General features: G+C 38.1%; 1 protein-coding gene across 1 annotated transcript; it reads left to right on the top strand.

The window, feature by feature from the left end:
* Positions 1-48,101: 48,101 nt before the first annotated feature.
* Positions 48,102-140,537, top strand: LOC134533139 (uncharacterized). The gene is made up of 5 exons (XM_063370445.1): positions 48,102-48,181; positions 116,110-116,265; positions 118,353-118,467; positions 137,695-137,971; positions 139,386-140,537. Exons 1-5 carry the CDS (start codon positions 48,164-48,166, stop codon positions 139,399-139,401), a joined length of 582 nt encoding a protein of 193 aa, XP_063226515.1. The 5' UTR covers positions 48,102-48,163; the 3' UTR covers positions 139,402-140,537.
* Positions 140,538-144,179: the final 3,642 nt, after the last annotated feature.

Below are 144,179 nucleotides of genomic sequence, written 5' to 3'. Positions count from 1 at the left end.
TTGATACTAGTTTTTTTTAATTTCAAAGTATTTTTGTGATTGCTCTTATACATCGTTATTGGCAGCTGTTTAAATTTATGTAAATATTGGCCAATATATAAAAAATTACCATTTAATCATTTCTGAGTGTTATACCTCTATCTTTATAATATTTAACTTCTAATACGCGTACGGCCACGCATTCATGTTTTTTATTGCTTCTTGTTCCAGGTTTCCTGCTCTTATACTATATTATATTACAATAACTGATTCGTGATGAAGTTAAAAGTGCAAGCTGGCCCGCACTGTTTGCAACTAAGGTTTAAACTACATAGTTTATTCCAATTTTAGGTTTTAATATGGCAGAAGATTCATAAATTATATAGTGAAAATATTAAAAAATTGTGTTTTATTTTCACAAATGACTTGAACTGATCAAAAATCAAGATAGATCGTGGCCAGGTGCAATGTTAAAAATTATATTATTTTGAATATATTATTGATTGATCGGAATTTTTTTAACAATTTTGACTTCTGGATTTTTAAGGTCATGGTCATATGCATAATTAAATATGTTCACTATTTTAGGCTGTGTTGTTGTAAGAGGACCACATTTGTTACATATCTATGTGTTTATATAATATTAAGTCTTAATGGAGAAATTTAATGACTACACATAAACAAAAAGAGTCATATTTTCATGTTATATCTTGGCTGTATTTTTATTAAAATTAACTAAAATAAAATAATACAAATATTCTGAGGAGTTCCAATAACAAAAAAATATTTATATATTATTTTGCGGTATCCTGTAAAATCTGATACATTTACGATTTTTATTGTCTCTTCTAGTAGCGATAATTTAATTTAAAAAAGCACTTTGGTCATATATTTTAAAAATCGATTGACGTTTTCTGGTTACAGTTTATATTAAAACATAATACCTATAAAGAAAGAAGATGTATATTATATATAAACATACCAATAAACATACAGTTTTGTCTATGCAGATAGCTTAACAAAACACCAGACAAACCAACAGATTGTTACCTTGGTTACTTCACTAGTTTCAGTGGTTAGATTTTATGTCTACGGTGAAATAATATATGAAGTTTTAATTGCGGATTACTGAGTTACGAAGAAGTAATAACGGTCGGATTGTTTCAATAAAAATGTAAGTACTTTTCCAATTAATTTTTATGAAATTTCATGCTTTAACATACTCACATAAAAGACAGCGGCAAAATCAATACTTCTGATAGAAACATAAAACGGTGTTTTGCTTGCCAAAAGTTAAATAATCAAAATTGTAACTTTTTCTTAATTATTTACATCCGCTAACTCATATAAAAAACTTCCCTTAATTTGCGTTGTGGATGTTTGACATTTAGCTAGCTGCACCTTGTATGTTTATAAATGATTGTTTCATTTTCATTCAAGGTTTTACGTATATAATAAATAAAATTCGTTTCGGTAAAGAATCTGTTAATAATTACAGAAGCTGTTAATAATTCACATGGTTATAGGTATAGTCAGTTCACTCAAATGTTGTTTTTTACTTATTAGGAAATTATGACCATGTTATTTGTTTTCAAAATTTATATATGTAAATCGTTAAAATTGGTTTTACATAATTAATGATACATCGTTTTCAGAAACAAATGGGATTTAAGTTTTAGATTTACGATTACGTTTTTTTTTTCAGATAAACATCAATCCAAATAAAATAAAATAGCCGAAAACTACAAACTTACAAGTCTTTTTAATACGTGATTGGGGAAATCAATCCCCTTTCACGTTGACGATTACACGGAGAAGATACAAAGATACAAAGATACAAAGATAACCTTCATGGAGTGGTTTCGGAAAAAATTTAGAAAATGGAAGGAATCGCAAGACAGCAGTCATGGAAAGATAAGCTTCAAGGAGAGGTTTCGGAATAAATATAGAAAATTGAAGGAAAAAAGATTGGCTCGCAGGACAACTGAGCAAAGTATTTTAAACACTCTACCTTCGTCAATTATAGAAGTCCTCAAGACAGTAGTTGTGTTCGTTATAGAAAATCAGTATGTACACAAGGTCCCTTTTCTTCAAATCGCCACAAACAAGGACATACAGGAATGGCTAAAAAAATACCATCATTACCAGGAAGAGTCAGCAGAAGAGATGTGGGTTAATGAAAAAGTAGTCCACGTTGACGTGTATGCAGATGCTCCTTCAGATATGCACGAGACAACTGTGCAAGTACCGGTACTAGAAGAAGCAGAATACTTGCGGGCACCAGTAGAGCTGGCAGTGGTGGTGCACCGCTGTGAAGAGACACACGTATGTGCCGAGCTTCATCTCGCCCAACTACATGACATTCCTGAGATCGAAACTGTTGAGAGAAGTCGCGCAGTAGAAACATTTCCTGCAGTAATAGAGGAAGAGAGAACAATTCGTCAAGTCTTTTCATATGATTTAGTGAATGTGGCAGACCATCTGGAGCTCCTGAGGACATTTGTCTTAACCCCAATTATTTTGACTGGTACAATGAAATTTCAAAGCGCAATTGTAGAAGAGCCAAAAGAGTTTTATATTCAGCCACCCCTTGCAAAAACTATCGAGTTTTGTGGCTTCCATTTGCAGCGAAATCGAAATACAAAAATCAGATATATTTTACCACACGAAAATACTGAAATTGGAGACGACACAACAAAAATAATTCCTTCAATAACAGAGGAAAACCAACTCATTCGTTACGTCAAATCCTACGATGAAGAGAATGTTCCAGACCGTCTGGAGATCCTGAGAAGACAGGTATTAACCCAAATAAGCCTAACTGGTACTGAGGGAGAGCTACACAGAACTGTAGCAGAGCCAAGAGATATTCAGCCAACACCCAAAAAATCGAATGAGTTCTGCGGCTTCCACATGCACCGAAGTCTTACTACGATGAGAGGGAATATGCCTGTGGAGCAATTCGCATATTTTGTAGCTACAGGTGATAACTTTTACAACGCGTCTCATTTCAACAAAAGAATAACTTCAAGGGGTGATTTCCGAAAACAGCATAGTATGCACATCCAAAATGAGAATTTCATCAGGACTTCATCAGACTGCATGAGACCACAAGCAGCTTCGTTAAAAAATGTGACAGACATGTTAACAGAAACACCGTTTGTCCCGAGTTACCCGAAAATGGCCATTACTGAAGATATTATGAAACCTTTTTTCTCAAAAAAAGAATGTACGACACCAGAAGAAGTCACTCCGTGTTCTTCGCAGAAGACGCGCAAAAGTTCTGGAAGTGAAAAAAATGATCAAATGAGTTGCCAGCAAGCTGAAGTTGCTTCGAAACCTACGACACAGCCAACTTTGAAATTGATCAAAGTAATAGCTATAAAAAAGGATTGATCAATGATGTCTTAAAATGAAATAAAGATTGTTTGCTCGATATTTGATTGGTTTATTATTATTAATTGGTCGTGCCAAACACTAAAAATATATATATATATTTTATCAAGAGTTTGATTTTGCATGTTAAAAAAAAAATTTGAAATTTAAATTATAGAATCTCTTATGGCCTCAACTTAAAATATTCTTTCTGTATTTTTCATTTTAGCTCCTGAATACTTAACACAATTTTTCTGCTGCGTGAGCAAAGGTTGGGAAAAAAACAATGTTTTGTTCATAGAATTAATGTCATGGCTTATATTACCTTATTACGTATTTTCAATATCTTTGGTTTGTTATTTTATTTTATAAACTCTGACAATGACTAAGAAAATGATTCAAAATCTGAATCCAGTCCTTTTTGAATTTTTGTGCTCTTTCATTTTACAGGTTTAAGTAGAGTGCACTGCATTAAATGAAATATATTTGCACATTATTTGTATTTGAATGTTGTTTAAATAACAAAAATAATTCCGTGTAAAAGTTATAGTTAACACACTTGTGCAGATGTACATTTTTCCAAATTAAACTGAAGTTATGATTCTCAACATTCTTAGTTTATGGTTATAGTTTTAATTTAAACAAAAGACAAAGCATTTTTGCATCGTGTGTTGGTAGTTCCATATTGAAAAATAAATAATCTTAAACATAATATGGTTAATATTTCCAGCAACAAACGTGCACAAAAATCAATGTTGCCAACATTTACTTTCGAAATGTTAACGACTTTATGGTTGTTGAGGAGGGTGCACCGCGCCACGGGAGTATATTCGCAAAGAAATGGCGTTCTTACAAGTACGTATTATTTTAATTACTAGTGTAAATCAGTACATTTAAACAGTGTTGTATGAGTATTATTTTAGCTGTGTAACTAAGTATTTATTGCTGGTATGATACTTTTCTAGCTTTAGTTTGACATTGGTAATTATTTGTCATGAGTTATTATTTGATCAACTTAATCACACGCCGTAATATAGTTATGAGCCCACGAGCGTGTAAATATTTCGAGCCCAAAAGAGAATATGCTAGTTAAAAGAAATTCAAACAAATATCGTGCGTGGAATATTATTATTTTATAACATCTGAAACAATTGATTCCAATATGGCCTCGTGACCATGCGGTTAGCAATGCTGACTAACAATCCAAAGGTTGACGGACCGAATCCCAGCAGCTACAATACTTTCATTTTTGTACTTGAAAAATAAATACGGCGCGCGCGACACTACAAAAGTAATACATATATTTGAATTAATGAATGCAAATAAAAGTAAATTTATCAATTAAATAGTAGATTTTATTTCACTCCTTCTGTGTATCCATACAAAATAGTGATAATTCAATAAAAATGATTCAATTTTATTCATAAAAGTATGCAGAGGTAGATTTTATCATACAAAAGATAGAAAAATTAAAAAAAATTTTCCCCATAGAATATAATATTTTTAATGCCTAAATGGTTTGGTTGCAAAAACCTATTACGGCTCAGTCTCAGGCCAAATATGATATTTCATTTTCTTCTGGATCAATCATTTCATCGATGTTTTGTTATGATGTTGTCACGTTAAACTATCGTCCGTAAACCGACTTTACAGACAACCAATTTTTTTTACTATAATTTTCAACTTTGACTCAGTACACGTAAAAATAAGGTTTTTAACTATTGAAAATCTATTATATATTTTTACTGTGTATTTCGAAAGTGCATCCATCAAATCATTAGCCTAAGGTCGTAATGCCTTTGCGTCAGTTGTTGGTTTCAGGAAATCGTCGTTAGAAATTCATTATGTTTTAGGAGATGAATCGCAGCCATTCCATTTCACTTTTCTTATCTGAAATTTTAAATCGTTGCATATAATTATCCATAATTATTTATTGATCTCTAATTTTATATGTATAATATATATTGATCTCTAATTATTATAAACTTTATATTGTTTTTTTTTAATTCATTTTAAATTTTAGGGGTTACAAGAATCTAAGCGTCGTTATCTTCATGCTGTAACAAAACCAATAGCTAGAAATATTTTTAAGCCCGAAAATGAATTATTGGTACTATTTGCTAGTTTCTATGGCTATATGGTGTCTTAAAAAAAATTTTTTTTTATATTAACTTCTTGCTGATAGTTAAAATAATTTGCAAAATTGATAGCATAGCATGATGTAAAATATAATCTTCATACTACTTCAGACAGGGCTTATAGTCTCCCACTCCTGACGGTAGAAAGCCATGATACAGGTAATAGTTACTTAGAACATCCCACATAGACGCGTTTTCCAGTCTGACAATTTCTAAAAATTCCAGGAGTGATTCTAACGTGAACTCTACCTCTTAATGTCCTCAACAAATGAACTTGACGGTCCTCATGAGTGGTGAAACACTTTCTTTATGTGGCATTTACGTGACCTGTTAAGTAGTAGGCCTACCCAGGCGGCTGTTGTAACGTCCTACTGCTCACTACTGTTGTAGCGTACTGCTTACTACTGTTGTAGCGAACATAGATTCACCGAGGAGAAATTTAATACCCTGCTTTGCGTTGCTGTGGCCATGCTGTGGAATGAAAGGAAAGAAAGATCTTTTTTTTTTAATAAAATAATTTTTTCTTATCTAAAGCTAGTGGATTGACTGCATTTTTTGGTTGTCAGTATTTTTTTTTGCATAAAAATAAAGATTAGATGGTTTACCGACTCTTGAGCATGCGACGTATGCCCATGAGAGAAGCATTCAAGCCGCGCACCTAAAAAGATTTCGCTTGCGTTTATTGATAGTCATAGCGAACGTAACACATTGGAAATTGAAGTCGTTTCAACTCAAACGCTACGTCAGACGGAATGAGTGGTATTCGTAGAAGTAGTAAGTCTTCACCTTTATGAAGTCCAATAAGAATTGTTTCTTCAATTATATTCATCCTTTTTTAACTACTAATCTTGTGTCATAGCATAACTTTGGCTGATTGATGTTTCAGGGTAATAAAATTGGCAGTCCAAAATCCAGAATGCGTGACGGTAATCCGGTAACATCGAGAGAATTAATATTTTCCGTTGGGAAATTCGCTACTTCACTTTGGTTCATCACGGAGTAAATGGATTGTATGTCACTGTTTCACCTGCGATTCTGTTTAGAATGATGTTCATATCGTATGCATCGACATTTTTAGCCATTATAATGGCTCTTCCGCTTAAAATGCGTTATTTCGGTCATTTTTTTTCTCGATTCTTTGTAAAACCTTGTCTACTAATTCTTCTTTGGAATTCATTATATTGCAAAAATTATATGGGAAGATTTCTTTGTTTCTGAATTTGTAGGTACATTGCCATTACCGACCTTGAGTAACTGTCTTGAAAATATTGTTACGATTGGGGGGAAAAGGTTCGTAAGGATAGCCATATTAATTTTTATACAGTTTTATTTACTACCAATATTTACATTACTAATTAAATCACCACACTTAAAGTTTGTTCACAAATCACTCGTACTTATAAATGTCTGTTCACAAATCACTAAATATATGTCTAGTCCGCAGGTCAAACTCCTCGCTGGAGCTAGGCTCAACAGTGGTTCGCCCCTTACCTCGCACTTGTTCACACACACAGTCTCGCGCCACTCGGTCCTATACGCACGAACACATCGCACCACTCTCGAAAAAGGGGGGGGGGGAGGGGTCTCTCATCCTCCTCGGCGCACTCACACTTCACGCAACTCGCCGGTTGGAACTCCCAGAATTCTCGCGGAAGCTGGCGTCGTCTCTTTTATACTCTTGGCAGTCTTTCTGGAACCGACTAGAGTGGGCTGTGATGTGTCGCATCAATCCAGGGTGACCCGAAGCTCGAAGCATCAAGAACGTCACGCCATTCACGCCACTCCACGCAGTGGACCACGGGATTCCCAGGCCACTAAGAGATGGTCCTCACATCATTACCCCTGATCGTCTCGTGTCCGCGGTGTCAACAAGGCGTTAAGTCTTAATTAATTCACACTAATGATATTTTTCTTAGCTGGATGTGCAAAACATGGTGTGGCTTAAGTATAGTACATTTTATTATTTGTTTGCTATGGTTTTCTTTCTCAAGTGTTGAATTCAGAACTGTTTACTGTGTCTTTATGAAATTACGATACTTAAAACTAACAAAAAATTTTCAAAGATTCACATTAAAGCAAATATTTCGTTTTAAAATTATTGTTCACAGATGAACTGATCTGTTGCGGTTATCTATCCTGCAGTCCTTTCAATTTGAAAAATTAAAATTTTATCATTTTTTCACTTACGTGCTTATAGAGGAAAGTATACAGTTATTTCGCACATTTACTTAAGAAGTTTTAACGTTGATAAATAACAGATGCCTTAAAGTAACTCCTTGCAAGGACTATCTTAATACATGAAAACACAACATAAACACTGTTTAGTTCAGGAATTTTATTTACGTTCTTACAAAGATACTTTTCCTGCCCGAACTTCCAGGTATATTATAATTGTGTAAAGACTGAAGCTAAATAAATGTGAAGGTTGCAATATACATAAAATATAATAAACCCATTTACAACCCACTCACACTTAGTTCATTAAAATGTTGCTTGAATTATTTTTTTACAAGAATTATTTTGCTAGTTAATTAAGTGTTGTTTTAAAACAAAGATAGTTCCGATCCTTTTAAAGATACAACTTACTCGGCATTATTTGCCGGATTTTTATTGGAATCGTTACAAGAAAATTACCCTACTTCTAAAAGAAGAATCGCCTGCTTTTAAATGCACCGAACGTTTATTCTCTCAAAAGTTGGCGATGCTGAGTTTGGTGAGTTGCCGTGAGGACAAAGTGGCTCCAGAAGGAAAGTTTTCCCGTTACGCAGCGGGTGATGTCGGGGACTTGTCCCGTTGCAAAGAGAGCCAAACTCTCGCTGGAGACACTTCACTCTCGAAGGTATGGCGTCCTTCCTTGCACTTTCAGCGAGCTTCCGAGAAGAAGACGTTTCACTGCAGAACATATTTGTGAAAATAAAACTCGTACGCTTTATTCTGCAGGTCGCATCTCACAAAACAGCTTACGTTCTTTCACTTCGCTGGAGTTTATGGTGTTACAGTCAAACCGAATACGACCGTCCCTGTATCCAATGTACGGTCTCACACGAAATGTTGGTTATTTATTTGTATTGTAATTACTTTTTTTCGAAGGCTATTCCTGTACTTTTTTACATTAATTCTCGTGTAATTTAAGTTTCCTTTCAAATTTTTTCACGAGATATTATCAGTAAGTTATTTGCAAGCTGCCAAATGTCATGCAAGTTAACAAAATTACTAACGTTTGCTTGTATTTTACCACTTTTATATAACACTTAGTAAATATGTGCAGGAAAATTTTAAAATTGATCTTGAAAGGACAGAGAGCTTTGTGTTTTCCCAGTACCTCCAATAATTAAAGTTATTTGTAAACCGTTCACTGAACAGCTTTCCAGTATTAATTTTGCTCATTAATAAGCAACATGAAACCAAATAAAGTCCAATTATTGAATATTTGATTATCTTTTCCGAGGTTTAAAAAATAATATGATTGAATGAAACATCAATTTAAATTATAAAAAATACACGCCAATATACGCAATTAAATACCCAGTTTTATCTCGATAAATGTATTTCATATATGGAAAACTAACCCTAGCTATGTGTTGTGCAAAGTTAGAATATTTTCCTCGTAGTGTTACAAACTATTTATTGGTAGCTATTTTCCAAAGGAACCTTTTGTACAGATTATTCCGCCCTTACGGCCGGCTTTCTCGCGTTCCCCTCCCACATATGCGCCCTAATAGGGTAGGGTGGGAGTAGCATTCCAGTTCGCTTTTTAAACATTCCAGAGCTTTAAGAAAAACAGAACTGTTAGGGATCGCTCCGTTTTGTTAATCGGGAAAGTATTAGGGCTTCGGCAATGACCAGCGGCTGGGACAACCTTTTGTAAAAGTACAGAAAGTTTTTTTTTCTGTGTTCTCTCGGACGCAGAGCGGCGCTTCAGCGAGAGCAAACGACGTTTATAAAGCTTCACCCGTCGCTTCCCGGGGCTCAAAGTGGACGTGCGTGGAGTCGTAGGGGGAAGGGGGGGGGGGGGAGGGAGCGAACGAGGGCTTTTAGGGCCATTACGTCAAACGAAGTTGATGCGACAAGGAATAAGCCCGCGCGACCCGGGTCCTGGTGCGCCTTAATGCACCAGGGGTGACGTGGTGTACGATATAGTCTGTGAAGAGATGGAGTAAGAAGGAAGGGGGGGGGGGGGAGAAGGTAGGTGACCTACAATGGCCACTTTGCTGCGCCACTTTCACCCTTCATTCAACCCCCTTCACCCCCTCCCTACGACGTGTGTCACGCCAAGAAAGCCTTGGTAGACGGGCACCAGGGCTGCGCGACAAGAAGTAGACAAGCTCGAAGTGTCGATTGGTAGAGCTTAATTTTATGATTCGAAATGTCGAAGATGTTAGCTCGATGTTTCGATAACTATAAATCTCAATGCCAAAGCTGAATTACACACGTCGCAAAGCTGATAATGTGTGTCGGGAATAAACATGTCGAAGTCATGATTTTGATCTGGTTACCGTTTATATGTGGAAAAATAATCACCAAAATCGCGAGATAAATAAAATAATTTTTTTTTTCTATTTGAACAGCAAATGTATTATGACTTAAATATTAAAATCTTAATGTTATATTTTGGTAAAACTATTGTATTTTTTTGTCAATTCGTTTTTCGTGTTTTTGTCTCGTTTCAACTGTTGTGCTGAATTATTTTGGTTTCAATATTTTTGTTTTGTCATCATTTGTGTGTTTTTTTGTTCACTTAGTACTTTTCTTTGTTTTTTCTTTGTTTGTTGACCATATTTCTGTTTCGGAATATTTTGTGGTGTTTATATTCTTGTTGACAACAGCAATTGTTTGCTTAATTTTGTGTTTTTTTTTTTGTCTTTCTTGTGTATTTTTATTTATTTTATTTATTAGTTTTTCTTCAACAGAAAAAGTTCTTAGCAATGGCGTATGTCCAAAAACTTACATCAAGTTAAAATCTTAATGCCAAATTTCTTGCGGAGATGATATTAAGAGTGGTATATAGAGAAGCGGCTACTCAGAATCCGGCGCGAGCAGCACAAAATACTTCTAGCCTGGGCGGAGTTTAGCCTTGGAGGAGTGGCCTACTAGGAGCGCGTCCTGGCAAAATGATGTCGGTGGAGGGGATGGACTCGGTTTACCCTCCCTCACTCCATGGTCATTCCCTCCTCATGACGGCGCGGTACGGGTCGGGATGTCTCGACAGCATTGCTACCTGCCTGCCTGCCTTCCCCGTAGGAGCGGAGCGCCGCGCGAGCTAGCAGTGGCTACACACGTTTCATTCAACTCAAATGTCAAATAACGCGAAAAGTATGTTTGTCGTAATGGTAGCATTTTTTTACGCGTGTTTAGTAGTTCATAAGTAAAAAAAAAAGATAAAATGGATTACTATGTTTTTGCTAAAAACACAAACTTTTACATGAAGTGGGAAAAGTGATATTACATCGTAATTTTCTAAGTCACGTGGATATTAAACGTTACATATCCTCCAAGGAACATGAAATTACCTTATTCTGCAAACAAATCTTGCCGAAGTTAAATATATTTTCCGAATCGATGTTATGTATTTTTTATAACTCGCATCTGTCAATGATAGTTGTAAAAGCTTTTCGAAATACATACATATTATGTATTATTTTTTTAAAAAAAGTGTTCGTGTTTTTATAACATGGAATAATCTCATTTGTAATTGTTTCACTTGTGTCATGGCAATGAGTAGAGACATGCAAAATTCGCGGATTCATTTCGCGATAGGCTAGCATCAAAACAACTATACCTTCGTACCGCTTCTGCGATTGGCCCTCATTTTATCCGGGGAACTGTGAGCCAATGGGAAACACTAAACCAAGAAAGTGCCGAATTACGGACAGCCTAGTTGAGACGTCTCACGCGTCAGTAGCCAATGAACAGGTGTCATTTTCGCGAGTATTTAAAGAACTGTGGAGTCTATCCTAGAGGTCAATGAATCCGCGAATTTTGCAGGTCTCTAGCAATGAGTTATCATGCAGGTAGCATATATTTTATTTGGACGTGGTATAAAAAGGCACTATACAAAAAATCGTTACATAATTCCACATTATAAAACATGTATTTATTTCACATGTAATTCATACATTTTGTTTCACACCAATATACAATGTTCATTATGTTATAAAAGACAAATAAATTTAAAAAGAGCACTATAAATTAAACCAACGTGGGCACGAGTTACTTCCAAGAAAGACAAATTTAAAAAAAACTGTACGGTATAATAGACATTTTAAACACAAATATTTTTACATCACAAAAAACTTTTTCAAAACAGTTTGCAGAAAAGTCCAACAATCTTAAAAGTATGTAGATGGCCTTTAGAGAGGTATTTAAGAGAAACAAATGCTTAAATAGAAATAATTTTACAAATCCGATACAGTAAACGACAACAGATTATTTAAACAAGTTTAGTAGAATTACACACAAATTGGTTTTTACCTGTGACGCACAAAAAATGTACATAAGCTTTATATTTTTAACTAGACAGGCATTTATACTATTTGATTTAATGCACACACACTTTTAAAACAACAAAACACAGAATTTAATTCAGCTTACCACTGAAGCAAAATATTTTTATGGTCGCTATTATACATTTATTTCGTTTCTCCTTTTTGTTAGGACTTACCAGACAAGAAGTTTATGCATACCGAACACTCTTTTTATGAAATTCTCTTGTTTCTCATTTAAAAATTTTACAAAATTTCTCAATTGGCTGCCAAATGAATTAATTTCCTTCAAACTAAGTAACAGTTACGAACACCTCAGTATTTATTCACCTAAACAAGCAATGTCTTCTATAATTTTAAAGCACCATTGCTCACTTGAGCATTTAACCATTCTGGAAAGCTTAACTCAGCTTTAAAATTTACATTATAGGTAAGACATTTTATTTTTTTACATATCCAAAATAATTACGGTAATGATTCTCTAGGTAGCCACTGAACGTGACTACACGGGCTATACTTTCTTATGCACACGTAGGTGCTGGCATACTAAAAATGAAGGTTCATGAAAATACTTGGCATGGTTAAACGTTCTAGAAACAATGAGCAAGAATAATTTCCAGTATGAAAGGTGATAGTTTATGAAGCAAAGTGAGCAGGCGACTTAGATTGATAAATCAAACAGGTCACTATAAAAATTAGTTTGAATGATTATCCAAGACCAACATTTTCTTGAAAGTTCTGCAAAAGCTTGAAAAATGTTCACGTTTAATGTAATCAGGGTGTAATATTCGGTTTTGTTTTGGACGATCTTCGTTTTCGCATGCATTTTATCTTATGACTTCTGATAGCCTCTGTTATGTGCGGCGGATCCCGAATTTCCATATTTCTTGTGTGTCTAGGATCAACTAATTCCGGAAGAACGCATTGTGTGTAAAATAAAACGAGTTTTGGCTCCATTTTTTTCTTTCCAGAATGTGTCGTCTCTGAAAATTTCCAATAGGTACTTTTAATTTCTTTTGGCTCGAAGTCCAGATGCCAAACAAGCAAATATCCCTTCTGGTTATGTGAAGTTGACCCTTGACTTGGTAGAAATATTCAGGATCTTTTTTTAAATGAAATGACAGTAGGAATTTCTTCAGAATATTTCAAATACTTTATTTTGCCTTCTCGCATGGCTTCATTTATGTCCATTCCATATGCCGAAGCAGGACACTTTATTTCTACGAGACGACCTTCACCAACAAGGCCATCGGGTGTTGCGGCAAGAAATGTGTGTTCTTGGTCAATAAAAAGACCAGCTTTACTTATATTAATTTTTTCCTGGTCTTCTAGCTGTTTGATGACTATTTCTTCGGACTGCCTGCCATGTTGTACTGCTGGAACATTAAGTATGTCATGAGAGTATATTATGGCTCTTACTAGGTTCTAGCAGGTTGTTGTTGGCTTCAAATAGGTTCAAACGTTTTATTACAAAAATTCTAAATCAGCGATAAATTTTTGTTCTAAATACCTTTCTTTCCTGTTGAACACTGCTCATTTCATACGCCATTTTATTAAGTTTTCAACGATGTTGATGTTTTCTATGATGATGGTGTCAGACACATCCATGGACCAATGAAAAACACCGGCTTCCGTTTCCAGCAGTTGGATTGGTGGCTGAAGTTTGGCGTACGATTTGGTGACTGTCCTGCAAAGATTAAAACAAAATATATTTGTGACATGTCGAGTATCAAAATTCCAAAAGTAACGAAATTTCCTATTTTGGCTCTCATATTTGAGTACAATTTTATAGTTGTGTGTTCCGCTCAAAATGTTGATGAATTACTCTTTAAAGGTAGTGAAATATTCAGTTAATTATATAATCCTGCCTATAAACTCTACCACTGTTCGCAAACTAATCAGTAAATGTGGGATATGATGTAAGAGAGTTTTATTGTACACTAATATGACAAGTCTAATTCCAGAATGTAGGTACAGCACGAGATACGGGCATACACATGCATGCACGTACAAACTTGCATACAAACAAGTAACATTCAAAAACAAGAAATGCCTACGTGGAACAATAATAATTTATGTCATCATATATTAACTGAATGTTTTGTTTGCAGGAGAGCCATTTTGTATATCGTCCTTTACTAGAAAGCCTACGAGGCGAAAATTTTTCGCACTCAATATTTTTTATAAGGAAACATGGACAATCACCCAATGACGCACTTGAATATTACAACATACAGCAGTAAGGATTCCTGGCGTTTTTCCAGCCAAGCGGCTACCACAAGTAACACAATAATTTGTTGATAGTCGAACGCATTTGTAAACTGAGACACGCTCAAACAAGGGAAATGAGGTGGGGGATGAAGAAACTGTCTTTTGGAACCGAACACAGTGAGTTATCAATAGCTTGCCTTCCATTCTCGCAATTATTCCCCCACCCTCATAACTTCACCCATACTGATTTATTTAATTATCTTTCGGCTTGTTTTATAATAGCACTAGTATTTTTCACATCACATGGACTTTTCTTGGACTGAATAAATGCCCTATTAGTTCACTTTTTAAAATTACTAATTGAAATTGATAATCGATGACGTATGTATGGTCGTCAAGCCATAATAACTTCCTATGACTTGCATACAACAGTAATACCGAGTATCTAACTTTTCTTTAATCTGTCCGTAACACTAGGCCTATATATATTTTTTTCCAAGAACAAATCCATAGAAGTTCAATTACTGAACTGAAAATTATTTATATGAAAAATTTAAGCCTTTCATTAGACTCTGAACGTAATAAAATGCTAATTCTAAATGTTATCGTTAAATACAGTTCGCAGTTTGTGTAGTATAAAACACTGGCTACTTACTCCTCATCAGGATTCAGAACCATATTTTCATTCCCTGCGTTGCTTGATCCTGGTAAAGAAAAATGAGCCGTCAAGTTAGCTGTTTGGGGATCAGTTATTGTGCTGTTGACTTCCTCTTGAACTGCACCATATTCTTCAACTCTTCGGATTTTTCTTAAAAATTAAATGCATTGTACAAACTAAGTTGTAAAATATGTTTCTTAAAATAGTTTTTAGCCGGTTTTGGAATTCTCCGGTGTTCTTTTACATTGATAAAAGAAAAATTAATATCGGTATCGCTATATCTTACCTTTGTTTCTGGTACTCAATCAGATCCGTTGGTCTTCTTTTCTTGCGTTTCGCACTTAAATAAAGTCGCCCTAACTTACCGATTAATTTGTCTTGCTTTTTTTCCATGCGTACCGACTAACAGATAATTGCGTCTTTTGTATATTATGCGAAAGCTCACAAACAGCATTAACGAACCATTGAACGAATCAGCAGACTTAAAAATCTTTTACAATGTAGTTTGCTACCGAGTGAAGATTCTTTTCAAGCTACTCGCCAAGGAAATCGTCTGTCCCATGATAGTCCAGGAATGATATGAAAAAAACATGGACAAATTGCAAGAAAAGTTTTTTTTACATCAAAATTCGCAGAAAAATTCGTAGAATAACATATCCAAAATCCACCGAAATCCACTTTCTTTTGGTAACTTTTTTCCGGGTTTTGTCCCGGAAAAAACACGAAATAAAATAATAACTCAAAAACTGTGCATGTGACGACAAAACCTGTAGAGGCAAAAATTAAAGAAGATTAACTTTTTCATAACATATCCAAAGTTAAAGAAAATCAGCTTATAAATTCTGCTTCGTTTTCCGGGATTAGTCCCGGAAAAAATATTAAAAATGAAATAAATCGCAAATTGTGCACTTTACAGCATAATGGTTTAGGAAAAAGATAAAGTAAACAATGTTTATCATAATATATGAGAATTTAACACATATCAACATTTAATTGTTTTTTTTTTGTTTTTCAGGAAATGTCCCGGTAAAAAGTTATCGAAAGCAAAAAAAAAAAAAAAAAAAAACGGAAATCGTGCACTGTACTTCAAAATAAATCGTGAATTAAATTATGGGCAAAAAATTGCATTATATAATTGACCTTTATCAAATTGTGCTTAAAATTTGTGTACTATTGTCCTGGCTGGTATATGTAGTTACTATTTATACGATTTAATTCCCATTCCCTTGTACTGAGTGATTTTATGTATCCATGTGTTATAACTCTGCAAACAATAAAATATATTTAAATTAAATTAAATATGTCATTGACGGAGGATATTTACTTCATCAGTTACCTTGGCCCCATACTGCAACATACAACGAGATCGCTCAGCTGTACGTGAGTTTCATCTTGAAAAATTATGGATTAGCAACTACTGTATTTGATGGATATGGGAAAACTCACAGTACTAAAGACACAGCACATATGAGAAGAACAAGAGGTAATGCATTACCCGTAGTTGAATTCACAGGAGAAATGCATCTATCACTCCGTAAAGATATGTTTCTTTTGAACGAGCGAAATAAAGTTATAAAGTGTTTAGTGAGAATGCAGCTACTAGTTCCAAATGTGTACAACCAGAACAATTACCTCCAACTAGTGCTTCAGCTCGTTTCCATTTCTTAAGGGTTTTCTATCAGATACAAGAATGGAAGGGAATTAAGATGAATCCAGAAGAATGGGGATGGAGAAAATGTGGCTACCTTCTCTTGCCAATTTCGACAGACAAGCCAACAGTTCCGGAATGCCTTTTTAAGGTAATCAGGTGCACTTGCAAGGAAGATGGTTGCGGTGCATCCAACTGCAGTTCTAGGAAACACGGCATCTCATGTTCTTCGGCTTGTGGAAACTGTCATGGATCAACCTGTAAAAACCGTGAATTACCTCCCGAAGACTGCAATTACTGTGACGGCTTTTAAGGTAGGGTGTTCCTACATATCCATGCAAAATAGCCAGTTTTCCTAACCAAATACACAGATATTTAATGCTGTGACCTTTTAATATACCATTTTGTTCAGAAAAATATAATCTTTTCCAATATAGATACACATTTTCATTTTTCTCATCGAATAACTAGAAATTCGTCAACGAATTGCTTGTTTTTACCATTTTTTAAAATATATTTTGCGTCACGATTTCCAAAATATAAAACTTTATTGGAAAAACTGCATTACTTTTCTCGTCAGATTAATACTCTGGAAGCTGTAGCTATCATAATTCTCGAGAAAATAGGCTAGTAGTGGACGCATGTATAACTGGTTTTAAAAAGGGGTATGTATATACCACTCTTAAACAGGATGATTCTGTTAAATAACATTTCGAGCTTATATGTAGGTTATTTTTCGAATTGTTGGATCAGTTTGTTAACATTAATAGAAATATAAAATCACGTTAATGTTTGTTTAGGTAACCTGTATTTTAAATTAAAGTACTTATGTATGTTACCTAATGCATGTTTATTCAGTATTGTGTGTTAGAGTGCATCCCAATGTGTGTATATTTTTCTATTTCTTCTCGATACAGGTCACTGGAAATCTTGTGTAAATTTAATTGTATGGTATGTTTTGTGAGAATGGACGTGTCGAATTTTTCTTTCAAACGATAAGCAGTTGAAATGAGTCTGATTTTGTTTTCTGGAATATAATTTTGGTAGATTTCAAAAACGTTTTAACACATCACTAACTGAAAAAAGGAATATAATTTAAGTGACTTTAAATATATATTATGGAAAATGAATATAGTTCGGATCTGACAATTTGACATGGGATACAATGCTTTCTGTTATTTTGCCTACATATTCAATACTTTTTCCGTGGCCGATCACAAAATAAAATCTATTTACCAGATTTCAGTGAATTTAGGATCTGGTATAGGAAATCTTGTGTGCTTCTGTTTGTCCCACCGAAACTTTTTCAATACGATGTTCCGTTTTCGTTTTATTGAATTTTTAAAGATTTTCCAGGACGAGTCACAAAAAAAACTATACATATAAAAATATATACATTTATATATATGAGCAGATTTTGGTGAAATTAAATTATATTTAATACAAAAAAAGTCTTTAATTTTAGTCACGACTTTCTTTGACGTACGATACGTTTTCGATTTGTCCTTTTTTTTCCCAGGAAATTTTCTGGAAAACCAAAAACCTATTTTGTGTTGATTTTTGTTAATTTGTAATATATTATGAAAATCGTTGTGTACTTTAACTTTGTCCTGAAACATTTTGCTGTAAAATGCGCTATTTTCCATTTATTTCAATATTTTAGGTTTTTCCGTGACGAATTCCAGAAAACAAAATAGTAGTTATTAGTGTATTTTTGTAAATTTTTTATATGTTATGGTAAATTTGGCTCTCTTTAATTTTAGTGTTTCTACCTTTCTTCGTAGAACGCACCGTTTTCCAGTTATTAATTTATTCCGCATTTTTCCGGGACAAATCCCGGAAAAACGTTACCAAAATAAAATGGATTTCGGTGGATTTTGGATATGTTATTCTACAAATTTTTCTGCAAATTTTGATATAATAAAACCTTTTCTTGCAATTTGTCCGTAAATCGACCCCTTTTTCTCATAAAATGCCTGGACTATGAATCCTTCAGAGAAACGGTGTTGCTGTGTAGTGGGAGGAGGTTGAAGGGAGGAGGGAGGTTTATCACCGTACAGATCAGCACTTCCCCTACAGCGGGCGACGTTGAGGCGTGTCAGTGTCATCCCCACCCTGCTCGTCTTCCCGGAGCTTGGCGTCAACTTTCACGTCGAGCAGCACAAGGCAGACACTGAAAATGCCAAATTAGCCAGTTTTCCTAACCAAATACACAGATATTTAATGCTGTGACCTTATACTTTTAATATACCATTTTGTTCAGAAAAATATAATCTTTTCCAATATAGATTCAAATTTTCATTTTTCTCATCGAATAACTAGAAATTCGTCAACGAATTGCTTGTTTTTACCATTTTTTTAAATATATTTTGCGTCACGATTTCCAAAATATAAAACTATATTGGAAAAACTGCATTACTTTTCTCGTCAGATTAATAATCTGGAAGCTGTAGCTATCATAATTCTCGAGAAAATAGGCTAGTAGTGGACGCATGTATAACTGGTTTTAAAAAGGGGTATATACCACTCTTAAGGAGGACACGTCGAAGCTGACGTTTCGAGGACGATGTCGATATGTTTTTTTAAACCATCAATGATATCGTTGAACCGACTCATCGATATTCCATTGACACACGAAAGATGCAGAAATCGACATCGTTACTCTGACGTCGCACAGCCGTAGCAACAACGAAGCTCTAAGACTGATGGGAAGACCCATGAGCTACTATACCGACCAATCGTCTCATTGGCTGTTGTGGTTGGCCATTCGTAGTTAGCCCCTGTGTGAATTCTCACCTCTCGCTTTCTGCTGGTGTTTGTGATGTATCTGACCATTTCGTGCTGTGATTTATTAAAATCGCTTAAAAACAAAACTTTCATTAGGAACTACGAAGGGAAGAACACTTCTAAACAAGAAAATGCAATAAAAATTATTTTAAAAAATTTCTATTTTTTTTTTTTCAAAATATTTTTGTTGATAAAAAATATCGAACACTTGAAAAAAAATTAAGAACATTCCATAAAAAATGTTATAACATTCAAAAAAACTTTTTTGAAAATTCGGGAAAATTCTAAAGATTTTCAGTTAAATTCTAGTATATTCGAATATTTTACCAAGTTAAAGTTATTAACTTATTAAAGTTATTAACATGCAAAGCCCTATCTAGGTGTACGACTGGGCTTACAGGAAGGCAGAATTGTTGAGCTTACACAATTTGCACATCGTGGCTAGGTGTCAAAGCATACGCCTAGATACAATCCATAAAATTATTTATTCGAAAACTGTTTAACTTTTTTTTTTAGTTGTGCCTGGTCACGAAAAGCATTTAATGCTTAATATCACTCACCAAGTAAATTTTTAAAATGATTTTTTCCAGATATGCATGGGAAGATTTTAGAAAATGAGACCAGCTGTGCAAAGAGAACATTAGCTTTTGAGTACCGCGGCGAATGTATTATGGAAAATTTTAATTACGAGCACATCTTTGACTTTCTCTACAATCAGTACCTAAATCACTTTTATATCTGGCGCAAATTTTTCAACATAACATTAATATTTAAAATTAAACAATATTATGAATCGAACATTTAAAAAGTTATAACAAGGCAAGCAAGAACGATTTGCAAGCCTATTTCATGTCTTGGTTTTTTGTCTAATATTTATGTTTAAGTATTATACACAATCTTCATAAGATCGCAATAATATGGCAGGGTCATCTCTTAAGTGCGAGGACAGATCTTAGTTTCAACAGTTTTATGACCATAACAACATCCTGTTGTTTATTTTACAAAATTTGGTTATGACTACGACTCTAATAATAATGCCAAAAGACACTAAGTTATAGCTTTATTGTGATATCTGCCTACACCGGAAAAAAATTCTGTACTTTTACAAAACATTCATTTGGAAACTAGTTTCCAAGAAATAGTTTGTAATACTACAAGAAAGATATTGTAACTTTGTACAACACATTACTTTGGTTATTTTTGCATATTTGGAATACTTTTTCGAGATAATACTGAGTATTTCTTACGAAAATTGAGGCATAATTTTATATTTAAATTTAGGTTTTATTCAAGCACAATTTTTTTCAAACCAAGGAAGAAATAATCTAATATTGAATAATTGTAATTTATTTTGTTGTTTCATGCTTATTATGTACGCAGTTAATACTGGAAATCTATTCAGGGAACGGTTCACAAATAACTTTAACTATTGGAGGTTCTGAGACAAAAAAAAGTGTAAATGTCCGGCTAAGAATAATAACCCAGTATTTCTACGATCACTATTTTGAAGTGATACAGTTTTTTTTAACGTAAATGTACAAAGTTACATATATATAATTTTAGATAAATATTTCTGTTCCATTTACAAAAACCAAAATCACAGTGTAAACGAAGGAAAATTTTAATTACTAAACAATAAGATGAAGTTATAGTTTAAAAATCGTTGAAATACATTTCGCTTCTTCTAGTTCCTTTCTGTACCTTTTAGTGTCCTATAGAGGCGGTTGGGAACACAGCGATTCAGCTAGTACCTTGTCCATAGAACCTGGATGCTTATAGGCCTGGGCGAGTGTAGCGAAGGTTGGCAGCGAAGGAAGAAAATTTATTCAGGAAGCTCATGGTTAAAAGCGCTTTTCTTCGGTCACGTTGTACAAAAAAAGTTTGAAGGGGGTAAAAATGGAAATAGTTCTTGCTCAAAATTCCAGGAGGCGTTTCTAAGTGCTAGCAAGAAAAGCAGCAAGTTAATAAGAGGGTTTGAGAGCTTTATTTTCTTGAGAGAAATAGATAAAGTAAAGCGGCTTACCTGGCGAAGCTTTTTACCTCTCTTCACACGTCCAACTATCCACGAATAGCAAGCAACTCAAACACATTTGGAGTTAGACTAAAAATAATTTTTAATATTTTCTAAAAAAGTATTAATAATATGCGGATTAATTATTTCGTTGGGAAAACTTAGAATTCAGAGATATCCCATAAATATTGTTGAAATTTTTAGATCCCTGTAAGTTAAAATGAGAAAAAAAACATGCAAAAATGTATATTAATATAAAGATTTCCATTAAAGCCAAACTGAAATTCTAAGAGACAAGCAAACCATAATATCATTGAAAAGGAAAACTGACTGCTATATTTTAATTATTATTTTATTTTTTTTACATCATTTACACCATTACACTGTTTTAAATTATATATAACACTCGCAAATCTAGCTTATGTGTGAGCGCTTTTCGTAAACTTAATGTATACGACTGTGTTTTTGCTATTTATAAGATTATTAACAACATAATATAAAATATATATAGTTTCACTTTTTTAAATGCTATAATTATAAAAAAACTATTTTAAGATGTGATGTAATGCACATAAATATTTGAATGATGAGTAAAACAATATTAATATCTATAATCTACCAAAAAATACCTACTTAAATATCACAGAAATCTCTCCCTGAAATAAATTATTCAGCTATAGAGTATTCGGTGTTTTCTTTGAAAATTATGTTTTTTTTTTTGTTTTTTCTTGTAGAATTTCTGCAATTTTTAGAAGTGAAAATTCGAAATATCTCTGTAAATGGTTTTGTGAAGTAGAAAAATACATAATGTATGTCCTGTTTATGTCAAGTACAATAATAGCGAAGTGTACAATTTAAATTATTATACTTAAATTCTAAATTGCCATTGCAGATTTGATGTAAAATATTATAACATCGTTCACTCTTATAAGATTAATATTACCTTGGAAGGGTACGTAAATATATTTTTAATTTTTTTTTTATTACGGTTTCAATGGCGCAGGCAAACAGAACTGTATTCCGTATCGCAGGGTTTCGCGGCCATTGTGTGGGGTAGCTAGGCTTGCGGGTTTCAGCCGCGTCGTAAATGAAGAATTTTCAAACGTTTCGGTTGCCATTGCAGTAGCCATCGCTAAGATGCGCGGTTGGGACTCAACAGGAACGTAATTGTAGTGCCATTTTTCACCACCAGGGAGCTGTTTGAGGACCTCTCCTGAGCCAGTCCGCCAGGTGGCGTCGTCCGAAAAAGACGAGTGTGGTTTCTCTGGCAGTTCTGTGTGTGTATTTAGTGCACACGTGACATAGGAAACGTGACTGATTCTCACGAACAACGAGCTGCTGTGAAGTTTCTCTTTTTTTTCTCTCTCTCTTGGCTGCACTCACAGCCGCACATTGCTGTTAATTTTTAGGCCCCCTTTCGTATGTCTCCTACTACCCTCATCATTAGAAGACTTTTACCTTGATGATGGTGAATGCGATGTCAACCTAAACGTTGTTGAACTCTTCACTTTTTGACGTGTGTTGTGAGACCAAAAAAGAAAAGAAACCTTCAACCGAAACACTTGGGTGGCTTCGTTGAAGCACACGCAAGGGAGACTTACTCTGCAGGACTCAAGCTGGGGGACGTGCTTACACTAGACGCGGGTTTGGTTTATTGTGTCGACGAGGAACTCCACCCTTACGTCCTCGGCAGTTAGTTCCCCACGCGGGAGCGAAGTTGTGTGAATAGGCCGCCGTACTAAGTTGTGAATTTTAGAACTCCGAGCGGCGCTAGCGGGCTGGAAAGGTGGTTTGGGAAGGGGGTGTAGGGGAAGGAGGGGGTGGCCGTCAGTCCCGGGACCGCCGGAGAGCGGGCAGGGTCACCGAAGGACAAAGGTCACCCGCAGCGCGCGCCCGGTGCAGAACTCGGCGGTGTATCGTCGACGCTGCCGAACGCGCGATCGCACAAAATTACTTATTTTACTCTATTACAAATTGGTAATAAACCAAAATTTACAACAACTAAAGTAGCTTGGCTTCTGGGTTGTAGCCGTATCCTCGGCGAATAATTCACCGACGTTTCGGTCGATATTGCAGTCGCCATCATCAGGCAGCAGTTACCGAAACGTCGGTGAGTTATTCGCCGAGGACACGGCCTAAAAACCCAGAAGCCAAGCTACTTCAGACAATGGCCGCGATAGCCTGCGAACATTACTTACACAACTAAGTTAACCTAAATAAAAAAGAAAACAATTTCCAAGAAACTTAAAACAAACTTACAAATAATTAACCAACAAAATAAAAAAACAATACTAGCAAGTATTAAAAAAACATTATAATTTTAAAAAAACATACAAGATGCTGGAAGAAATTCGTCGTAGTCTATGAGATGTTTAAGAAAGAAGAGAAAAAACTGACATTGTTAACAACGAGCACATCATATCGGGAAGCCATGCAGGACAGTTCTGGCGAATCAGGGTAAAGACCGGACTTGGGGAAAGCCTGCGGAAAAGAGAAACCGGCTTGGCCAGATCGGTGTTCGAACCCGAGTCCTCCTGGAAGCTGCTCCAGTGTTTCGCCGCGATGCCATCTCGCCCCAGCAGCTGCAAAGTTTCAAACGCAGCATTTTCCGGCCAGGCAGCACCTCATTCGAATGAAATTCTGGTATTTTAAATGGCTGTAGGTAAAGTATGTAATCCAGCCACCGCATGGGTATCTCTTGAAATACAAATGAGCCGTCTCAAGTCAAGATACACTGCATTATTCACTCGTTTTCGATTTTAAAAAAATCAGTCGTAGCAATTTTAAAGGAATCTAATATGCTATAATAACTAAATTAATTTTTGCTCTTATATGTCCACACTGCAGATTATTTTATAAATCTAACATAAACATTCATGTATAATTACGCGAACATATATTTGTAAATGTGCACATTATATTAAAACAACTGTATAACTACAAAATAGTGTTTGCATTGATACTGTGTTCGGATGCCTATCTGGGCATTTATGCTTTGTGTTGTCCCAGTACCTCCAATAGTTAAAGTTATTTGTAAACCATTCCCTGAATAGTTTTCCAGTATTAACTTTGCACATTAATAAGCAAAATAAAACAATATAAAGTATAATTATTGAATATTTAATATTATATTTTCCATGGTTTAAAAAACTTGTGCTTGAATTAAACATCAATTAAATATAAAATCATATGCCAATTTTTGTATGAAATACTCAGTATCACTACATAGTATAAAACAAAGTCGCTTTCCGCTGTATGTCTGTCCCTATGTATGCTTAGATCTTTAAAACTACGCAACGGATTTTGATGCGGTTTTTTTAATAGATAGAGTGATTCAAGAGGAAGGTTTATATGTATAATACATGCATAATATTGTAGAGAAACACCGATAATTGTAGAGGTTTCTAATGTGATGTCGTAAATAAACACTTTTTTTTTTTGCGCTTACATTGCAAACGCTGGCTGAAATCTACGAGATAGATCAAAATAATGTACTACATTATTGTACCTTAAAAAAATCTACAAAAAATTCCGCGATGGTATATGCCTATCTCTTAGGGATAACCCACAATAACCATTTTTTATCCTTTACTTTTTACGAGAAATAATGGCTTCTTTACGAAGCGATTTTTAAGAAATACAGCATTAATCCTTATCCAATTAAGTACCTTAAATACATTGTGCATTTAATATAGATCAATATGGCCCTGTACAGAATGTAATTTAAATGAATATTTTCGAAGATATTACTGATTTAAAATGCAGGGACATAGCGGTTGCGGCGGTACCGGCCGGCGGCGCGTGCCTATAAATAGCGCGTCGAAGGCCGCGCTTCGCCCTACAGAACTTTATGATTAGCAGCGATCGCACGCGTTTATCGGAGCTCTCTAGCGAGGAAAATAACAATTATTACTTAATAAAAACGTGCTTTTCAGCGCGACAACGTAATCCGTACTTTTAAGTACGTTACGATAAATTGCACCCGTGCGAAGCCGGGGCGGGTCGCTAGTTATATCTAATAACGTATTTTATATGCAAAAAAACACGTGCAAGTTACATAATATTTCTTGGAGTATTACAAACTATTTGTTGGCAAGCGATTTCCAAAGGAATCTTATGTAAAATTAAAGAATTTTTTTTTTTATGTGAATTGGAATTGCCGTCGATCAGAAGTACCTATATGTAATAATTCTGTTAGAGATTCGAAATCATGGAAACTCAACAAAATTTACTTTTTTTTAACGTTCAATATAACAAATAAATTTCCTTACTATATAATGTTGATTATTATCGAACTTTAATATAAATGTAGGATTTGAAAGCCCTGCTTTCTATAGAAACAAAATAGGCTTAATCACCGCCTGCAGCTGTTAACGGTAGAAAAAATTTTAAATGACCAATGAGTGAAAGTCTAATAATTCAGCACACATTATGAATACTTTAATTCATTTAAGTGTATCATTGGTTTTCTTCAAATTCTGATATTTCAAGGCCAAAATTAGACTCTGAACTTTCGTTTTCTTTCAATATGTTTCTAATGAATGGGTACTACATTCAATACAGGAAAAACTTGTTGGCTGAATAATTAATTATTTCCTTTCCTTTAACCATGGATTGATAAATACTACATATTTCTTCAATATATTTTTATTTGACATTAATAAATACTTTAAAACTGTGTTTCTGTTAAGAAATACGTGTATATTATATATGTAATCTTTTTAGGGTATAAGTAAAAAAAGGGGGGTGAAACGTTACTCTTGTGAATTGTTTCAGCAGAAAAATTGTCTGAGTGTATCAATATTTTACCCTCAAACTGATTGGAAAGATTACAAAATATTATTTTCCCCAAAAAGCTATAAATAATATAGTTAAAAATAAATTTAATTTAACAGCTCATACATGAAATATTTTTATACGTCGTTCTTTTTAAGGCATGAGACTAACTCTAACCATATTTCACTTGAAACATTTTTTTGATCTGAAAATGTATATTCCTCAGTACCTATTCAGAAGGAATAGTCCATATCGCGGGCAAAGTAAAGAGAAACCGAGCCAGAAGGAAGTTAAGAAACGAAGAGAGAGAAATTTCCTAAAGGCAAGCGTTCGAGCTAAAAAAAATAATAAATGATTAGAAGGAAAAATTGATGGCTTCCTGCACGTCACTGAGAGAAGATTAAATGTGTTAAATGAGTCACATTTCCTTGGAAATTCCAGCCTAACAGAATAACAAACCATTAAAGCTGGGAAAAAAGTTTTCGCCAATGAATCACAGAAGTATTTACGTACATTTCATAAGAAGGAAATTCGATATTTTTTTGTAACAATAAAACAAATTTCTCTCAAGTTTTGAAGATGAAAAATTTTCGTTACGCGCATATATCTGATTACGTGAACACATGCGAATTTGTAAACTATATATCTTTGTTAAAAGCGCTTGCTAGGCCTACATATTTTTTGTAAGTACTGTAAAAATTATTTTTAAAAAAATTTAGGTGTGTACCACCGAAGAATAAAAACATTGCTATCAATTTTTTGGTATATAAGATGAACTCACAATTTAAACATGTTTTCTTCTAAATCGTTTATAAATATTACTATAGGCCTACTGCATGTCACTGCTTAAGTAAACGTTTCTAAAGAACTCACATTATATGGTTTACTTTGCACATTTTTTATTCTCAACTTCTTATAATTAACTATAAAGATTTGAAAAATAAATATAAACCATTTCAGTATGTTTATGGTTTTACATAGTCATATGAAATTAGTTTTAGGAACTTCCCTCCAGTAACCTATTGGAAACGTTACTATGTTGCGTTACAGCTAAACTGAACACTTCTGAATACTTGCGAAACGTTTTCTGTTGGTCAAAAAGTGGTTGAAACACAAAACGACTTGTTTTGAAACGTGCTCAGTCTGAAACAGCTGTTGGACAGGCTACGTTTAATTAAAATAAGATGCAGTTGTGAACAGAAATAATTGCCAGAAGTGTATTACAAATGTTGCTGTTTCGTATAATTTTAGTGGCGAAAATATATAGTATTCCCGGGGGGGGGGGGGGAGGTGTTTGTCGTTAATTGCATTTATCATTCCCGTTTCACAGTTCAGATTTTGTAAACGCAAGCAACCCCACTGTTAGAGAAACGTTTTAATTGCAGGGGACAGTAAAGAAATTCATTGGCCACTGAAACAAGAGCCAAAATCATTATGCAAAATTTACCAAAGCCATATTTAGAAGCATATGTTAGTGGTAATAATTTATAGGGTGCATCGTTAAGCCAGATTTATAGTAATCAAATACTTATTTAAAATTTAGTTATATCTGGTTGTTTTAGAGTGATCGGAGGAATGTTTGTGGAGTTGGTTGATGAACTGCCCCACTTCAACAAATCACTCATCCAGGGCACAGATTAATGAAGATATTAACTTTTTTGGAGCTTTCGAAACGTCTGCACTCGAAGTTGTAGTGTGTTTAGAGTGGGAAATAAAAGGTCGTGTGTAACCTATAGTTGGTATAAAGGGAGTAAATAATACCACTCGAAAGCGTGAGTTCAAATAAAGCAGATTTACGTGTGCTTCAAGTCTATTTTGATATCCAACGAATCCATGAAATGATCGTGGCTCTTATTATTAGCAGGGGCATGCATTTTTCGCGAAATAATCCGACCGATCATTAGACTGCAATATAGGCATGTCCGTAGGCTGTTGATCCCTTGTAATTGGCAGCCGTGCTCAAGAGAAGCCATTTGCAATGTTTGGCCGGGCCAATCAGGACGCGTTTGCTTGCTCGCTGGATGGCCGTGAGCAGACACGCACCTGACAGAAATCCAAGCCAACCTTCAAAACACAGGCGATGCTTAGAAATTTCGCCACACAGCTGGTCTGTAAATCTTTCCGTGAAAAAAATAAATTGTGTACTGTGCTGATTATTAGTGACCCCGCCCTCTCTTCCTCCCGATACTGTGGACTCGAGCCTCGCCGAGCTGCAGACTTCCCTCGCTCGCCGCGCGGGGTTGTGGGTAATGGACTCCCGCCCTAGGGGTGAGTTTGGAGGGGGGGGGGCGGTTGCGATGGCTCGTCCTGCGCACGCCCATGAGGGGGGAGAGGGGGTTTGAAGAGGGTCATTAAAACTCTGTCACACTGTCAAACGTGTGTCTCCAAATACAGCTGGAGTGGTAGGTAGTATTTGATGGGAAATGGCTTCCAGTTATCTTCATCAAATATATTTGGACTAATAACTAAAAAAAAAATTTTAAATCATGTCACACTATCAAATTTTATTGTCGGTCTAATCCAGCTCGAACTTTTTTATTTGTAATCTCATTTGGAATGTAAGTTTTGCATTTGAAAATTTATAAGTTTATGTCACAAAAATATTCGGTGAATATTAAACATTAATGCTCGGTGATATTTTTGTTAAAGTTATAGAAATAATTTCCGTTTAACATATGGAATCATACCGTACGCGACATTCATATTAACATTATTTCAGTCATTTTTTTTTTACTTTCATAACCTCTCGTGTTTGCCATTCACAAAGAATCGTTGTGACGGAAACGCAACACGTCAATTCTGTTTCCGATGGGCAAGGGGTTTCGATCGGCCGTTCGCATTCCAACGTGCAAACACATTCGTGGGAAACTCAAGTTGCTGCGAAACGAACATCGCGGCCGCGCTAGTGACGTAAGCCTGCAGCCTTGTTCGGCGCGACGCGCTGGTGGGTGCCGGGGGCGCAGGTCGGACAGTGCTTCAGGACGTGCGAGCAGCGACACTCTGGCTGCCTGAAGGACTCCGCCCCGAGAAAACACGCTCGGAACATGTCCCTCTGCCGAGCCCCTGGCTGTATGTGCACTGATCACATCATTTCGAAGCGAAACTTTTTATTTTGACGTGACGACGTCTAACAAATCGATGAACGCCGGCTGCACGCACGGAAAAAGTGTCCCGTAACGGACATTGTCCCGTTAAGCTGTGTCCCGTTACGCTCACTATACGCTTGCGCCTCATCTATCTCTCTTCCACTCGATTGGGACAATCATCGATTTGACTTTTTCGAGGCACATTAAACTTGAAACACTCCCATTCGTTTCCTACTTTTCCTATCATCGTCCTATCCTTAACAGAATAACACAGATTGGAAGAAGTTAAATAGCAAACATGTGTAAAAATTATAGTTAAAATAATCTCTTCGTTAAAGTAATAAACATATTTGAATTAATGAGTGCAAATAAAAATAAATTTATCAATTAAATTGTAGATTTCATTTGTATCCATACAAAATAGTGATAATTCAATAAAAAATGATTCAATTTAATTCATAAAAGTATGCAATCATTTCATCAATGTTTTGTCATGACGTTGTCACGTTAAACTATCGTCCGTAAACCGACTTTACAGACAACCAATTTTTTTTTTGCACAGGGGGCTACAATTTCCGAGCGTTACTGAAATTCCGATAGCCTTGGTGGTGGTTGTGGTAGTTGGGGGGGGGGGGGGGGCTATAGAGGAGGATACGGCAGGGGAGCGGTAGAAATAACGCAGCATACTTGCATGGTTACACATTTGCCCACTTACATATTTGAATACTTGCAAACTTACCATACTTTCACACGATAGCATAATTTAGCGCTCGCATATATATTTTTTATCAGCGACCTCAGCCAAGGAGTATTTTTTTTTCCTATGCTTAATAATATAATAGGAACAATTTTTTTAATATATAGCGTTTTTGGAACGGGATAAAAAGTATAAAATAATTTAAGTATAAAATAACCACATACAAATTCCTAACACCATAACACATTGTCCTAAAAATTTGTGATTGTGAATTTTTAATAGCTATGAAAATACTTGTAATATTTAAAAACGAAAAAAGTGGGGCGCATGAAAATAGATAATTGATGCATGAGTAGTTCACCTAAGTCACTAACAACTTTATTGCACTGTAAATGATGTGAACTGTTGCGTGAGTTTTCTCAACGACAGCTGCTTCCTACACGCCGTACTATTATATATTGCATGCACCCACGTTTTTCGTTATTTTCATGGCGATTCAAAATTGACAATCGCAAATTTTTAGGACAATCTTTAATGGGTTTAGGAATCTGAATGGCGTTATACGTTTGAATGGGGCTAGGGTAAATTATTTTATACTTATTGTCAGTTTTAAAAATGTAGTATATTTAAAACTTTTTATATTATTATATATTTATTTTTTTGCTTTTTAGTCTTGTGTGTGTGTGAAATTTTTGCAATTGATTTTTAAAATCTTGACTGGAGCAGTCGGTGATGTAGGCACCGCCTAGGGAGTATTGCGTTATGCACCCCGCAACACTGTACTGTGCTGCTCGTAGCCTAACGCCTATAATCCGAGGATGTTGGTACGTGTATGACGTCGATAAATTCCGACACCGTTTGACCGATCGGGAAGCCGTCTTTTCACAGACGAGAGAGCCAAACGCCCGATCGTGCATCTTCGGTTTTTTTTTGTTCATTGTAAATAAATATGGCATTGTTGATAAAAGGATACTAATGGTCAATTAGGTTAGGTTAGCTACATTATAAATACTTTAAAACATTGTGGACGGTTGATTTGGTTAGGATAACTACGTTAAAGATACGAAAAAAAACATGAACTTCGGGGAACTTTCTGATTTTGGCTCTCTCGTCTGTGAAAAGAAGGCTTCCCTTGACCGATAGCCATGAAAGTGGGCACATCGAAATGTTTTTTTCATGGAGAAGGTTTTTGTGCAATCTATTTTTTTTTGTAACTCGCCGCTAGATGGCTCTGCAGCGCAATAACTTCTAAACCGTTCAACCGATCGCCATGGGTAAACAGAAAATCATAGGTCATAGACATGCAAACAGCAATTGTGTGTCATTTCTTTATGTATGTACACAACGCTGTCGTATAACGCTATTCATTTTTCTTTAACTAACGGACTATTTATCACCCTGTGTTCAGCCCGGGCAACGTCGGGTACTGCAGCTAGTATATATATATATATATATATATATATATATATATATATATATATATATAAATGTGTGTGTGTGTGTGACCGCAGCAGCTCTGTTCGTATTGAAATATAAACTTATATTAAACTAAATCATGATTCGTGAACTAACTGAAATTAAAATTCTTGGTAAAATATTACATTTATTATTTACAAGTGAAAACTTGCATAACACGTCAGAATCATATTTTAAATAATTTGCATGTATTGCTGCACACATATATAAATTCTAAGTACAATATAATATTAAATATGTCAATAAAAAAGAAAGTGTTTTAATGGAAAATACTTGTAAAACATTTCGCGCTTTAATTTATGTGGTAGTTAATGTAATATTAGAATAATTTGGAAATATTTTTATTTTATGTTGTATAATGGTTTTTGCATTTAATACTTAGGTTAAAATGTTTGCATTAAACTAATAATTTGTGTTTTGTTAACGTTTTTTTTAGCTATGACGGTCAAACTCGTTTTTAGAGCGTTGCTAGAGTGAAATAACCTTAAAAAAACCAACAAACTAATAAAAAATCTTTTAAAATATTTGAAGTGAACGTAGATTGAATAAAACTGCAGTTTGACCCAATTAGTTTGACTTAAATAAGGTAATTTAGAGGGTCATAAGTACAGGATGTGTTAGCAACTGTAGAGAAACCGCGCAGTCGCTAATATTGTAGACAATATTCCTGAGCCTCAAGCTTTTATTATCATACTAGACATACCTATGATATAGACGTAAATTATTGTCTTCCACTGCAAATGCAAATAAGTAAAATAATGCTTATTTTGTGATGTTTAACAACTATTGTCTTCTTATAAAATGAATAAAGGACTATAACACAGATTGACCAAATTTCTTGACATCCAGTAGTCGTAAGGCCTTTTATTGTGTTTGAAAACGAAGTTATGTTTATAATTTTATGTGACGGATTGATAAAACTTAACTTATACTACACCGATTGCTGGCGATGGAGTGAGTTGACGCAAATTAATTCGAATCCGAGAAAATATTATTCTCAACACCGGTGAAGCCATCACGTCAATGTTGCGATGTTTTCATAGCCAATGCCTTGCTCAATTGTCTTGTACTCTGTCACTTTCACGAGTCGGCTTCATATGACCTCGTTGTAGACGAGACTTGTGAAGCCAAAATAAAATTCAGAAAATGAATAAAACAAGCTAGTAGCTCCATGTGAGTTGAGTGGTCGCTTATTCCGCAGCCATACTGTGTCGTAGACACCGGAGATATTTGTAAAACAATATTCTTGTGCCTCTCAATGTTTGTCAAGAGATTCCGCAACCCAGGCCTTCTCATCCCAAAACGCGAATGTCTTTCACTGGATAGATAGTTTAAATAAGTGATATTTACTTCGTAACACATCGTTTAAATGATCGTGCTTTTTAAATTTGAACTTACTATCCACGCCACTACAAATTAACAAAACTCCAATGTTAAGTGAATAATTATGTGCTTTTCCCACACAAACATGCCTACCTATAAATATAATTTTACATGCATATATTCACAGAATACATTTTATTTCTATAATTAGTCTCCGCGATCTTTTCGTTCATGTTAACCGACTGCTCGTTCAGATCAATAAACGAAAGTGTTCAGTAGGCCCTCGGCATCTTGACAAAAAGAGTCAAATCTATATCACACGAAATTTCTCTCATGCACAGAGGAAGACAGCAGACACTAAAATGATTTGATAAGTTATTTCTTTAGGAAAATCAGTTGAATAAAGAGGATCATATTGAAATAATCGTGTGTGGCATGTGTACAAGCTTTATATAATAATTAGGATGATCATTTTGCATGTGCTGCAAAAAGTTTTACGCTAATTTTATTGCTTGATGAGTAATAATGTAAAATTAAAAGTAAGTTAGATATTTTCTTATATTTTAACAGTAATATACGTAGAATGCTTAATACTGCAAGTAATGTAGCTGACTAATCACGCTATAATAAAACTTTTAACTGATATTCAGGTTAATAAAACAATGGTTTATCTTATAATATGCCTTGCAAAAGAGCTTTCTTCTCTCAATATAAGCGAACCGTGATTTTTTTTTGTTTACAGTATCCTATAAGTTTAATTATTAAATTTATTTTGACCTGTGGAACGAAATTCTTAGAAAATTCTGCCGTCACAAATTAATTAAGAAGTAGCCATGTTTGTAATTATAACTTCACGGCTTTCAGATGAAAATTCAAAGCTTGTTTTTTTTAATGGTAAAATCGTCTACCTTTACAAAATTACGCTCTAAATGTGTTCGGAATCTACCGGCGGAGTTCGGTAGTCTTTGAAACCGTTCCGGCCGTCTTTCATAATTAGATTCTTTATCGTCAGTCCTCGGCGGAAGAGCTCGAAGATACGTCTAGAAGCCCTTAAGCATAACGTCATTACGAAGGGTTCATTAGGGGAGCATTCTCCTGTCAGCAATTTGTACTCGTTTGTGCGCATTCGAGCCTTTAATTCCTGGACTCTCTCTTCGCCATCCGTCAAGCCGCAATCCCTCATCTCCCGCGCTGACAAGTCTTCTCCTCTTCGGCAGAAACAACCCTCTCCTCGGCGTGACAGCAGCATTCGTCACTGTCAGACGCTCAGACATGACCGCTATACAGAGTGAGAACGAATTCGAACAACAAATTTCGTCTGCAAGTTCATCACAACAAAAATAAAGTTGAAAACATCTACACGGTTTATTTCTAGGGGTATGTATAGGGGCAGGCCTTTTTTTTTCGCTAAAAAAAAATTCTGAAGGCCCATTAGACTGTAAAGATTTATGCCTGCACCAGACGTCTCTCTTCCTTGTAATTGGCGTTCGTCTGCAAGAGATATTTTGTTACCTATCAATTAACTTGAAAGTTTATATAAAGTATAATTGCACATTTATAATTTCAATTAGATAACTGATTTAAAAACGTCTTAGCAAGTTTAAATGAAATAAGGTATTTAAAAAAACCTTGCAGCTTATATGTTTTTATGTTATTTACATAAATTTACAACCAGTATTTTGTCAAAAATTGCATAGCATATATATTTATGATACTAAGTATTTGTTGTGCAAATTTTTATTAGAAAATAATATAATAGTGTAACCGATCCGGACACACCAGGTCGGCTACAACCACTAAGCGGACATATCACCCTTATACACTTCACAAGTGAAACACTAGTTCGGCAAGCATTGTAAGTGTGAGTTAAAGACGTAATGGGGCTGACCCTAACGAACAGACTTAATACAAGAGGTACCAAAATATATATTTTATTTTATAACAATTCAGAACAATATCATCACAAATAACAAATGTATAAGATATTTATATAGTGGAAATAGATACATTCATATAAAACAAATTTGTGTTAACGCCCATGTCTATATGAATTGCGCTACAATTACGGGCGCACAGTCACATACGAATTACAAATGCAACACACCTATATGGCTGCAAAATCTGACTTACTTCCTCTAGACCGTAGCCTTAATAACGTTAGTAATACGATAAGTTAGAGCGTATATACAAATCAACGTACTTATACCAACAGTACATGCCTTAAACGCCATACAAGTGTTTGGTAGCTAAGTAAAATATCATGAACATATATAAATATACCCGTATAAATATCTGTAATTAAGAACTCTTAATACACAACACGAATAAAACAGAATGCAACTCCTACTAAAGTTAGATGAGCCTAACAGCCCCTAGCAAATTTAAGAACGTAAGGAGGTACTATACCCGAAATTACAATAGAAACACCGGACATGTGTAGCACAAGGACCGTCAAAGACAGAAACCGAAAAACGGAAAGTCCAAGTACAACCTCACACTAAAAAACACCTAATGAAAACGCACCCGAAGAAATCCGCAAATCCCGAACACAGACCACTTGCTGTGTATACAAAAGGAAAAAGGCGCAGCTAATAAAGACGCGGCTCTATGTTAAAACATAGTAACGGCCTACAACCACTGCCATAAGGGCGATCAAGGAGCCGACGGGCATAGTAACGGTGTCAGAACGAGCTCGTAGTGCACATGTCGGTGGACAGCCTTGCTCAGAGGGAGCGAGGACTGCGAGGAATAGCCTCAGGCCCGGGGCTATATACCAGCAAAAACTAAGCCGATAGAGGCGCTAAAATCGCGGTACTCAGGGGAAAGGAGGAGAAAAGAGGGGAAGGAGGGGCGGCATGGCTGTACTAGAGGTGGGGCGGACAAGTTTAAGAAGGGGAGGGCGGGGAAAGTATTGGCGGGCCGCCGGGGCTTGCAGAAATTGGCTACAACTCCCCCCTCCTTAAGCTCCTCAAGCCTGCGGGAAACGTCAGTGCAAACAGATTCGGCAAGGTCCAGTCTCTGTGCAATCATTAATCTTGAAGCGTGACTGGCAAGACTACGTCGAATTTTCTCACATCATCTAGGTTTGAAGTTGTATTGAGCTTGACCCATTTCAGCATGGATAAACGTTCACAGTAGCAGGGTCAGTCATAACACATATCAGGCACAGGTACCAAAATCATCTCATGGGGGCGCCAAGGAGCGGCTAACCTTCCCACCGGTACCCCTCTTGAGGCCTGCAAGAAAAGGCACAGAAAACGATCGCTGACCCGAATCAAACGCCTCCAGACATCCACCAGACTCGGGAAGTCGGAGAAACGCAGAAATCCAGAATCTAGTTAATCTTGCATCCACTCACGCCACCCGTTCCGGGGTGGACCGATGTGTTGATCTCGACGAGAAGTCCATCCCGCAGGCGAGGTACACTCTAGCAGGAGGGAGAAGAACGGGATCAAGCAGACGCCTCTGTCACTGTCCCGACGAGGCGATCCCACGAAGATTAGCCCCGGCGTGACTGTGCCAGGAAAGGACGGAGAAGAAAACAAGGGCGGTCGCGACCAGGCTAAAACAGGTAACAGAGGTGGGGGGGGGGGGGGGGGAGCCGCACAGCACCGAACAACATGGAGAGAACACTCTTAAACCTACAAACACAAAAAAAGGGGCTCCTAAACTGCTTTATTGCCATAGAAGGGCTTTATCTGCTCCACATGGGCCTTGCGAGATTTTCTAGGATTTTTACAATCATTGAGCAGAACAGTGTTCTTACCAAGAAAACGATCTATAACAAAAGGACCTGCATAAGGGGGCATAAGCTTAACATTGAGCTGCGAAGCTAAACTAGGCAGTTTGAAACTCCTAACTAAAACAAGATCACCTACTTGATAAGCATGGTCACTCCTATTCTTATTATAAGCCTGGGCAACATCTAGGCGTGCCTTGGTAAGGTTGCAAGAAACAGAATCTAAAATGTCTTCCAGCTCCCTGGCATCCAAGTTTGAATCTATGGGAGGAAGACCCCATTGGTTAAGGAGAGGGTGGGACACCTCCCTGCCCAGGAATGGAACGCAGGGAGGGAACCCAGTAGCAGAATGAGGAGTGGAATTGAGCCCTATATTAAGGAATGGGATGTCGGTGTCCCACAAGGTTTGATCATGTCGATAAACAGAAATAAGAATACTTTTGATCACCTTGTTTACCCGTTCAACCATATTCCCTTGCGGGAAGTATGGAGAGCTATAAATAGGTTTAATGGCCCACTGGAAAACAAAGTCTTTATAAATAGCGGACTGAAAGTAAGGCGCGTTGTCTGAAACTATCAAGTTTGGAGGTCCAAAAAATTTAAAAACGTATTCTGCTAAAGATCTTACTATGGTTTCAGCCTTCATGTTACGCATAGGTAGCAGGATAACAAATTTGGTAAAGATATCAATAACTACTAAAAGGCACACATTGCCCTTCTTTGACCGTGTCAGTGGCCCAAAGATATCGACATGAATGCAATGCCATGGAGCCTTAGGTGGGTCAGCCGCATACAAACCCTTCTTAGTATTGTGGGGGGGCTTAGAGACTTGACAATCGATACAGGTTTTCACAAACTCTCGTGTATCCTGGCGCATCTCGGGCCAAAAAAAATGAGAAGAAATACGTTGAAGTGTTTTATCAATCCCTAGGTGACAACCTATAAGAGAAGTGTGAAAATACTGCAGGATCATAGGGCGCAGGACCTTAGGTACCACCGCCCTTCGTGCCCTACCATTTTTACCTGTATGATATATCAATCCATTTTCAACTATAAATTCATTAGTTTTCTTAGCCTTAATATCACGTATTAATTCCTTACAAAATAAGTCATCTTGTTGATACTGGCGGATATTTATATAGGATTCTGGAAAAAGTCTAAAAGCGTTAATGCTATTCACATTATCAGTTTCTGAGATTGTATTTATATTGAACTCGTCAGGGTTGAACATACGAGAAAGGGTGTCTGCAACAATATTCTGATTACCGGGCAGGTGATGTATTACAAACCTAAATCGTGATAACCTCAGAATCCATCTACCTAACTTGCCTAACTGCTGCGGATGGTTAAATAACCAGCTTAGGGCCTGATTATCCGTGAATAAATCGAACTCCCGGTTATCCAGGTATGACTCGAATTTTTCCAAGGCGAATAGGCACGCTAAGGCTTCTTTCTCATATACCCCTAAACGGCGCTCTGATTCTGATAGGGTCTTACTCGCATAGCAAATAGGTCGCATTTTATCCCCTTCCAAGTGTCCTAATACAGCGCCCATAGCTATACTTGAGGCATCCACATGTACGGCAAATCTCTTGTCAAAATCTGGAAGGATCAAGACTGGAGGAGAGCTGATGGCCTTTTTTAGTTTATTAAAGGCTTCTTCTTGTGCCTGTTCCCACTTAAACGTTACCTTTTTCTTACGTAACTCGTTTAAGGGAGCGGAAATGGTGGCATAGTTAGGAATGAACCGAGCGAAATATCCTATCAAGCCTAGGAAGCGTTGAATCCCCTTAACATTTATAGGCCTATGAAATTGTGTTATTGGGGCAATCTTTTCTGGGTTCATAAGCAATTGTCCTTGATGAATAACGTACCCTAAAAAGGTGACTGACGTCTTACCCCACTCCACCTTCTTGGGATTAATGGTCAACTTAGCTCTCCGCAAACGATCTAGGACCTCGGTCACGTGAGCAATGTGTTCCTGCATCGAATTGCTATATATTATTATATCATCAATGTAGTTAAACACAAATTTATACTTGATATCGGCTAATATATGATCTAAGACTCTACTCATGGCCTGAGACCCAAATGTTACCCCCATGGGTATCCTATTGAACTCATAATGTCCAAAGGGGGTCGAGAACGCTGTATACTTTCTACAAGCCGGGTCTAACAGAAGCTGATGAAAACTATTATTAAGGTCAATGATGGAAAATATTTTGGCTTTACCCAAATGTTGCAGAGCACATTCTACTGTCGGAAGGGGATATACGTCGTTGTAAATAATTTTTTTATTTAATGGGATATAATTGTGAGCCAAACGCCAACTAATCCCGTCTTTTTTACGCACTAAAAATGTGGGCGAGCTGAAATCTGAATTTGATGCTGTAATTACTTTAGCCTTAAGGAGGTTTTCAATAATCTCACGCATAGCCTGGAGCTTTGGGGGTGAGGCCTGGTATGCCTTACTGCGCACCGGGACTTCATCCATAAGGTAGAATCGATACGGTAACACGTCACATTTGCCTATATTCTTAGTAATGACGTCAGGATAACGCAAAACCACTTCTTCGAGAGAACAAGTGGGTACAAGATTGTGAACCTCTGGGCAAACAAATATAGTTTCGCAATCCTGTTTAAATTGTAAGGGAATTTTACAAGCTTAAGCAAAATAAAAAAAAATTTCATGTTTGTTTATATCCAATACGGCTCTCGTATGACTTAAGAAATCCAAGCCTAAAATGAAGTCGGGATTTATTCCGGGGACCACAGCAAAACACCACGACCACGAAAAGTGTTTGATTTTAAAGTGCAAAATTACGGACTCTTCCGAGGATATACAATTACCATTAGCAACGCATATGGTTGTAGGTTGTCGCACAAATGACGTGGAGTTTATTAATTTTGGAAATAAAGCCTTTAGACTATTCAAAAAATTTAAACTTATGGCGGAGCACGTGGCACCAGTGTCAACCAGGGCCGGAAAATACTTATTCTGAATTTGGACTTGAAGGAAATGTAAATAGATTTTATTTTGAAAAGAGGCTTTGCGGAGAAAACGACGGCGGCGACCTCTTTTGCGCCCCGTCAAGGCTGGTTTTTCCGGACACAAAGCCCTGTAGTGTCCTGGTTGTTTACATTTAAAACACGTACGGTTGTTTACTTCTACCCTGGGAGCCGAACAGTTAACAACTGCATGACCAAACTGCGTGCAGTTGGCACATCTACGGTGTACAAACTCTAGGTCGGGTTGCCCGTCCTGCCGCGCCACCCCAGCAGTGACGCAGCGCGCGCCGGAGTCAGCTTCGGGCGCCCTTACCCTAGCCGCGGCGCGCGGCTCGCGATGATCGCTCATGACACACCGCTCCGGGGTCGGAGTTACAGTATGCCGCAGGGTTTTATCGTGGTACATAGACGTAGCCGCAGCCTTGGCTTTACGGTCACTATTGATAAGCTGGGCGTTCCCGCCGATTGAGGCAGACTGATAAAACCTTTGCCGAGCATTAATCCGTGTGTCCACGTCGTTTGCCCACTTACGTAAAGTTTCATACGTAATCGGCAGAGGTAACATACTTGCCAAGCTAATGGCTTCAGGCCGCACATTCCCCAAGATAAGTTCGACGAGTTCTTTTTCGTCGTATCTTAAATCTAACACCTGTGCGTACGATAGTACACTGTCAACGTATTGTGAAACTGTCTCGTTGGACAGTTGAAGGCGCAAGACATAATCTCGCTTACAATGTTCAACTACCAGGGGTGGACACACAAATTGAAGAACAGCGGCTTTAAAAGCTGCATACGATTCCTTCTTAACAATTGTATCTGTTAACGCACTGACGTAAACACCAGTGCATTTCGACAATAGGGCCTTAAGAAATGAGTCATGCGGAATAAGCTGTAACTTATGTAACCTATCCGCTTGTAAGAAAAAGTCTAAAACTTGTTTAGGGTCACTGGACTCTAATGTGGGCACATTCTTAAGAACGGACAGGAATAACTTGTGTGAAAAAGGGTCTGAAGTGACACTTACTTCAATATCAGTAGGTCTGGGATTTCCGACTTGGATGCCAGGAGTATCCGCCAGGGAATCTCGGATATACGTAATCAAACGTGAACGTAAGTCGGCCACGGTTTCGGCGGGGTCTGTAGGCAGCCCATTTTCTTCTAGATACTGGATTAGGTCTGGTTTATGCAACCGATAGACCCATCCAGTACCCTCGCCACGCCCGGAAGTTGCCATGGAACAAAACACAGAACACACACAGTAAGAGCTGCCCTAGCAGAGTAGCGCAGTAATTGTAACCGATCCGGACACACCAGGTCGGCTACAACCACTAAGCGGACATATCACCCTTATACACTTCACAAGTGAAACACTAGTTCGGCAAGCATTGTAAGTGTGAGTTAAAGACGTAATGGGGCTGACCCTAACGAACAGACTTAATACAAGAGGTACCAAAATATATATTTTATTTTATAACAATTCAGAAATATCATCACAAATAACAAATGTATAAGATATTTATATAGTGGAAATAGATACATTCATATAAAACAAATTTATGTTAACGCCCATGTCTATATGAATTGCGCTACAATTACGGGCGCACAGTCACATACGAATTACAAATGCAACACACCTATATGGCTGCAAAATCTGACTTACTTCCTCTAGACCGTAGCCTTAATAACGTTAGTAATACGATAAGTTAGAGCGTATATACAAATCAACGCACTTATACCAACAGTACATGCCTTAAACGCCATACAAGTGTTTGGTAGCTAAGTAAAATATCATGAACATATATAAATATACCCGTATAAATATCTGTAATTAAGAACTCTTAATACACAACACGAATAAAACAGAATGCAACTCCTACTAAAGTTAGATGAGCCTAACAGCCCCTAGCAAATTTAAGAACGTAAGGAGGTACTATACCCGAAATTACAATAGAAACACCGGACATGTGTAGCACAAGGACCGTCAAAGACAGAAACCGAAAAACGGAAAGTCCAAGTACAACCTCACACTAAAAAACACCTAATGAAAACGCACCCGAAGAAATCCGCAAATCCCGAACACAGACCACTTGCTGTGTATACAAAAGGAAAAAGGCGCAGCTAATAAAGACGCGGCTCTATGTTAAAACATAGTAACGGCCTACAACCACTGCCATAAGGGCGATCAAGGAGCCGACGGGCATAGTAACGGTGTCAGAACGAGCTCGTAGTGCACATGTCGGTGGACAGCCTTGCTCAGAGGGAGCGAGGACTGCGAGGAATAGCCTCAGGCCCGGGGCTATATACCAGCAAAAACTAAGCCGATAGAGGCGCTAAAATCGCGGTACTCAGGGGAAAGGAGGAGAAAAGAGGGGAAGGAGGGGCGGCATGGCTGTACTAGAGGTGGGGCGGACAAGTTTAAGAAGGGGAGGGCGGGGAAAGTATTGGCGGGCCGCCGGGGCTTGCAGAAATTGGCTACAATAGAATTAACAAATTTAATATTTAAGTTGCAATTTTTTTTAGGACAGCGAAACCATTTTACAAGAAATCATTCTTTGGATTTTTTTTCTCTTTCGTTTTAATTTATATCGTTCTTTCTTTGCCTGAAAATGCATCCAAGCAGTTACGGTAGAGCTACCAGGCGTCTTCCTCGCACGCAGTCCACCTCGTACTTGAGGTTGTATGGAAAATAGTGCTCGCTGAAACATTGTTCGCCAGCCACAAAAAAATAATCGCCTGGCGAGCTGTAAGTGGCTCAGGAGATGCGTTTTAAAGACCACTGCTTCAAATGAATCTTAGAATTGAAGTTTTTATTTTAGTTTGTGCATTTTATTTTTTAATGTAACACAAATATTATTTTAAATTACAGATATTTGCACATTTGTATATTTATATGGAAAAAAAATTGTATCATTACAAAATAGCTTTCATAGTAATACTGGGTTCGGATTCTTACCTCGGCATTCATGCTTTGTGTTGTCCCAGTATCTCTAATAATTAAAGTTATTTGTAAACCGTTCCCTGAACAGCTTTCTAGAATTATCTGTTTACATTAACAAGCATGATAGACCAAAACAAAGTCAAATTATTGAATATTATGTTATCTTTTTCATGGTTTAAAAAAATTGTATGCTTGAATGAAAAAGTAATTTTAATATAAAATTATATGACAATTTTTGTACAAAATACTCAATATAATCTCGAAAAACGTATTTCATGTGTGCAAAAATAACCATAGCTATGTGTTTACAAATTCTTGTAGTGTTACATTTCTTGGAAAATGGTTTCCAAAGGAATCTTTTGTAAAAGAACATATTTTTTTTCTGTGTATACTGCATTGCCTAATTGTTATGTTTGGTCACAAATGTGTAGAAAGCTAGAATCGACGAAAATTTATTTTCACGCTTCTAGATAAATACTATATAATTCATGATACGCTAAACGATATATATTTATTTATTTCAGATTTTCGCTTGAGCTACACAATAGCCAGTAAAAGCGACATTGTAGAAGTTCCTACTTATATAGGTATTTCTTTAAATGAAAATTTACATACTGTGCAAAATATGTGAGATTAGTTTTGATATAGTTAGTGCTGCGTTACTGAAATTCTCCTAACATTACAGGTAAACAAGAACGAATACCGCTACATCAGTGTTGAACTTCATGAAGGGCCGCAGAAAGCTATCTCGCAATTCCCGCCTGGTGTAGTCGTAAATTCATTAAAGCAGTTCAGAGGAGGGAGGGGAAAAAAGCTGTCGAAAGTATGGCCAGAACCATCTGTTCTCTTTACAAAGATGAGAGTAGCCTCGCATTGCGCCATGCATTACTCACTCAGACACAGCCTTCGAATGAGAAATAACGAGAAAACTTACAGGTTTAGGGTACAAACCGAGATTCAACTATGAACGTGGAAACGGTGGAAACGGCTTTGGAAACCTTCACACTAACTTAAAGAAGCTGTTCTTGAAATACTTTATCGATGCCTCGGGCACGTGAAGTACTTACTGTAAGGGTATGCATGATAGCCGTTGCATGTGTCTAAATGACTCTGTACGAAAACAAAAATCCCGTTTCAGCAAATACAGTCGTCACAACTGACGACATCTCATATTTGTTTGTGATTGACCAGGTCTTCAGCAGAAAAAAAAAACCATTTTCACGTGGGAAAAATTATTCACGAGCGAGTTGTCTACAAAAGTTTAATATAAAATGTACACTCGCTATAGACAGGAAAAATTCGTGGACTCATTTCGCGATAGGCTGATTTTCAAACATTTGTAGTTACTTTTGCGCTGATTGTGCTATTGGCTCACAGTTTATCTGGAGGACTCTGAGTCGATGAGAGACCATCAACCAAAGAAGCATCAAATCACTGGCTGCCCAGTCGAAACATCTCAAAAGTAAACAGCCAAAGAACATGTAGCATCTTCCCGAGTGTACAGAGGATTGTGGAAGCTGGCCTAGAGGTCATTCCAACCGCAAATCTTTCAGTCCCTAACAATAGGTTGTTTTACAAATAAGGCCCATAATCATCTGGTATACTTACCTGGAGCAAAAAGCGCAGTCTTTATATTCTTACAGAATAATGCGTAAATTTAACTTTGAATTGCAAACGTAATGAAAGCTTGCGCCAGCGTGAAAATACCAAGCAAAAGAGAACATGACTAAGATATGCATAGAGGCGCGCCCAAACGCCTCAATCCAATTAGTAAACGCTTTTAACTTCTTTCTCGTGTCCATAATTTACTCTGAGTTGCCGGAAACCTATCGGATGCTAACCACTGCATGCCAATGTAGCTGATATTACCCATTCGCTGCTTTAGGTAAAGCGTTTCGTGTGCAATATCGAAATTCCAGTATAGATTTAGGTTGCAGATTTCAAAGTTTTTACTAACCATTCTTTTGCATGTATTTAATTATAATTCTGAGAATTAAAGCAAGCAATTTATGTTCAGCAATACGGAGTTTATTAATAACCAACTTTCAGCGAGGAAATATGAAAATATTTGCTTCTATTTCCTTTTGGTAGCTCAAGTAAAAAAAGTAACAAGTTTCATCGAGAGGTAGATAAACAGAAAGTTCTGGAATTACATGACTGTTCCAAACATAGCAGACAAATCTCGTGGATTAATTTCGTGATCGGTTATAATTCAATTACTAGTGTCACGTTTTTGTGACAGTTTATTGACTGCGACCTGGATTAGTACAAGCCAAGCCAACGATGTATTTTTTATAACATAAAAAGCTGATTCAAACACAGAGGAAAATTTTTATCGTGCTGACGACAGAATCTGATGAATAAAAAAACGCTCGCTGTTGATAAGCAACTCTGTAGTCTGAATTTTAAAAATCACGAATTTTCCCAGGTGCTCTCGACAGTCACCGGCTTGAAGGACGTATTTCACGGGGCTGAAGGTTCTGTGATCTAAGCCTTGAACAAACGGCTGTTACCGTCCACGATAGTCTTCAACGCTCAACAGTAGAGAGACCATTTCAACGAAAACGTTTCGTGCCAAAATATTTCTCATAACGTAGTATTATTCCTCTTGCCGTTACGGTCAACCACGAAATTTCAATTAGTCACAGTTATGCCATCAACACGCTTAATATATGAAAACAGTGGCGGATGCAGGATTATTTTTTTCGGTAGGGGAGTAAGAAACCGAAAAGAAATTTAATGAATAACATACAATTTTAACACGTGTATTCAATAAACTTATATTGACACCAACCCAATGGCATATGGGCATACAGAATAAACCGTAGGTGACGCGGCTTCACAAAGTTGAAGTTGCAGGTGTTGTAACAGATGAGTTTGCATCACCAAAACTAACTTACTGCCTTCACTGATATTTTGCACAATTAATTTTCAACTTATATATATACAATATATACATACACACCTCATATCCTCCAATTACGTCCACCATTGTGCTGGAAGGTACTTCTAATCCACAATTTTTTTTCTTCAAAATCGTTAACACAGTATGTCGATGTTTAACAATCTGTCGCATTATCGCGTGCAGAATACACGAGTCTCTAAACAATGGCCCAAATTGTTGTCATTCGCACATCGACTGCTTCCTCAGTGGTAAACGTATTTCCGGTGGACGTTTGGACGTATGTGCAGTATTAGATTTGTTATTTCTACATTTATTGCCAGTTCATAACCCTCATAAGTACAAAGAAATTATATATGAGCCTCTAGCAATTTTGACAATGTCAAACATTTCAATTATACGAGTAGTGTAAATTAAGTAATGAGACTGTAAGCATAGCATTCGATCTGGCAACTTGGAGAGGTGGCAGATTAACTAATGATATGCTTTCATTACGAGTTTGAACTTACTCCAGACATTCCGTTGTCCACGGCGATTTTTTTTCGTGAAACAGTTTTTTTTTTTAGTGCGTTCTAACAATGGGTGACATAAATTTCGAGCATTGGTGTACTATCAGGTTTGGCTTCATACTTGGGCACAGTGCAACGGAAATTTGTGCAAAACTTTAGCAGGCTTACGAACAGAGTTTTGTCAAGGGCTGTGTTTTCCGTTTGTTTTAGGCATTTTCAGAGCAAAGACAGTCGATTGAAGATGAACCAAAAAGCGGAAGATCTTCTTCTTCAAGGACCGATGAAAACTTCAACAGAATCCGGGTTCTTGTAAGTTCAGATCGTCGGTTGACGGTCAAAATGATCGGGGGAGAGTTTAATTTGATTCTCACCACCGTTCATAAGCTTTGGACCAATGACTCGGGGATGAGAATAATCTGCGCAAAAGAAGGTTCCAAAAAAAACCTTCGCAGGACCAAAAAGGACAGCAGGAGAGAAAGGTGCCTTGACTTTTTGGAGTCGATTGAAAATGATCCCCATTTTCTTGAACGTGTCATCACCGGTGACGAGTACGATCCGGAAACCAAGCGCCAGAACATGGAATGGCACACTTCAACATCTACAAGGCCCAAAAAAAAAGCAATAATTAGCAAGTCGAGAATCAAATGCATCATGGTTTGCTTTTTGATAGCCAGAGAACCGTCTACAAACAGTTTGTGTCTCATTGCCAAACAGTCATAGTCAACACTTTTACCGAGAGGTTCTTCAAAACCTTCTAAAAAGGATCGCTCGTGTGGGACCAAACATCAAGAGCAACTGGATGTTGCATCACGACAACGCGCGTGGTCACACAGCAATCTCAGTGAACGAATTTACGGCCGGTTAAATCATCCCTGTAGCTCCTGAGCCTGGTAAAGAAAAAAAAGAAGAATTTAAAGTAAATAATTCTGTGACAGCAACAATATTCACATTGGTTGTAATACGTCGTTCAGTGAAAAATGATTGAGACGATAGGTGTTCCATCTTAAACACTTTCTCCATCATTTAAAATAAAAATGTTGTTCGACTACAAATACGCACTCCAGATTCGGGAAGCACTCTAGGCCGTAAGTCGTATCTAATGGATGTTTCTCACTTATCTCTTCGTGATTGGCCAGCAGCAGAGCTGTTTCGGTCGAACTCAGACGTCACCACGACCACAGAACAAGGAAGGACATAGAAGTGCTACTCCTACAGTGGAAACTGATACCATGTTGCGCGCGACATATGACGCTGTCTGTTGGGTGGGCCCGTAACTACTAGCAAACAAAATCTCGGGATAGTAGTTTTGATAAAAAGTTTTAGGTTAATTATTTTAATTTATCTACTTGATACTAATTGTTTTGTAAAATTGATTTCAACTATGCGAAAAAAAACACTTAAGGCTGTTTTGTATTTTAAAAAAAGTAATGTTATATATAAATGAGAAGGAAATGTAAAAATTTCTGGTATGACACCACAAAATAAGTGGCTACCAAAATAAAGTGAAATCATTTTCACTGGTTTGTTTGCCTGATATAGCCGATGCATCACATCTCACAATCGATGTAGCTATGTTAACAATATATTATGAAAGCTGCCATCTAGCGGGCGGGCCCAAAACTACTTCAAAAAAAAATTGGTTGTCTGTAAAGTCGGTTTACGGACGATAGTTTTTACGTGACGTCATACATAGCAAAACATTGATGAAATGATTGCATACTTTTATGAATAAAATTGAATCATTTTTATTTTAATAATAAAATAATGAATACTTGAAATTATAATAGTAATCAGATTTTTAAAATGCAAGAATAATTAACCTTTATTGCCGAAATTGTTGTTGTAATAAGCAATGAAAACCACATTAACTTTTCACTTCACTTTATAAACAGTCGACGAAAAAGTTCACGTGTAGATGACTTGTAATTAATTTTAAAAACTGGCGTTTAGCTATAAAGTTTAAATATTATTATGAACAAGTTTTCATATAAATAAACTGTAATCAAATATCTATCATCAATTATATGAATCACCATAATTTTTTAGTCAATTTTAACATAACCTATTATTACTGCACTCGCCGACAGCGTAACGGAACACAGCGTAACGGAACAATGTGCGTAACGGGACACTTTTTCGTGCGTGCAGCCGGCGTTCATCGATTTATTAGACGTTGTCACGTCAAAATTAAGGTCTCAGTCTCCCCCATGATCAGGACGACACACGTGTTGAGCGCGGCGCGGGACCGCGAGAGCGCGTGCCGGCGGAGGAGAAGCGAGTGCGCATGCGCGGGTCTGGGCTCCCCCTCCCCCTCCCGCCGGGTCATCACCGCGCCGTCGGCCGCGGCACTCGTCGGCCGGGAAGCAGGCAGCGCGGACGTGCGACCCAGACCCCTCGCAGCAGCCGCCAGCAGTCGCCCATGGAGCAGCGCGACGCCGTGAGTTCTGCGCCGTGCCCCGAACAGCGAGGGTCGGCCTCTGCTTAGCGCTGACTGACTCGCAGACAACGTAAAGCTTAAACCGGTCGTGAAATCTTGTACAGGAGTTCCTTACATGACGCATGTGAGCACTAAGAAAGAGATTTTTGTAAATTAATTCCCCTAAGAGGGTTAAATAGGGGATGAAAGATTGCCATTTTTAAAGTCAGAAATATGTAAGTTGGTGTTTAAGCTTCTGTTTATAAATAGAAGTCAGATGTAACAGTTTTTTTTTTTTTGTAATTCATAAGAAATGAAGATCAAATACTTCTGAGAATTATTATGTTTTTAATTAGAAACAAATTCACATTTAATGATTTTTATTCTAAATTAAATATAAATTCTGAAAAGCATGCTTTCAGTGTTAGGTTTATGTATTTCTCAGTTATGCCGGTTTGACGTCTATCGAAGTCCGGTGGTTCCTGAGATGTTGGCGATGGGAAATCCGATCGGGCACACGGCTAATAGTAGTAGAATAAAAATGGATCAAAATTCGTGCGATTTTTTGGGAGGCTAAGCTCCCAAAGAGCATAAGAGAGATGAGCTTGAAACGACCTTTTGGAAGTTCGTGCAGATCTTTCTTCGGAGGACCTTCGCGGACGAACGGTAACACGTATGAAAACACGGATTGAACCGTCACAGCGTATCATATTTAATGAGATATAAAATTTCGATCTTGAGACTCATCATTACTGTCGGTAATTCCTTAGTTACAGCCGAACTTAGATCCATGTTATAATTTTTCATTTTTTTCGCTAATGTTTCAAATATTTTCCGTGCATAAATTACGGTTGCCCAATCGAAATTAATGAAATCTATATTTTTTTCCCATTGGGAATTATCGTAACATTGTCGTTTATAAGTAAAAATTTATTTATAAAAATAGATTTAGTTTTATTGAAGTGAAACTTCTTTCGGCGTGTTGGAAGTAAAATGTCCAGGCCGAATTTTAATGCAAAGTTTTCTTTAAACGTTGTGAAAAGTTTTTTTTTCCTAGCCTAAATTATTCTGTGTAAGGTGTGGGTCCAGGTTATGGGAGGACCTAAGTGTGTCTCAGGCCGAAGCCTATACACTCTAACATGCGGGTTTTTAACCATACAGGACAAGGGCGCGTGCATCATGTGCTAATTGGGGTTTACTGGCCAGCCATGGCTGCGATTGGCGCCATGGCTGACGTCCCATTGGACGATTAGCTTAAAAGCTAACTAATGTGACCCAGGTAAAACCTGCATAGACACAGGGAAAACCCTGGGCCGGGTCATGCGGGGATCAATTATCATGCATTAGGCATGCAGGTAACTACTGGACAAGAGGGAAGAAGGGTCCAGGTAAGAAGAGTTGGAGGGGCTGAAAAATCAACCATGCTGGAGTTGGGTGCTTGGGCCTTGCGGCCCGCATTTAAAGTTTGGGAACTCCTGGGTTGTTATTAACCAGGGGCGGGCGACTTCACTCGTCAGCCCAGCCACAGCTGCCCAGGCAGCCACAGTTAAAACAGAAGTGAGCAGACGAGCCAGTAAACCGGCTCGAACTGCGGGCGCACGGAGCGAAAGGCAGCCTGACGTTGCGCCATCTTCATCTTCCTTCTTCAGGTTAACAGCAGTGTACCTTTCAAGCCAGGGTGGGGGGAGGGAACCAACCTCGCCACCCAAAATTCCCGAGACGGTTTAAGGTCGCGCCGCTCGAGGCTACTACTGCCAGACCTACAGTAGCCCCAGCTGAAGGTTCCTGATGTCTTCCTTCAGAGTTACGATGCATTTCCATTCCGTTGCGCGCGCAGCAGTTCACAGCTCCGCAAGTTCCAGCCCGCAGTTCGTCTACACTTCGCTACTAAGGCACATCGAGCTCCCCTGCGGTGCCTTCGCCGACGAAGCTGCTTCCTGCCACGCGCCGAGCTACATTCAGGCTACCTTTCACCCCGATAGCCGTAATAACGACTCCACAGGCCGGCAAGTGGTCCGCGGACTGCTATTGGTTATTCACAGCCACCCCAGCGAGATTGCAACTCTCGAGCTGGGCTCCCGTATCCGCCACCCGCGGGACGCGGTCGGTAGCAGTTGGCGCTGCTAGGCCGCCCCCAGCACGCACACAAAACCCACACGCACTGCCAGCCTTCGGTTACCCAATAGGGCGCAGGGAACTCCCAGCCAACAGCCCGCGAGAGAGATGCGCACGCCCCGAGAGACGACCACCGACGTGAAACGTTTCCGACGCAAAAAGAACGAAGAATATGTTGCGGACGGCGCAGAGAACTTGTCGGGCCTCGTTCCCTTGCGCGGACTCCACGTGGTGGCGTGCGGCTCAGGTTGAACCCCGCCATGCTGCAGGGATAGGCGGGTCACGGCGGTAGGGACCCGCCTGCGCCTGACGCCACCCCGACTTGCTGGCATCTAGTAAGGGAGTGATTGGGCAGAGGGCAACACAGCGGGGTTTGAGCTTATTGTTGTGCACCGTGCCACGGGCCATATTTGCTAGGAAATGTTGTTCTTTCAAGTACGTATTATTATAATTACTTGTGTAAATAAGCATTGTTTAACATTGTTATATGAGTATTGTTTTAGCTGTTTAACTAGATAATATTTTGCTGGTATAATGCTTTTCACGCTTTTGTTTGACAGGGTAATTATTTGTCTGGAATTATTATTTGATCAATTAAATCACACACCGTATTATAATTATGAGCCCACGAGCGTGTGTAAATATGTTAAGTTCAACTAAAAGTTCAAACAAATCCCAAGCGTTGAATATTAACGGTTTTTATTTTCACTTTGTGGCTAATGAAAATAATTACCTTGAGGTAGGTCCGTGCCGTTTAGTTTAAGCGTCGCGGATTGGTGTACATGTGTCATTGTTTATTCATTCGACGACATCAACATTACCAATGCCTATGAATGTGCCTATGAATGCATTGCTATATGTCTATGTAGCCTACTGGCAGAATCTGCTGCACTATAATTAAGTGATAATGTGATATTTGCAGAGCTACAAAATCAATCTAAAAGAATGCCTGATCACATTTAAACTATAACTATTATAACATTCAATTAAAAACCTTTTCATTATAATCAGTCCTAGTTTGTTTGATATTTACGAAACAAATTTTCTTTATAGTGTATTTCAACAGTAGTATTTATTGATAGTTAATCAATATTTATTGATCAATAATTATTGATCTCCTGAGCAGTTAGTTTGAAGTGGGTAATAATTTTTTAATTCATGTTTATTTATAAAATGTTCTTCTTTCTTTCTATATATCTGCCGTTAAACCCCTTACGATATACATACTAGTCGAGGTTTAAATTGCCAAATGAAGTTTCACTTCTATCACAACCGCTATTTTTTTTTTTACACATTTTTAATTTTCCACCCCATACTAATGTGACTCTCCCAAACATCAAATTTCGCATACCTACGTCAGGCAATTGGAAGAACGTATATATATATCTGCCAAATATAACTACACTATCTGTCATGTAAACGTGTAAGAAAATATTTTATATTTATTTTAATAAATATGTAGAACACTCAAACATGTATTTTCTCACTAAATTTACAGCTACAGACCCAAATTGGGGGTTCCAACGAGCGAAAGGGAGTATAAATTATCTCAACACTGGTTGTTTTGGTTGAGTTAATTATAAAAACAATTTATTTTTAAGACGTTAAATTTTGCTCGCCACACTTGAGTCCTAGGTGCTCTGTGTTAAAAGCATGGCTGTGTGTGGTGTTATAGACGTACGTTAAGTTTAACTTTGTTTATAAGACTTCCCCCAATTAGCCGTCAGCAAAAAATCAGGGACTTTGATAAGTCTACTAAAAAAGGACACTTCGTTTTCATGACTCGATTCAGTGAGAAACTAGCTGTGAAAGAAGTACATCGTGGGTGTACTAATAATAATAATAATAATAATAATAATAATAATAATAATAATAATAATAATAATAATAATAATAAAGAAGGCAAAACAAAGTCGACTGAAGTTAACTTTTGTCGAACAATTTTTTATGAATTGAGACGTGATCAGGATAGTGAAATTTTTATTCCTAGTCTACTGATTGAGAAACTGATATGGGAGTATTTTTTTTCGAGATATACTTCTGACACTTTTAACTTGGTCACGTTTTTTGTGGCATACCCACGGTATCATAATTCTTTCCACGCTAACATTACGAGATGAGATAACAAAGATACACATTTTCTACGGTAATATGTTCGCTATATTTTTATGCAATTTCCCATTCTTTTCACGTCCAAGTAACCTAAGTTGGCATACATAGATAAACATTAAAGGGTGTGAACAACACTTGGTTGGCTAAGCAACAAACTAACGTTGCATTTTAACTAAAAGATGTTGCATAAGTCCATAAAGGCTGCATTGGCGCATGAAAGTTCACGAGTGACTTGTTCTTTCTCGAAAGGCAGCATCGGCGATTATATGAGGATCTTTCAAACTAATCGCAAGGTAAAAAACATTTGGTTGACATATATTAAGATATTTAAGGGTCTTTAGGGAGGTATTTGGAAAAAGACACGGTGTCAACACGACCGACTTCTGCACTGAAAAGGTTTAAGACTTCTCGTCATTCGCCATTATTATGTCATCGTTGTTTAGGGGGCCTAGGGGCAATCTATACGAGTGTTCATTACAAAGACACTCCACGATTTTTTTTTTTCGAAAATTTCTTCTCCCGTGTTATGCTACACGCTATCCGATGTTTATACAAGTTTTTATCGTCAACACCTTTTGATTGACTAACTGTGCCAAGACCACTTTATAGAAGAAAAATTTCAACTGAGCAATGTATACAGTTTAATTTATATAGTCACAGTTTTTAAAATTTTTTTTTCATAAAATATTAAACAAACAAAAATAACAAACGTGATGGTTGAGACCGAAATTTAAGGGCCCCGCCTAGTCAAGAGCGTGTTATTGTTAGTGAGGCGGGATGATAAGTGCGACGCCCCCTGGTGCTTCTAGCGCGGTTTCGCCCCTAAGCGCAGGACTCGAAATATCGTCGTACGAAAACATTATAACACTATATTAACATAACATTATAACATTATATTGATAAGGGTGCATTGTATGTCTCTTCAGTGCTTTCAAGAATCTATACCAGGAGTTGCGTACCTAAACATATTATTCTGAGTACATCCTTTTTTTTTTTTTTTTTTTTTTTTTTTTTAGCAATTTTTCTCTCTCCACAAATTATCCAAATTCAGAATGAAATAAGGTAACATAAATCTCCATTTCTACCTCAAAATATTATTTTATGTTTTTATTAAGAAGACACGGCTCGGATATCTTGAGCAGTGATTTCTTCTGAAGCTCTTCTCGACGAAAGTGTGCTCTGGTGGGTGGTAGAGGGGGGGGGGGGGGACGTCACGAGGCTGTGCGCATAGGCTCGCAAGACCGCATCCTAATAGGCTTAACTATCTCCCTGGCTCTCTCGCGGAGGGAAGCCTACGCTGATCAAGGACACACGGGGGAAAATAAATTGAGTTGTCTTAAGCCTTAAAAAACGTACGCCTGCTTAATTCCACGGGCGTGTCCACAAGTGCTGGCTTACACGTGTGAGAATAAAGGTAAATTAGCTGCATGTTTTCATTTATTATGCTCATAAAATAATTAATAGCTCTTTCGAACAACTGTTAAAAATGTAATACCATGAAGTAATTTTATTTTACTACAAAATCACCTTTCGTTTAGATAGTCTTAAAAACTGCACATAGTATATGCTAGTTATGTAATTAAATGAAAATAAAATATAAAATGGATTTAGTTTTAACGAAACTTAAAAGCCACATATTTATCAGTTGTGTGTAAATAACAGTTTTCTTGAAGAAGTTTTATATGGAAATTCATCATCTAAGAAACGTTCGTAAACAAACTCTACCGATATCTTCGCAGACTTACGGGCACTGAATTTACTTTCTTTCAACATGAACTCACACAAATCATTCTAATACACTGAAAAAGTTTTTTTTATGGAATTAAATTTGTTCATTTACATGAAAACAACTTTATCGCTACAAAAGAGTTTTCTTAGGGTTAGGGTTCCTACCTAGTCAGTTATGTGTTGTGTTGTTCCAGAACATTCAATAGTTAAAGTTATTTGTAAACCGTTCCCTGAATAGATTTCCAGGATTAACTGCGCACGTAATAAACACGATACAACAAAATAAAGTCAAAGTTGTTGAATATTGGATTATCTTCTCCATAGTTTAACAAATATAATGCTTGAATTAAACATCAAAAAATTTATAAACTTATGCACCAATTTTTGTAATAAATACTCGAAAAATACTCGAAAAAACGTATTTTATATATGCAAAAATAATCATAGCCACGTGTTGTACAATGTTTGAATATATTTCTTGTAGTATTATTAACCATTTATTGGCAACTGTTTTCCAAAGGAATTTTTTTTTGTAAAAGTACAGTTTTTTTTTGTTTTGTGTGTATTAATTAACTTTCAAAACCTTGTCAAGTATTAAGAAAATAAGTTATCTTCCTTCGCGGGACTTCTTTAACCGAACACCGGGCTCGGAAGTCGGAATCTGATGAAGTTTGTACGAAGATCTGGTAACTGTAACAACGAAGAACTCTTAGTTTATTCGACAGCATTCTTCATTGGAAAGCCCGTAAATTTACTTCACTGCGTGTGAAGAGGGCGTGCAAGTGACTGCGAAATCCTCGTCAGTTTATTTTCTTGATCGGGATTTACGTAGCACGGCTCTTCACACGGGCTCTGGGGAACGGAACATCCAAGATTGAAGAATATGGCTCCGACGCTAGTTTTCAGGAAAAGTACTTTTGGGAAAAACTCCCTGTTATTTTCTTATAAAACAGGACAATTTCCAACGAGTTTTAATCTCACACCAACACTCAAATAAAATTTATCAACTTTTTTTCATACAAACAGAAGCCTAATGGCTCACTTAACATTTTATATTTTGGTAGGATTCATGCTGCCCTGTACCAACTGATGGAAATTTTTTTTTCTAATTTGTACATACCAATCTGCAGAAAATAAAAAAAATTGATTACGTAATTATATTAAACTACCTATAATCATGTAAATCCATGTTGTTATTGAAAAAATGACAATTTTCCGGAAAATAATATTTTTTTTTTATATTTTCCCAGAAAATATTCGTTTGAAAACTTTCTCATTCACATCTCTACTCCGAACCGCTAACCGTCTTAGAGGGAGGAATTTGAATACAAAGATTCCTCGCCACACACCACAGTTGGTGTTACCTCACTGGTTGGTAATTAGCCACCAAACACATGAACGTCTCGTGAATTCGCTGAATATAGTCGAGATGGGAGCAGAACGGCTTTCTTCTTCACCGTTCAAACATTTTCGCCATAAACTTACGAAGAACGCTGTTTAAAAACTACCCAGGATCTTCTAAAATTAACGGTTATGTCGGCAAGCTCACGAGTGCTGAGCTCACTTACTTTGAACATGAATGGATAACTTAAAATAATGCTGATATTATAACAAAACGTTCGACATCTCGTTGAGTCTAACGCGAACCTTCTTTTTTATCCTTCCACGTGTTTGTTTGCTCCTTTACAACGAAACATAACTGGAAGGTTGGCACTTGGCGTATTTTATTTGGAGATTCAGTTATCTGAGATTACGAAGATCTCCTCGTTTGAAAAAAAAGTTAAAAAATTTATTGCAATTTCTATCAGTGGTATGTGCATGACCATTACGTTTTCGCCAATAGAACGCTATCACGTCAAATGTATTGTAAGAAGTTACAATATCTTTTTTTTATGTAGTGTTGAAAATTAATTCTTGTCAAACTGGTTTCCAAGGCAATCTTTTTATTTTTGAAAGTAGAGAAAATTTTGTTTTCGGTGTTGGTATAAGTGTGTATGTTTCGATGAATGTGTTATATGGGGGAAGCCTAAGATGTACATCAAGATCTGTCCCTACCGAACACGCCCGAATATTCACCTTCGGCCAACCTCGGGTTTATTTATATATATTTATATTTCTCTGTTTATTTTAATGTAGCTATACTAACCTAACTAACCGTCCATAGTGTTTTAAAGCGTTTTAATGTAGCTAACTTAACCGAACCCCTTTTAATATTTGAATTCATTTTTCCTGCGCAAAAATAAAACGAATCCCGAGGTTGGCCGAAGGTGAATATTCGGGCGTGTTCGGGCAGGGGCAGAACTTGATGTACATCTTAGGCTTCTCGTTAGATGGCGGGCCCGCCTGTCCGGCACTGCGCAGCCCTTAGCGCGCACCCTGCCCCGATGTTCGCTCCTCGGCGGGGGGGGGGGGGGGGGGGCAGACCCTGGGCGCGCGGCACCAGGTACTCATGCAAATCAGCCCCAGAGGGTTCGATCGGCGAGCTCCAGGCTGGAGCAGGAGTGTCTCGGGGCCCCTCGGTTCCGTTACTCGCTGCCAGCGCATAAGCGCGCAGGCGAAGCTGCGACGCCAGATCGCGTTACGGGCACACGTCAGGCGGACACGTGAAGTACCGTCAAACGGGGTGAATATGATCAGAGGGGCGAATAGGATCAAAAGTTTGTAACATTATATTTTGGAACATAATACAGAAGAAAATATTACCTACACATTGTTCAAATATTTATAATGGTAGTTATAATATGTAGTTCTATGTACAATTCTTTTCTGCTGTATTATGCTTCAAAACATATAATGTTACAAACTTTTCTATTCACACCTCTGATCATATTCACCCCGTTTTACGGGAAGCCTAAGATGCACATAAAGTTCTGCCATTCCCGATTACACCCGAACAATTCACCTTCGTCCAACCTCGGGTTTATTTAATATATTTATATTTCTATGTTTATTTTAATGTAGCTATACTAACCTAACTAACCGTCCATAGTGTTTTAAAGTGTTTTTATGCAAATAACCTAACCGACCACTTTTAATATTTGAAATCATTGTACCTGCGCAAAAATAAAACAAATCCCGAAGTTGGCCGAAGGTGAATTGTTCGGGTGTAATCGGGAATGGCAGAACTTTATGTGTATCTTAGGTCTACACCCGTTTTACGGTACCCGTCAGTCGCCTCTTCGCCACTTCAGTGACCTCCGAGACGGACCTACACGGCCCTCTGTTTCTGTGCACCCGGGCAAACAACGCCAGTCCATTGGCCGCTGGCTTGTGAGTTGTCTTCAACTGGTTTGCCCCGCGATTCAGTTAACTTCTCCGGTCGAGGGTTTCTCGCTGACTCGGAGTCGATCGCAGATGAACAGCGAGCCAACGGACAAAATCAGCTTAAATGTACGTGTATTTGAATTTTAGAACTACTATCGCGGAATGAATACGCAAAAAAAAAATTTTCCTGTCTCTGGTCATTACTAGTCCGTGATAAGTTGTCCAAGACGTGGGTTCTTGGTCTCTGAAGTTTTCGACGCGTATAACTATTGTCATACCTGGCCAGCATCTCACACCGAAACGGTACGTTTAGTGCAGCTTTCAGTTTGCAGTTTGCAGTCTCATGCCCGGGAAGAAAAATTTCCAACAGGTGTGAATACCCACACAGGACCGATATTCAAACCCGGGACCCACGCTCAGAAAAAAATATTTTCTTGCTTTTACAAAAGATTCCTTTTTGGAAACCAGTTGCCAAGAAATGATTTGTAATACTACAAGAAATATATTGTAAAGTTGTATAATAAATGGCTACGGATGTTTTTCCATATGATACAAGATTTTTTCGAGATAATGCTGAGTATTTCTTACAAAAATTGGTGCATAATTTTGTATTTTTATTTATGTTTCATTCAAGCATATATTTTAAACCATAAAAAAAAGATGAAGGAATAAGTATTCAACAATTTGACATTATTTTGTTCTATTATGCTCATTAATGTTCGCAGTTCATACTGAAAATCTATATATTCAGGGAACTGTATACAAACAATTTTAACTAATGTAGGTGCTGGGGTAACACAAATCATAAATTTCCGGGTAAGAATCCGAACCCAGTATTACCGCGAAAGCTGTTTTGTAGTGACAAATGTGTTTTCGTGTAAACATACAAATTTACAAATGTCTGTAATTTTACATGAATATGTCTGTTCCGTTTACAGAAAGTAAAACCTACAGTGCAAGGTGCCTCAAGATAATAATTTCCACTGTTGACGTAGCCGGCCTGGAAGCCCGGGGCGGTTCTGCCGCCGCTGGGGAAGAAAGCAATATTCCACCCCCGGAATCCCCATGAATATTTAAAACGTTTCCGGCGAGGGTCGCGGCACCTCTCGGCGGGAAAGTCGACGCGACGAGATGCGACTAAAAGTCCTCCATTGCCGTGCGACCCGAGTCACCTCGCAACTCCGCCGGCGTTCCGTCGTAGCGCACGCGACTGTACAGAAGAAGACTGTACTTTTACAAAACATTCCTCTGGAAAACAGCAGCCAAGAAATAGTTTGTAATGCTACACGTAAGATATTGAAACTTTGTACAAAACATGGCTATTGTTAGTTTTACATATATGATTTACATGTTTCTATATTAAGTATTTCTTACTGAAATTGACGCTTTATATGATATTTTAATAAATTTTTTTCATTCAAGCATTATTTTTTAAACCATAAAAAAGGTAATAGAATATCCAACAATTTGGCTTCATTTTTTTTTATTATGTGTTCAGTTAATTTTGGAACACCATTCAGGAAACGGTTGGAGGTACTAGGACAACACAAAGGCTAAATACCCGGGGTAAGAATCCGGATCCAGTGTTACTCTGAACACTATTTTGTAGTGATACAATATTATTTATTTCCGTGTAAATGTACAAATTGGCAAATATCTGTAATTCTACAATAATGTTTGTGTTCCGTTAGGAACAAATTCGCGCGGTTTTTGGACACGGGAATAACGCGCAGTCATCTGACAACTCAACAGTTTTGCATGTTTCTGTGACGTCTTTAATCGCTTTGACACGTCCGAAGGTGGAGCAAACCAGTGAATAAACCAACAGCGACTGACCGGTCGAGTAAAGTACAAGTGACGGTGGTGTAGGATGCCTTGTCTCGAGGGCAGCAGGGGGGCGCACCACAACGCCGAAATACCACATCGCCGAAATGTCAAATTGACCACAACGCTGACAGCTAGAAAACTGCTGTGTATCACAACGCCAAATTACCACAACACCGAAATACACTAACGCCGAAAAATGTCATTGCAGGACTGCCACAAAGGTTAGGTTAGGTTAGACTAGGTTAAGTTAGACTAGGTTAGGTTAGACTAGGTTAGGTTAGACTAGGTTAGGTTAGACTAGGTTAGGTTAGGCTAGGGTACGTTAGGCTAGGATAGGCTAGGTTAAGTTAGGTTAGGTTATATTACGCTAGGTTAGGTTAGGTTAGGTAAGGTTAGGTTTGATTGTGGTATTTCGGCGTTAAGGTACATTTAAGAAACACACACAAATTCATTCAGTTTTTATTTCGGCGTTGTGGTACACAGCAGTTTTCTAGCTGTCGACGTTGTGGTCAATTTGGACATTCGGCGTTATGGTATTTCGGCGTTGTGGTAACGACCCGGAAGCAGCAGCCAATGAACAGATGACTGGGGGGCGTGTCTTCCCCGCGAGACAACTCTTTTTTCCCGCACTAAATTCCTGGGATTCGTATTCCGTCAGTATACGTATACCTCTGGGGGGGGGGGGGGACTCAACATATCACGAAACACAGACGATGCCACAATGGTTTAACATACAGCTATTCCCGGTATCCTTTCGCGAAAAATCACATGCACCTACAAATGGCTTAATGTTCGAGAAAAAAACATAGCGTCATCAAGTCTCACCTGCAGGTCAATAAACCCACGGAATTTTCGTGCCTCTACGAATGAATATTTATAAAATCCAGGAAAAATTGCGGAATCATTTTAACGATATGCTGGAATCCAATGACGTTTATCTTTTTGTTGCTTCTATGCCACAGTTATTCTGAATGACTCTGAGCCAAGGAATAATTATTTATAACTTAAAAATATAGTTTTTATATATTTTGTCTGTCTGTTTGTTCAAGCATCAATTGAAAACTAATTGACGGATTCTGATGATTTTTTTTCATTAGTAAGGCCTTTAGCTAACTTAAAAACTATTTTTGCCAAACGGTTTTTTTATGAATCAAATATATTATACACCTGAAAATTTATATTTTTCTATTTTTTTCGTAAAAATGTTTGGAATAAATTACATACGATTCTTAAAATGGCGCAATACCCTGAAGTAGTGCTAGCGAAGCCGCGGGTTGTAAGCTAGCTGAATTGTGAGTCGTCTCGACTGGGTGGCCTGTGATTCGTCACTTCTATGAGTGAGGGTCTCTAATTGGCCCTCAGTCCTCCAGATTAACAGTGAACCAATGACAGAAGCAGCACTAAGGTATAATTATTTGAATTTTAGCATAACACGAAATGAACCCGCGAATTTTCCGGGTCTCTACTGATTGGGTATTTTTTCGTTGGTTTGTTGAATATAGATGTTTATTTTTTCCTGTTAGTGGTAACAAACTGGAATTTATCGCTTTTGCGAACTCTAGTTTCGGAATGGTATCGCAAATGGAACTTTCATCAGTTACTCCAGAGAGGAGGGGATTTATTTGCTACGATCGGAAAAGGTGGGGGGGGGGGGGGGGGGTAAGAGCGATACAAACTCAACAATCTTCACGTCCCAGGTGGTAAATAAATGAACGTACAAAAAAAAAAAGGCAGGACCGACATCGTTGTCTTTTTTTTCCCGATACTAAATCTCTCAGCCTTTGTCATCGGGTATTGGGTTGTTTGCTTCTCCCTTCTATTTTTTCCCCTTCTGCCATCCCGTTACGTACTGTGAGCGTCGCGAAAGAAGAAGCTCGGCTATTGGCTACTCGGTAGCTCAGAAACACTAGAGCGTAAGTGCTTCCAGCGGAAAGCAATTTGTCGCTGCAGAACGACGCTCTTGCGGCTTTCAGGTCGAATAGCTGCGGTCCTTTCGCCGTCTCAGATTCACGACTCAGGAGTACGGCTTCGAGCTAGATCGTCCAGGCAACGCGTCGGAATAACTGAATTTTTGTACCGAAACTTCTTTTGCGCGCGATGGGAGTAAAATTTCGAATTTTGATGCAACATTTTCGTGAAACATTTTGTTTTTGAATGTTTCTCACGCCAAAGAGCTATAAAGAGAGAGCACTTACGAGCGGAGGCTTGAATTCAAAAGAAGTTTCACTTCTGTCACGTGTGCTGAGTTACACGCGCTCTTATTTTTTTTTTTATGGGAATACGTCTTGTAAATCGGGATGCCGGTTTGAAAAGCGGAGTGTTTACAAAATAAGCATGGCTGTTGAAACGTTTCAAAATGTAAACCGGGTTTGGTATAGGGTAAGGGTTTACTCATGTACTAATTCAAACTATTTTTGTATATTTACAAGTCACAACGAACAATAGGCAAGTTTCTCGGACGTTCGATTCCGGATGAGTCATCCATTTTGAGGGAATATAATAGACGCACCGTGTTTACCAATTTCAATCAAATGAAACTCATTTCGTGCAGAAAATAATAAAATATTGAAACCACTTTTGAAAATTAAAAAAAAAAATCGTTTTCCACATAAAGGTTGTAATATGAATTTACGAAGAATGGTGCAACATAATTTATGTCAAGGATGATGGCGTATTTATTCAATCGAATTGCAAGAAACGACGATTAGAAGAAAGGAATGCTCGTGATAATTAAAAAAAAATCCATTTACCGTTGTATAACGGACCAGACTCTGCAGGGAGAGGAAAAAAGTTAAGATGGCGGACGTTTTTAACTTCCCATTCACACGACGTATTCACTTTAAAAACTCGCGGCCGTGTTTCGACACTGCCTTCCACAAATTATTGTCAAGCCCCCTGACATTTCGTTTGTATGAACATTAATTTTTTTTTAATATTCATACTAAAGAAGGCTTAATTGATAATGATGACGGATTAATCAACCCTAAGGCTGCTTTGGACCCACACTAATCTCCAAAAAGAGATGGCTCATGGCGTGACCAGGAAAATAGTAGGGTGTAACATAAAGAACATATTGGAAGTATAATTTTCTAAATTAATATCCGTATGAACTGAAAATCAAGCAGAAAGCTAACAGGTACTACAATAATTGATGGTTCTCGAAGACAGTACCGGTTCACAGATCAGATTTCTGCCTGCTTGTTAGTTTATTTGGCTTTAGTTTAAAAATCAGGAGGAATACACTGTTTGAAACTAAACGAAAAGCTGAGATAGGACTAATTGGTATAAAAAATTGTTTTCGAGAGCAAACATTTCCCCTGCTCCAATTAGCGCTGCTTTTTCAGGGGCGAAACGACGATGACCACTTGAATATCAAATTATTTTACCGTTACACGTACACTTCTCATGGGGGAAAAATTGCTGCTTCGTTACTGTACATACTATCTAACGCAATGAAACTCCATATCCAAAAAACATAATTTTCTTTTTACAAGAGTAGCACAGGAGTGGGTACATTTCCTTCATCTATTCGCTGCGAAATTAATTTACGTAACTGTAAAAGGTCTATGGTTCAAAGAGAATATTTCATTTTGAATCCACTTCCTCCGCAGTTAGCCACCTCGCAACGTAAATATTATTCTTGAAAGTTTTCCCCGTAAAACGTAAATTCATCTGAACGAGCGGTATCAAGCGCGCACTCATAAAGAAATAATAAAAAAAATCTACGAAATTTAAAACCAGCTCTCTTGGGACCATCATTAAAATTCATTTAATGTTTAAATGTTTCAAATAAATTGCTCTGCAGGGAAATTATATCTTCTTTCTTCAGTTTTTTTTTTTTTAAAGCAAATCACAACGCATTGTCTGTCGGCTTCCAAGAAACAGGGCATTCGTAGTTTTTTTTTCTTTCGATGTTTAACATTTCTCTTGCTAAGCATTTTAAAAAGTTCAAAATATTTACCATAAGATGTGTGAGGTATATTGATATCTCAGTTTGAAGGTGTAGTAAAATCAGTTGAAAATCATGATTGTGGACAAACGCCATAGCTAGTTTGCACTGTATGGCATAGAAAAAACCCAAAGATCGGACAAAGAAATGTGAATACACGAGCATGCAGAAAACAAGCCCAAATGAGCCGATGTTAGTATGTCCGGCGCCTGGTGCCGGTGCAAAAAGCTGAAGCCGGTGTCCGCCATATTGGATTGTGACGTTGGGGCAGCCATCTTGAATGGCCTTGACCTTGACCTTGGTCCAGGCTTCCATCTTGGATACACCGTTTTTGTTTTCACCACCTTTGATTACGCCATTTTGAATTATGATGCCTTCTTGTATTCTAGAAAATTCCACTATATTGAATTCTATAACTATCCGCCATTTTTATTATGACGTAACCGTTTCAATTTTCGTTATGGCCTCTAAATGAAAATCCTTTATTTTCATCATACAATTTTAGGAAAAGTTTTAAAATTTCTAAACAAAATAATTAATTAAATTTTAACATAAAAGGTTCTAACATTAGGTTTTCTCCATTTTTATGACGTAACTGTTGCAATTTTCGTTACGGTCGCCATCTTGAAAATCTGAAATTTTAATCAGAAAATTTTGGGAAAAATTTTAAATTAAAAAGATATATAATAACAATTTTAATAAAAATCATTCCGCCATTTTGAAATTATGATGTCACATCCGCATTCTTGAAAACCTATAATTATTATTATGATAGAAAATCGGGAAATATTAAAAATATATAAAAAATAATTATTTAAATAAAATTTTGATAAAATTTTAATTAAAAAAAAACAACATGCGTCATGGAGCTAGTAGTCCTCGGTTCGAACCTGGTGGATTCCGGCTCTTGGTTAGATACTTGATCAATGCAAAAAAATAATTTTATGTAAAAAATATTAATTTTAATAAATTTGGTGGAAAGTCCTAAAAGAGGCTTAAATATTTCTACTACCAGCCTCCAGTAAGCCGAGGATGACATTTTGTCCACGATCTTTAAAATTCGTAATTATTTAGCTAGAAATTCAGGAAAAACTCCAAAATGCATTTAAATAAATCATTCATTAATTTAGTCTACTGATTGAATCGATGGATTCCTGTCCTTCGATCCTTGGACAATACAAAAAAAAAGTAATTTTATTTAATATCACATAAATTTACCCTATAAGTGACAGGTTCAAGAAATAATATACCACAAGTTCTTTTACAAACAAAATAATGATTCCATGAATTCTACACTAATACAAGTACAAAAAAAGCAGATTACTTAAGTCTTTAAGATTTCTAGAGTTATACAGTCTTATTAGAGTACGAAGCGAGTCCTTTGCATAACTTGACATTTGTTTTCAGTTTATCAGGTCGTCTAATTAGTACACTACATTTTTCACACAGCGAAGAATATTCGATTTCATTGAAAGGACAGTGATTTATTTCATAACGTTTTTCACTTGGAATATTTGCTATTGTTTTGCCACAGAATATAAACTGTTTGGTTGTGAAGTATGTTCAACTAGTACTTTGAAAAACATGTGCCTTTTTAATCTTCCGTAGTGTATAAACTGACTACAACACCTGTTGCATTGATATTTAATGCGTTAAGAGTTATAACAATCGTGTATTACGTAATCAAGAATGCTCAAGTTTTTAATGTTGCCACAGTTGGTTGATGGAACACCAAACTCCTGCTTCCTTTATCGATGTCACTGGCAGTGCTGACGACCATTGCAACACCGGTAAAACGTCAACCACAGAAGTCTTCAAGGTCTGCTCTGCTGACGATATTGCACGCGTAGAAATATCCTGCAGTGCTGGCGGAGAAAATGCAACTGTTGACGCTGATACCAACAGGCGTTGAAATAAAAAAAAATTAAAATTTTTTCTTAATTTCAATTTCGTTTGAATTTATTCTAAACCATCTTAATATTATCTTAAACATTGGTGCAAAGCAAATTCAAATTTCTATACGACCACGTTATTAGTGCAAGGGATGAAAAATTATGTTTGAAAGTAAAAAATATATATATAGCCTATAAATAATTACCTTAGTTGGCTGTGCCGATTTTTTTTTTTTTTTGTTTTAATGTCAATTCTATTGGCTGCTATGTGATATGGTTTCATTACTTTCAGAAAAAATAATAATTTTACCTAGCTTTTTAAAAATTTTTAAAATGATTTTTAAAAGGTTAAATGAAATTTTAAAAAAAATCCTAGATAATACTAAACCATACCACGCAGTAGACACCATTACCTACCTTTAAACAAAAATAAATTCAGTTATTTATTCCATTTGGCTTTCCTTATAAAAACTGCACACAAATGTTAAAAATTCAACTTTGTTGCAAATTATGCAAAAAAAAAATATGTTTTGTTGAAGTTCAGCTACTCGAAAGTCTACAAAGTTTAACCGCTTTTAAACGTAAAAATAAAATAATGGAACCAGTCATATGTACAACCTTAATGTTACCTTGAAAGTTGTGGTTCTTTTTTTTTGTTTCTCCTTTTTCCTCTTTTGGCTGTTCACGTTTCAAACGTTCATATTGGTGTTGTCGTTACTTCGCGAATTCAAGCCCAGAGATTGCCTCGGAGGTCCTCTTGCCCAGTCTGTCGCGCCAGCGATACGCGAGCGGGCGTCGATATTGTCCCCGGAGCGCGCATCAAATCAGCTTAGCGGCGGCAACTCTCTCTCTCTCTCTCTCTCTCTCCGCAACCAGAGTTCAAGCCGGACAAAGAGCCCCCTGGCTCCCCCATGAATATTCACGACGCGACGCTTGTTTTTAAACGGTCCCTCGCGAAGGAAGGTAAATGGGTGAAGGGGAGGGGGAGTATCGAGATGAAAGACCAGCCATGTCCTCGTACTTTTCCGCCGACTGCCTCTCGCTCGAACGCGGCTTTCGGGAGGACGGGGACAGGCGGGTAATAAACTACCGCCTTTCAGTGGCAAGTGTGCTGTGTGTGAGCTTTGCAACTGAGCTGGGAATTCTAAAACACCTGGGGATCGAGAAAAAAAATATAAAAAAAATTATGCGTGGTTTCATTTCGTGGTAGGTTATAAACCGGAAGAATTCGAGGAATAATAAAAAAAATGGGTACCTTTGTCCTGCACCTGCATTTTATGACGAGTCCTTTGCCGCAAATGACAAACCAGCAACTGAAGAAGTACCGAATTAAAGAGCAACTCGCACACGATACTGCAGCTAATGAGCCAACGGCAGAAACCCGAATATGCAAACAACTGTGGATCAACGAACCCGTGAAAATATTTATTTCCAGACTCGCTGAAGTTAATAATTTTTTTTTTTTACTCGAGACCTCGATTTTTTCTTTATTTTCATTTTCTCGTCATTTTTATGAGACGAGTCTGATTTAAACCAAATTTCAAGTGCAGGTTCATAATGTCAAAAATAAGTTGAAAAAATCCATACGTCTTACGTTCTAAAGTGCTTCCCAAAGCTGGTACACGTCTTTGGAATTGGAGCAGCAGCCAATGAACAGTTGGCATTTGCCCGAGTGTGTAGAGGATATTGGAGTCTATCCTTGAGGTCATTGAACCCGCGAATTTTCCTGGTCTCTACCAATCAGTACTTGACTTCGGTCCTATGTAACTGTTTAACTTTTCAGAAAACTTCATTGTCTGTCCGAAGGGTCATGGGATTAAACCCGAAGTATGAGAATATGGAAGTAATGCTCGTAGTATAAGTGGTGGGGGTTGGTCTTCTGCTGGTCATATGTAGTGGAGGAAGGAGGGTTGCCAGGGTTTTTTTTCCTTCAAGTGAATCCATTATTAGTCCAACCCAGAACCTCAGACGTTGCTGACGTAAGCTTTGCTACCGCCAATTATTTCGTTAATATAATTCGGCGACGGCGACAATATTTTGTGGTGGTTTTAGAACTGTGTTTGACTAAACACTATCCAGAATCTGAGTTTGCTAACAAAATTAAGCTTAAATTTCAAGAGCATACGCACCAATCTTAGGAAGCACTTTAAACTGTAAGCAGGGCAGAGGAGGGGAGGGGCAAGGGGAGCTGGGTCATGTCTCAAAATATTTTTTTTAATGCGTGTGTTCAACCTGATATGACAATTCAAATTTTAATTAAATCCTTTGGAAACTTGACGAGTTACGCAATTGGTGCATATCACTTTTATACAGTTATAGTCATGGTAACGTTTAGTAATTAGAGTTTATTTTTAATTTTGGGTTTTGAAAATTTGTATATTAAGTAATGAGGAGGGTCCCGACAAAATTATTCGCACGCCGCCCCCCTTGCCTAAATATTTCAGTGTCTCTCGAAATATATTTTAAACTTATTTTTGGGGGTGAACTTGCACTTCAGGTACATTTACATGTTAGCAGTTCTTAAAAAGCAGCTTTCACTCGCCCGTGCACGCGACTCCCCGAAATTTCAAGTCCTTCTAGGACGCGTTGAAAGCCGCGGAGTGTGACATTTCGCGCGAGTACACATTTGCAGAAGTGTACTCGACGCAGCATTTGGGGGGGGGGGGGGGGTTGTGCTACGTGCCGCTCTCCTTGACGTCAACACGAAATGGGACGTCGGGGCCCGTCCCTGCGGCAAATATTTGCTGTGAACGTCGACGAGCGTGTTCCGTCGTCTGTTGGCTGAACCACTCCCGGCGGGGCGCACGCCAGACTCCCGCCGCTCGTGAGTCGCTCGACTGAGACTTCGCCCCCGTCACCGGAGCTTCCCGCTGGAAACACTAAACATACTCCATGCAGTCATGTCCCGTTCCAGGCCGTTATTTCGTATTTACCTACCTCGAACACGGTTACACTTGTAAACGTTTCGAGTGACCGAACCTCAACAAAATTAATATATTTATATATAATGCATACTTTTTTTTGCATAATTAGCTGGCTTTTTTTGTGCAGTATGAATAAAAAGAACCAAATTCAAAATAACTGAAAATTTTTCGGCTTAAAGGCAATGCTGGTTGGTGGCTACTGCGTGATATGGTATTAATTTATTTCAGAAAGTTTTATTATAACTGAACTTTTAAAACCGTACAAATTCTAAGAATTTTAAAAGTCTTGGTTAAATATTTTTTTTTTCCTGAAAGTAGTTAAACCATATCACATAGTAGCCAGTAAATTTGACTTTAAACTTTAAAAAAAACTACAAGCAGGTTGGTTGCAGGAAACAGATGGATGGTTCAGGAAGAAGAATTGTTGAGGGTTGGGCACTTGGACGTAATGTCCGGATCCGCGTGATTTGTGAGCCACGGCATAAATCAGTGACGTCCAAGGACCAGCAACCACTGAATATTTAACGAGTGCGTTAAATTAACTATTGGGTCAGTGAAATATGAAGAAAAAATTGTTCCACAAATAAACTAAATACATATATTTTTTAGCTTTTATTTTTATCTCGGGCATTTAAACAATCGGTGATTTGTTTGGATCATAATGTAATTTACAGATGAAGTAAAATTAATTTGTGTCGGCAACGTTGCAATACCTGTGTATTGCCATAGCAAACACAAAACCATAGATAAAATTACTATCGTATTAGTTCCTAACCTCAAATATTGTTTATGTTTAACTTCGCTGTAAATAGTGCTCCAAAACAGTCCCAGCTATGATAAAAAAGAAAATCATGCCACTAAAATTTTACATAATTTAATTATTATTATAGTTAAATTACATCGCTAACATTTTATTCGTTTTATATCACCAGCTGATACACACGTGGTATATAATGTAGCACCGTTGCGATAAATACAGTCCTAAATGTGTGTTCATACTGTTTTTTTAATAAATAGTTTTATAAATGTTTACAACAGCACTGAAATATTAAACAAAATTGGTCTTCGAGTTCCTTCATTCAATCATAGAACAATGCGACCTTTTCGAACGTATCACATAAAAAATGAGCTATCAAAACGGTGTACTGATAATTGCAATGATATTTTGACAGATTTAGACCCATTCAAAAGGGCAAAATTCTCAATGAAAAACATTTTGAATTTTGAATTTTCTTGCAGTTAAGATAATTTCTGATGTAAATAATGTATTATTGTTATTTCATTAATTAATTTAAAATTGACAAATTTAGTTATTATATTTTTTTAAGTGTCTCTTTTCATGTGTTTATGTTTGTGTTGTCCCATTTTATTGTTGTGTTATTATTGTGTTTTGTGTATGTTATTGTTTTTTTTGTAATATTTGTTAAGTGCCCACCTGTTAATGGCTCTGACTGTTGGTAGGCACTCAAATAATTATAATATAAATACTCAAATGTTACGGTACATACCGTCAGGATGTCATTGTGCACGTGTTGTGCCAAGTTACAATATATTTACTGTTGTGTTACAAACTATTTCTTGTAATCTAGTTCCCAAGGGAACCTTTTGTAAAAGTGCAGAAATATGTTTCTGTGTGGGGTTATTGCGTGAAACCACGGGGAAGCCGTATACAGGGTGGTAGGGTCGGTATTCGAACACAGGTTCTCTGGGATGCGAGTCCAGTCTGTTACCACTGAGCCAGCTAGTTTTGTAGCGCGCAGTAGACATGAGAAAACTGCGGGATGTATTTGTATATGCTTACCACTTTTACAACTTGACCTAAAGGGCAATAGTTTATGTATTGAATATTTTATGAATAAATATACACATCGGGTGTGGCCAGGATCTCAAAGTCAAGCTACGAAAGCGGGTAGGCTAATTCATTACGCTTCTGTACCAATTATGTAAATCAAAACTAAAAAAAAAGTGTTTTTCACTTTTAAGCTCTTTCAAAATTATAAGATATTAGCGCTACAATTGTTTGTGTCGCAATCATAAATAATTCTAATATTGCTAACAATTATAAGAAAATTTAAAATACTATACTTTTTGTGAGTAAAATATTCGCACAACATATGTGGCGAAAAGTCTTAATGAGTTAACTTTGACTATTCAAACTGTAAAAAATAATACTATTCTTACTTACCAAGTTATTTTAAAAGATGGCTCATTTAAGCAATTTATCTATAGAAGGTTATTAAGGAATGCATAACATAAATCTGTAGTCACAGAATCTAATAAATTGGTGCAGGGTGGGGATTTAAATTTTTTTTAAAAATGCATACAACTAAAAAAATAATTTTTTTTATCAGAACCATAATATAAATGGCCCATTAACTGTGCTCATCTAGACATTGAGTTCTGGGACATTCCGTGTATTCGTGGTTACAGCAGAATGAATGATCACACGGGTCAAGCGTGTTGTGTAATGGCGTAGATTTCCGTTTGCTCTCAGATCTACTATTTCAGTCCACAACGTTGTCCATGTTAACTAGAAACACTGTTAGCGAAAACGATTGCTTGTTGTGGCAATAATGCAATTGAAGCGAAGGGCACAAACTCAATTACATGATAATTGCTTAGCTTTAGTTTATAATTATTGTATATTTGTAACAAATTTTATTCGTGGTTCCAATTCCTCTCTCTCTCTCTTTTTTTTTCAATTGTGCTTTAATTGCGCGCTTGTACTTCTGCAACTGTGCGAGCCCCCAGTCCGGAGGCCAGGCCGTGGGTCCCGTTGTTTGACTGCGACCGACATGTCCTCCCCACCGTGTTTCTCTGTCTCTACATTACTACTAGTGACGACATGCATTCGGCCCGCCTCGTCCGTCGTCGGTCGGAAATTGGTTTCCACAGCGCGACACAGACGCTACTCGCGTTAAAGAGTTCCGTGGCGAATACTCTCTCAATTCCTTCAAATAGTAATGTGAGTCCGCAAAAATTTACTCTAAACGTTTGCACCTCACGTAAAAAAAAATAAAAATAGATGGGTGTGTACTTATGTACGCGCGTTAGAAGTTAATACTGCTTTTGATTTAAGACATCGAACTATTTTGAAATTTATTGAAAAAGAAATTATTGAATAAATACTCAGTATTCAATAATAATATAAACATATATATGAAGTTAATTATTTAATTTAGTAAAATAAACTAGATATATTTCATTAATAATTAAAATCAACAATTATGTTGAGATTTGTATTTAATTATTTAACTAATAATAGATAATATGTTAATTTATGTACTCAATTATATAAATACACTTGAAAAATATTATGCATACAATTTTTGTCACTAATATTCACAATAAGTTAATTTTTTTTTTTTTTTTATTAAACCAGTATTCAATATCAATCACTGCATTTCCGAACGCGACTCACATGTAGTTCCGCGCCCGCCGCTAGAATTCGCTGTCTGAGCATCTACGTCAACCATCGAATCATTCGACTTGCAGAACGAAAGGTTATACTATACTTATAATGAAACGTTTCCGATAAAAACGTAAAAGACTTGAAAAATACTAAATCCCGGCTAGTAGGCTACCTGATATTTGACAAGGAATTTTATTAAAATACTACTTGTCTTTTTCAAATTCATTAAAAAGTTAATTCTTTATATATATTTCTTGTGTGCGTGTGTACGTCACTGAACTCCTCCTAGACGGCTGGACCGATTTTGATGAAATTTTTTGTGCGAGTTCACGGGGATTCGAGGATGGTTTAGATTCACAATTTGGTCCACTGGAAAATGTTTATTTTATTAATTTTTTATTTATAAATTGTTGTTGATCTTTGAATGGTTTAGGTTTACAGTATATATATATGTGTGTGTGTTGTGTATTTATTTATGTGTTGTTAATCTTTGGATGGATTTTATGAATTGTTGTTATTACATTAAAATTAAAATAGAATTGGTTATTGAGATTATTATATTATTATTTATTGAAATAACATTTTAAAGTGTAATTAAAAATATAGGTGCAAATTTGTGAGGTGCAGTATTTAAGTGAGTATTTTACATGATTTTTCGTGATTTTAATTATGTATACACGTGAATTCAATACCAATCAACTTAACCTCCAATTTTAAATTGTCAGTTCTCATTTTACTCTACATATTAAAATGTAATAAAAAATATACCTACATTGTGCAAAATATGTAAGGTGCAGTATCAAAGTGAGTATTTAACACGATTTTTCATTACTTTTAATTTTAGACGTGCATTCAATAACAATCAACTTAACCTTCAATTTAAAATTGTTAGTTCTCATTTTATTCTATGCAACTTATGACGTATTGATGTCTCTTTGAAAATAAAAATATAAGTTTGTAAAATAAATTATAACATTTATATAATTTAAATTACTTATAGTAATTATAGTTTCAAGTATATTTAAAATTGAAGTTTTGTATTTTTTAACTTATAGTATTTTTTTTTTTTTTTTTGATTTACAACGTTTGAACAGGACACCGTCTGTCGGGTCCACTTTAAAGTGTGTGTTCAGGTGGATTTAAAAATTGTTTAGATTCACAATTCAAGCCGATAAATAATATTTGTAATTAATTAATTAATTAAATTAATGTTGTTGTTGAACGTTCGATGTTTTACATAGGATCCGGTCGGAAGCGCTGTGGTCGCGTTATCGAATATTCAAAAATATTTTATTTTTATTTCAATTCGACCCGGCAGATAGTGCTGCGATTATATTCAGGGAAATTTCCTGTAAATTTTCAAATTTAAAACGTTTGAACAAAATAACGTCTGTTGGGTCCGCTAGTACTATATAAATTCCGGACACGTTAGATGACTATATATATTAAGAATTAAAAGAAAGTTTTATTATTGTAAAGTTAAATTTTATTACCTATACGAATTCATGGAAACTCATTACATAACAAACGCAATTTTATTTATATATATATATATGTGTGTGTGTGTGTGTGTGTGTGTAAGTTACGCTCTTCGCTGACTCACTGAAGAATAACACCAAGAGATATGTATCCGTACGAATCAATCTCCGCCTGCGTGCTATTGTAGACTCCGTGTCGCTGTAGAACGAGGCCTTGCAGAGATCTCGCGTTCAGCCAGGCGAGCTGGCGACAGTCATGACTTGAGTATTCACCCGAAGATGGGGTCCCGTTCCTTTCCCCAGCGCACGTTCTCGGCAGTTGAAGGGGGTTGGGGGGGTGGTGGGGTGATGGCGAGGGAGGGGCGTGTTTCGGAAACGTGCACTGCCTGGCAGCAGTCCCCCAGCCAGTCCCCCGGGCTTGAATGGCGCTGTAGCTGACGCCGCCCCCCCCCCCTCCCGGGTAAGGTGGTGTTATTAGAGAACAAACGGCCTTCTGGAGCGAGGCCGCCGCTGGTTTAATCAGCCCGGGCTGCGCCTCCCTCCGCCCCCAGGGTGCTTGTCGAGACTTGTTCTTCCTCTCTTCCGCACCGCTCTCCCGGCAGACCTCCCCTCTCGCCCAGAAGTTGTGACGACGTTATTCCGCGAGGGGTTCGTCGACCCCCTCCATCAGTCCCGAAGGTATCCGAGGTTCGACACTCTCTCGTGCGACTTCCCCGGTCGGAACGAGCGCCCCTGGTCGTAAATACAGCCATGGATACAAAACATGAAAGCGGACCACGCGTCCAAGTCCCCAAACACCACCTCCCCTCATGTAAGACTCTTATCCACCCCGTGTTTAACTCTTCATCCATGTCACCCTCCGTATCCTGTGCACTCCTACGCCACATGTCTATGCCCAGGGTTATCCCTGTTTGTCTGTGCAGGTTTCACCTGGGCCCAACTTAGCACAGTTTTAAGATAGGGGATATACGTCATGGCGCCAATCGCTGTATGCGATGCATGAGAACCTCACCTGCATGGCTAAACCCAGCGTAACTATGCCAACAGGCTCCTGCCTGAGAACGCACCCTAGGTCCATCCTACAAATACGCTTAGTTTTAGTTAGGTTAGGGGAAAAATAAATATTGCGGGATTTCATACATTTTTCAAGATTTTGGAGTATTTTAAATATCGTATATCTGACCTAACCTACCGAACTTTAAATTTTAGGTATTGAATTTTGGCTACAATTTTATTTATGTAACATGCCTAACCTAATCTCATTTTTAAATTACAACAATAACAAATAAACTGAACATTGCACGAACGTGCAGTATTCGAGAATATGGCTCGTGTTCGGTTCCCTTCGGGGACATGTTCGCGGCTTTCGGAAATATTCGGGTGACGTCGTGCAAGCTGCTCAGCCGCGTGAGCCAATTGGCGGAGCAACTTCCCTTTTTTACAAAACATGCATTCACGTGTTTCTACTCACAACAAATATATAGGTGACAATTATCCACACATCACGTTAAAATAAATATTATTTTATAGTAAATATATTGCTAATATTTCAGTGTACAATATGAAATAATTGCTATGAATATGAATTTGTTCTCATTTTACTCAAATAAATCTGTATTTAATGCATCGTACGCTTATGTTTACTTTCTAGGATATTTAACTCCATAAGTTAGACCATACTCCAAATTTACATTGATAAAAAATTATTCGCCATCTTTCACTCTCAACCTGGGACTCCTCAGTCACCCATGTTACCCGTGATACGGTATTGTATAACCTATACAAGTTGTTCAGGCTTTCACGCTCGCACTGCACTCAACAGCAATGACGCCCACTGTTGCCAGGTTGATACTACCCGGCTTGATAACATTAGTAAGTCTAATTTTGGATACCATCGTTATTTAAAATAAGTTTTTAATTATTTTTTTAATTTGTCATTTCTCTATTAATCTAAGACCATAAAATGGCGTCTATTTAAAGTATTATTTCAGTTGTAGTCATTCTGTTGGGGAAAAAAATAATTCAGTGCTAAACATCAATTATTATTTCACAGGAGAAACTATTTTTTGCTACGCTCAATAGAGCCAAGCGTGTTCGTACAAATCTATGTAAAAAAATGTTTGCTGACAAAACCAGTTAATACCATAATTGTGTCTCCTTATAAATAAATAATATCAGATTAACGCTCTTGACGAAATTCAACAGGAAAATGACTTTCCAAAATTTTCATCGCGCATTTTAATTTTACAAATGCAAAGTTGCGTCTGAAACTTTTTTTTGTTGCTCTATGGCGTACATCTGGCAACAGAGCGCGCCGGAGCAAGGACGGCGCTATCGGCAGGAATCGTGCACTGGAACACGCTGCGAACCAGATAGCACAGGGAGCGGCTCGCCCTGGGGCCACGTGTCTGTGTCGCGGGCCCCTGAGGGGCTCCGGGTCGCAGAGGGCTCGAAGCACCCTTCCCGACTGCCACTCCCCCAACCCCCTCTGGCTCTGCTCATGACGAGGCTAATTAGTCGCACCGCGGCCCGGAGACAGCTCCCCTCCCCCCTTACAGCGCAGTGCCAATTTACACGTCCCTTCATCTCAGCTTTCGTCTATTATCCTACTCCTCGGTCAAAGCATTTACGAGGTGTGATCAAAAAAAAAGCCGAACAATATTATTACGAACAAAGTAATAACCTTAACATCAAATTTTAACTAACCTCCTTCAAAATATGCTCCTTAGCTACCGATGCGCTCTCATCCCAATGCTGGTTCCGTGTTTGGAAGCGTTTCAGCTGCTCCGCTGTAGCCCTCTCAATGTCGTGTCAAAACTGTTTTTTTCCTTCTAGCGCGATCCATTTTCCTGGTCTCCGTATCTCGAACCGAAACTCAATGTTAACTCGTTGTTCGGAATCCAAGATTAGAGATACGGAAATTTCGCGCATTTGTTTAGTCGCAAGTTATGATGCAAACCTTCACACTCTCGCACTTTGTTCACGATTGGACCGCAGTTATTTGGACACGCCCCTCTAACAACGTGAGCCAACGATGCCCAGCCAGGAGAGAAGTAAGCTAATCAGACAGTGCCAATTGACAAGGTCAAAATTGTTCTCGTTAAGAAATGAACCAATTGGAAAGCAAACATGTGTTAAGCACAACTATGACTTTGAATTCTACCCTGAGTCCAGACGAATCCACGAAATTTCCGAGTCTCTAGCCATGATTGCTCGACAGAAACGGTAAACACGACAAGTCACAACTCGTTCAAACGTGGCACAGATTATCTCAACGGATCAGGCCTTCGGAATTATTACTTCAAACAGATGTAGCGTCAGCAGTTCATTCACAGCATTTTATGACCACACTTCGTAATAAACCTTCAGGAAATTTAAATATGATTCGACCATTTCTTTTCCCCGGTAATTAACGCTGGTAGTTTAAATAACAGTTATTATTTAGTGACATACAGCCTAGTGTTATAAATATGTATTTGATAATAATAATCATTTTATCAACATTAGCTTAGATTTACATTGACACTATCTGAAAACTTAATGCTTGATTTCAATGTCACGTTGGCTATGTCAATTTCTTGTAATTTCTTTTTTTATTATATTTTACTATTTTTATCGTGCGCTTGCATAATAAAAATTTCGTATAAAATTTTTTTCATAGATATTTCTTAAATATTCAGTGGGAATTTCCAGTAAAAACGCAAACCACTGGCCAAGTGTCCATTCTAGATAAGCTATTAAAATTTTGTCTTTTTTAACCAAAGGAGAACAATGGCTAGAAATTTTCCAAGGATCTTCGTAAATCAACGGAGATCTTGGAAAATGTCCGGGTGCTATGATAAGTTGCTTTGAATGTGATCTCACGAGAATGGTTGTGGTGTAACGTATTAAAAAAAATAGCTCGTGTAACTCAGAACACGTGATAGAAGTGAAACCTCTTTGGCAATTCAAACCTCAAGTCATAAGTATATTGTAAGGAGTAAATCGGCAGAGAAATAAAGAGAAATAATATATTTTTTTCTAAAACTGACCCAGCGCGTGGTTTTTTTTAGCTTTTATTTATTTTTCAAGTATTTAAAAATCTTAAATTTGTTTGTACTTATTTAAAAAATGGATTAAAATAAAAAATATTAAATGCACGAGACTTGTCAAACCTTTTTAACTAGCATATACTCAGTTAGACACTCTCGGGCTCATAATTATAATTCGGTGTGTGATGTAATTGATCAAATAATAATTCCAGACAAATAATTACCCTGTCAAACTAAAGCGTGAAAAGAAATTATACCAGCAAAAATAATATCTAGTTAAACAGCCAAAAAAATACTTATATAACACTGTTAAACAATGCTGATTTACACAAGTAATTAAAATAATATGTACTTGAAAGAACACCATTTTATTGCAAATATGGCCCGTAGCGCGGTGCACATCAATAAGCTCAAACCCTGTTGTGTTGCCCTCTGCACAAATACTCCCTTACTATAGATGCCAGCAGGTCGGGGTGGCGTCCTACTCTGTCCAACTCCTCTTCCGGAACCATCCTTTTGTTTCCTGTAATCAACCTGCTTGTTATTAATGCATGAAATTTTGCATCCCGCATGTAAGTGTCCAGGGTTTTCCCTGTGTCTATGCAGGTTTTACCTGGGCCCAACTTATCTAGTTTTTACCCTAGAATAGTCAGTGAGGGGAGTTAGTCATGGCTAAAACGTTGCCAGGCTGGCCAATCCCCTCCTACCACATGATGGACGCTTCCTCTCCTGCATGGTTCATAACCTGCATGCTTAGAGCGTATAGGCTTCGGCCTGAGACGCACTTAGAGTCTTCGCTACCCAGACCCCTCCCAAATACACTTAGTTATTAGTTATGTTAGGAAAAAAAAACGTTTCACAACAATGTTTCAAGAACACTTTGCATTTAAATTCGGCCTTGACGTGTTACTCCCATCACGCCCAAAGAAGTTTCACTTCAAAAACCTTCCAAAACGTGTTGTGTCTACAGCGAAACCACTCTTCTTCCTCTCACGCGCCTGTTCAACTCGGTTACCTTGTTTGCAAGTAGACAAAGAAGTATGAAGTTGGAAATCAACGTTGTTTCTACGATTGATCCAGTTATCTGGAACTACAAGGGATCCTTTGTTTATCTCAGGCGCACTCTTCGTCAAGGGCGTACACAAATCCTGAGGGGGGGGGGGGAGGATATATTCCCATATCATCCTCCCTCCCCCCCTTTTTTTTCCAAAAATCCTAAAACATCCTTCAAAATACATCATCTAACCAACGAAAGGAAAGAATTTGAAAGCAAACAGCAGGCAAAGAAGTTCCTCTCCTCGTCCCCCTCTTACATACACGAAATTAAATTCTAAGTACACTCATGCCCTTTCTTGAAAATTCAATAAATTTACTCTCATGTAAGGCTCGGTCTCACACGACGTGTTTGTTATTTTTTTTTTACTTCTCATCACTATTATTTGAGTGCTATTCTTGTATATTTGTAAAGATATATCTCTTTTATTTGGTTTTTCGTTCTAAATTGTAACTAGATATTTTATACGTGTTAACGAAAACGGATAAAACATATAGCAGGAGTTAATAACTACCATCGTCACGTCTCACGTGCGCGACTTTTTGCAGCTCGCAAATAATGTTTCGTAAATATCTGGTGACAGAATTTTGAACGAAACATAAAAAAAAAAAACAAGATACTCAAAAAATGTTCTATGCTTTTACAAGAGAATTTTTGGAAACCAGTTACCAATAAAGATATTCTAAATTTTAACAAAACACGACTATGGTTATTATAACACGCTCTTTTGCATTAATTTTGCACGAAAATAGGTGGATAATTTTATATTTTAGTTGATGTTTCATTCAAGCATATTTAAAAAAAAACATACAAAAAATATTTAGATATCCATTAATTAGACTATTTTGTTTTTAATTGGCTTATTATGTACGCAGTTAATACTGGAAAGCTATTCACGGAACGGGCTACAAATAACTTTTAACTACTGGAAGTACTGGGACAATTCAAAGCATAAATGCCCAGGTAAGAATCCGAACCTAGTATTACTGCGAGCACTATTTTGTAGTGGTACAGTTGTTTTGATGTGAATGTACAAATTTACAAACATCAGTAATTTTACATGAATATTTGTATTGTTGCAATGAGCTTCTAGAGGCCATGTGTTTCGACTTGAGTAAGTAGGGTTCAGTCTCTTCACTGGATAACAGTAACGCCGCGAACGCTGTGGAACTTACTAAGCGGCCATCAAGTAGTGGGAAGGGGGTTGTTTGTGTTGGTGTGACGCTCGCTGTTGCTACCAGAGCGGTGTCTCGCCTCCGAACTGGCGCGCAGTCTTCCCGTCGTGCATAAAGCAACTATGAGATTTGAGCGGTAACCATAGCATTACACGGCAGAGGAATCAAGATAAAGGTGTAATGAAGTTTTTTAAGTGCTTTCAAGAAATTTTACCGGGTGTTCCTTGCCTAAAAATGATTCTGGAAAAAAAACCGTGCTTTAGCCATTTATACTCTTACAAAAAGACACTTGTAAACAAAATTCGGAAAGAGAACTACAATTTTGCAAATAGAGTAGGCCTATGTTTTTAACGTGTAAACATCTTAGCTCTCGGTTTACGTAATTTTGTAGAAGTAATTTCGTGAAAATGGAAAGGAATTCGATGAGCGGAAATCTGTCACAAAGATGGCGGACCCACGTGTATCAACATAAACCCGTATTTAGTCACTACGTAAACATTAGGGTACATACCAAACGTGCTGGTGTGCGAAATGAAACTTTATGATAGCGAAACTACCCTGGGATATATTTGGTAAACTAAAATAGTCATAGCAAAAAGTAATCCTAAGTTTTTGTAAGGTTGCTTGTCATCAACGTACATGTTGGAGTTCTAACGCCTGCGAAAATAAGGATACCACCCACCACGCTGGGAGCACGCCAGCCCTGTTTCGCGTTGAGCTACAGGCTCGGCAGCTATCGGCAAGGCTCGGTTGCTTTCGGCTGTGTGAGGGCGTCGCCTCGAGAAGCACCGGCGTCTTGGTTATTCTAGCAGGTTTCAGAATTAAGTCAAGTGGGTACAAATCCCCCCCTCGGCCACGCCGAGGGAGGAGAAGCCAGTACCTGGTAGGACCACGACCCCGTCGCCCCGCTACGCCGTCAACACGTCGCCACGCTACGCTGTCAACACGCCGCCCCACTATGCTGCCAACACGTCGCCCCGCTACGCTGTCAACACGCCGCCCCGCTACGCCGTCAACACGTTGCCACGCTACGCTGTCAACACGCCGCCCCACTATGCTGCCAACACGTCGCCACACTACGCTGTCAACACGCCGCCCCACTATGCTGCCAACACGTCGCCCCGCTACGCTGTCAACACGCCGCCCCGCTACGCTGTCAACACGTTGCCACGCTACGCTGTCAACACGCCGCCCCACTATGCTGCCAACACGTCGCCACACTACGCTGTCAACACGCCGCCCCACTATGCTGCCAACACGTCGCCACGCTACGCTGTCAACACGCCGCCCCACTATGCTGCCAACACGTCGCCCCGCTACGCTGTCAACACGCCGCCCCGCTACGCTGTCAACACGTTGCCACGCTACGCTGTCAACACGCCGCCCCACTATGCTGCCAACACGTCGCCACACTACGCTGTCAACACGCCGCCCCACTATGCTGCCAACACGTCGCCACGCTACGCTGTCAACACGCCGCCCCACTATGCTGCCAACACGTCGCCCCGCTACGCTGTCAACACGCCGCCCCGCTACGCTGTCAACACGTTGCCACGCTACGCTGTCAACACGCCGCCCCACTATGCTGTCAACACGTCGCCACACTACGCTGTCAACACGCCGCCCCACTATGCTGCCAACACGTCGCCCCGCTACGCTGTCAACACGCCGCCCCGCTACGCCGTCAACACGTCGCCACGCTACGCTGTCAACACGCCGCCCCACTATGCTGCCAACACGTCGCCCCGCTACGCTGTCAACACGCCGCCCCGCTACGCCGTCAACACGTCGCCACGCTACGCTGTCAACACGCCGCCCCACTATGCTGTCAACACGTCGCCACACTACGCTGTCAACACGCCGCCCCACTATGCTGCCAACACGTCGCCCCGCTACGCTGTCAACACGCCGCCCCGCTACGCTGTCAACACGTTGCCACGCTACGCTGTCAACACGCCGCCCCACTATGCTGTCAACACGTCGCCCCGCTACGCTGTCAACACGCCGCCCCGCTACGCTGTCAACACGCCGACCCGCTACGCTGTCAACACGCCGCCCCGCTACGCTGTCAACACGTTGCCACGCTACGCTGTCAACACGCCGCCCCACTATGCTGTCAACACGTCGCCACACTACGCTGTCAACACGCCGCCCCACTATGCTGCCAACACGTCGCCCCGCTACGCTGTAAACACGCCACTCCTCTACGCTGTCAACACGTCGCCCTCTACGTTGTCAACACGCCACCTGCTGTCGCCGCTGAGAACTGGACTTGGAGTTTGTGGTGAGCCACTCGACTACGCACGAACTCCGAAGCTGCAGTTTGAACTCGTCAGAAAGGGAACTAGGCGAATTTTGAAACGTTGGCAGTCGATGACCGATAGAGTTCGAACGTGTAGTAACTTAGAGACACTCTCCTCATGTTAGTTAGTTTTTTTTTAAGCATTTTTGTGACTGAGGGACAAAATACGTTTGCAGGCGGTGACAGCGTGGCACCAGAGATAGCGTCTGTGTTCCCAGACTCAGACTTGCCGTAAGAAGAAGTTTTCCATTTGCCAGTGACTACGTTCCACCGAGCCTGATTTCTGCTGAAGAATGCTAACGTGGATGATAGACACGAATTAAAATAAGTACCATCACAGTCTTACAAGTATCACTCACTGTGGGTGTTTGCCATAGTAGGTATTTGATTTGTTTGGTAGCCAAATAAAAAAATTAGTGGCTCATTTAGGAGAGAGTCAAGTTGTTCACAAGAACAGTAAATATATTGCCAATTAAAAGGACTCGGAGAGGCAACCCAAGTGGACATGGCCTTTCTTTTTTTTTCTTTTTTAACCATTGCTAGGCGTATTTCATGAAGTCGCAGTAGTTAGTGACGGCGGAGAAGGACCTACTCAGCCCGTTGTCACAGAAAAGTGCTGGAGTCACAGAGTGTACGAGCCCTCGTGTTACGAGCCCGGCCACGCCCTAGTGGACCCGGAAGTCGACGAGCACGAGTCCACCCCCGAGTGAGCGAGTGGACCAGCGAGTCGGTCGGACCGAGTGCGCACTCCGCCCTTCGCGGACCTGTCGCCACACCGTGCTTTACGGCGAGTGAACGTCTGGGTAACGACCGCAGTAGTTGGCTGTGGATACACGCGAGTATCGTCTCTACTAGAAGCCATACACGGACTATTCCTACACGGACTATTCCACAGACACACACACTATCAGTTATAAGAATTTTTATGGCGTCTGTCACAGCCGATTCTAAAGCTTGCAGTTAATTTGTAAATATTCTGCTGTTAAATATTCAATTTGAAAGAACAGTTATATTTGTACTTCACTTGTAGAATATTTTATTGATGTTTTATGATATTTACTTGTTTGGTAAATTGGTGGTACGAGTTTTTTTTTTTTTTTTTTTTTTGTTTTTTGGTAATGTGGCTTCCATAAGTAATTATAATATTATAGGAAGGCAAGCATGTTAACATAAAGATTTTTACCGGCTTTGATTATTAAGGGCATATTTAAACTTTTTGCATTTATAATATAATATTTTTCTGGCCCTCTAATTCAGCTTCATTTTGACAGTGTGGCTATAATTTGTGGTCGAAAGTAACAAGGCAAGCTTCCTATGGTTGCGTGCTAAGAGGGCACATAAAGTTGATGTGTGTAGCTACTGCTTCATTAAGGGTGTTGTAAAGACCGACATTAAGGCTCTTGCTTGTAAAGAAATGTTGTCTTGGTTTCAGGCATGTCCAACAGAGGCCTCAATCGAACCTAGTGCCTTTTTATAAATTTTATTATTAAATTTTAATTATATATTTTTTTATTAATTTTAATATATTTCCTTTAAAATAAGATAAATTTACAGATATTCATTATGGTGGACAATTTTCAAAATGGCAGAAGTTCTTTTTATTAAAGTTTTATTAATTATTTTTTTATATTTTTTTAAATTTGTTTCCATTAATATCGGATATAAATTATAGATAAAAAATGGTGGAAGTTCTTTTTTTTAAATTTTATGAATTAAAATATTTTATAAATATTAAAATTTAATGATTTTATTGATGAAAATTATAGATTTTCAAGATGGTGGAAGTTCTTTTTATTAAAATATTATTATTTATTTAAAAATGCTATAAATCTTTCAATTAAAACCAATTAAGAGTTACAGATTTTCAATATGGCGGCCGTAACAAAATTATGACACTAGGGAGTGGGGCATTCGATTCCAATATGGCAGAAATTTCTAGAATTTCAAGATGGCCGAATATTCTAGAAAATAATATGGCAGAAAAATAAAATTGCTGAAAACAAAGATGGTGGATCCAATGTGGTCGCCGGGGTTAAGGTCAAAGTTCAAGATCATCCAAGATGGCCGCCCTTACGTCGCAATTAAAATGGCGGACATCGGCACCAGCACCTCACTACTACTCCAGTGCCAGTATCCCCTAAACTATACTTCTTACGAGGTTATAAAGTCACAAGGTTACGAGGCTATAAGTATTGAAGGCTCTAACCTCTTTGGCTCCAACAGCTCCAGCAACATTTGGCTACAATTTTACAAGGCCACTAGCTACAATTCTACAAGGCTACAAGACTACAATGCTACACGGCTATGTGTCTACAAGTCTCCAAATGGCTACGAGGTTACATGGCTACGAGGCTACGAGGATACAAGGCTACGATTCTAGAAGGTTAAAAGACTACAAGGCTACAAGACTACGTGTCTACAAGGCTCCAACTGGCTACGAGGCTACAAAACTACGAGTCTACAAGACTCCAACTAACTACAATAGCTCCATTCAGCAACGAATGTTAATTTATCTCATGCAAAACAACTTGTTGTAAGTGGTCCTGATTCTTGCCAACAGAGTTTTGTCACATATTCTGTTCAGGTAAAAAATTATTATTTCTTTTATTTCTCAAGATCGCAAGAGGATGGCTTCGCTATACATCAAGGAAAAGGAAATTTGTATTGCATGGCAATGTTTCTCATCTGTTTCAAGGCAATGTAGCAGAGTGAGTAATGATTCTCTTTTTTTTTTTTTTAAGTTTATCAGTTGTTTTAAGACAAAGTAATCGTCCGTTGAAGAATTTTTTTGTGAGAATTTCACGTGATAATATACTGTAAGTGCTGATTCGCTAACAGTAAGTCACTGATTAATCGAAACTCTGAATAAAATTTCTTGTCCCATTACAAAAATTGCAAGGATTATTTTTCTCAGCATTAACCTGAATCACTTTGAAAATACCAGCAGAAGTCACGTCAAGAATAACCAGCAGCACAAAATATTGGCATGAATAATCAAGAGCACATGGAGAAACCACGGGAATAATCAGTAGTACACGGAGATTACCAACGTACGTTTTGCTAAAGAAAGATTAGTGAACCTCAAAAATTAAAGTTTAAAAAAATGTGGCTTGTGCCCAGAACTCTATCCTTGCTAAACAAAGGAGAAGTTCACAAGCTGTTTTTTTTATAAGTTAATTTTTTTATTTTTAAAATATAATTTTTGTGGTTTACGGAACTTTAATTAGCAAACCGTGTGTTGTTTTTCGTCCGTGTGCCATTGAGTCTTCATCTTCAATGCTTAGAGACCGGAAAAATTCGCGGGTTCAATGACCTGTAGAATGAATCCATAGTTCTACGTACACTCGGTCAAATGCCACCCACTCTTTGGATGCTGTCTTGTGAGACGTCCCAACGTAGCAGCCTGTGATTCGATAAAGCTTTGGCTGGGTGTTTCTCATTGGCCCAGAGAGTCGTCCAGGTGAGTTGTGAACCAATAGCAGAGGCAGCACTGAGGTATAACTATTTGTATTTCAGCCTATCGCGAAATGAATTCGCGAATTTTCCGGTCTCTATAATGCTCCAGTCCCTCGACCAGTCCGCTACTCCGCAACTCCGCCCGGGGGTTGGCGCGAATGGGGAGGGGGGGGGGTGATGTCTGCCGGCGGCGCGGCGCGGGTAACCGAGTTAGGGGCGGGGAGCGCCGAGGCCGCTGAGTGGCCGGTTTGAGTGGCAAGTTGGCCGGGAGCCGTGCCGCCGTAGTTGCGCCAACTTCAGCCGAGCGCCGCAGGTGCGGGGATGTATACACACGCTAACCTTGAGAATATTTTATGTCCTTTGAGGTTAACGAGCTTCAATTTGGGTACTTTGATTAGTCGTTTGCGAATACTTTTCACTTAACGGTATTGGATGTTCTTTTCCGACACGAGGCAAACAAAAATTATGATTAACGAGTGACTTCTTATCATTGAGCGCAAGATTTCGCAGTTTCATTTCGTGATAGGCTGAAATTCCAAAAATGTACATATTGTTTTCTTTCTACTTTATTTTAGTGATTTGTACGTATATTAAAGGTTTCTGCTGTACTGTGCATATTTTAAAAGTTTTTCGTACTATGTTTTGTTGTACAGTGAAACATATTTTTTTATGCTAAGTTTTTTTTTGTGTTTGCACCTCAATTTTAGTTGTTTTTTTTTTTGTATTGATAGTCCGTAGTATATAAATTTGCATGTACATCAAAAAATGTAAATTTATCACAAATTCCATAACATTCCTGCGTCATTGAGTCAATTAACACAAATAATAAACATGTGTATTTGTAGGCCTCCTTCTTCTAAGATAATATCTTATAGCATTTAATGAACAATACGTATTGTAGAGAATGTTTAATTTTATTACCTAATATTTAATAAGTAAACACTTGTTATAATCTTATTAAACAAACTGAGTACCGAACCTACGACCTTATAGCTAATAGTCTAGCATTTTTCTAGAAACAATTGTGTAAAACTAAATCAACTGTACAAGATTATTTTTAAAATTACAAGACAAGAATTTGAGATTTTTAAACATTTGTATATGTAATTTTAAGAAAATTAAGTTAGTGTACATTATAATGAGATTTAGCAGAATGGAAACCTTTTCTTTTCGTGTTTCAACAGAGTAGCATTTTTGCCTAGCTCGACGCATGCTAATGACAATGCTATACAGGCATGTAGAGCTACGACACTGAAAGTAGCTCCCAAGTAGGTCTCCCCATGAAGTGCATTCAAATGTGAACCAGCTACAGAGACTCCACCATTCCGCTGTGTGTTCTACCAGCACGCTTCCCCGCAAACGCCTTTGCGGTGTGTAAGCCTTTGCGTGATTGGACCGTCCTTAATTCGACACGCGCTACGAGTTCTGGAGCCGATAGACGTCGTGCAGTGATTGGTCGCGCGGGTCCCGTGAGTGATTGGAGGGGAGGCGGAGACGACGTGAAACACACAAGCGGCAGCCAATGAACAGTTCCCTCGATTGTGATCAAGGATTTAAAGTCCAGCCTAGCGGTCGGTTTAAAATACTACCAAAAAAGGTATGGGTAGAGACCGGAAAAATTCTCGGATTCATTTCGCGATAGGCGATCACACTTATGCTGCTTGGTGGTTGGACCAAAATTTACCCGAAGGACTCTGAACCAATGGTAACTCTCAACAAAAGAAGTGTCGATTCACAATCATCCCAGTTCACAGGTGTAATGAATTAGTAGAGACCTGCTAAATTCGCTGATTCAATGACCTCCAGGATAGACTCTACTACACTCTACACACTCGGGAAAATGCCACCTGTTCATTGGCTGCTGACCTGTGAGGCGTCTCAACAGGCTAACTCGTAATTCGATATTTATTTGACTAAGGATCTCTAATTGGAAAAAAAAAAGATTCCTCCAGATTAAGAATGAACCAATAGCAGAAGAAGCACACATGTATAATTATTTGAATTCTAGCATATCACGAAGCGAATTCGCAAATTGTTCCTGTCTAAATATGATGTATGAGTAGGGACTGGAAAAATTCGCTGTTTCGATGACTTTCAGGATGGACTGTAAAATCCTCTATCTACTCGGGCAAATAACGCAAATCCATTGGCTGCTGACTAGTGAGTCGTCTCAACTGGTTTTCCTCGGACTACTTCGTTCTAAATTTTAACTAGTTATTCTCTCAAATGGTTGGGGTTAAGGGTTATTAAAAGGTGACATTTTTTGTTAATTTTGACTTGTATATAATAATCAGCCTTTAAACACCATATTATTTCTCCGCAAAAAAAAATATGGAAAGTAAGAGTGTTACCCTAAATTATTTCATTTAAATTATTTTGACTCCGGTGATAAGATTTGCAGTGTGTTTAGGACTTTGTTCCATTGTATATTATACAGACGTCGTTGGCATTCCAGAAAAAAAAATCAATAAACGACTTGTTCAGCTGCTACTTCAAAGGCATATACCAATCGTGGGAAGCACTTTATACCCTAAGTCATATGTAGTATGTGTTTTCAATCTATTTTTACGTGATTAACCTGCAGCAGAATTTTGTTGTTCGAGGTGGGATTCATCCTGTACAGATTGGAGTAATGGAAGTAGTCTTGTAAAGTGTTGTATTTTTAACACCACACTCCCTATTGACTTTTGGAGCAAATAATTTTACCTATAGTTGTTGATTTTATTTTGACGTAAGCAACACACATTTCTTAGTGGTAGACAACGACATCCGCCGTCTCTTTATGTAATTTATATACTATATATACACTATATGTACTAACATTTGTCCTCAGTGTTGAATATCTCTGGAAACTGGATCAGTAGAAGAAACTTTTGACTTTAACTTCAAACGTTAACGGCTGAATTTCTCTTTGAAATTTCCTCGTAGTCCTCAATAGTGACACATTCAGTACAGTATCTTGAGCTGATACTGTTTATTACGAATTTTTAAGATCAAAACGATTGATTTGGTTTTTTTCTGTATTTAGTAAAAATCGCTTCACTTGAATCATTACTGATCAGTATTGTACAGTACAGATTACAGTAATGTAGAATGGTTTCTCAAATGTAAAGTGTTTACGAAGTCCCTAACAGTTATAAACATTAACGAAGAGAGGCCGCTTAAGCTTGTGTTAACTCTCCACCAATAAAAGCATATTTTACATTTGTAGACTTTAAAAAAAATGGATATAAATTATTTTTTACGGCTCGATTTACGCGAATTTCTTACAATGTTTACAATCTATAATTTTATAAAGTACACAACAAAAAGGTCACGCTGTAAATAAATACATACATTATTTTGCTCTATTTTTAATTTATTGAGGAATATATTTTGTTATACATAATTCGTGACACGATTTTTGATATTGCAGAGTTCGTAGGTTGTCGTGGTTGGAAATAATAGTAATAATATATTTAGAATGCCGAGTAGGCAAAAGAAAAAATGTTGCTTGTGCCGAAAGAAACTTTATTTTATAATTTATAGATATTACTTACTGGCAAGAGTTAAGTATTGAATGTTGAAAATTTGCACCAGCCATGGCTGTTTAACATTAACTATTAAAAATTAATTACTTATTCATTTTGTTAAAGTGTTATTGTGTGAGCTGCCTGCCAGATAAATTAACGCACCGGATTTTAGAATGGTTATGAAATGAGCGAATTTTATAATAACAAATTACACTCACAAGTAAATATGCGTTATTGATAAAAAAAAAAGAAGAATAAATGACGCCACAGGTTATTGTTCAACCTCAGGTTTAAAAGGCTGTGGTGTGCAAAGTCACTGGGGACGTCTCAGGGAATTTTAACTTTGCATAAAGTTAAAGGGCTGATGAATTTTATGAATTTGCTTTTACTTGTAGGATTATGATTCTCAAAACGGACACTACGTGCTATCTGCGTGCTTTCTTTAGAAAAAAATTTACCAGTACCAATACCATTATCAATACTTACGTAATATGTTAAGCCTCAACTATGCCACTCTTTATTACTTGTTTTGTGGGGGGGAAATATTTATTCAATACGCATCAATAATAAAATTCCTGGAAAAATATTTGTTGAAATGTTTTTGTAACATCAGAATTTAATATAAATTTCTGCTTTTAATTTTTTGTGTATTTATGTGTTACTTTATTTGCTCGTTTACAGTGGATGTTTATTTTTTTGCCTTGTTTCAATACGGCGCAGTTTAATTAAAATCACGCCATTGTAAAAAAAAAAATATTGTAGCGTGAAAAACAAACAAAAACAATTTCATAAAGATGTGCACAGATGCCTAGGCTTAGTGTTAGCCTGGTACGTAAGGGACACGTCTAAACTGGGATGCATTTGTTTTGGCGAGTCGGACTGATAAGTGAGACGCTCGCTTGTGCTTTTAGTGCGGTATCGCCTTTAAGAGCAAGGCTGTGGACTGGCGCACTGTCTTATTGTCGTGTACAGGACAACTATTATATTGGTGCGGTAACCATAGCATTATCTGGCAGAGAAATTAACATAAAGGTGAAGTGTAAGTCCGTTGAGTGCTTTCAAGACACTGTACCGGGTGTTTCGTGCCTGATAATTATCCTAAAAAAACACTTGAATCAATAGTCTCCATTCTTCTAAAAGTACAGTTTAAAAATGAAATACGGTAACATAACTACTCATCCGCCCTCAAAGTGTTCTATAATGCTTTTCGTAAACAGACCTCACTCAAATATTTTGAGCAGTTTTCAAATCACGTGGTTTTTCTGAAGCTCTACTCACCGTGTAGCGGGACCCGTAAAGGCTTTATTTCACTGTCGTGCTGCGTTACTGCATTTTCATGTCATTATATTTTATATATGACAATTTATTCGGATACAAGCATTAATTCATTTTTTTTTTGTTCCTAGCGTACTAAGTCACCAGTCATATTGTTATCTATACTCTTCGTAAAATTTCAGGAAAACTGACTGATTGCGTCATGGCATCATGGTCGCTTACTAGATTTTTTTTTCATTATATTCACAGCTGGGTAAGACATTTAAAATTGCTTCTGTGATTTATTTTTCAAAATATTTTTTTATACTCACTAGAAATTATTTATTTTTGATTTGTCAAGCTGGGTAACACAAAAAAATAGCTTATATGATGACATTTTCGATACATTCCTTCCCACTTACTTAACGTTATATTTTTTCACAGCTGGATAAAACACGTATTATTGATGTGTCACATCTTAGTTCTCGGTTAGGAGTAAATTCGTGAACAGAATGGAAGTCGCGTGGAACATAAATGTGTAACCCCGGTGCTGCCATCTGTGGCGGATGGTGCAAACCAAAGTTCACAAAACCAAAGGGAAACTTTATAGTATTAACTTTTTAATTAAATTTTTTCAAGATGAGCAGTATTTTAATAAAAAAAATCCTTGTCAAGAATCAGGTTCAAAGCCGGGATTTAGTAATTTTTCGTGTCTTTTTTTCGCTTTTATCGGAACCGCTTCCTTAGTAGTTTAAAACTTTGGTCTGCAGATGGAATGATTCGACAGTCGACTCAGCTGCTCCGGCAGCGAATTCTAGCGGTGGGTGAGGAAACTGCGTGTGACTCACGTCCAGAAATATAGTTGAAAACACGATTTACGTATATCTATCACGCTCGGCATTATTTAAAATATTTCTAAGTTAAGTTTCGTATCCGAGTTTCGTATTATAGGTGTACTTGCAAAATGAGAACACATGAATATTTGCCGAGGTTATACGTTACACATCACTGGCGAGTACTGAAGGACACGCTCACATTTTTTTTTTTTTACGTGACGTCTAATAAATCGATGAACGCCGGCTGCACGCACGAAAAAGTGTCCCGTTACGCACATTGTTCCGTTGCGCTGTGTCCCGGTACGCTCATTGTACGCTTGCGCCGCATCTATCTCTCTTCCACTCTATTGGCCAATGCGTCCGAGAAGAAGAAAGACAGCGGCAGCACACAACTTACATTTACACGTGAACTATTTCGTCGAATGGTTATAAAGTGAAGTGAAAAGTTAATGTGGTTTTCATTGCTTATTACAACAACGATTTCGGCAATAGAGGTTAATTATTCTTGCATTTTAAAAATCTGATTACTAGTATAATTTCAAGTATTTATTCTTTTATTATTTAAAAAAAGTAGCATCTGTCGGCTAGTGCAGTAATAATAGGTTATGTTAGATATTTGATTACAATTTATTTATATGAAAACTTGTTCATAATTATATTTAAACGAAAAGTTAATGTGGTTTTCATTGCTTATTACAACAATTTCGGCAATAAAGGTTAATTATTCTTGCATTTTAAAAATCTGATTACTAGTATAATTTCAAGTATTTATTATTTTATTATTAAAATAAAAATGATTCAATTTTATTCATAAAAGTGTGCAATCATTTAATCAATGTTTTGTTATGACGTCACGTTAAACGATCGTCCGTAAACTGACTTTACAGACAACCTTTTTTTTTTTTTTGCTTTAGTGATTTCGTTTTCGAAATATTTCTTGGTAAAAAATCTTAAACAGGCTGTAAACAAACAAAGGGCTGCGTGGTCGGGTGATTTGAGGTCTCGGCGTGACGGAGGTTCGGATGCAATATCGCTCCGGATGCCTGATTACAAGAGGCTGGCCTGACTCCTTCCTGGACCGCTGTTCTCATCTCGCTGCTTCGACGGCTGCTAGCTCCGGGCTGTGAGAGCAGAATTAAGTTCAGGAGCCCCTTAGAGGAAGGATAACGAGACAGGAGAGATGTTTGCTTTTTTTTCTTCTTTTTTTTTACAAGAAAGTGGGCTGACTCCGTAATAATATTTTTTTTTCCTGTTCTAATGAAGTTGAATGTTTGAAGAAGTATGCAAAGTTATTTTGGTGCCTCAAGCACAGACCACGGGAATTTGCATTGCAAAAGAAAAATTCAAAGGAAAAGGTTATTGAGTTTCGAAGATAAACTGCAACTCCCACCTTTGTACACTTTTTTATTTATTTTTTTCGGAAAGACAAATAAGAAGGCTGTGATCTTACATTCTTATACACAACTGCGCTATACCTAGTTTTCATTCGTTGGTGGTGTGCCAGCGATAATCTGATGCATGAATTCGATTTCTTAACAAAGCATTTTTTTTTCTTCAAATTATATTTCAGGATAAATTTATACGTAACTAGAAAGAACGCCAAACGTTGATCAAGTTTATGATTAAAAGTTCATTTTTGCCCAAAAGTGGACACAGTGTCTTTATGCCTACCAGATATACAGATTTAACATTGTGGTATTATTAGGGACCGGAAAAATTCGCGGGTTCAATGACCTGCAGGATGAACTCCATAGTTATACGTACACTCGGTCAAATGCCATCCACTCATTGGCTGCTGTCTTGTGAGACGTTCCAGCGTAGCAGCCTGTGATTCTATAAAGCTTTGGTCGGGTGTTTCTCATTGGCCCAGAGTCATCCAGGTGAGTTGCGAGCCAATAGCAGAGGCAGCACTGAGGTATAACTATTTGTATTTTAGCCTATCGCGAAATGAATTCGCGAATTTTTCCGGTCTCTAGGTATTATTGACAAATTAGTTTCCTACTGGAAATTATTGTTACTGTCAGATAATTAGGAAGTGGAGATCTTATGATTTTGTGGTGAAACTTCCTACTTTCACACTTGCATATTATTAGCACCCTTGCATACTTGCACACTTACATATTAGCACACTTGCGTACTTGCACCCTTGAATACTTTCGCAATACCATTTTTTACCGCTCGCTTACCTGCATATTTTATCCGCAACCTCAGCCGAAGAGGATTATTTTTCCTATATCTAATGATTAGAGCCTGGAAAAAATTCGCGGTTCCAATGACCTTTAGGACAGACTCCACGATCCTCTGTGTACTGGGAAAGATTACACCACCTCATTGGATAATGACTCGTGACACGCGTTACTTGGGATGATTGTGCGATTTGATACTTCTTTTGTTGAAGGTTTTTCATTGGCTTAGAGTCCTTCAGGTAAACGGTGGTCCAATCACTGACTCAGAATGAAGGTGAACGAGTTTGGAGTCTAGCCAACCGCGAAATTAATCCGCGAATTTTTCCGGTCTCTACTAATAATATAATAAGTACAGACCGGAAAAATTCGCGAATTCATTTCGCGATAGGCTAAAATACAAATCGTTATACCTCAGTGCTGCCTCTGCCATTGGCTCACAACTCACCTGGATGACTCTGGGCCAATGAGAAACACCCAACCAAAGCTTTATCGAATCACAGGCTGCTACGCTGGAGCGTCTCACAAGACAGCAGCCAATGAGTGGGTGGCATTTGACCGAGTGTACGTAGAACTATGGAGTTCATCCTGCAGGTCATTGAACCCGCGAATTTTTCCGGTCCCTAATAAAAAGCGAGAAGTTTCACTTCTGTCGCACGAGGACTCCACGCACACGCTGTCTTTCATAAGCCCGGGGTGGGGGGATGGGGGGAGCGAGGGAGCCCAGCTCTACACCCCTCTCTCCTTGAATCAGCACGACGCGGCCCGCTGTAAGGTCCCAGTACACGGAGCACACAGGGGGCGCGGTTGACGCCGGAGTGGGGTCTCGCTGCTAATATCCGGCCCGGCGCTGTGTTCGCGCTTCCTCGCCCCCCTCCCCCCCTGGCGCCCGCAGACACGGCCCAATTACTGCCCCAGTCGTCGCACCACCCCTCCCTTCCGCGGATAATCCCATCGACAGCCAATACGCACTCGCATAATTGCGTTCCGCAGCCGAGCCGGGGTGAAACAACCCGCCGGAGCGGACAAGCGGAGTAGCGACGAAAGATGACCTTGGGGGAAAACAAAACATAAAGACTCACGCATATTAAACCGGAACCTTCTAAACAAGATGCCAACATTCCCGTGCACTTGAAAGAAAAAATCTCGTAGTACTTGCTAGTGATGATGTGGCAATCACTGAATTATTTGTGACCACTAGAGACTGACAAATGGTTTTGTGGACTCCCAAGTAAAACTAAGTTGATTCAAGAGAGATGCTGCTTGTTTTCTTCCCAGCTCCTTCCTTGATCACTGATCCGTTTGTCGTTATTGGCATTACTGGTATTTTGAACTCAAAATTAGATTTTAAGTTTGAACATGATATATATTTATTTTTAACAAAGTTTTTTTTTAAATTGCTACATAGCTGAAGAGAACAAGCCAGGATATATTAAATTAGGTGAAATATATTAATGTATATAGATATATAAGTAAGAAAAAATGTAAAAATATTTGGTTATTAATTTGAGATGTGCATAGGGTTTTATGGCTCTAGTTAATAAAAAAAAATTATCGAATCTCTGGATTTAGTGTTGAATATCTACTAGAAAGTGTGTCACGTGGTGGATAAAATTATTATAAAATGTTAATATTAACAAAAAAAATCCCTTTCAACTAGGCTTTTGGGCGTACGTAGATTTCTAAGGTCACATTTATTTTGGAACATTCTGAGAATGTAGAAATTTCCGGAACTTTCTGGAAATCCCTACTAATGTTGTCCTTATTTTCACACAGGAATGGAGCAACGGATCGACGTGACTTTTTTGCATATAAATAATTTATGGACCTGAGAGAGACATAAATTATTTTTATACCGGAAAAATTAACGGTTCCTGTGGGATAGATATGGGGCGTTATTCTTCAATTACCTCTTCATGCTAAGTATCTGTGGTAACGGGCTTTTGCATTGTTGACAACGGCCACGGCATTGGTATCTTCCAGTTCGGGTTGGATTTGTCGAATAGTTCATATTCCTGCTCAGTTTTTTTTTAAATTTTTTATTTTGTTACTGTGGAAATCAGTTCTAATGAGTTATTCTGGCCTGGCAACACCGGATGATTCAGCTAGATTTATATAAAAAACACCCTATAATTTGTTTTCTAATATTCAAAAAGAACCAATATAACATTTTCGAATATTCCTTCCAACCAAAATGTCACAAATGTTTTCTATTCAGTGCATCCAGAATTTCCGTAGAAATTTTCTTTATTATTTTCTCAGTAGCAATGGCATGGTCATAAGCTCAGCAGTGACTCGGCACACGCAGGTGCCTTTATTATTTTGCTCTGGTGGAAACATATCCATTTACTCCTATCAGATAATCATGAAACAGATCTATTCGCCCCTTGCACTAAGAATTGCCGTTATCAAAATAAGTTTAAGATTCAAGATGTTGTTAACAGTGAAAAGCTTCAAGCCTATCGAAAATTTATTCAGACAAATGTTTTTGGTACTTCAATGAGAAGTTATAATTTTTTTTTATTTTCACCCCCTTGAACCGATTTTACCCTTTCACAAACACGAGCGAGATTTCCCACGTCTATAAATCTTCAAATATACTTCAAATATACCTATTACAGAAATCATCCGGAACATTATAAGACGTACACATAGTTAATCCACCGGAAAATAAACCATGCAGAAAAGTGAGTGAAAAGGTTAAACATCGTATTTCAAGTTCTAAAGGTTAAAACGTGTACATAGGTTCATCTTAGGCTTAAGAGTATCATTAGGGTTTTTTTTTTCAACTCAGCTATTAAGTTGTTTAAATTGGGTAACGCGAAAGCACAGTAAATTCTGATTTTCAACTTTTTTGACGTGACAACGTCTAATAAATCGATGAACGCCGGCTGCACGCACGAAAAAGTGTCCCGTAACGCACATTGCCCTGTTACGCTGTGTCCCGTTACGCTCATTGTAGGCTTGCGCCGCATCTATCTCTCTTCCACTCGATTGGAACAACCATCGATTTGACTTTTTCGAGGCACATTAAACTTGAATCACTCCCATTCGTTTCCTACTTTTCCTATCATCGTCCTATCCTTAACAGAATAACACAGATTGGAAGAAGTTAAATAGCAAACATGTATAAAAGTTAATGTTAAAATAATCTCTTCGTTAAAGTAATAAAAAATATCTGAATTAATGAGTGCAAATAAAAGTAAATTTATCAATTAAATTGTAGATTTCATTTCACTCCTTCTTTGTATCCATACAAAATAGTGATAATTCAATAAAATATTCAATTTTATTCATAAAAGTATGCAATCATTTCATCAATGTTTTGTTATGACTTTGTCACGTTAAACTATCGTCCGTAAACCGACTTTACAGACAACCAATTTTTTTTTATTTAAGTCCAGGAAACCATTTAACAGTATACACACAAAAATCTTCATCACAAAAACAATTCATTCCCGTATGGGCTAAAAGCAGTCTAATTAACACTTCAATTTTAGCTGGTTCTTGTCAAGATGAGCACTTTTTGGGTTAGACTTATAAATGAAAAGCTATATTGTAGAAGCTATGTTATAGACGTATGTTTTGGGATCGTATTGACAATAATGACATGTTCCTAACGAAAATATGGCCTCATACCTAATTGTGAAAGCCAAGTATGAAATCCAAAACCCACTCTTTTACTGACTGATCACTAACACCTCAAAATACAAAAGGCTTAGATTAGATTGCTAACATAAGCTAACGTTTAATCTTGGGTCATAGAGACTGAATATGGAAGGATGATTCAGACCATCTAAGGATAACGTGCTTGTAGACTTCCGTAGTGGAGCACATCAGCTAGTAACCCTTTCAGGCACACTTTGTCGATTCCTAAGATGTACCTAATTTTAATGTTTGATTGTAACTAAACTGTTTCTTTTTATTTTTGTGTGATAATATTACGTTATAATTATAAAACAAATTTATAATTATTATGTAATAATTAATAAACTTAAGATAAAATTTGTTTACTTTATAGCCGTAAAGTATGATATCCGCTGGAATGTAGGTACACCTTGACCCACACATTCAAGGTAACATTGAGATATTTATATTATAAACTCTCCACTTCAGTAGACGGATAGAATGAAAGGGTTAAACATACCGCAAAAAAAGTTCGGCGGGAAATTTCCATACAAGCGCGGGACAGCTGCGTGGATCCCCTAGAGTTGCGGGCGTGGACTCAAACTTGGTTCACGGTGACAACCGAGAGTCCTAGGACGCGCGCGTAACTAAGGCCGTGTCCGCATTCAAGTCCACATTTATGCATGCTCACGACCCGGCATACTTCGCCTGCCCTTGTGGTGAACTGGAGCAGTTAGGACGGATGTAACTTTTGGCCTATGTTACAATCCACATAAAAAAAAAAGTTCTCACAAAATATTTTAATGCCATAAGGTAAATTTTGCTCTCAATTATAAACACGAGAATTTATGGCAATATACATAAGTAAGTTTTTAGTATCTTGAGTTCCTTGTTTCGTTAGTTATTGTCCGTATACGTGTACATATATATTGTAACTTCATTATTAACCTCTTTAAAATATTCGTTTTATGATCTTTATGTTTATATTGTGAAAATTATTTTACCCGTCTTTTAGTTTCTAGAGTCCTCGATAAAATATAACCTACAAAACTTTTTTTTTTTTTTTTTTTTTTTAAGGGTGACGTGAGAAGTACACAGATTTGTTTACTCGCTTAGCTACATGCACACGTCACTTCCACTTTGGACTGCCCTCGCGAAGTCGCTCCCCGGATCAAGTACGTGCAAGTGTGTACGTGAAGCTACTACGGACGGGGCCTAAATGGAGCTGTGTTCTGTGACGGTGCGTGCCTGTACGTGTCCTTTCACGCGATCACACTTCCTAGGAGAAAATTAACGCAATAGCAACGAAATAAGCACAAAATAAGGTTAGAAAGAAATTAGTGTATGCGGGAGCATTGACGGAAATTCAACAAATGTTTGTATGTAAAAGTTGCGTTTTAAAAATACACATTCTTATTTGTGCCGAAAGTTGTTGTTTTGCTCTTCGATTTTTAGCTCTTTTATCAGACCTCAAATATCTTCAGTAGTAACTACTCCGTATCCATGACACTCGTAACCTGGCTTCCTAACTTCGTTAAAAAAATTACCTTAAAGTAAACATAACGAGCTCCATGTTAACTTTAATGTAATTCTCCCTTAAGGCCAGTTTACGATTGAGAACTTAAGAATTAAGGTTAAGTGCTAGTCACGCCCTTAAGCTATTACTGTAGATATAAAAAAGTTGGTTTATAATTGTCGTGCAAGACCCATTCACGACAGTCATAAATCACAACCTTAATACACACGGCTTAATTCTTACTGTTAATTGCTTAAGGTTCGGTCCCACAAGCCATTTTAGTTATTTAATTATCTTGTCATTATTTATTGAGGGCATTTTCCTATATTTTTTTTGCGATCTCTCTCTCTCTCTCTCTCTCTCTCTCTCTTGCAACGTATATTCGTCACAAAATTTCAGCAGAAATTTACCGCACATTATCTGATAACGGTAAAAAAAATTCACCTTTTATAACAACATAAAAATGCGGCATCTGTGTTGCGTGGTTGGCTGGGTTTATTTCAGGAGCCGCATGTCTACTGTCAGCGCACCAATCACAGCCACCCAGCGCGGAAACAAACGCGTCCTGAAAGACCCGGCCAAACAGGGCAATGGCTTCTCTTGCAGACGGCCGCCAGTTACATTGGAACAATCGCTAGCAGGGCCACAACCAGTCTAACGAGCGTTCAGATTATTTCGCGAAAAAATACATGCCCCTTAAATAGCACTGACAAGGCAGTGAAACAACTAACTGGGTGTATGAGACATGTCCCCCACAAGGGTGGGGCTGGGTGGACCCCTGGGTCCAGGACCATGCCTGGAGGGGGCCCGGGACCAGCCTAATTTTATTTTTCTGTGACTATTTTCATTTTTATACCAGTGTGTGAAATAAATATGTGTAACTTCTCGCTGTGGTTATTTTAAAGTAAAATATTTTTATAAATAAAGCTAAGTTTGGAATTATAAAATAGTAATCATAATTATATCCCGTATTTTCATGTTAAATAGCATTCCAAAAAGAGTGTAGGTAAGAAATAATCATGCAATTATAAGGTAGCACGTGACTGTAAAATGAGGGGGACCCCCTTCTGCTATCCTGGGTCCAGGGCCCGTAATCGAATGTGGGGGCCAGGCTTAAGCCCGGCTGAGTGTCCATAGACCAATACCGCAGAGATATCCACCCCACGGTTCAGACAGCGCAGCACACGGTCGCTCCGCGCGCAGGTGGCCTGGTCGTGTGTGATGGGCGGGGGAGGGGGGGAGGGGCGTGTAGGTCAGCGCGGAGGTCGCAGGTCACGCGGTGACCCGCGAGGGAGGAGAGACGGGATGATGTGCGCGTGACGTCATCCACCGCCGGGCTGCGAGGCCCTCCGAATGACTGCGGGCCGATCGCGAACTGTCCGGAAATGCCACGGCATGTCGTGTCGATCGATGGCGCGCGCGGAGGAGAACAAAGAGAAGGCAGCGCAGCGATAAGACACGGGAAGCCTAAGATGTACATCAAGCTCTGTCCCTGCCCGAACACGCCCGAATATTCACCTTCGGCCAACCTCCAGTTCATTTATATATATTTATATTTCTCTGTTTATTTTAATGTAGCTACACTAACCTAACTAACCGTCCATTGTATTTTAAAGTGTTTTAATGTAGCTAACCTAAACGACCACTTTTAATATTTGAATTCATTTTTCCTGCGCAAAAATAAAACAAATCCCGAGGTTGGCCGAAGGTGAATATTCGGGCAGGGACAGAGCTTGATGTACATCTTAGGCTTCTCATAAGACACGGTGGGCTCGCGTGGTGGAGGGTGCGGGTTCGAATCCCCGGTCGGGTCTCCTGCTTGCGGGTGGTACTGGTCCCTAGTTCCTCCAAATCACTCCTCGACAAAAAAAAAAAGAACTATCTTCCTTGCCCGACAAAAATGGCTGATCCCTTTCTCTAATTTGGGCTTGTGTTCTTGAGCCTCTTCGTCTCTAATTAATTCGCTGCCGACAATACACAATCATGGGTGAATGTGTGATAGTGCGACGATCGCTGGTGCTTCCAGCGCGGTGTCTCTCCTCTGAACGACGGTGAGTAGCAACGCGCATACAAAGTTGTCCTCCTCGGTTGCGACGGAGAGTAGCTCTGTATTGACGAAGCTGTCGACTTTGGTTGTGACGGAGAGTAGTGGTCCACCTCGGTTGTTTCAGAGAGTAACAATGAATATACAAAGTTTTTCTTCTCGTCGTGCATAAGCCAACTACGAGGTTCCAAAGAAATCAAGGTAAATGTTTACTGTGTTATTCTTTGCACGCGTTTTATCCATTTTCACTCTTCTAAAAATGGAGTTTAAAAAATATAGATAGTGAAACAGATCTTCTCATTCGTCCTAGGAGTATTCTTAAATGCTTTTCGTAAACAAACACCGCTATGATATTTCGAGCAGGTTTCAAATCACGTGGTTTATATTTATGAACCTCTACACACCGTGTGAGTTTCCGGGTAGGCCTCGAAAACGTTCAAGTTAGGGCTGGGTCTTAATCGCCATGTTTATTTTTTCTCGTCACTTCTATTATTTGAGGGCTTTTCCTAAATTTTATCACTACTTTATATTTATTCATAATTTATTTTACCAGGTTTTTACTATTACTTAATAGCAGTTAAAAGTCACGCGAGTGTTTGTACTATGATCACGTGCCTGACCTTTCACAGCTCTAAAATAACGTTTACTGAATATCTGGTTAGAAAATGTGTGATTTAAAAAAAAAAATTATGAAAGAAAGTCATCGTGATAAATTTTCTGTGAAACACCTTAATAAAAGTGATGGGAAAAAAATATTAATTAAACCAAAATGGTTGTTTGAGACCAGTCTTTAAGTGTAGTGAACAAAAAACTCACTGAGCTGTGTCTATGTTGTGGCTTACTTTCCGACCAATACTAAAGTAGAAATACAGTTGGATTCCTTGTAGGGCTGACAAATTAATGTCACGTTGAAATAAACTATTTCAAGATAGGTATACATAAGAGGAGAGAAAGAATAATATATTTCAGAACACGGGAATATTTCCTTAAAGTTTATTTCTAATTTTACTGAAAAGCTATAAAAAAAACGCATTCCTCATAAAATATCAGATGTATTTTCTTAGTCCAGCTGAGGTATAGTTCCATTTATAGTTGAATTATTCAGTGCATCACGCTGGATAAATTTCAAAAATAGCTTGGCGAACGCTATATTCACTGTGGTTCTGTGTTAGAAATAGCTGTCTTTAGTACCAAATACGAGTTTTAACCTGCTGAGAAGTAAAATCTCGTAGAATACATCGGAATGTAACGGCTTTGCGGTACTGCATTGTAAAGAGGTGCCGTAAAGATAGAAAAAAAAATTACGTCACGCGCTAAGCGCCTGAAGCGGGTTTCCGCAATTTTTATTACGCGTCGCGATTCGACGCGAAGCGGGAAAATGTATTCCTTGGTTTCACCTTCGAGCTATATGAGCTCAACATCATATGCCCAGCGAGAAATGCTGTGATGCCATCTATTCTCTCGCCGTTGGTAAAAATGAAAATAAATTTTAAGAACGTAAGTAATTTTTTTTTCCTCTTCTTTGAACTGACATGACAGAATTATGTTAATTTTCAGGAACTGGTTCAACGAAGTCTCGTCTGTTCGAGTTCTTTTTTTGGTGAAAAATTAAAAAGCTGCAGCCCACTTCAGACTATCTATCACAGGCGTTTGGCGACGAACAAGTCCGACATTCGAGCGAGACACGGACTATAGTCGCATGCATCAAAGATCTTATTTTTTTATTATAACTGTCGTTATAATTAAATTAATATAAATTAATCAATCGTTTGATTATTCAAAGTGTGTTTCTTTATTATTTTTGATCCTACTTAAATATTTCATTAGACTGATTCGTTTGATGCAAATAACAAAAGAATAACACTGTTATTAATTATATAATTAACTTCAATTAATAAATATCATGGAATTAATAATATTTTTTTTTGTGTTTTGGTTTTTTTTATGCCTTTGTCCTCTGTCTTCGTACTGTGCTTTATGTTTTTGATAAATGTTGGTGTTACTCCGTGCTCATGAGTGTAATATCTGTCTGTTTATTTGTTGTATTATTTGTTTAAGTATCTGTCCCATAAAGACTTTTATGGATGGAACTCAAATCACAAATAAATAACTAGTCAAATTATTATCTGAAGATGGTCACGACGTAATGCCATGCTTAGGCTGGGTTTAGAAACTACCCAAGGTGTAGTAAAGCAACGCAAATATTGTTCAACTTCCTTGCGTTTTGGCTTGCGTTTTCTACCGCCATATTGGAAGTGAATAGTTCCGAAAACTTTTAAAGGTGCAGACATTACATACATGCATATAAGGCTACTATGTTTATTTTTTGTTATGAACATGACACGCAGTGAAATAAAATAACACTTTTAAATCATTTAATTGTAAATTTCATTTGTTTTCATGATAAAAATTGACTGAACAAAATAAACTCGGGGAATAAATAAGTTTCCAACTGTTTTTTTTTTGTTTTTTTACAATTTCAAGTTGTTGGTGGCGTCTTGCGACTTGCCTGCTTATAAACGACCGTGATTTTCTTGCATTGATTGGGTGATGCGTTATTGCCTCGTTGCATTCCTTGCGTAGTTTATGAACCCGGCCTTAGACGCAGCTCTCACTGGTCGCTCATTGGAACGGTGCCTCCTCAGCGCTTGAGACGGGGCGATACATCCCCTCCAAAGCTTTAAAAAATAATAATCATTCCCGCCAACAAATTGAAAGAATTTGAAAGCATACAGCGCAACGGGCAAAGCGGTTTTATCCTCCATCCTGTCCCTTGGAATGCTATCCACAATTATATCCACATACAAAAAAACGGCCACACTTTCATCATTTAAGACAAACATTTTTTATCTAGGTCCCACATTTGGTCGCACATTTGTAATCTAGGACAGTAGTATAGGATAGCCGGTCCTGCGCCTGGCTTCTGGCTGTGGAGCCGGGAGCCGGTCCGCCATCTTGGATTGTGACGTCACGGCGGCCATCTTGGATGGTTGCGACCTTGACCCCAGCGGCCATTTTGGACCCGCCATCTTGGATACGCCATTTTGGATGACGTCATTGTGTTCTAGAAAATTCCGGCGATGTGTTTTCCGTCATTTTGAATGATGACGTCACCGTTGCAATTTTCGTTACGGCCGCCATCTTTAACTTTTTTATTTATTATCCGATTTTAATGAAATTGTTTTAAAAATTTATAAAAAAATTCACTTAATAAAATTTTAATAAAATATTTATAAAAAATATACTTTTACGACACGGAGTTCGGAGTCCTCGGTTCGAACCCGACGAGTGCAAAAAAATAAAAATGGCGACCGATCCTTCCCCCGTGGTGGGTGCTGGCAGACTGACTCCCACCACTTTTCTACAAAGCATATATAACATCATCTAGTATGACGTCACGACCGCCATCTTGTCTTCGATGCTGGAAGCCATCATCATTGTATCGTCGGCTAGAGTGCACCGACGCCATGTTAGTTTAATTCGTATCCGCTACAGTGCAGTAATCAGTTATTATTTATGTGTCACCCGCCATCTTGAAAATCCGTAATTATTTAGCTAGAAATTCGGGAAAAGTTCCAAAACTCATTAAATAAATCACTCATTAATTTACATATTGATTCGATCGATTCCCGTCCTCGGTTCGATACCCGATCGTTGCAATAATGTTTAATTTTATGTAAAAAATAATAATTTCAATAAACCATGATCAACATTCGTAAAGAGACTCTAAATCCTCTACGACCACCATCCTATCAGACATCAAGACCACCGTATTGGAAATGCATAATTTTAATGCTAGAGATTCGGGAAAAAGTTCAAAATTTATTAACTAAATTTGTAATATATACTGATTGATTAGATCGACTTAGGTCCTAGGTTCGATCCCTGGTCGATAAAAAACAACTTTAATATTTTTAAAAAGTACCACTAAAGTGTAAGGTTCGAGAAAATAAAAACACCACAAGTTCTATTAAAAAACTTTTATTACATAAATTCTACACTACTACAAGTACAAAAAAAATACACAGACAAATTACTAAAGTTTTGTGGATTCCTTGATTCAAACAGTCTTCTTAATGGACGAAGTAAGTCTTTTACATGTTCGTAAATGTCTATTCAGTTTATCAGGTCGACATATTGGTACACCACAATTTTCACACAAAGACGAATTATCGACTTCATTAAAAGGACAGTGATATATTTCGTGTCGTTGTGCACTTTGAATATTTGCCAATGTTTTGTTACAAAATATACAGTTTGATTCCGATGAATGTACAGCCAGTCTATCACAATTCCTGAGGTGCCGTTTTAATCTTCCATAATGTACAAACTTGCTTAAACACCTGTTGCACTGATATTTAATGCGTTCAGAGTTATTACTACAATTGTGTATTACATAATCCCGTAATTTCAAGTTTTTGATCTTCTCACAGTACGTGCAGTCGGGTGATGGAACACCGCCGGATGCTCCTTCCTTCATCAATGCCACTGGAACTGTTGACAACCATTGTAACACTGCTGACATGTTAACTTCTGAAGCCGTTGAGGTCTGCTCTGCGGAAGATGTTGCACGCGTCGAAATCTCCCGCTGTGCTGAGAGAGCAGGTGTAGCTGTAGACGTCGTTGTCATCGTGCTCTGCACTGATGATGGTAGACCTTCAATCCAGGTTGGTGTTGATACTGGTAATGATGCCATCGAGTTCTCAAGAATAGCTAGATACCGGTCTATTAATCAAGTCTAACTATCCGATCCGTTCATCACCGCAGTCAGAGACGGACTGAAGTTCATATCACCAGGGTCTCACTTATATAGTCTCATCAGCTGGTACAACACACGAGTCAAAACAATTACCATGTTCATTATACTCGCAATTAGCTTTCTCGGAGCATTTTATATAATGTCGATGTAAGCTGTCGAGACGTGAAATTAGTTTATTGCACTTATTGCACTGAAATTGTATTCGTTTCAGTATATTATTCGGACAACTGCTTCTTTCATGTCTGCGCGCATTCGTAGGTTTTGTAAAAGATGCGTCACAATATTTGCATTGATGCGCTGTACGCTCTTCATTAATTGAAGTCTGGAATGCAGATGGTGGAACTTCAGCTGATGATGGAACAGCACGTATCGTTGTCTCCTCTGCAGCAGGTATCGAGATCTCCACCACCGCCGTGGTCTCCTCTGCAGCCGGTATCGGGATCTCCGACTCCATCATCGTTGCTGCCATCGAGGTCCCCGCTGCTGTCGGTAAACATTCTATTCCGGTCGACATAACTAAATCTCACGAAACTTAATGGAGAGAGCACGTCCGTACTGCACCGCGACCAGAGGTGAACTGCGGGTCCAGTCGTCTGAACCTCGCTTATATACCCGTGGTCTACTGGTATACTACATGAGTCAAAATATTGTCTGTATTTAAAATTATTTTTTTTCCTATTAGGTATCTAAAAAAATTGCAGAAATAAAAAACACACGAGTTCAAGTTTTACACATTTATTTATAAAAAGTACACAAATACATATTAGGTTAAGGAATCAAGCATTTTCACAAGCAAAGTCTTTAATGCCACACGAACTGACTCGTCGACTCCGGTTCCAACTGGTTCGCAGGCCACAGGATCAGGAACACAGGTTTCCAGCCGGTCATCTTCTGCGACGTTGACAACTCCGACAAGACATGGTCGATGACGTCTGTGACCACGTCTACGCCTAGGCTTTGGCTCAGTGCTAGTTGGGACAGATTCACTGCCTGAACTGCGATGACGAGACGCACGCCGTTCGGACGTCTGCATAGAAGCATCACAGGTCGCAACAGGTTGCAACAAGTCCATGTTTGGTGTTGCACATGCAGACGAAGCGGCTACCTCAGCGATGCTAGCAGGAAGGATTGTGTGTGGTCTCATGTGATAGACGGCACAGTTACCAGGTTCGCAACAATCTACCAGCTGCTGAGTCGGTTCGTAGGACACAGGAAAGTGCGCAAACCGCCAATGCTGAGCGCCTCCATCACAGGTTTCTGTATATGTACGTAGATACCCGGAATCCCAGTAGCTGTACTCGACACTGCTGAAGCTAGGTCTTGCGCTCACGTACACGTTAGCAGGATGAAACGTAAACATCTTCTTGTAGGTCGAACGACAACTGAAGGCACGTACGTAGGTACGTCATTTATATATTCAGGCTCATACTAACACTGTGCGTGCCATTTCTGCATTAGCTGCGAGTTTGTGCAGGCACAGACACGATCAAACTTGTCGTTTGGATGCTTGGCTTCGTACATTGAACAGAGTTTGCGCAGGGAAGGACAGCCGTAGTCGGTCTGTATATCTACGATTTCAGCTGCTCCGTCGTCACACAACTTGCTCAGCCATTTCTTCTGTTCAGGCCCGGCAACGTAGATTATTTCGTTTTGAACTAGTAAATCTTCAATAGTGTTTTTCACTTGGTGGTACGGAATCTTTCCTTCGTCCCACTCTAGTCCGTGATAATATTTACATAGCCATTCGTTCGACCGTTTACTTTTTTCGTCTAGTAGTTTCCACGGATACGGAGGTCGGAAGCTGCGGGTTCGAGTCCGGTCGTCGTGAGTGACGGCAATTTCCTTGAGCACGAATCCATTTTGACTCTGGAAACCTTGCAGGTTGCAGTACATCTTGTCGCTAGCAATGCTCGGTCGTAACTAAATTATTATCGAAAACGAAACGGAATTTATGTCAGAATTTTCACAAGTTTGTCTCTACAATTGTACGATGCAAGCCGATCGTGAAGTATCAGACAAAAAGCATAGGTGTTTGGTGGAATATTACCACTAGTCGTTATCTCGATCCTACAGTCGATGATGTTTGAATTTATTCGATCATCCTGTTTGATATGCTAGAAGAAATCTTCCACTTTCAAAATCCATGTTCATGTCAACGTACAGATAACTTTCGCTGTTTAAAAATATTTTTACATTACGTATTTGACAGTTATCGAATACGGAGCGACTTACTCCTGCATTGAGCTGTCTTCCGGTCTGAAGCCCGACGATGATGTATCTTGGTTTTTCCGTAGCGAAGCTGGACTTTACTATCCAATTGATACGCTGACTATGAGGCAAGCCAGGATAAGTTTCCAGGCTCCAGGATCGGAATGGCACATCGAAGTTCTTGCCATTTTCTATGTTCTTCAACATCTTGACTCGTTCAACGGTGCTCACTTGGATGTGGGGCAGCATCCACTCGATAGACTGTAGTGTTAGCGAGACATCTTGCGGGTTTTCTGCAGCGGCGACAATTGCATTAATGTGCGTGTTGGCTAGAAGCAGTAAGAGCTCTTGTTTCGAATTAATGATTATATGCTTGTAGTCCTCAGCGAATCCAAGAAGCATGGACAGAGGAACACAAACTTCGAACTTTCCTTCGGCATAAACCGGAAGCTTATATTCATCCTCGAGAGCCCAACCGGCCATCTTTGCAGCAGACAGTTCATTTGGCGTGAGCGAAAGGTAATTTTTCATAGCAGATGTTATGCCTACATCTCTCGTCTGGTCTACCTCGACGCCATTGAATACAAATGAAATGCGCTCGATTAGGTGAAGAATACCATTGCAGGATATTGATGTCGTTGTCGGGTGCGTACCATCCGCTTTTGTAAGCGTGCCTCTTATACGTAGAAATGACTGCGAAGGTAAAGTACAAATATCTTGGTGCTGTACTGCAATGCGTACTTCCGATGGTAGTGCGTACGGTCCGAGCAGGAAAGGCTGGTACTCGTGCAATTCCATTTTCGTAATGCTTTCCTCAAAAATGACCGGATCTTCCACGTTGAGGATTTCGTCTTCCATATTTATTCGGCACTTGTCCAATACTGAGAAGATACTTTATGTTGTCAGGTGTTAATGCACCGATGTCTGGTAGAGAACTGTTCTTATTCACGACAATACGATTTCTTTTATAACTGTTCGGTGTTACGAACTTTATGCCCATCGCTTCAAGTGCAGACGTAATGTAATTTCTTCGTCTTGAAAATTCACCAATCGTTCTCGCTGGTCAACGATTCGGACGACGACTTCGTGTACTGTTTTGGCGAGCACAGGGGCGTAAATGATACTTTGTGGTATTTCGGCCAGTTTATATCCTGGCGGGACCATCGGCGAAAACTCGTGCAGCATGTTGCTTAGTCTTCCGTTGAGATACGTTCCACTTGCCAAATTACAGTTTATTCTTATGACATTCACAGGCAAAATTTTTAATTCGCGCGTAGATTCGTACGTTCTTCCTGTATCATACACCTTTGATTCGAATCCGAGCATCGTACCTATGGTCCCGGGTTTCGTAAAGTCGACATTTTCACTGCATGTTAGAATACTTTTTTGAGTGTTTGGATTTCCACGCAGTTGAAAGTCTACATCCTGTGGTAACATATCCCTGATGTAATTTGCAATGTCGTCAATTTCGTAAGAGCCAACAGGTAACCGTATTTCATGAGCGGTCCCGTCGCTTTCAGGAAGCTGATCTTGCAATTTTCTTCGTCGATATTAGGTATGGCATTATACGTTTGAAAATCTACGAGTCCGATACACCATTCTCTGTCTAAATCCAGAGGCGGGAAATGAACCGCCCGCAGCTCAGATGCGTGACCTGTCAAATTATCATCACTGCACAACCTTTAAGTAGCAATTTTTAATTGTCAGCTAATTTTTGTTTGTTAAAAAGCGAAGACACAAGTGTCCGCAGTTTGTTTGATTAGGCCTCTGTTCCGTTTCGTAATTGTAAAACAATGTAGTGGACTGGCCCAGGTACTGTCGCAGTTCTGGCGGAGGCCGTAAATTTCCAAAACTATCGTAGTACTCGGCCATTTTTCCAGACTTTACATAAGCCACCCAGTGCGTGCCTCGACCCGCCGACGTGTCTAAATTAATTATGGCGCGCTCACGTGTCTTTGGCTTGCTGGGCAAAGTGTCTCGCATAAACACGCCACGGAAATTTGGTATTTTCAGTTTTTGAGCATACCTGAACAAATCTATATTGGTGAGCGGACGTTTCGGCAAAGAACTTAGGATTTTTTCATTCGTTTCTTTCTCATGCCTTGACCTGATTTGTGAGGCCGTAAGTACAGTCCTGCGCCGTTTTTTTTACCGATGGCAATGGCTTCCATGTTGGCGTTGTGTCGCTGTGCTTCTTTTAACTGCTTGCGCTCATTCTTCGAAGTGTTGACTGCCCGCACTATACCGCTCGTTGCACCGAGGACTCAATATGTCAAGGTCAAGGTCAAAGGTCAAGGTCACAACCATTCAAGATGGCCTTAACGTCACAATCCAAGATGGCGGACCGGCTCCCGGCTCCACAGCCAGAAGCCAGGCGCAGGACCGGCTATCCTATACTACTTAGGACACACAATTTGACGCAAAATTCAACAAAAAAAGACACACATTAGTATATAGGACACACATTTGTAGCCAGATGGAGAAGTTGTCTTAATTTGTAGCCTAATTGGCTACATATGTAGCCAGGACACAATACTAGATTTATGTCAGATTATGCGATTGGCCACATTTGTAACCAGATGGAGCAAGTGGCTACATTTGTAGCCAGATAGAGCAAAATTCTATAATGATTGAACAATATTCTGTACTTTAGATATATCTTACTGCATTCCAAATTTAAAAAAAAAATCCTTTTCGGCACAGCCTACAGGCGTAGGTAGATTTCTAAGTACCTATTTTTTAACTGGAAATGTTATGGAAACTTCTATAAACACCTGGAACTTTTTGAGAACTTAATGTACATTACAACCTATATATTTGCTAATATTCAAAAAAAGATCGATTTATTCCATAGAGCGAAAATATTTTGAAGGTTTATAACTTAATGCATCCAGCATTGAATGTCTTAACGAATTACATATTATACCTACCACGGTGATAGTTCGTTTCATTAAAATTTGTTTGAGCCAAAAGATTCTGATTAAGTTTATAAGTTTTACAATAAACTGTAATGGATTTGATAGTATGTCTATTAAAAAAAGTAATGACTTTCTACCATTGTTTTTTCCACCCCTTTCAGTAATGTTTTGTTACATAAAAGTTTACTTCAGATAAAAGTTTTCAATATATAAAAAGTAAAACAAAACAGACATTATTTTAATAAAATAAATGGTAGGGAAATTTTTAATTATTTTCTTATTTCATGCCCAGGTTTATTCAACCCCTTGCAGTAATGGTTTGTATTATTAAGAATTGTTTCAGACAAAAATTTCGATAAAAATTATAATATTTACAAACAATTTGAACCGATTTAATAATGGCCTATGAAGGGAGTTATGATTTTTTTTTTCAAGAACATGAAGCTGACAATATAAATACTGTGATGAAGCCACGAGACCAAAACGATGGTGACGACGCGTTAAAATAAACATAAATTATCCAGCGACGATCGCTGGGATTCTGACGCTTTTAGTGACTATGAGGCTGGTCTTAAAAGAGTACTTCAGAGATTTGAAAAATATTAATGCATAGATATGTAAGGACGATGACAACGGCAGAATACACAAAGTTCACGTTGTGGGAAGATACAAATGAACTGGATGACCGGCTGGGACATTTGATTCTTCTCTACGTGCGAGTACCGAAATATTCGCTAGAATTTTTTTTGACGTGATAACATCTTATTAATCGATGAACGCCGGGTGCACGCACGAAAAATTGTCACGTTCCACCTGAGCCGAGCGTGCAAAGAACCGGCCAACCACCGTGCGAGAAAAATCTTCTATAATATCGAACATGTTAAGGCGGGTTTTTTTAACTAATCGTTCATGATTATATTTAAACAAGTTATTTAAATTAAATTTGAAAAAAAAACTGTAAATAATATTTGAAGATTAAAAAGTATGCAATTTTTCATCGATGTTTTCTTATGACGTTAAGAGCGTGCATCAGATGGAGTTAAACTTTCTAATACAGTCATCCAGGATTCGGAAGATTACTACTATACTTTTACACGTTTAGCATTTCTGTTGACGCATTAAAAGAATTTAAATGTTGGTGAACATTTTAAATGCATAACATTTTGAAAATATCAATCGAAAGTTGCTTTAAAAGCATACTGTAATTGCCATTTTTAGCCATTTTCAAACGGCGTTGTAGCCAAGAAATATAGGCACATCTCCATTCTGTTTTAATAGGCAAAAACTGTATTTCTTCGCCAGAAACTTTGTCGCTTTGTCCCCCATTGTCACCGCGACAAATTTCGAGTAATCTTCCTAAACCGAAGGCACTGCACGCGTTTATAGCATACTGCTGGGCGCGCCGGACTGCCCTGTCTGTGTGAGAATGGAAATAGAGATACTCGCGGTTCCTATCTGGAATGCGAAGAAGCGTCAAAGAGAAGACGAAGATAGATTTCTACCTGACCCGGCGCGCCGCGGCATTGCTGTGTAAGCTCAGATTACCAGGAAGTATTACCACCCTCGTAAATAACCAAAAGAAAATTTTTTTTTGTTGTAAATTTGTAAATGTACTATTTTCCTAACTCTGATCATTTAATGTGTTTTAAAGGATAACTATATAAGAAAATAAGCTTAATTAAGTTGTAAGTAAGTTTATTCAAAGTTAATTGCAATTTTGAATGCATTAATAAGCCGCACGATGACTGGTTGTTAGACTGTAAGGTATAACTAAGTGTCTAAATTTTGGCTGTTAGGGTGTACAGAGAGTTTCAATCCTCCAATGAATACATAAAAATGTGTTTAGATGTAGCACCAAGACTTGGTGACCAAGTACTAAACAGCTATATCGTATTTGTTAGCACTTCGAAAATTCTAATTCATAGATAGTGTTGATGATTTTGGTGGTTGCTACCAGTGTAAAAAAAAAATTAAGTACTTAATTATTTATGTCAATTACATCATATTTCTGCACGAATTAATTATTTTGAACTGATTTTTGCTACAAGTTGACGCTTCATTTTCAACGAATATCCAAAAACTTATTCCACAAAGTATTTTTTTGTAAAACCATTTCTAGAGTTCAACAGTTTAATGGTAAACGATTGTTTTACCATTATAACTAAATTTATGTTATTTATTTTAAAGGTCCTCTGATTCATAATGGTTCGTGTCAAAATAATTATATAACTATCTAAATTAATTATAGGTTAAACCCGACATTCGTTTTTATGAATTTTATTGTCAATGTAATTAAATTGATTATAACTAAATTTGCTACTTGATTATAGGTATAGAGTTGATTTATTCAACCTGTGAAGTTATCTCGCCAATACATATTTTTTTTTGATTGCTTGAATTGATACATTTTGCTTAAAACTTCACACCATTAAAGTATTTTATAGTCTGAAGTTAATTTGAAACCAACAATTGAGAAGGTCATTTGCAATAAAACCTGTGTTCAGAAATTAGTTCAATTGCAATTATGTAACTTTTAAGTTCCAGAAAATATTTAAATCTTAACTGGACAAATATGTGAACAATAACTTTTACATTCAAATTCTGGAACACATTATTCCTTATTATTTTTTTTGTACTTTGTAGGACTGTATCAACTTTAAATGTACACTACTGTATCTTATTTATGTTCACGTCGTTTGTTATATTGTGTATATGTTGTATATGTGATTGTGTTACTGTATCTTGACCAGTGTTCTTTGCCGTGTGTTCTTGTTAGCCTACATTGATAAAAATAAAACCACTGTAACTTATGTACTGGTACTTAATCATGCAATTATGTAAATTTAAATTGTTTTCATAGGATAAAATGTCTGTGTTATACAACAGAAAACCAAGAACAATCTCTGTGTTGCTGTAGTTTATGTAATTTTTGTTTTTCATTGTCCTTCTGTTGGTGATCGTTGTGGAAGTAACTGAGAAATCGAGGTCGAGGTAACTCACAGGAATGACTATCGCTCGTTACTAACGCACTAATTACATAATGTATAAAAATTGTGTGCGTGGGTGCCACGCGTATTACAAGTGACATTTAGTTCCGTACTAAATGCCATTTTGATTACGAAATGCGAACTGTGTTGCTATCAACACTACGTATTTTTTATTTGTACTTGTGGCTGAAATTGGGTATTACTAATTTATATATGAGAAACAAAATTGTTTGTTTGAAACGCAAAAAATTTGGTTCTTTTTTGAAAGAAGTAAATACATCAATGTTATTTTATACACTAAGACTGTATTATGTACGGTGATTATAATTTATTAAAATTGTGATCCACATATACTTAATCGTATAAAATGTGAACTAAGCTACTACGGAGATTGAAAAAAGAACTGTTGGCGACTTCAGCGTGTATCTTAGAGTGAAAACTACGAACTTATAATTGTCCTGCGAAATATCTTACTTCGACTATTATGCTGGACCACGAACTTCAGGACGAGGGATAACTAAATCAAGAACCCCATAATTCAAATTTCATAATACCTTGAAGAACCTGGGTATACATGATGATAGTCAAACTCCGAATATAGAGTTGATGTCTAAGGATCTACTGGTTATTTCTACTGCTACCTACCAACAAACGCCGTGACAATGAAGACATTTATGGAGTGTCATGACTATATGTTATGGTTGGACGAATAACACCACGATATCCTTTGACTTATGTTTGGAACTACAGAAGGATTAAAGTGGTATGGAGTTACTGTTAATTGACAGTGTAAATATGTATGTGAAGTGCTTTGAAATATTAGTAGGTAATCCAAACGACGTGTTGATCTGTAGATTTATTCCTGATTAATTAATGTAACATCAATATTATAATATTCAATTTGCTGCACCAATTATTGTGAAGTAATTTTCCATAACTATCATCAATTTAGAAAAGTTTATCGTAAAGTGCTTTACCCTAACTGACAAGCCTGTACCAGCTATATTTTGTTTTATATAACTTTGAGTTCTCTATAATTGATTATGCTAGTCTAGAGTTGGTTTGTATTATCCCAGATAAAGCAAATTAAATGAATTTAAACTAATTTGGAATGTTAATATCTCCGACTTTGATTTTACATTGTTTCTCATAGAGGAAACTGAACCTTGTAATTTGGCGACATGTACTTCATGTTAAATTCAGTGTCACATCCAGAGATTAGAGAAATATACAGATGGAGAATGTCTGACTTTTGACGAGGGGGTTTAGATTATCGTATTTTGTCCGTAGTATTTAAAGATCATCAAAAAAAAATTGGTTGTCTGTAAAGTCGGGTTACGTACGATAGTTTAACGTGACGTCATAACAAAACATTGATGAAATGATTGCATACTTTATGAATAAAATTGAATCATTTTTATTGAATTATCACTATTTTGCATGGATACAAAATGAAATCTACAATTTAATTGATAAATTTACTTTTATTTGCACTCATTAATTCAAATATTTTTATTACTTTAACGAACAGATTATTTTAACTATAACTTTTTGAATGAAAGTGATTGTTTAATTGGAATGTTCAATTGGCTCCATAAAATAGTATATTCCCTTGCACGTCGGTTAGGCGGTTCAACTAGATATTAAAATTTCTAAATATTTTTAAAATTCTCTTTTATGTTTCTTTTTGTTTATTGCTCTTTATTTTGGAAAAATGAAAAAAAAAACCAAAAAAATTAATTAATAAAAAATAGTTTAGTTAAAGTACTAAATTTAAAAGCTACTTTCGAAAAGCCCGCCTTAACCTATTTAATATAATAGTAGATTCATAGGCCAAACGAGTGGAAGATAGATGCGGCACAAGCGTAGAATGAACGTAACGGGACAATGAGTCATGCTTTTTCGTGCGTGCAGCCGGCGTTCATCGATTTATTAGACGTTGTTACGTCAAAAAATTAATTAATAAAAAAATTTGGTTGTCTGTAAAGTGGGTTTTCGGACGATAGTTTAACGTGATGTCATAACAAAACATTGATGAAATGATTGCATACTTTATGAATAAAATTTAATCATTTTTATTTTAATATTAAAAGAATAAATACTTGAAATTATACTAGTAATCAGATTTTTAAAATGCAAGAATAATTAACCTTTATTGCCGAAATTGTTGTTGTAATAAGCAATGAAAACCACATTAACTTTTTTCACTTTATAAACAGTCGACGAAACAGTTCACCTGTAGATGACTTGTAATTAATTTTAAAAACTGGCGTTTAGCTATAAAGTTTAAATATAATTATGAACAAGTTTTCATATTAATAAACTGTAATCAAATATCTACCAATTATATGAATCACTATAATTTTTTAGTCAATTGTAACATAGCCTATTATTACTGCACTGGCCGACAGCGTAACGGAACACAGTGTAACGGAACAAAGAGCGTAACGGGACACAGCGTAACGGAACAATGAGCGCAACGGGACACTTTTTTTGTGCGTGCAGCAGGAGTTCTTCGATGTATTAGACGTCACGTCAAAAATAGTTTAGTTAAAATACTAAATTTAAAAGCTAATGATTAATTAATTAATAAAAAAATAGTTTAGTTAAAGTACTAAATTTAAAAGCTACTTTTGAAAAGCCCGCCTTAACCTATTTAATATAATAGTAGATTCATAGGCCAATCTAGTGGAAGAGAGATAGATGCGGCGCAAAGGTACAATGAGCGTAACGGGATAATGAGTCATCCTTTTTCGTGCGTGCAGCCGGCGTTCATAGATTTATTAGACGTTGTTACGTCAAAAATTAATATTTGCACTTATAGAAATTATTAACTAATTTGGAAAATTTTCTATCATAGTTCCTAGTTTCCCATTACAACTATTCGAAATGTATTCAAGTTAAAGTGCGGTATGTATTATAACACCATTTTTACTTTTGTGATTATAATATATTAATATGAAACAAGACTAAATAGGATGAGTGAATCGTTGGAGTGTACATATATACGTATGCGTAGCACTGTGGCTGTGGCTCGCATCGGTTGTTGTGCGTCCGTGGCCTTGGGAAGGGTTTATCTTGACAAGGGGCCCGCAGGGTGGGGGGAAGAAAGGTAACACCTCCCGAATGGTGTGGAGAAGACAGTACGAGAGCGATAACCGACACTTTTTTTGTCTCCTCCTTTTGCTCTCTTCGCGGTCACACACACACACACCCAAATGCAGATGCCAGGCGCGAGCTGAGAACTTGCTGCTCTGATGAACGCTCTTAACACGTGAAATTGTCGTCCGTAAACCGACTTGACAGACAACCACCTGTGCTGTGTAATGAGGTGAGCAACGTGAACACGTGGCGAGGCCAGTGGTGGGGTGTGACGTGTGTCGCAGGAGGGGACCTGCCGCCGCAAGGAGTGGCGCGCGAGCGGGGGCAGCTCCGGAAGCTGCGCGGACCTCGACTTCCGGTCGCCGGAGGACGAGGGCGGCGGCCTGGAGCGCGACAAGACCTACCCCTTCGCCCTGGTGCTGCGCCTCAGGGTGCTGCAGGTGAGGGTGCACCCTGCCATCTTCATCTTCTTGTTCTTGTCAGGGCCGGTGCAAGGTAAATTGGCGCCCTAGGCGAAAAACCTTAATACCCCCTTCCCGCCGGACACCCCAAAAAAATTTTTCTTGTCTCAAAATACATCACGTAATCGTAAGATTTTGTCAACAATCAAATGTAAGCAGGCTTGTGTTTTTTTTTTTTTTTTTTTTTTTTTGCTTTTTTACTTATTACAGATCATAAACAGGTCACCGTGGACTTTAAATAATTACTTATTTCAATATAAACATTCCAAACTGTTACAAAAATCCATTTTCATCTAGTTTCAATAATCGTTAAACACGTTATATGAGCTGTTATGTGTCGTGCTGCGCCGCCCCCCAGCTACTTGGCGCCCTAGGCGGTTGCCTAGTTCGCCTATATGGACGCGCCGGCCCTGCTTCTTGTACATCCTCCTCGGCAGCACACTGGTGAAACTTTAGAAAACACGTGCAAGTTCAGTATTTCCCGGATAAACGTTTAATTTCAATCCAACAAATTGACCGTTAAAACAAGTATTATGTGGTACGAATGAAACGGTAACGAACATTTTGTTTATATTATTTGTTTCTGTTTTTTTTTTTCAACGTGGTTAGTTCCCCTGTCGCATTTCCTCTTGCACGTCGCTATTGTGATCCTACCTGGCGTTAACATTTCACTGCTCAAGAAAAACCACGTGAACTGGTGTTTTTTGCGACCCTTGCTGAAGGTAACACTCGTGTCGTAGAGTACCTAACCATTTCCCACGTGTGAAATGTCCTCCCGACTGTTCCGTGTTAGAGACTGTTCGTTAAAACCAGGCGAAAACAACGTAACAGGGTTTTTAAATATTTTGTGTGTGCCTTGTGTCAATTATTACGGGACACATTTTATTTGGATAGACACTATGGCACAAAAAAAATCGCAAAATGCAGATGGTGGAATTCACACTGATCTTGTATGGGGAGAATGATTGCAAGGTTAATCTACGTGCTTTCACTAAGTTTGTTTGCTACTTGTGTGAGCTGTAGGCTACTACACGGATAATATATCTTCTCAAAAACTGTAATTATCTCGCGGGTACTGCAAATAAACAAAAGAAAATCGCTGATATCACCGTAATAAATAGTTGTACAACTTTTTAAGTCTCTGAAGCTAATCGAGTGATAAGTAAGGTATTGGATTTCTTGGATCATTGGATGTCCATTGCTCTATTACGTAGATATTTATTTTCTGAACCGGTTTTATTGACTTTTAAAAAGAGGTAGCCCATGTATTGGGTTAAAAATAACGTAGGGTTTTGTTTCAACCCTTAAGAAAAAAAATTTCCTTGGGAAATAGTTTTTAGATTGCATTAAATAAAGATAACAGAGACAGGAGCCCAAATAGCCTATATCTACTGCCTATGTTTAAGGTTTCAGTAGAAATTTCGTTTGCAGTATCATTAAGTTTAAATTTAAAACGAAAAATTACAAACCTCAAATTACTATAAATTTTTTTTAACCTGTAATTACAATTTTTTAATTGAACAAGGATTTAACCCAGAACTGTAATCAATCGAACCAATCATTATTTTAATAAGCGAATTTTTGAATGGTTTTTAGAATTTTTTCCGAATTTATTATAATTAAATATTTTCAAAATATTGTAAATTCCAAGATAGCAAATGTGGCGTCATCAAAAATGACCACCGATGTCCTGATCATATGCATCGAGAAGCGAACATGTCCGAACATGACCGATTCCTGACGATTGGTAAGCCACAACTGAGTAAACCACCCAGTCATAGTCCCATAAGATACATTGTCCCCGAACATATCAAATCATACTACTAAAAAAAAAAAATTTTAACTTCTAAATGGCGATGACACGTAGTGTGTTAGTTATTTTCATTACGATAGAGATAAACACATTGTAACTCTTTGCGACGAAGCGAGAAATGAATCCGTCTACAGCTGTCACCATAATTAGTAATTACATGTAGGTATACTCTACCTACATCAAGACGATGTTTCAAATACCTACTAATATTACTATTCCGTAACAAACATTAGTCTACTTGTACCGATTGCAGATCGTGCTGGGTATCTCCACGCTGGTCATGGGGACCGTGAGCATCATTGAAGAACGAGGACAAGTTAACTTGGGGCTGGGACTGCCTGCCGGAGGCCTCACTGTCCTCGCTGCAGGTAGTATTATATCATTACTAGAGACCTGCAAAATTCGTGGATTCATTTCGTGATATGCTACAATTCAAATAATTATACCTTAGCGCTGTTTCTACCACTGGTTCACTGTTAATCTGGAGTAATGAGGGCCAATTAGAGACCCTCGCTCAAAGAAGTGTCGAATCACAGACGCTCAGTCGAGACGACTCACAAGTCAGCAGCCAATGAACAGGTGGCATTTGCCCGAGTGTGTAGAGTGTAGTAGAGTCTATCCTGGAGGTCATTGAACCCGCGAATTTTGCAGGTCTCTATTCATTACATTTAGCTGTGAAGGCTTCCATGAGCTTCATGGGAAAGTGTAAACAGGTGAAGTACATTCACGTGAACCTTCAACTGCGTGTAACACAATCCTTAAAAATACTGAATAAATTATGCTGAGTAAATTGTGTTCAAAAAGGTAATCAAATAATTTCAGCCAAGGATAGATGCAAAGGTTTAAATAGCAAGAATGAATTTACATACATGTCGTTTAATCCTGGGCAAAAGCCTCACGTAAAACATTCTTTCACATACAAGAGTAATACTGGGTTTTTAATAATACTGATAGCAAGAAAAATTAGCGGTACAAATGCCACGGCAAAATACGTGAACACATATCCATGTTTTCTTTAGGATTAAATACTTAATACATAATAGAAACTTGATAGATACTTGATGGATAGAAATATTACAATTAAGTATTAACGCTTACACAATGTCGTGAACACAGACATGCCTCATTAGAGAATACAAAAAACGTCAAATGAACATGCAGGCGACCGCGGCCTGACCTACACTAGGCGGTATAAGCTTACTGTAAAGCATGATAAAGCAAGATATAAAAAGAAAACTCACAAATTAATACATTAAATACATTACGTAAAAACATGTCCTAACGAAGACTGTAGACCAGACGGGGAGAAACGTCAAACAAACTATGCATGGTATTAATACAAAAACGATCAAGGAAAACAATTAATGCCAAATAGAATTTAGACGGTGACGGCCGAAATAAGAATTTATAATACAGCTATTACCAAGTACCGTTTACATTACTGTAAGGGTCACCACCTTACAACACTTACGTGCATTCTCCCCGCTGTCACACACTCTCTCTAAAGCAAGTATCAGACTACATGCTTAATTCACGACCAGCACCGACTGACTGCTAACGAACAAGAAGAGCCTTCAAGGCATTACACCTAGTTTTAATTAAGCAAGAGGGCGCCACGCGCATGCGCGGACACCTCACGAGGGGAAGTCAGACACAGCACTGGACGCAGAGAGGAGGGGGAAAGTAGGAAGGGAAGGAGCGCCGAAGTCCGCCGCGCGGCGCGAAATTCAAGTGACGCGCACCGACCACTTCAACTCCCCCACCCTTGACGAACGCAACCGCGAGCCTCGCCAACCAAGTCACAAGGACACGGGGAACTGCAGGTCCGGTCACAACTCTTGAAGTAACTCAAATGTCAAGTCAACACAATTCTATGTGTGTACAAATACAAACAAATGTTTCTAAATAACAATTTCTTGATATCTAACTGACGATTTCTTGAAGTGAGTTCAACACATTTCTCTGTGTATACGAATTCAAACAATGTTTCTAAATAACAATGTCTTGAAGTGAGTTCGACACATGTCTATGTGTATACAAATACAACCAATGTTTCTAAATAACAATTTCTTGAAGTGAGTTCATGACTGGCATAATTTTTCGTGTAAGACACCTAGTAAGGATTCTCAGTGTATCCACAGAAATAAAGAGTCTTCAGCGTTGAAGAGAAAGTTTAAAGTACGGGACGTCCCTAATAATTTCAAATTCGGACAGCATCTTCTTCATCCCAGAGTAGCAGGAACAGCATGCCTTCCCCCAGCGCGAACCCAGGGCAAGAACGGCGGGCGTCCCCACCGCCTGCCCACGCTCGGCGCCTGGCAGGCAGGGCCATCCGAAGCGGCCGCTGCAGGAGAGTCAGTCTCCGCACGCGTCACGGCCCCTCACGGGCAGGAGACGGCGGCGACTCCATGCCACCGCTCCTCATCGGTGACGTGACGGCGACCAACGTCCCAGCAAGCAAGTGACCTTGCAGACACGACGAACCCGGCGGGCGGCTGCGGTCACGCTATCTCGGGCAGGGCGAGGAGCGTCGGGTGCGCTGCGGCGCGAAGTCCTCTTCTGGGCGTGGCGGGAGCATCGGTGGGAGGAAAGGAAAAAAAAAGAAAGAGAAGGAAACACGAACACCCAAACAACAACAAAAAAAAAACTAAGTCCAAAAAAGGAAAAAAAAAAAAGTTATTGATGAAATTTCTTTAATTGACCCACATGGGCCTTTTTATATTTTCTAGAACCAGAAGGGTTACGCAATAGGACCGTGTTGTCTCCCAACATTCTATCAATCACGAATGGCCCAACAAAAGCAGAAATCAATTTTGAATTAACATTATCAGCCAGTTTTGGCAATTTAAAATTCTTTAAGAGAACCAAGTCATTAACAGCAAAACCATGAGGTCTCCGCGTAGCATTATAAGAGGCGGCTACAGCCTCGCGGGCCTTCTTAAGATTTCAACTCACATCGTCAAGCATGGCCTCCAGGGAATCACTGTCAGAGGCGAGTTCCAGAGGCGGCAGTCCCCAGGAGTTAAGCAAAGGATGGGTCAACTCACGGCCCATGAAGGGGATGGAAGGGGGAAACCCTGTCGCCATATGGACAGCAGAATTAAACGCCACGTTGATGAATTCAAGGTCACTGTCCCACAACGACTGATCATCCCTGTAATAAGCAGTAAGAGTGGCTTTAAGCACCTTGTTTATACGTTCAGACTGATTACCCTGGGGGCAATAGGGACTACTGTAAATGGGTTTAATAGCCCATTCAAAACACATATCCTTAAATAATACAGACCGGAAGTAACGGGCATTATCACAGGTTATCATAGCAGGAGCACCAAAAAATTTCCACACTTGCTCTCTTAAGGCTTTAACAATACTAGTGGCCTTCATATTTTTTAAGGGGAGTAACAACACAAATTTGGAAAAGATGTCCAGAACAACTAGAATGCAAATATTTCCCTTTTTGGAGTGTGTAAGGGGGCCAAAAATATCCATATGCAGAACATGCCATGGAGCAACCGGGGGATCCGCACAATACAGGCCAACCTTGGCACATTGCGGGGGTTTAGAAACCTGGCAGTCAACACAGGACCTCACGTGGTGACGCACGTCTGCACGTAGTTCGGGCCATGCCAGATGCGCGCTGATGCGGCGGAACGTTTTTTCGATACCCAAGTGAGCACCCAACAATGAGTCATGAAAGTACTTAAGAACCATCGGACGAAGGGAGGCAGGAACCACTGCCTTCCTCTGCTTGCCAGACTTCCCTGTGTAATAAATTACACCTTGTTCCTCTACGTAGGGCGTAACAGTGCCATGATGCAAATCCCTGCGTATGTGAACGCACAGCGGGTCATCCTTCTGACAATCACGGATACTAAGAAAAGACTCTGGGAAGACCTTGCACACCGCGGCACTAATCGGCTCAGAACAAGATACTGGCAAGGCACTGGTGTCAAACTCCTCAGGGGTAAACATCCGTGACGTGTCAGCGACCACATTGTCACTACCCTTAAGATGGTGTAGCTTAAAGTTAAAGCGGGACAGCCGTAACACCCAGCGCCCTAATTTCCCTAGCTGGTTAGGGTGGTTAAATAACCAGCTAAGTGCCTGATTGTCAGTGTACAGGTCAAATTCCTGACAGTCCAGGTACGAGGCGAACTTCTCAACGCCGAACAAGCATGCAAGCGCCTCCTTCTCATACACGCCGAGACGCCTTTCTCCGTCTGTCAACGATCGGCTAGCATAAGCTATGGGGCGTAATCTATCATTTTCGAGGTGACCTAAGACGGCTCCTAGAGCAATGCTAGACGCATCAACCTGAAGTGCGAACCTACGCTGAAAATCCGGAAGGATCAAAACGGGAGGAGAAGAGACAAGGGCCTTAAGATTATCAAAGGCTTTCTGTTGCGCGTCACCCCATTCAAAGGATGTGTTTTTCTTGCGCAGCTTATTCAACGGACCACAGACCGCAGCATAGTCCGGTATAAAGCGTGCATAGTAACCTGTCATGCCTAGGAATCTCTGAATTCCCTTGACGTTTTTAGGGGGCGGAAAATTAACAATGGGTAAAACCTTGTCAGGGTCCATAATGAGCTTTCCCTTAGAAATAATGTAACCAAGGAACTTAACATGGTCCTGGGCCAAACGAAGTTTGTCAGGATTAACAGTTAACCCAGCCGCTCGAAGACGGTCAAACACCTGAGTTAGATGTTGTTTGTGCTCTTCTAAGCTAGCGCTATAAACAATAATATCATCAATATAGTTAAAGACAAATTTATACTTCAAATCAGAAAGAATATGGTCCAGCACGCGGCTCATGGCCTGACTACCAAATGAAACTCCCATAGGCACCCTATTGAACTGAAATTGTCCCCAAGGGGTAGAAAATGCGGTGTATTTACGGCAATCAGGATGCAAGAGGATTTGATGGAAACTGGCGTTCAAATCGATGACGGAAAAAATGGCTGCCTCTCCTAGGTGTTGTAGAGCGCTCTCTACCGTCGGTAATTCGTAAGAGTCCTGAATGACCTTATCATTTAAAGATTTGAAGTTATGAACCAAGCGAAATTCTCCAGCCTCCTTTTTAGGAACTAGAAAAGTAGGCGAGCTAAAATCAGAAATAGATGGGGCGATGACCCCAGCTTCCATGAGGCGATCGACAATAATCTTCATTTTTTGTAGTTTAGGGGGTGATACTCTGTGGCCTTTGGCCTTAACAGGCGTGCGATCCTTTAAATAAAACTTATTGGGCAATACATCACACCTACCTATACGACTGTTTATTACGTCAGGATAACGACTGAAAACGTCCGAAATCAGAGAGTCTCTGAAGGTCACGTCACTCATGTCAGGACAAGACATGACTTCAGGGGCGGCATTCTGCGGAATTAATTTAATTTTTAATGAAGGGTGAAAGCCAAAAACAAGATGCTGATTAGCCACGTCAATCAAACAACGAGTTTTCCCCAGAAAATCCAGACCAAGGATAAGTGAATGACACAAACCAGGAATAATGTAAAAATGCCAGTTCCAGGAAAATCCGGCAATTTTAATGTGAAGCTCAACTGTCATGTTAGCGCGTACTACTTCTCCGTTAGCTACACAAATAATGACGTCAGGGCACGTAGTCACACGGCTCTGCAATGCAGGAAATTTATTACATAAGGAATCAAAAAAATCAGCACTCAACAAAGAACGAGTGGCTCCGGAATCCACTAAAGCCGGAACAATATCACTAAACAAATTAACATGAACAAAATTGTGAAATTTATGAAAGGCGGCTTTTCTCTGGCGACGATCGCGGCGACCGCTCATACGCCCTGTCGGGGCCCGTTTCCCGGACACTGATCCCTATAGTGCCCTGCGCGGTTGCACCTAAAGCATTTGCGTAAATCACGGCTCACAGCGGGCTGCGTGCACTCAGACACCGCGTGACCGAACTTTCCGCAGTTGGCACACCTAGACCGGCTGGCCTTAAGGCCGGGCGCATTAGTGGGAGGGGGGCGCCTGTCGGTAGCGCGGCCGGAGCCGACAAGGGGCTCGGTTACACTAACCGCACAATCAACGAGCTGCGGCGCGCGCGTAGCACGAGCAGACTGAGAATAAACATTCACAGCAGGCTGAAATTCTAAGTTTTTAGGCGATGTAGAAGAAATGGGGAATTCCTCCTTATATTTTCTAACAGCGAGCAAGCGATTCTCCACTTCAGAGCTCCACTTGCGTAAAGCATTCAAAGTTGTGGGAGGACTAAGCATGGCGCTATGTTGAAGCACAAGCGAAGACACATTCCCTAATATAGTTTGTACTAACTCCGTTTCCGTGAGATTTAAATTAAGAACGGCCGCATAATTGGCCACGGAATTAATGAACTGAAGAGTGGGCTCGTTAGGCAATTGAAACCTAAATACTAAGTCTCGTTTACAGCTCTCAAGCACACGTGGAGGACAGGCAAATTGCAAAACTGAGCTCTTGAACTGAGCAAAAGAAAGATTCTGAGTAATTGCGTCAGTAAGTAATTGCAAAAATGCGGCTCCACAGAGACTCAGCAGGGCCTTTAACAATTCTGCCTCACTAACTAATTTCAGCCCTTCAAGACGTGATGCCGCACTTAAAAAATCCAAAACAGCTCGTGGCTCGCAGCTATCAAGCCGAGGAAGAAGCTTAAGGTTAGAAAAAAATATTTTTGTATTAAATTTTGAGTTCAAGGCGCGGCCAGAAGGGGGTGGGAACTGCCGAGACGGTACCTCATCAGCCGATTCCCAGGAGTTACGAACATGCTGGACGAGTAGGCTCCTCAAAACAGCAACAGTAGCGCCCTCCTCGAAGGAAACGCCCTCCTCGGAGAGGATTTGAACCAGCTCGTCACGGCGCAGACGATACACCCATCCCGTGACCGGTGACCCCATGGTGCATGCAAGACAAAAGAGAAAAACAAACACTTTAATAGTCAGCATAACACAGCAGAGTTGCGCAGTTGAAGGCTTCCATGAGCTTCATGGGAAAGTGTAAACAGGTGAAGTACATTCACGTGAACCTTCAACTGCGTGTAACACAATCCTTAAAAATACTGAATAAATTATGCTGAGTAAATTGTGTTCAAAAAGGTAATCAAATAATTTCAGCCAAGGATAGATGCAAAGGTTTAAATAGCAAGAATGAATTTACATACATGTCGTTTAATCCTGGGCAAAAGCCTCACGTAAAACATTCTTTCACATACAAGAGTAATACTGGGTTTTTAATAATACTGATAGCAAGAAAAATTAGCGGTACAAATGCCACGGCAAAATACGTGAACACATATCCATGTTTTCTTTAGGATTAAATACTTAATACATAATAGAAACTTGATAGATACTTGATGGATAGAAATATTACAATTAAGTATTAACGCTTACACAATGTCGTGAACACAGACATGCCTCATTAGAGAATACAAAAAACGTCAAATGAACATGCAGGCGACCGCGGCCTGACCTACACTAGGCGGTATAAGCTTACTGTAAAGCATGATAAAGCAAGATATAAAAAGAAAACTCACAAATTAATACATTAAATACATTACGTAAAAACATGTCCTAACGAAGACTGTAGACCAGACGGGGAGAAACGTCAAACAAACTATGCATGGTATTAATACAAAAACGATCAAGGAAAACAATTAATGCCAAATAGAATTTAGACGGTGACGGCCGAAATAAGAATTTATAATACAGCTATTACCAAGTACCGTTTACATTACTGTAAGGGTCACCACCTTACAACACTTACGTGCATTCTCCCCGCTGTCACACACTCTCTCTAAAGCGAGTATCAGACTACATGCTTAATTCACGACCAGCACCGACTGACTGCTAACGAACAAGAAGAGCCTTCAAGGCATTACACCTAGTTTTAATTAAGCAAGAGGGCGCCACGCGCATGCGCGGACACCTCACGAGGGGAAGTCAGACACAGCACTGGACGCAGAGAGGAGGGGGAAAGTAGGAAGGGAAGGAGCGCCGAAGTCCGCCGCGCGGCGCGAAATTCAAGTGACGCGCACCGACCACTTCAGCTGTATCCACCAACGACCTAGAGGTATATATGTTACGGGTAATGCTAGAATAAGAATAAAAGCTTATATTTACCGGGGTTAACTTAGCATATCCAAGGTTGTCGGGTGTTGGGTAAAGTCCGTTCAGCTTTGCACCCTAGGTATACCCAACGCTGACTTGTTAATATTATAAAAACTAAAATATTTGGTAATTTTGGTTCATTAATACCTTAAATAACTAATCTAACCTAATCCAACGCAACCTAACCTAAAGTAACCATACCTAAAGTGCTCAAAATTATGCAACGCCTAAATTTATCCGGCTAGCGTTGGGTAGACCTAGGTGCTCATGGTTAATCGCTGAATTCAAATTTATTTTAGTGATTATTCGGACTTTACCCAATACCCTTGGCTAATGCTAAGTTAGCCCTGGTAAACCTAGATTATATTCTTCTTCTAGCATTACCCGTAGCATATATACTGCTGAGGCGAAGCCATATATTTGATTCCTTTGGAACAGTTTCGTTTAGCCGTGCTGTGTTCCCATCATTATGATGGCAAAATACATGTGTAAAGCTGTAACTTAAAATCAATATTTATATTTAGGCCTTTCCTTATCATCAAAATAAAAAAACACTATCGTCGCATTATACAAACTATTCTTAAATGTTTCATGAAATACTGAATTCGAACTCTCTCCTGCGTGAATAACATGAAATGCAGGGTAAGTTTCATCAAGACACCAACTTATCTTATAGCAGAATGACAATATGTGCATATAGGTATGTTAAGTAGCATCAAAGATCTGAGCAATATTGAAACAAAAAATGAACCACATATTTAGCTGCAAAATAAGTCAATGGGAATCAATAGAAATATTTCCTAGTTAATAGCAAACAAGGAAAATAATTATGTCCCGTATCATATGATCTTATATGTAAAGTTTAATGTTGGAATAGGTATACAGTTCCCATCATTGGCGGATGCAAGGGGGCGTGGTTGGAATAAAGGGATATAGGATACTTACATCCCCCCCCCCCCTTTTCCAAAATTGGGAACAAACTTACAAAATATCAGTGAAGACAGAGTTGTTACAACACCTGCAATTTAAACTGTGTGAGAAGCCACTTCACCAGTGTCAATAGTAATGCAAGGTTTTTTGACTACCACAAAAGTTAAAAAATTTAATTTGTTCTATTAATTAATTTTTATTTTTTCACATTTACCCCGGAAAAAAAATTCCTGTATCTGCCACTGGGTCCTTTCTGTATCATGTGCAGCAGTTTTTTTTTTTTTTTTAATTCCTGTGGTATAAACATGTATTTGGGGGCGCGGAAGACTACCATACTGGAATACTACCATAATGGTTGTATTCCGCCTGGCCTCTTCGAAAAAGAAGGAAAAGTACCATAACGAAAATCTGCCATACGTTCAAAGGACGAGACGTAATTTTGCCATATTTTCGTATACACTCTATGGAAGTAGTGTATAGAATACTCGGTAGGTAGCTCTGTCAACCCTCGAGCTGTTTCTCAGGTTAACTTTAAAGCTTACAGATAGCGCTTCTGACGGTGATAGTTGCAATTACAAATAACGTCCAGATCGCGGACAAGAAGGAAGAAATGTTTCCAAAAATGGTTTATAGAGAGTAGCACTATATTCTTATTACGACGATTTAAAAAAAAATACATATGGTAGTTTTCCATGCACGAAGGAGAATTCTGCCAAAATTTCTTATACATTCTACGGAATGAGGAAAACGGCCTTACTCGTAAAATCGTAATGTAACTAGCTTCATAGAATTTACATTTTTGCACACTGAGTCTACAAAATGTGTTTTTAAGATGCTGAAATGTGTAGTGTAGTCTGTTGGCACAGGGAAGCAGCACAGGCGCTCTAGGGGAGACATAGGCTCGTACATGGAATGTGAGTTGTGAGTGGGCTTTGCACAGGCTGTATGGACACTTGAACTACACACTCTCCATGTTAACTTTGTAAACTCAGCTGAAATTTAAGTATGTATTTTTTCTATTAGAAAATAAAAAATGTTACTATGCGTAGCATATTATTCTGCTTCTTTAAAACGGTCAGATCAAATCGAAATTCAGTTTTTCGTGCCTTACAACACCTATAAACGAATTATGACACATACATAAAAAAATAGGTACCATATAAACAAAAAAAAACATTAACACAAGACATACACTGATATATTTCAATAACTTTACGACAAAACACGAAACAACACAGCACACAGATAAATAAAGATTGATAAAGTTCATATTACTTTGGTTTTCAAAAAAATCTTAAACGGAAACTAAAATGGAGTATACAAAATAAATATGTAGATTATAAAAGTTTTAAATAACTTTTTGCTTAAGTTTTTTAACAATGAATGTTTCTAGATTATTAAAAAAAAATTTAATTTTTTACAAATTTTATATTTACTAATGGTTTTAAAAGTGTCACTAATTCTATAATTGCAAGTTGAAATTCTTAATCCAATCCGAGATATTATGTCTGAAGCATCAAAAATGGTAATTAAACGTATATAATAAAATGTGTGTCACTGATTAAACGTCTAGTAAATAGAACATGCAGATTAAATTTATATAGGAATGTAGCATATTTAAAAGGAATTTTAAATCCTGAAATTTTAAAATATTAATTTAAATTTTTTTTTGCATACTTTCAATTATATTACAATCAAAATTAGTTATTTAATTCCAAATTACGACACAATATTCTACTTCATAGCTAATCAATTTGAAGAACAAAGTATACAATCAGATATTGATGCAGAGAAAGTTATAAATTTGATAAGACCTAAGATCAATTGCAACTACATGTCGGTGAAAAATAAAAACTTGGCATCCACTATAACTCGAAGGTATTAAAAATGGACACCACGTTTAATGTCATTTATTACTATGTGATAATTCTAATTAATTTAATTAGTTGTTTTTACTAAATGTTATACAATAAATGCTATCGTAATTCAGAGACGTTTGTTAACTTGAAAACCAGATCTGGACAACTGAAATATCTTGCTGAATAGTTTCACAACCATATTTCCTTTTTTTTCTTCAGTATCTTTCCTTGATCAATTCCGATTACAGTTGAATATCATTTCTTTAATATTAAAGAGTAGTTGAGATAAACTACTACTTAGCGGAACATCTAATACCATGAAATTAAATGTGCAAATTTGACTGCAAATCGTCTATTTGTAAGATAATTAAAACATATATATATACATACACATAATATTGTGTGTGTTAAAGACGATATTCCCTGATTGAAAACTACGTGGTTTTTCAGAAATAATATTTTTATGAATAAAATACATGCGCCTATAAATATTTTTTTTTCGTTAAAAACATCTAAAATACTACATAACATAGGTATTGGTCAATAGTTTGTGACTAAAATTTAACTGTCATTAATACTTCAAGAAAATGTATACCGATAATGGGTTGAACACACAACATCAGTATATAAAAACTCACTGACTAATACACGCTTAATTCAAATATTTTATGCACAAAAGCAAAAAAAAATATGTTTTAAATGTTTGTTTGAGCTTTATTTACAACATGTTGGAATGATAATGCTACAGTTACTAAAAACTAAAAACGCTACAAAACTAAAAAAAATATATATATATTTTTGAAAAACTTCGTTCCCCCGGAGAAACCCCCGGAATGGCCACCGCATGGGGAGCCCAAGAAAAGAAACGGGCTCCCCATTTGGAAGCCACCTGAAAGGTTTTTTTCTGTTCCACCCACCGTTTCTTTGGTAGCCTGACTTGTTACAAGGGATTGTATTCCTACCAGAGAAAATGCCACCATTTTGTCTGGGCAATCCGCCTTGAGAAGCCAGGGCGCGAACCCGGGTCCTACAAGTCACAAGGCAGGCGCTCTACCCCAGAACCAGAGTGTTAGAGCGGATACTTGCAGTCTTCTTAACACTGACATGATGTTATTCCACGAGTTTACAGTAGTTTCGTGTGTCAATAACACGTGCACATCTAACCTCGGTAACGAACAAATTTATGTATTGTTTGTTATGTTCTTTGTTCAACATGAATTGTGTGAGTTCATAACAGTGAAATATAATTTGTATATCTAGTCTAGAAATTTTTTAGTTGATTTACTGCAAACAAACTTACAGTCCCGTTGTACAATAATTATATAGAACTATAGACTAGTAAAACAAATATAGATATATGTAAAGAGCTTGCACTGTCGATGGTAAAGTTATTTTGAAATAAATGTTGAATATTAAAAGAGTGTGTTTAATTAAAATATATGTGTGCTTACAAGCATGAAGTTATTGTATAACATTTTATTTATTTGGTTTTAAAGCCACAGAAAAGTTACCTTGTTATTTCACTTATGGCTTTTTTTTACCGTGCTTAATATGCGCAGCTAATACTGGAAAGCTATTCAAACAACTGTTTGCAAATAGGCATTTTCAAAATCTTAAATTAAGTACTAAATCTTTATTTTATCCAGCTAATGATTTTAATGAAAGATAACATACATCTACACAAAACAAATAGTGACATACACCCGTATCAAACAAGAACTACACTCAACCTCAGAATAGCATCTCACTCCACCAGCCAATATGCCAAAAACTGTAATTATGTGGGAATCTGCTTATATAATAGTCTACCTCGGCATGTTAAAAATATTAATAATAAAAAATTGTTTGCAATAGAGTTAAAAAAAATAGCTGAAAAACAGTTTTTTTATTCTTTCAAAGATGTAGAAGACTTTATAAAAATAAAAAATAATAGCAAAGATTTTATAGGGTAAATTCAATCCCACTTGTAATTTATGTTAACTTATAAGTAAAATGTAATTGTATATATATTTTTTTTATGTGAAATTGTATATTTTTGTTTTTTTTGTGAAATTATATATTTTGTGCTTTTGTTTTTTGTGAAATTGTATATTTTGTTTTTTTTTTGTGAAAATTTATATATATATATATATATATATATATATATATTTCCTATATGTACTTGACATGTATCATACCCCAGAAATGGGGTCAAAGGATATGAAAAAAAATAAATAAAAAATAAAAATCAACGATAGTGTTGGAGATGTCAAATTAAAGATATATTTAATACTGACATCGCCGGAATTTCAGGTAATGAGAGATATAATAATTTATTTATGAAATTAAGTTCTCCATACATACTACACTTGATATTTTGAGATTATTACGAAATAATATATAATTATATATATATATATATATATATATATATTATTTTGAATACATTTTTTTTGGCAAACGTATGATTTTCAAGTACCAACTAAATACATTAATTTTTCCTTTTTTAATGGTTCTTGCAATTGGGGAGATCGATTATATATATAATTTAGGATATTCACCATTGCTGACTATAATGTATGTTATAAGAAACCTCAATATCAGACAGTGGCGTAGCGTGCCATCTCGGCGCCTGGGGCGGGAGACCCATTTTGCCGCCCCCATTCTATAGGTGCTTAATTAAAATTAAATTTCACATGCAATGAGGTACCTTTTATTGAAGTTAAAATAGGATGAGCAGTTTTACAAGCGGATTCTACGGGCCTTATGAGCAGCGAAGTCAGAAATAACTTTGTCAAAATCAATATTAGCAGCCAATTCTTGTTCAATAGACAATATAGCCAAGTTTGATAGTCTAGCGGAGCTCATAGTAGATCTGAGGTAATTTTTTATTAGCTTCAACTTCGAAAAACTTCTCTCACAACTTGCAACACTAATCGCCAAAGTCAAATATATACGAATCAAGATGACTATATTTGGAACCGAAATTCCGAGATTCAGTTTTTGAATGAACTGGAGGAGCTCCAGTGGTCCTTTACCACTTATATCTTCCTCTGATTCAGAACAGGCAACAACAACAAACTGCTGAAGACGCTTCCGCTCCATCTGAAACTCGTCCTTGTCGATGTCTTCTAATACATGGGAAAGATCACACTAGAACTTACTGTCCAAAAGTTTCGCTGGCATCAAAAATACGAACATGTCCGATATTTCTTGAATTTGCTGGAATCGAGTCGTCATTTCTTGAATGATCTTGTCGAATGATGCGATAATCTCTCGACGGATTTCCTGTTCGTGAGACAAAGCTGCATCTTCAGAAGATTCATCGCCATGCATGCGTTTTTTCCTGCGAATTCTTGTCGTTTTGAGTTCGATTCCGAGTTTTTCGCAGAGAGTCTTAGCAAAGTCAATTGCTTCTTGCACGAAACGGTCTCTACTTTCCACTAAGAAGGTTTTCAAAGCGCAGAGTTTCTGAGCACACTTATCCACACTTAGTCCTCGTTGCTGCAGGTAAATCTGTGCTTCATCTACTTCAGGTAGCACTGCAGCCCAAAAGCCAAGAAAAGTTAGGAAGTTAAATGACTGCATGGCTGTCAGGAGAAGACTGGCTCCCGATCTTGTTTCGGAAGTTTGAGATGAATCTGTTAATTGTTCCAGTACCTCAAGAACTACCTCAAACTTATTTTTAAGCATCTTGACAGCTACATGTCTAGCGCTCCAGCGCGTTTCAGTGACTCGTTTTACTGCTTGACCTGTGACGGCAACCAAAGCGTTCCATCGAACAGTTGATGCGGAAAAGAAGGCAAACAGCTTCTCCAGAGTTCCAAAAAACGTCACGGAATCCACTGATTCAGAAGCAGCGTGTACCCCAGCCAAGTTTAGTGAGTGGTTTGTGCATGCAACGAATATAGCTTTCGGATTCAGTGCTTTAATCCGGGCTTGAACTCCATTGTGGATCCCTGACATTGTGGCAGCATTGTCATAACCCTGTCCTCTCAGATTCTGTATGTCCAGTCCGTCTGATGTTATCTTCGCGATTATATCGTTGCTGAGATCTTCTGCATTTTTTTCCTTTTGGTTCGAAGAAGTCAATGAAAGATTCTACCACGGCGACTTTTTCTCCTTCGATATGTACATATCGCAGAACTTGGCTCATTTGGTCATTGTGAGAGATGTCTGGTGTACTGTCCAAGATTACGCAATAATATTTAGCTTCTTGAATACGACGGATGATGGTGGATCGAACTTGCTGTCCCAGTAAGTTTATAAATTCATTCTGGGTTTCTGGAGATAGATACGAAACTGAGACTCTTGCTCCCAGCTTTATCTTTGTCAGGTGTTCCATTAGAAGAGGGTCGTATTTAGCTAGGAGGTGCACTAACTCCAGAAAGTTCCCGCAATTGCCACTATCATCTCCTCGAATGTCTTCTCGATGTCCTCTGAAGGCCAGATTCTGTTTGGCTAAGAACTGGATAATTTCAGCAACCTGTACAGTACATCCCTCCACTTCTCCTCACTTTCGAAAACTTCTTGTTGTTTCTGATCGATGGTTGCTTTACAGTTCAGGCGAACTTCCAACTCCTTCCATTTCAAGAAGCTCTGTTCATGGCCCAGGCTATTTTCATGGTCTCCTATTCTTGGATTTAGCTTCCACCATTTGTTGTTTCCTTCTTCAGTGGGCAGTGTTTAAAGTATCTTCAATATTCTCCTGGAATAATTTCAGTTGGACTTTGTTGTAATTTTTAGATAACAACCTTGTTTTCCCAACATGCCAAACAGCTTGCAAGAAAAACAATACAAGGATTGCTTCAAAGGCGAGTACACCATCCATGTTCGGAGAACCTTTTCGCCGTTAGATAATGGTTTGTAGAACCACTCTTTGGTTAGTTTTCGGGTACCGCCTTTCGCTGAAGTCCCTGAGCGAACAACATCGGCAAATTTGGAACCGATGTGCTGTACTGAGTCAGATCCGCGACGTACTAGAAGCGTTCTTACTTCGTCGGTCATAGGAGAAGGCCAGCAACCTACATCATCGAGATTCACATCTTTGATTTCGGCAGGAGCAGAAGGCACGATTTCAATTATGTCTTCTTTGGCAACATTCACTTTTTCTGCAGGCTTATGACTAGATGCTTGAGGTACTTTTGATGAGTCGACTTCGTCTCGACCCTGCTCTGTGGTGGGACCAGAACTACTTCCAACTGCGACGGCAGGTACGTATTCTTCTTGTACCTGTAAAATAAGTTATGTATTCCCATGAATATTGGCCGGAGGACACGTTCGAATTTCAAATAAGTATTTTATCTATCACAAAACAAAAGTGGTTTTGGTGACGGTGCGGTTTGCCGGGCTTATAGGAAAATTTACAAACAAAATTGATTTTGTATGGCAGCTACCTTTTTTAGAGTTTCCCGGTAAAAACTGACTGAGTAAGCCATCTTATAGATGTTATTAAAAGATAAAATGACGAGAAATTTGAGAAAAATCGTTGGCGCCATTTTTGAGCTAAATGAAAAATTATGTTTTCTTTGTATGACAGGAACCATAAATAATCAAGTTATCCAAAAACAAAACAAAAAAAATATATATTCCTAGACTACTACTAGATTTACAAAACATCCCCTATTGAAGTTTTAAATTCAAGTAGCAGGACAAAATTCAGTTGTAAACTTAAAAAGATGTACCTTAACTCAATGTAATTTATGTTAATATACTCCATACTTTTTAAACAATAATCAATGTTCAAACAGCTATTAGAGCAATTTTAAGTGTATTATAAAATAAGATTTAATGAACGAGTGTGACTCCGTACTTGCAGACAAACCTAGGTGAATATGTTTTGCGAGACTAATGTAAGAAATATTGTAACTTTTGTAAACAATAAATAAATAAATAATAATAATAAATAACTGGAGTAATTCTAGGCCATGCATGATTGTAGATGGAGGAATCATATACCTACTTACACTGGAATCACTTCCGCTGCTGCAGGATGCCACCGAAGACGTTAACGTGGCTTTCGAACCAGAACTGGAACTAAAATATTTCAGTAATGCACCTTGAGACTTCTTCGCATCTGCTTCTTTCTTAGCTTTTTTTTTTTTTTTTTTTTTGCGGAATTCCGCACCGCTTTCTTTGACTCTTTTCATTTTCAAAAACTAGTTCAAAGATTGGGTAAAGTTATAAATGTTTAGTTTTAGAAGATTCAACAGTATTTAAAATATCGAAACACAATCAAAATGACTTTCGTTCCGTATCCGAAACTCTCGCGAAACAAACATACGAGTAAAGCGTGATTGCGTAACGGTACTTCACGATGCATTAAAACAAACAAAGATCAGTACTGTAGCATGTGTGCTACAGCTGCTACCTTTGATAATGTTTATGTTGGCAGAAATGGTTAACATATTTTATTAATCTTTCGGATGCCCTGGTAATACGAGTTATTTTGGATTTAAGTTTGTTATATGTTGTTTTAAAAAAGAAATTTGTAATTCTTGTTTAGTCTTATTATTTTTAAGTTTAAGATTTTAAGTTATTAAATTGGTCTGGAAAGTTCGAGGACACTACCGAATATGTTAGTAATCGCTGCGCTAGACGGCGCGCGAGCAGAACAGCTGATTGTGTGACGTCAGGTGAGACGGGCGAGCGGAGTCGCCTGGTAGGCCCAGGCGGGCGCGCACGTGAAGTAAAACGCGGGTTGGCCATGGTGATGGTTCCACATCGAAGTAACTGTATACGAGTGTTCCTTTTTGAATATGAACGGGGTTCATTTATGTAATTTAGAACGCTTTGGTACGATGAACGCGAGTGGTTGGTGAGGCGTGTGTGAATATCGCGAGGATTTTCCAAGGATGAATTATGTGCGCCGAAATAAACTCCAAGACGGTATGGCGAAGGATTCGTCATATCCGTACAATTACCTGCAGCTACGGTAACGTATAATGGTAAGGGTTTGCCATTAAAAACACTCGTGAGCAAACGAGTGTATTTGGTGACCGGACATCACGACGTCAAAAAACAAGTAAGTGCCAGCCGTGCCACTGCCCCGTTGACCCCTGGTGCGAAACTATAATTTGTGGATTTTTGGGATTTGAATTAACGGACTAATAAAACTGAAACTGGGATTTTACGTTCAGCGTGTTTCACCCAATCCCTGCCAGACCTAGAAGAAAAAAGGCGTCGACCGTTAGAAAATGACTTAACTGAGAAGGGCTTGTAAACTCATAATTTGTAATTTGCTAAATTTTTGGTATATTTATTTGCATGTTAAGGTGTGTCAATTTTTTGCTAGATTTCGCCTATGTTAATTGGTATTTACAGCGGTGATACGCCCGGTGCATATCTATATTTGTATTTGTATTAATATGTTCTTATATATTTTTAATGCCTTTTTGGTAATTATATTTAATTTTCGGAGCTCCGAAGTATATGATCAAATTATAATTTTTTGGGGGAATTGTTAAAGTATTTTTTTTAGTATTATTATATAGCTATTTTTATAAGTAGTAATAGGGTATGTATTTTATGATGGATGCGCCGATTTGTGATGAAACGATTTTATGATATATATTTATTAAATGTCATATAAATTTTGCGTCTTTTTAACTTGCTGCCTCCTCTCACTGTTCGCAACCTTATTAGTATTTTTTAAGCCTGCTATTAGTTTGGGTTTTAATATTTTTTTTTTTGGTTTACCTGCGCTCGCGGTACGGGGCAATATAGGAGTTCTTCTGTGTCCCGGTTTGCGGAAGTTGTTTGGTTTGCCCTGGGTTAAGGTCAAACTTTACAGTACAATGCGTAGTACTAAATTCAATGAGTGCGAAAGAGAGGCATCGACACGGACCGACGCGTGAAACAAAAGATTTTGTATGAGTAATTAACATAATGAGTGCGGCTCAACTCGGCTCGCGCGCGCCGGGCGGCGCGGCGTGATGCGATGTTGCCGTTCCTATGTAAACAAACAAACGTTATAAAGAGCTCTGTCAGTGATTTCGCAGTTTTTCTTTTAAATAAATATTAAAAAATAGTTGGTGCGCAAAATTTTAGATAAAAATGGAACATTATAGTGTGTCTGACACATGTAATGAATTAATCATAGATCAGATCTCAACCAGCTTCACCGGCGACCCGCCCCCGCGGGCTTCCGCCCGGGGCGGGCCGCCCCCTCCGCCCCACCCACGCTATGCCACTGATATCAGACAAGAAAGATAAATGTGCAAACATACAGAAAACAAGTGAAACCCAGGGAACGTAGAAAGAAGTGGTAATAAATAATAATTATTTCAGCACAGACTTACACAGTGGGCTATCAACGATGAGACATTAGCAACAAGAACAGTAAATAAAGACGAATAATACTTTGTACAACTCACAGATTGATTTTTCAGTTACAAACAGTTTGGTTTATAATGTTAATTTATCTACTTTAAGACAAATCGCTTAGTAAAAGCAATTTAAATTGTGCGAAAAACACTTAATGAATGCTGTTTTGTGTTAAACAAAAGCATGTTCTATACAAATTAGTCAGATATGCAAAATTTCTGGTATGTTACATCACAAAATATTTGGCTAGCAAAATTAAGTGGATTTATTTTAACGGTTTTGTTTACCTGATAGCAGTATAGCTGTGTTAGTAATATAATATGAAAGCTACTATCTAGCGGGTGCTCCCAGAACTACTATTAGAGGGGGAGACCCCATGGTTGTCTCGCAGCGGCCAGCATCCACACGAGCAGGGGCTTCGGCGGCTACCAGCCACCAGGGGCAGTGCTGGCGGCGGCGCGCTGCCCCGGGATGCCGCTGCGGGCGGCCGGCCCGCCACTAGCGCTCTGGGCGGCGGCCAGTCTGGTGCACGTGGCGCTCCTGGTGCAGGCGGTGCGAACCCTCGCGCTCCCGGCCGCCCACGACCTCCTGGTGCTGGCCTCTGTGGAGCTCGCGCTCACTCTCGCCGTGGCCGCCACCGCCGCCGCCGCGCTGCTTGTCGACTGCAGGTATCACACCATCTATGGATATCGTTTATCAAGGAGTGGATAGCGGGAACGAAATGCGCAGGAAATGACGTAGGTGTACATGACTCGTGACGCCATGCTTTTTTTTTTACAAATGTAAACATCAAATACTAAATAAATATTTACCGTGATTAAAAATGATTTAGAAATAATCATGTTCTCTATGTTCAAAAATATATAATATAGTGACATACGTATATCGGCATTTTGTGTGTAAAAAAATACTCTCGTATTTATTTTTTAATACGCAGATGGTGATGCGGAAATCATTAAATAGGCTAATATTAATCCTGTGTTTAAAATTGTGTCATACTTTGGCGTGTGTACTCTTATCAAACACGCTTAAATTTATAGTGTAGGTATTTGTTCAAAATGATCCGTACCTATCATCCGTCCGTCAATCACGTCGTCAGCAGCCAATCAGATGGCCCGAAAATTCCACCTAACCCGGACCCATCCCATACGTCAGATTAAAAAAAAAAGTAATTTGCAACTTTTTTGAATAGACTTAAGATTGTCTCGTGCATCCACTGTCTTGTCTAAATAAGATGCCGGATACTCCAGGCCCCGAAATATCATGAAGACTGGTGTTGTCTTTCATTATTCAGTCTTTAGTGTTTATTTTCACTGTTTTTAAATTGTGTTAGTTACTGTTTCTTTCTTTCTATTTTTTTTTTAAGGAATTTTCACTACTTTCCTTGGTTTGGGTCGTTATTTGTTTGACTTCTTTCATTACTATTTCTTTGGGATGATTTGTTACCCTGGTCTATATTCATTGTGAAATAGCAGGTTTTGTTGTTTTGAGCTCATATGAGTTATTTGTTTTAAATGTTATTTTATAGCCCTGTATAATTTGCATTGTAGGTTGTTTTTTATTAATCGCCAATGTTGTACTGTCATATGATTTTTTTGGCCTACAGTCTGATTTTAAATTGTAATTACAGCCTAAGCTCTTTTACCAAAGTATTTGTTGTATGTTATATGCATATTTGCCTGAGCTATGTATTTAAATTTCATAGTACCGTTTAGTGTACTGTTCTTACAGTACATCCTCATGCCAGTCAGCTACAAAATTCCATGGTACTGTTTAGTGTACTGTTCTTACAGTACATCATCCTAATACCAGTCACCAGCTCAAAAATTGCATGGTACTGTTTAATGTACTGTTCTTACAGTACATCCTAATGCCAGTCGCCAGCTCCAAAATTGCATGGTACTGTTTAGTGTACTGTTCTTACAGTACATCCTAATGCCAGTCGGCAGCCCCAAAATGGCTCACGCAATGCCCCCTTCCAAGTGACTTCTCCCTATCAGGCGAGGTCCCCTTACGAGCTAGTCGCCGCAGGCTAGGCCTTGTCCTGCCTGCACGTTCTATCCGGCACTGTGTCACTGGCAGGTACGACCCCGACTGACCCGCGCTCGTCGCCGACCTGCCCGCGCCCACCGTCAGCATCGTGGGACTGCAGCCCGCGCCGGCCAGCTCCCGGGTCGCCTGGGCCGTCTGAGGTCTCCGCCCCGTGGCGCAGGCCACCGCTCTCCGGGGCAGCTCGCCCGGCAGATGGCAGTGTTTAAGAGACCACCGGGAAGGACAGTGTCACTTATGACTATGCTCAAATGTTTTCGTTTCCTTCCAAGGATAGGCTGTATATTCAGCCAATATAATTCCCCCTTCCCCTCCTTCGTGTACAAAATATTTCCTTACATAAATGGCACTGAACTGATGATATTATTATTATTATTATTATTATTATTATTATTATTATTTAATTGCAACAAGCAATAATAAAAACCAGTTGGCGCTATAATAGTTTAACTACATAATATTTTCATTATAAAAGAAATTATTTAAGGTTATGTAAGTCAGAAAACCAACATCTATAAAAGGAAATAAGTATTGTTTGTAAGAAAAGTGATATTTATTATGTATTTCGTTTATAAAATTTTCGTGTGTAGAACTATACCATGGCTGTGAAGTTTCCAGCTACTCAGTTCTCGTTTCGAGAAATTCGGGCAGTTTCCCTTACCCCATTACAGAGAGGTACCTATGCTAAATATGGATGTATGCCCACATAAGAGACTAGAGAATATTATATTTTTAATGGAATTAATTATTTCCTTTTGTAAGTTTACGTTAGTAAACAGAAAGTTTTCTCTACATTGCTGAGGCTTTGAGATGGATAACATAATGCCTCTTAAAGAGAGCTATTAGCTATCCATTGACCTTACTTCTTCGAAATGTTTGTCAGTGGAAACTAATATTTCACGTCGGGACCAATTCAGTAATGTGTTTGTATATATCATGTATATTCCTCATGAAACATTCTAATTGTAGTAAACTGTCATTTTTGGTACTCTGTGACCTTATATATGTATGAAGATGATGTGAATGATTATATACCTTAGATACTAAACAGTTTCGCAATAATCAATAATTTGATTTTTAAATGTTTTATGTGATTGTAACATTAATCTTTCAGCAAATCTCAATACTAGCCCTATATATATTATTGAAGTTAATTTTTGTTTTAATTTTGATCTAAGCCAACATATAACAACTAAAACATTTTTACATTATTAAAAAATAAATAGATCATCTCTTTTCATGCATTTCCAAAAACAAAAACTGTAAAGATAAAGTTAACCATGAGTATTAAAAATTTATGTTTAAATTTTAATGCAAAATTTCTGCATATTATTTTTTTTTATATGAGTCATTGTATAAATCTCTAGACCTACATTTTTTTTTTATGTAAGGTGTTGTGTGTTGTATATATCTGTATACATATAAAAGTGTGACTATAGTTGTATCTATTTATGTGTAAATTAATAATTGTATCCTCCTAAAATGGCAGAATAAAAATAATAATTTCTAGAAAACTTGGTTTTATTACATGGGGTAGACTTGATCCTACCACCCAACCCTGGCCATGTAGTAGCCTGAGCAATGCAAATTTGGTTGCATCAGCGGACTCGGGAGCTAACAAATATAATAATATGTGAACTGCCTTTTGCCAAAACTTATCTCTTACGAGCGGGATGGCTCTGAAGAACCTATCCAAACAGGTGTGGTGTTCACACATGGTTCACACTGAATATACCTAAACTAAAAGCATGCACAAATCTATCAGCTTATTTACCCACTAATTATGACTTTTAACATCAGAATTAAACCTCGTTGCACACTTCAGGCTATGTATTCTTGTCATTTTTGTGTCTCGCAATTTTATTTTAGATTTTACGTATGTAGCTTTCTCTGATGCGTTCGGGCGAAGGCGTGATCCGTAAAATATCAGATATAAAAGAGGTATTGCTTAATGGAAAATTTGTTTCAACATAGGTTTAATCAATTGAATGAATTCTTGCTAATTGTAGCTAAAACGTTAGGATAATAAATATTTAGATATAATAAATAAAATATAAATATTTTAAAAATTGTTAACTAAAATGTTAAGTAAAAATAACTGTCAAACCTACAAACATGTAAAAACTGTTAATATCTCAAAAAACCCGATCTCAAGTAATATTTGAAGGTGAAATTAATTTGCCTAATACAGCCATATTTTTTGTACGAAAATATTGTTATGAAAAATGTGGGGGGAAACGGGTTCATAAAAATAGCCCAATTGATTAAATATAGTTTTATTTGTTACTATTATTTACATTACTAATTAAATAACCACACTTAATGTCTGTTCACAAATCACTAAATATCTGTCCAGTCCGCAGGTCGCACTCCTCGCTGGAGCTAGGCTCAACAGTGGTTCTATCAACAGTTCCAAGTCTTGAACGATAAACAAAAATGACTCGGAAAATACAGCAACACAGTCGTGCCTTTCAACCCATCTTGTATCATTATAGTTGTGAACAACACTATTCAGTATCCCTGCAACTTCCAGCCCTTCCTTCAATATCTTAGTCCACTGTGCCGAACCTCTGAAAAATGAGGCTACTTCTGATATCGTGAAAAAACAGTTGCGAATAACGTCTGTTTTTGCAGCATAATTTAGACACAAATTAAGAACATGAGACGAACAATGAGTGTACAGAGCTTTTGGGCAATCTTTCCTAATTATAGCTTGGACTCCATTAAGGTGCCCACTCATGGCTCCAGCACCATCATACCCTTGTCCACGTAGGTTTGTCATTTCTAAACCGAGTTTTAGTAGTTCCGTTTTTATAGTAGATGCTATTCCAGCCCCAGTGACATCATACACAGGAACGAATGTCAGAAAATCCTCTCTAATATCAATCAAGTCTATGTCAACATACCTGACACATAGAGAAAACTGTTCAACATGGCTGATATCTGTAGTTTCGTCTCCCAATACAGTGAATAACTTATCCTTTTTAATTCTTTCTAAAACAGTTTCCTGAATTTGCTTCCCGATCAAACTAAGCAGTTCATTTTGAACTGTGGGACTGATGTACATCGCATTTCCTCGTCCACTGTTTAAGTGTTCATTCAGAAGCGAATCTCCTGCTCTTGCTTGAAGGCGGAGTAGTGCTCGGAAATTTCCATCATTGTTGGTAGGCTCTTCAACAGTTATCCGCCCAGAATCTCGACGCCCACGAAGAGGTATTCCTTTGCCTCCCGCAAAAAATAAGAACAATGGTTGATATAATTTTCCTGTTTCGTTCTGCATCAGTTTTGACTTTCTGTGAAAGTAGTTCACTGACATCAGCTTGCTTGCAGTCATAAATATCCAAAAAAAAAAAAAAAAATTGGCTGCTATTTCTGAATTTAAGTGGTACTTGGTTCGTGCATGTTTTTCAAAAGTTTCGAGAGCATCCTTCCACTTATTAAATGGTTTACTCATCAGACTAGAGGGATCCTCGTGAGAGCCATTACCAACATCACAAGGGCAAAATAAAACACAGGTTTTACAAAATGCTCCACTTAGCTTTTCAGAGTATGATAACCAAGAAAATCTTTGGAACCGTTTGATTTGGAAAGTCCGTTTTTTTGAACCTATAGTTTGCACATAACACTTATGAGTTTCCGATGGTTGCCATGGCCTTCTTAACAGCATTTATTTTTCTGCATCTGTATTGTTTGCCTTCCCTACATACAACCCTGTGTCATTATAGGCACAACATTCCTTTTAAATCATAGAATTGCTCTGAACTCCTATCTGGGTCATACCTGTACCATTGCATGGAGTATAAGCTGGTTGAGTTGGCAGAAGCGTGGCAACAGAACTACTGACCATATGAAGAGTAGTATCCAGATCCAAGGGAGTTTCTTTTGTCTTGGCACTCCTATTTTCAGCATTCGGAGATTGATGATGGGGTTCTTAAGAAACAGTAAGGTGTAATTTACTGTATAATAATTTTACCATTACATTTCGTACCACAAGTCAACATAAATTTTGTGACTATTTTTACCATTTTGATAAATAATATGTTAGTACAAAAAAAATTCAAAGTAATACATCTCCCGAACTTCGTAATGTGGCTTCGATCTGGCAACAACTCACGGCATAAGCCTTGTACTTGTACTGAGGTTGGGACGTCACAATTTCAAATAAATCAATAAGAATTTTCTTACTACTTATTAATCCTAAATTGTGATCCCTAGTAAAATATGTATGGCACGAAGAAGTTACGTCGTCGTCCCTTACTTAATTTTGAATGCAAAAACATAAGAAAAACAGTTTTTTTCCTAGAGTAGACTGCAGCTTAAGGGCGCCGTCTTGTCGGGGTGAATGTATGTTAGTGAGGCGGGATGATGACGGCGCCCTTAAGGCATTCGATACCCAATCATTAAAAGAGAACGATCGTATTTAAGTATTGTACATTTGCTCAAAATGTTTTTCTCAGTTTTCACCATCATAAGCAATGAACATGTTAACAACACACAAGCAGTATACTTAGAAAATAAAAACTTGCCACCAAAGGAGCTGATAGTTTTGGTTTTTTTACCAAGAATTTTTCCATCTTCTGTGCTTTTCATTCGATTGCGAACCCACAACTCACAAATTCTTAACCATACGCATTACACACTGCACAGGTTTGAACAGTCTTTCCGAACAGAATGCTAGAACTTAACTGCTGCTAGCTGCATTGTTGTAAGGACCAAACGGGTGTCGCCCTAGTCGGCCGAGGAAGGCGTTTTACGGCCATAAGTAATGGGGGTTTTCAGCCTGAATACCCGACCTTGAGCCCTCTCTGTGCGGGGAGGGAAGCCTCT

The sequence above is a fragment of the Bacillus rossius genome, chromosome 6 (assembly GCF_032445375.1).
Source record: "Bacillus rossius redtenbacheri isolate Brsri chromosome 6, Brsri_v3, whole genome shotgun sequence".
NCBI lineage: Eukaryota > Metazoa > Arthropoda > Insecta > Phasmatodea > Bacillidae > Bacillus > Bacillus rossius.
Note: the sequence above shows the minus strand (reverse complement) of the source record. Positions and strands in the feature narration are given on the sequence as shown.

Coding starts and splice junctions, on each gene's coding strand:
- LOC134533139 (XM_063370445.1), top strand. Junction 116,266..118,352: donor TGCGCCTCAGGGTGCTGCAG/GTGAGGGTGCAC, acceptor TACCGATTGCAG/ATCGTGCTGGGTATCTCCAC. Junction 118,468..137,694: donor CCTCACTGTCCTCGCTGCAG/GTAGTATTATAT, acceptor GTTGTCTCGCAG/CGGCCAGCATCCACACGAGC.